The sequence below is a fragment of the Gigantopelta aegis genome, chromosome 6 (genome assembly GCF_016097555.1).
Source record: "Gigantopelta aegis isolate Gae_Host chromosome 6, Gae_host_genome, whole genome shotgun sequence".
Lineage (NCBI taxonomy): Eukaryota > Metazoa > Mollusca > Gastropoda > Neomphalida > Peltospiridae > Gigantopelta > Gigantopelta aegis.
The window spans coordinates 94,543,626-94,687,804 of NC_054704.1; the positions used below are offsets into that span (position 1 = coordinate 94,543,626).

At 37.2% G+C, this 144,179-nt stretch overlaps 6 protein-coding genes across 8 annotated transcripts in view; 1 reads left to right on the top strand and 5 right to left on the bottom strand.

Annotated features, from left to right (window-relative positions):
• Positions 1-12,946: 12,946 nt before the first annotated feature.
• LOC121375140 (transient receptor potential cation channel subfamily A member 1-like) lies at positions 12,947-78,018 on the top strand. Of its 3 annotated transcripts, none has more exons than XM_041502399.1 (25): positions 12,947-13,489; positions 31,210-31,366; positions 33,896-34,071; positions 34,977-35,084; positions 37,116-37,224; positions 38,351-38,496; positions 38,899-39,087; positions 39,579-39,776; positions 42,079-42,242; positions 44,440-44,604; positions 45,024-45,138; positions 45,856-46,022; positions 62,634-62,718; positions 63,379-63,438; positions 64,724-64,843; positions 65,994-66,064; positions 66,656-66,827; positions 68,329-68,418; positions 68,958-69,127; positions 70,205-70,334; positions 71,073-71,267; positions 73,395-73,463; positions 74,044-74,154; positions 75,434-75,537; positions 77,681-78,018. In XM_041502399.1, exons 1-25 carry the CDS (start codon positions 13,220-13,222, stop codon positions 77,880-77,882), a joined length of 3,543 nt encoding a protein of 1,180 aa, XP_041358333.1. In that variant the 5' UTR covers positions 12,947-13,219; the 3' UTR covers positions 77,883-78,018. The 3 variants fall into 3 exon arrangements, with proteins under 3 accessions (XP_041358333.1, XP_041358334.1, XP_041358335.1); XM_041502400.1 differs by having other exon boundaries at positions 12,948-13,489; positions 64,748-64,843; XM_041502401.1 differs by lacking the exon at positions 12,947-13,489 and adding an exon at positions 28,743-30,364.
• A 7,684-nt stretch (positions 78,019-85,702) lies between these two features.
• LOC121373904 lies at positions 85,703-87,598 on the bottom strand. The gene has a single exon (XM_041500716.1). The coding sequence runs from the start codon at positions 86,882-86,884 to the stop codon at positions 86,183-86,185; it is 702 nt and encodes a 233-aa protein (XP_041356650.1). The 5' UTR covers positions 86,885-87,598; the 3' UTR covers positions 85,703-86,182.
• A 13,166-nt stretch (positions 87,599-100,764) lies between these two features.
• Positions 100,765-104,521, bottom strand: LOC121375881 (P2X purinoceptor 7-like). The gene is made up of 3 exons (XM_041503565.1): positions 104,153-104,521; positions 101,317-101,538; positions 100,765-100,929 (listed from the first exon to the last, which is right to left on the bottom strand). The coding sequence occupies exons 1-3, from the start codon at positions 104,326-104,328 to the stop codon at positions 100,794-100,796; spliced, it is 534 nt and encodes a 177-aa protein (XP_041359499.1). The 5' UTR covers positions 104,329-104,521; the 3' UTR covers positions 100,765-100,793.
• Positions 104,522-107,980: 3,459 nt separating this feature from the next.
• On the bottom strand, positions 107,981-117,996 carry LOC121374800. Its single transcript, XM_041501912.1, has 2 exons — positions 117,608-117,996; positions 107,981-109,384 (listed from the first exon to the last, which is right to left on the bottom strand). Exons 1-2 carry the CDS (start codon positions 117,994-117,996, stop codon positions 108,487-108,489), a joined length of 1,287 nt encoding a protein of 428 aa, XP_041357846.1. The 3' UTR covers positions 107,981-108,486.
• Positions 117,997-123,862: 5,866 nt separating this feature from the next.
• On the bottom strand, positions 123,863-136,705 carry LOC121375825 (NADH dehydrogenase [ubiquinone] 1 alpha subcomplex subunit 7-like). The gene is made up of 4 exons (XM_041503485.1): positions 136,598-136,705; positions 132,238-132,284; positions 129,389-129,535; positions 123,863-124,107 (listed from the first exon to the last, which is right to left on the bottom strand). Exons 1-4 carry the CDS (start codon positions 136,655-136,657, stop codon positions 124,029-124,031), a joined length of 333 nt encoding a protein of 110 aa, XP_041359419.1. The 5' UTR covers positions 136,658-136,705; the 3' UTR covers positions 123,863-124,028.
• Positions 136,706-144,124: 7,419 nt separating this feature from the next.
• LOC121374801 (tigger transposable element-derived protein 6-like) overlaps positions 144,125-144,179 on the bottom strand; it is a 1,345-nt gene continuing 1,290 nt past the window's right edge. Inside the window, exon 2 of the mRNA XM_041501913.1 lies at positions 144,125-144,179. This exon is cut by the window's right edge and continues 237 nt beyond it. Coding sequence (XP_041357847.1) covers positions 144,125-144,179 — 55 coding nt within the window.

Sequence of the window (144,179 nt, forward strand, 5' to 3'; positions counted from 1 at the left end):
GGTCGAATATTTATATAATTTGGAGCATTTTAGAAGGACAGTCCATAAATAAATAAGAGAAAGAAGAGAGGATCGGACTATTTAATAATATTTAAAAAAAGAAAGTAATTTCGACATAAACTTTTGAACGAAGGTCTAAAAGTTTTGAAGTCCGATCTATATGTCCACGTGAATGGCCTCGTTAAGGCCGTTAGGGTGCATAGCTTGTAGGGACGAGATGGGTTGCATCCCGTCAAGAAAACCCCTAGATTGACAGTCAATAGACGTTGAAGGTTTAGTGCTGTGCTGCAATACAGATCTTGAGAAGCCGGATCCGTCTGAATGAGAGAGAGAATCAGACTAGGGTATAGTCCAGTTGTCATGGGTTGGTATAGTGGTGCGGACGGGCCCGACTTCGGAGGATACGAGATGGTATCACAATAAAACAAAGTAAAGTATAGAAAAAGAGTAGTAGGGGCCGACCCCGCTTCCTATTTCTTCTTAGAGTGGGGCGGACAATCTTCCAGTGCTGCTAGGACAGGCTCGGACATGTAGAGACTAAACGCGAACAACCGTGGCGTTCTGCAGAATGGCCGTCATACGAGTCACGAAAAATACAAGTCAACATAGCCAGACGGAGAAATGACGTGGAGGCAAGGAATCTCGCTAAAAAATAATCCAACCTGGTGGTGCAGACTGTCGAAACGAGAAGCGTTCCAGCGTTCAAACAGTTCCAATGGCCGCATACATCCCAGTAGAAAACTTCACTTCGTTGACAAAAACAACAAAAGTGAAGGATTCCCAAGTCGAACCGCGAAAACACGTGCAGTGTGCACAAACACGTCTTACCGCGACGAGCTGCAGACTGGGAATGACAATACAATACAACAATATTTTAAAGCTGTAATTAGTGTTGGGAATCGGTTCGAATTTTCATCATCGATCATCGGTTATAATCGGTTTGTATCGTCCGTTCAACTTTCGATTGCACAATCGGTTAGTATTACACGAACATAAGAAGGATTTTAATGATCATGATCATGTATCTATTTTCATATTCACCGAGATAGATCCTACAAATCGCTAAGTTTACTTTTAAAGGGACATTCCTGAGTTTTCTGTATTTTTTAAGATGTTATCGACTAACAGAGACTTTTTAACGATTGTAATTACATATCAAATATATTTTTCTGCAAAAATATGAGTGGCTGTACATTAAACGTGTTTCTGATCGTTCTAATATTTGTACTAGGTTAAATTTCATCTTATTTTCTAAAATATAGTTTTTTTCGTACGTACGAAATGTTTTGAATACAAAATCCAGTTTTGGCTTCTTACAAATATTAAGACGACCAGAAACACACTAATATACAGACACTGATATTCTAAACATAATGATAATGATAATGAATGAATGTTTAACGACACCCCAGCACAAAAATACACATCGGCTATTGGGTGTCACAAATGGTAAGTATATGAACATATTAGATATTCTAAAAAAGAAAATATATTTAATATGTAAGTTTAATCATAGAAATATTTTATTAGTCGGAAACATCTTACAATGCAGCAAACCCAGGACTGTGCCTTTAATAACGATTTAATAAATTTTATCTTTATGGACACAGAAACAAACACCACCTAAATATATTCATATCATTTTCATCATCTAAACTGGAGGAAGAATTACAGCTGACATTTTTCCACACAATCGATTATGGAATATTAACATATGGAAAGAGATTAGACTATGGATATAAATCAGTGGGATTCTCGATTTTTTTTTTTTTTTTTAAATAAAGGTCATGTGGCTTAAATTAAAATTAGAGTGTTCATTTTTGTGTGTATATATGTAATATTGAGTTTATTTGTGGTATTTAACCCAATTTAATTTACGGGTATCATTCCCAGTCATTTCTTCCTTTCCTTCGTGCACCACACCACCATTCCCAGTGTTGTTACCTTTTGTAGCAATTTAATGTAGTCCGGTTTAGGTAAATAAAAATTCACTGAACAAAAAAAATTAAAAAATAGAGTTTTAAACTTTCAGGGCGGGATGTAACGCTCGCCTAATGTACAATCGGTCTAGGATCTAACTCCATCGGTGGGCCCATTGGACTATTTCCCGTTCCAGCCAGTACATCATGACTGGTATGTCAAAGGCCGTGGTATGTGCTATCCTGTCTGTGGGATGCCGCATATAAAATATCACTTACTACTAATGGGAAAATGTAGCAGGTTTCCTCGCTAAGACTATACATCAAAATTATAAAATATTTAACATCCAACAGCCGGTGATTAATAAATCAATGTTCTCTAGTGGTGTCGTTAAACAAAACAAAGCGAATAATTTATACAAGAAACTAGCACTTAATACATTATTGCGATTCAAATACGTAAACATAATTATTATTTTGAATAATAAAGTGCAAACTACTCACCATTCAGAATGGTCGGAATAAATTCCCAAGCCATTAAGGAATGCTCGCATTGAACTCTTATTGGTTTATTGCAGCCATCTAAAGCTTCTTTAGCCATTGTCTGTCTCCTCGGTACCGTGCCGTTGACGAGTAGTGACAGTGTGGCACTTCCCAGTGAAGAACTAAACCCGTAACAGATGGATTCCCAGACCTTTATCAGACAGGCAAAGACAAAGATTAAACAACTGAGAAACCAACAGCAAGGCTTCTTTTTGGGAACGGTTGTGTACAACTGGGAATAACGTTAATACTGTGTCCACGTTCACGAACTATCGGTCTATTAGACACACCATAGAGAGCATCAACTGTTCGTGACGTCTTTTCTTTTCACAATAATTATATTTTCTGACACCATTGTTCAGTACTCAGTAGCAGATATTTTGTTCATTAAAAATATATAAATACATTAATGTATTTTCATTATTAGTCTGTCATTTAATTGTGTGTACTTGACAGGTAGTTCCGGCTCATAGGTTTCCTGCTAGTATCCTTTAAGGTAGATATATAAATTAAAACGTGTTTGCTTGCCATTCCCTCTCTCCTTTATCTGTCTGTCATTATGCGTATATCGAATCCTTTCGATTCCATTCAGAACTTTTAATATAATTTTTACGTGATATTGACTTTTATTCTAAATTTTAATTTTATCTATTTGTGATAGTTGTATCTCTTACACAGTTCTTTACACTGTGTTTTTATTTAACTGGTGAATTTTTATATTGATCTTGCTCGTCACTTAAATTTGCATTTATCATAGTTTGACACCCAATAACCGATGTATTTTTCGTGCTGGGGTGTGGTTAAGCATATAATCTATTCTATTCCATTATCCCTATATCGCTTTTCCTTACCCCCACCCCCTCTCTCTCTCTTTTTATCTCTATATGACTCTATTCTGTTCTCTCTCCTCTCCCTATCACTCTTTGCCCCTCCCTCCCTCTCTCCCCATTTGTCCCTCCCTCTCTCTCTCTCTGCGCCCCTCCCTCCTTCTCTGCCTCTGTCCCTCCCTCCCTCTCCCTCGCCTCTCCTCCTCTCCCTCTGTCCCTCCCTCCTCTCTCTCTCTCTCTCTCTCTCTCTCTCTCTCTCTCTCTCTCTCTCTCTCTCTCTCTCTCTCTCTCTCTCTCTCTATATATATATATATATATATATATCTTCTCTCTCTCTCTCTCTCTCTCTCTCTCTCTCTCTCTCTCTCTCTCTCTCTCTCTCTCTCTCTCTCTCTCTCTCTCTCTCTCTCTCTCTCTCTCTCTGTTCAAAGCTAGAATGTCAGACGTATTTTGAAGCACGTTTAGTAGTACAAGTAAGTGATCATCACCAACAAGCCGCTCCTTCCTGACAGAATCTTAATTGGAAATCAATCTGGTGTTTGTGTTTGCGATACTGATATATTACCTGCGTGTGTGTGCTTCCAGAAAAACCTTCCTTGGTTGGTTATTGTTACCCAGCACACTTACGCATACTTAGCGTCACCCTGCCTCATCAGTTGTACTGCTGAGGGTCTGTAGTGTAAGGGGAAGTAACAAGTGACGGTGCTGACAATAGCAATACATTATAGTTTTCACAAACGATGATTGATGTTTTGTTGTTGTTGAGACTATGCCAAAGTGATACAATGGAATAATTTTAACAATCTAAAACTCAGCTGACTCTATTATGTTTTTTCTATTAGTTCACTAACTGTAGGCTACATATAAATCTTCTCTTAGTCCACTAACTGTAGGCTACATATAAATCTTCTATTAGTCCACTAACTGTAGGCTACACATAAATCTTCTCTTAGTCCACTAACTGTAGGCTACACGTAAATCTTCTATTAGTCCGCTAACTGTAGGCTACACGTAAATCTTCTATTAGTCCGCTAACTGTAGGCTACACGTAAATCTTCTATTAGTCCGCTAACTGTAGGCTACACATAAATCTGCTATTAGTCCGCTAACTGTAGGCTACACATAAATCTTCTATTAGTCCGCTAACTGTAGGCTACACGTAAATCTGCTATTAGTCCGCTAACTGTAGGCTACACATAAATCTTCTATTAGTCCGCTAACTGTAGGCTACAGATAAATCTGCTATTAGTCCGCTAACTGTAGGCTATACGTAAATCTTCTATTAGTCCGCTAACTGTAGGCTACACATAAATCTTCTATTAGTCCGCTAACTGTAGGCTACACATAAATCTTCTATTAGTCCGCTAACTGTAGGCTACACGTAAATCTGCTATTAGTCCGCTAACTGTAGGCTACACATAAATCTTCTATTAGTCCGCTAACTGTAGGCTACACGTAAATCTGCTATTAGTCCGCTAACTGTAGGCTACACATAAATCTTCTATTAGTCCGCTAACTGTAGGCTACAGATAAATCTGCTATTAGTCCGCTAACTGTAGGCTACACATAAATCTTCTATTAGTCCGCTAACTGTAGGCTACACGTAAATCTTCTATTAGTCCACTAACTGTAGGCTACACGTAAATCTTCTATTAGTCCGCTAACTGTAGGCTACACATAAATCTGCTATTAGTCCGCTAACTGTAGGCTACACATAAATCTTCTATTAGTCCGCTAACTGTAGGCTACACGTAAATCTGCTATTAGTCCGCTAACTGTAGGCTACACATAAATCTTCTATTAGTCCGCTAACTGTAGGCTACAGATAAATCTGCTATTAGTCCGCTAACTGTAGGCTACACGTAAATCTTCTATTAGTCCGCTAACTGTAGGCTACACGTAAATCTTCTATTAGTCCGCTAACTGTAGGCTACACATAAATCTTCTATTAGTCCACTAACTGTAGGCTACACGTAAATCTTCTATTAGTCCGCTAACTGTAGGCTACACATAAATCTTCTATTAGTCCACTAACTGTAGGCTACACGTAAATCTTCTATTAGTCCGCTAACTGTAGGCTACACATAAATCTTCTATTAGACCGCTAACTGTAGGCTACACATAAAGTCCACTAACTGTAGGCTACACATAAATCTTCTATTAGTCCACTAACTGTAGGCTACACGTAAATCTTCTATTAGTCCGCTAACTGTAGGCTACACATAAATCTTCTATTAGTCCACTAACTGTAGGCTACACGTAAATCTTCTATTAGTCCGCTAACTGTAGGCTACACATAAATCTTCTATTAGACCGCTAACTGTAGGCTACACATAAATCTTCTATTAGTCCGCTAACTGTAGGCTACACATAAATCTTCTATTAGTCCGCTAACTGTAGGCTACACATAAATCTTCTATTAGTCCGCTAACTGTAGGCTACACATAAATCTTCCATTAGTCCACTAACTGTAGGCTACACATAAATCTTCCATTAGTCCACTAACTGTAGGCTACAGATAAATCTGCTATTAGTCCGCTAACTGTAGGCTACACGTAAATCTTCTATTAGTCCGCTAACTGTAGGCTACACGTAAATCTTCTCTTAGTCCGCTAACTGTAGGCTACACATACATCTTCTCTTAGTCCGCTAACTGTAGGCTACACATAAATCTCCTATTAGTCCACTAACTGTAGGCTACACATAAATCTCCTATTAGTCCACTAACTGTAGGCTACATATACATCTCCTATTAGTCCACTAACTGTAGGCTACATATAAATCTCCTATTAGTCCACTAACTGTAGGCTACATATAAATCTTCTCTTAGTCCACTAACTGTAGGCTACATATAAATCTTCTATTAGTTCACTAACTGTAGGCTACATATAATTGAGGATATTAAACATATTTATGGTATTGTTGTTTCTAGAGGTATATCTTTACATATTTAGTTTTTACAGCAGTTTCGTTTGCATTTTATGCCGTATTATTATTAGTTCACTAACTGTATTACATTATTATTATTATTATTATTAGAGGTATATCTTTACATATAGTTTTTACAGCATTATTATTATTATTTATTATTATTATTATATTATAAAAAAATACCTCATTGGTTTAATTAGTAAATCGTAATTCGTTAATTAAAAAGTCATCTCCCGTGAATATTTTTTTTAACATTTGATTTTGTTGTCATTCAAGAAAAAACGTTACTCGTGCACAAAATAACTTCATCTCTAATTGTTTATGTTTGATTTACTTTTATTGCATGGAATGCACCAGCATTTGCAAACCTGTTGAGAGAAATGTGTTTTTCACAAATTAGACAAACCGACACCACTGTGTGGGGCAGACTGCGGGATTACATAAATACGGTTGTTGGCAAATTGGCTGATATCCTGGGTGTAGCTCAGTGGTGGGGCGTCTGTTTGGTGCCACCGACATCAGGTTAGATCTCCCAAAGCGGCATTCGCTTCCTGTCAGAACGTGCATGGAAGACTCCTTGCTGTGGACAGCGGGTTTGAGAGAGAGAGAGAGAGAGACACACACACACACACACACACACACACACACACACACACAGAGAGAGAGAGAGAGAGAGAGAGAGAGAGAGAGAGAGAGAGAGAGAGAGAGAGAGAGAGAGAGAGAGAGAGAGAGAGAGATTATAAACAGGAAAATAAGATAAATGTATTTTATTGATAATTATCAATGAACTAAAACATAGTATATATATTTCTCTTAACTAAAGCAGGATATAGAGGGGTTTTAATCACAGTCTTTTACAAATTGGTGTATAATGGCTTCAATTCAATCGAGACACGAGCTCAAATGTATGAAAATACAGTTTTGGCTGCTTTACATCGTCTCTGTGTTGAAAAGAAGCTGTGGAGCGGAGGCGTTTTATATTTAGTTTTTGGAAAGAGCCCATCTTGAAACACTGGTACTTTAGGTAATGCCTGGTACTAAAGGAGTCGCTACACGATACGAGTGCCTGTCCTGGACGGAGGAGCCGGCCGAGGCTGGCACCTGCGCCAAGGACAGGCGTACGCTACAACAGCCTGTTCTGAATATGCACGTAAACCCTTATGACATGACATGATACGAGTGCCCCGATTGACTAAAGAAACATTAAGATTTGATGAGTTCTCGTGACTATTCTCGTACGAGGCACTCGTATCGTGTGGCTTCGCCTTAAAGGAATTATGTATTTAGCCTATATGATCAGACAGTACATAGCTTCTTCATGTGTAATTATTTAATAGAACTTCTCCCATCAAATTACTGATACGTGTATTATGGACTGCGCAATACGTATTCAATAGCTCAAAGTAGTCTGCAATCTTCATTAACAGTGACTCGCTTTAATGCATTATTTAATGACCGAAGTATCGAGTTTTACAAATTTAGCGCCATCTACACATTTAGAAAGGAGGGTTTCGTTTATTGACGTAATGTCGCAATTATTCACTTAAATTATCGTTGTTCTGGATCAAGAACACTGGTCTAATATTCCTTTCCTCTGAATAGTTTAAATACCCAATGTATCATCATTATAAAACACTTTTAGAAATTTGTGCTGCATGTTAATATTTGCCTGGTCATACCAGCGACAGCTTTCAGTAGATTTTACACCGATCTAACTAGTATTCCACGACTGGTATATCAGGCGGAAGTGCAGAGGGGGTGGAGACGGACCTCGAAGCCCCAACCCGCCCTGCTCCAAATGTCTGAGAGTTTTAATGTATTTTTCGTAGGAGCATGACTCGACGGCCGCTAAAACCTTAGCTCACCAGTCTAGACTCCCAGTACCATTTTCTGCACACGGGCACATACATATAACAAAAGACGTGGTATGTGCTGCCCTGTTTATGGGTAGTCAATTGCTGCTGTTTGGTAAGAGTAGCTTATGATCGTAGCATAAGCGGGTTTCTTCTCTCATAATCTAGACGAGATGTCACAATAAACCAATGCTATAAACAAATTTAATAGTTGTAGTTTAAAATGTGCTGAGGTATAGATATACAAACATTTTTATCTTTTCATTGCTAAAACAATTCGTTATATTATGTGCGTGTATAGGTGCCTGGTTTGTAATTAATGTATTATATACTTTTTTTCGCAGAGATTTCATTCATTAGATAAATACTTACTACTATTCTTTGGAAGCCATGTAGATCGGTTTGTAAAGCTCACATGTGACAAACCTAATTATTATGACCGTAGGTCACTACAATCAACCGTAGTTACGATTCTTTAGTGGAACGGTGCCTCTGGTCGTTAGTGATTAAATACAACAACAAAGTCCGAATATAATAGTAGTGCGATAATAGCAGTAACTGCAATATAGTTATTGAAACAGTTAATATATTAATACATGTTATGACATTTAAGAAGAAAGGAAGAAACGTTTTATTTAACGACGCACTCCACTTTTGAACACGTTGTATTTTCGGTTATATGGCGTCAGACATATGATTAACGACCACGCGTTATGACATTTAAGTCACTTCGTTCTGTTATTGCATTTTCATATTTGTTCAGCTCCCCACGGAAGTGTTAAAATAACGAATAGATGTTTTACATGCGTACGTGTGTGTTCTTATCTTGTCCCCCATGCATTGTAAACCCATACACACATTAGTAAACACACATGGACGCACACGCGTCATGTTGCTGTTAAAACGTTAATACTAATACTATAATTATATGAACGAAAATCAACAGATGCATACAGGATGCCGTTCACCGCCGAAATAGGTGGTATCCATATCCAAACCTGATTTATTTTTAACATTATCCTTTTACTATTCAAGATTTGAACAGAGGATGGGATTACAAGTTCGGAATGAATAATCAAAGCGGGAAGATCCTTCAAAGATGTTACTTTAACTCCGAAACAGAAAACGTTTTATGCTCCAGTACTGAAGACGCAGATTGTATCTGAGTTGTCGAAGGGAACGGCTGAATCGATACGCTGTATAGGCAGAGAAATATAATAAAAGTGGGGATTTTGAAGATCAGGACCACCAAGCAGTCTCATATCATCGCAATGATCTTCCAGTTTCCATCACGAGTTCAGTCGATGGTATTTTCCAACGGGAAAACACTTTACTAAATGAGCCAGCAATTAGTGTTCCTAAGACACGATAACATATCAATTCTTCCTTGGTTGTATAGCTAAATCCTTGGAGAGAACAGGGTCACTAAATACGCTCCGCGGTGTAACAACGTTATCCAAAGAGACGTGGCAATGTCTTGCTTTAAAGCCTTAACGTCGAGAATATTTGTAATATTTAAGCATTATAATACACAACCAATTGGAATTTCAATCCCGTCAAATTTCTTCTTCTGTTTTTTTTCTTCTTCTTTTTTTTTGTTACAATCTCAAACCTACATCTCTTACCAGCAAACATTTTAAGTTCTACAACCTATTTTAAGTGCGTTTTGTCAATATTTCCAACATTAAAAAAACAAACATTAGAGCACATTGATTGAGTAATCATTGGCTATTGGATGTCAAACATTAGTTAAGTTTGGCATATAGTCTTAGTGAGGAAACCAGCTATATTTTTCCATTAATAACAAGGGATCTTTTATATGCACCATCCCTCAGACAAGACAGTACATACCACGGCCTTTGATATATTAGTCGTGGTATACTGGCTGGAACGAGAAATAGTCCAATGGGTCCACCAATGGGGATTGATCTGAGATCGACTGCGCATCAAGCGAGTTAAATAGAAGACCCATGGTTGGGTTTAGAAATTGAACAGAAACATAACAGTCGTGTTATTTTCAAAGAGTTTCCTGTTTTTTTTCTTTTGTTTTTATAAGTCAGACTGAAGTAATTGACAACAAACACTTAAATATTTTGCTTGTACGGGGTATGGCTGCCACAAGTGAAACGATGTTATTTCTAAAACTTTTCAAATATTGGCCACATGTTTGAACAATTGCTCCCGAAATATATCAGTGCATTTGTACTTTTATATGGGCTTATGGCCTTGCATATAATCAGTTTGTTTTGTTTAACGACACCATTAGAACACGTCGATTTATTAATCATCGGCTATTGGATGTCAAACATTTGATAATCTTAATATATAGTCTTAGATAGAAAACCCGCAACATTTTTACATTAGTAGCAAAGGATCTTTTATATGCGACTATGTGACACATAAGACGGCCTATGATATACCAGTCGTGGTGCATTGTCTTGGATCGAGAAATAGCCCAATGGGCCCACTGACGGGGATCGATCACAAACCGACAGGGCATCGAGCGAGCGCTTTAGGTAAAATAACTGTTAAAGAATCATGGATATATAATGATGACCTAATTGAAATTGTTGATTGTTTTAATTACCTTGGACTGGCATTGAATTTTAATGGAAAGTTTACTATATCACAAAGGGTAATTGCTGCACAGGGCAGAAAATGTATGAATCACATTTCAAGAATATGTAATAATCTATGCCTTAATAAGGACCCGAAGTTACACGTTTTCGATACCTATGTTTCTAGTGTTTTAAATTATGGATGCGAAATATGGGGTTTTCATCCTGCTCATGATATTGAACATGTACATATGGATTTTTGTAAACGAATTTTGAATGTTAAGAAATGCACCACAAATGTAGTTGTTTTGACAGAACTTGGAAGAGTTCCTTCAAGTATTATGCGAAAAATTAGAATAGTTAAATATTGGTTGAAATTACTACAAACCAGAAATTGTATCTTAAAATCGTTATATGAAGATATGTTAGAACACATGAATCCCTCTAATTGGCTATACCAGGTAAGATATTTACTACTATCAATAGGTTTCGGAGATGTTTGGTGTAGTCAGCATGTAGATAGTGCTAACTCATTTTTAAAATGTTTAGAAATACGTCTAACGGACCAGTTTATTCAAGAGAAAGATGCTACAATAGACAAATCTCCAAAATGTACATTATATAAACTGCTGATAGATACTTTTTGTTTGCAATATTATCTTAGAATATCAATTCCTGAATGTTATGCCACGCTTATTACAAAATTTCGTATATCTTCCCATCAATTGCTCATTGAACAAGGAAGATATTATGGTATAGAAAGATCTGAAAGAAAATGTAAATTGTGCAATAAGGACGATGTAGAAGACGAATATCATTTTATTCTGATATGTCCATTGTATACAGGTTTACGAATTACTTACATAAAAAAATATTATTGGTTCAAACCATCTAAGTTTAAAATTGTACAATTATTATCAGTTCAAAACAGAAAAGAACTATGTAATCTCGGTAAATTTTTCAAACATGCAACCTTTTTACGTTCTAAGCATATATAACTGTCCATCCTCCAATTACACAATCACCCATTGTATATATTATCTGTTTGTATTATTGTTTATTGAATGTATATGTATATGCCTATGAGCCGTAAGGCTTAAAGCTAATAAACTATACTATCACTGGAATAAAAAAAATAAAAAAAATGTTTTATTTAACGACTCAACACATTTTATTTACGGTTATATGGCGTCAGACATATGGTTAATGATCACACAGATTTTTAGAGGAAACCCGCTGTCGCCACTACATGGACTACTCTTTCCGATTAGCAGCAAGGGATCTTTTATTTGCGCTTCCCACAGGCAGGATAGCACAAACCATGGCCTTTGTTGAACCAGTTATGGATCCCTGGTCGTGGTTTGCACCTACCCAATGAGCCTTGCGGAGCACTCACTCAGGGTTTGGAGTCGGTATCTGGATTAAAAAACCCATGCCTCGACTGGGATTCGAACCCAGTACCTACCAGCCTGTAGACCGCTGGCCTAACCACGACCACTGGACTACGTTCCGCCCCGCTTTGCACATACATAAAGAAATTGAAGAATTTAAATAAAGTGTTTTGATATACTATACAATTAGGGGATAACTATGTTATATTTGACCATTTGCGGAGATTAATGTTGGTTTTACTGTCGCAAATTGTGTTTTACCGCCAGAGATTGCAGTATCACTTCTCTCGTGTAAGGGGATTTGTGTAGTTTGGTCGCTATTAATTGGAGCGAAATTTACTTTTGGTGACGTTTAATTCTTTTCATGTTATATGTATATGATGACATGGTGGTCGTGGTGGTGATAGTTCAAGTCGGGTTTTAGTGGTCGTTGTTACTGCTGCCGCTTCAAACATTAGTATATGGTGATTTCCTTTCTTTTTTGTCGAGTATATAATTACAATATAGATTATCATACGGGAAACGTGTCGCGAGGAGTATGTTGGTGATTGGTTTAATCCTTTGTTGCGTACTAGATTCGTCAAAATAGCAGTCATCAAACAGTAATCCATAGACTGTTCGTTTGTTCGATATGTGAGTGTTTTTTAATGTAAAAATAATTCGCCAAAAATCTTAACCATCTGCTACCAGGGTGTTCTAACGTTTGAGCACTTTTAATTACGAATACACTTGGTATGAAACATGCGCGTATGTAGGAATTTATGCAGAGCAGAGACTGTGACGAGTGAACGTTTTAAGGGGATCGAATTAGGCTCTTCTGGAATATATATATATATATATATATATATATATATATATATATATATATATATATATATATATATATTTTAAAGAGAGAAAATGTGTTTAGGTATGAAGGGGTCTTGACCCCCAAAACCCTTCCCCTGCTCACGCGCCTGTAAAGGCATGACTTGTCTGATCTTTAATGAGCAACTGAAAAACAAACTGTACACATTTATCATTCGCTGACCTCCACAGGTTGCGCACTTTGACCCTCCGCTCCATATAGCCTGAGTAAAAACATTTTCACCTGGCACAATTAACTGCAGCGTTGAATAACAATGCATTCAGGTTATATAAGCATCGCCTGCAAAGACACAGATAGACGATGTAGCGAAACACTTGTTTTACCAGTGCATGTACAGCATGGATAAAATTGAACGGACTTTCAAACGGACTGACGGATCTGAAACCAGGGACGGATCTTTGCTCTGTTCGACTGTTGATCACGCAGAAAGAAACAGAACAAAGGGCCGCGGGTCCAGGGGCGACAGGGGACGGGTGTCTATGGGCGACAGGGGACGGTTTAAGCGGAAGGAGGGTAAAAGCTCGTCAAGGACGGAAGAAAGTAACATCAGCCTGAGCGTGTTTTGTTTACTGCAGGACAGTGCGCACCACATCATACAGGTATGTGAATTATGTATTAGGTAGGTTCTAGAAAAAGTTAACAGTGAAAGTTTGTTTTGTTTAACCACAGGAGCGCATTAATTTATTAATCATCTGTTATTGGATGTCAAACATTTGGTAATCTGACACGTATTCATCAGAGGAAACCCGCTACATTTTTCTAATGCAGCTAGGGATGTTTTTTATGCACTTTCCCACATATAGGAAAGCACCTACCTCGGCCTTTGACCAGTTGTGTTGTCCTGGTTGGAATGAGAAAAATAGATTCTAGAAAGTACTACATTGAAGGGATCGATCGAAGGCATTTTAAAATGATTTTTAATAGCTGAAGTGCCCAGATGACATTTGTGACATTTGTGGATGTTGGAAGGAATTTATGCTAAAATGTTTAGTTACAATCCAGTATTGTTATGGAAAATTAATCGCCCTCCCGTACGAGACGAAGGTTCGGTGGGGGTAGTGGGATGGCACATATTTACGTTCGGGCAACAGCGATGGAGACGTTCATCACACTGATCTGCATTTCACCATGTTGACCTATTTCCATCATCCTACTCACAATGCTAGTTGTACTCCATGACGAAATTAGTAGTAATAAGTTTGAATCGTTATATAGCGCTTTGGTAGCTAAACATTGTTATCCACATTGGGGCATTTTTGTTAAATTCCTGCAAAACAGCCTCCCCCCCCCCCTTTCTACACCCCCCCCCCCAAAAAAAACACAAAAAAAAAAAAAAAAAAAAAAAAAAAAAACCCAAAAAACAACAACAAACAAACAAAACCCAAACAAACAGGTGGAAGTTACAGTTTACAATAACGGTACCTACTGTATTCCAAAATACACTAGCTTGCATTATACAATCTTCAACAAAATCACCCAGCTGACCAAGATATTACATTAGTCACAAAAAAGGGGGTGGGACGTAACCCAGTGGTAAAGCATTCGCTTCATACGCGGTCGGTTTGGGATCGATCCCCGTTGGTGAGTCCATTGGGCTGTTTCTCATTCCAGCCAGTACACTACAACTGGTATATCAAAGGCCGTGGTATGTGTTATCCTGCCTGTGGGATGGTGCATATATAAAACATCCCTTGCTACTAATGGAAAAATGTAGCGGGTTTCCTGTCTAAAACTATATGTCAAAATTACCAAATGTTTGCCTTCCAATAGCCAATGATTAGTAAATCAGTGTGCTCCAGTGGTGTCGTTAAACATAACAAACTTTAATGTTAGTCACAAAAAAACTAATAATAAGTCCTTTATGTTCAACTCTTAAATATGAAATATCCAGGAAACTGGGGAAGGGGTGAGAGTTAATTTGAAAATTACATTACCAGGGTTTGTTTTGGGGTGGGGGGTTTTATTGATCATCCAGAATATACAATACTAAATTGCCCAAAAAACCCTTTAACGCGTCTCTGAGCATCTTTATTGGACATTTTCCGGGGAGTATTCCCACTTTGCTATAGATCTCGCTCCCTTTGAGAACTTGGTTCAGTTGCCTTTGGCAAACCTAAACTTGTTTTTTTTTAGAATTTTGTGCCTCGCTTATCTTTCAGGGGCGAAACGTAGCCCAGTGGTAAAGCGCTCGCTTGATGTGCGGTCGGTTTGGGATCGATCCCCGCCAGTGGGTCCATTTGGGCTATTTCTCGCTCCAGCCAGTACACCATGACTGGTACATCAAAGGCTGTGGTATGTGCTATCCTGTCTATGGGATGGTGCATATAAAAGATCCCTTGCTGCTAATCGAAAAGCGTAGCCCATGAAGTGGCGACAGCGGGGTTTTGCTTTCAATATCTGTGTGGTCCTTCACCATATGTCCGACGCCATATAACCATCAATAAAATGTGCTGAGTGCGTCGTTAAATAAAACATTTGCTTCCTTCACTCACTCACCTTTCCAAATCCTTGTTCCGCCTCTGATACAAAACGTCACATGTCGTTGGTTCACCACTAACACCCAACATGAACCTGGTGCACTTGAGATTGCAAGTCGTCTCTTATCGCCAGACAGTGTTTACATAATCAAAACAATAATTGATTCCCACAACTAAACCATACAGCTTGATTCTATCAAAAAAATGACATTTTCGCAACTACAAGAAAACTAAAGTGGTTTTCGACAGCAATCTTTATCGTGTATCCTGACGTTTGTTTCTTTAAGAGAGCATTAAAATGTGTCTTGTGGTGTTTGGTGTTGCTGCGTTGTTAAACATGCAACTGAAGATGCTATAAACGGAGTTTAATTTATCAGCTGCCTGGCCATCAAACCTGACCAAACGGCCACGTGTCTTAGTGTGGTCTAGGGGCGAATCCAAGGTTGGGGATTACAGGGGTCTAATGTAGTTTAAGCTGTGAGTCTGTATATACGTCTGTATGTATGTATGTAGGTAGGTAGGTAGGTAGGTAGGTAGGTAGGCAAGCAAGCAGGTAGGCAAGCAAGCAGGTATGCTCGTCCCTCTGTCTGTCTATCTGTAATGTAAATATACATGTGTATATCCTTTTTTGCATGTTAAAGCATTTTGTTTTCTAGGCGGAGAAGTCATCTAATAATATCTGTATATAACGTTGGCTATACATTGCATTGAACTCCTCTCACTGACTTAATATTTGAAAACCACGAACCCATGCTCGTATTCGTCAGCATGTTTTGTAATGTGCTACTTGACCGTCCCTTTCTGATTACACCGTTATTATAGAAACGTGTGTGCAAATCGAGCGAGAGGGAATGGGCTAATAAATCTCTTCAACGAGTTTCATACATTCCGAATACACGTGCAGCACACACTAACGAGAATGATGATAAACCTCTCAACATTTGCTGACGACCACGTGTTCAGTATATAATTAGACCAATTTAGAAGAAGACATCTTAAAACTGCAGATCACGTGTGTAAACCATCACACACAAGACAGGTCTCTGATAATTACACATTTGATCAAATCATTTCTGGGTTACACACAAATAATCTGATGTAACCCATTTGCATTTTGGCACAACCCATTACAGGGCCGTACCCTGATCAAAATCCGGGGTGGGGGGGTGGGGGGCACTACTTTTTATAAAGAAATGAAACACTATAAAAATTAAACCCTGAGATGTGTATGCTATTTTCTGGAGTAAAAAAAAAAGAAGTGAGATTCTTAGGGGCAACTGCCGCCCCCCCCCCACCCCTCTGAGTGTACGGCCCTGCATTATGACCATGTAAATTATGTTCTAAAGTTAATGCACGAATGAAAATTGAGTTACGCAAAACTATATTTAGAGGTTGTTAAAAGTAGGTTTGTGCTATAGCATGTCGCCATGAGATGTACGTCCATCATACAAGAGATGATTTATTTGCATGATATCAGTTTGATTACTGGGTCCTTACAAACTGTTTAGTACTAGTGGTTTATAGCTATCAGAACGATGGGGCAGGACGTAGCACAGTGGTAAAGCGCCCGCCAGATGCGCGGTCGATGTGGGATCGATCCTCGTCGGTTGGGCCCATTGGGCTCATTCTCGTTCCAGTCAGTGCACCACAACTGGTATATCAAAGGCCGTGATATGTGCTATCCTGTCCGTGGGATGGTGCATATAAAAGAACCCTTGCTACTAATGAAAGCATTTAGCGGGTTTTCTGTCTAAGACTATATATAAAAATTAACCAATGTTTGACATCCAATAGCCGATAATTAATAAATCAATTTGCTCTAATGGTGTCGTTAAACAAAACAAACTTTTGTATCTATGAGAAGGCGGATGTACGTAAAAGCTGGCTGCTTGTAGTTCATTTTACTATTATATAAGAGTTGTCAGTCACCGTGTAAAACGAGTTTTCTCCATCGACATGTGATACTATAACACTGGTATAATACTGAGATAAAAATAGCTTTGTTAACCGGTTTCGAGGTGAGGGGAGATGTTAACACCGGGGACCTCCATGATGAGTTTCACTATCTTTTCATTTGCCACTTTTTTAGTAATTCTAGGACTCAATTTTCACATCCCTATTACTATACTCGACAAAGTACTTATAAATTCAAAGAACTAATACAAAACAAACGAATCAGTACACTAAAGAATTTAGCAAAGTTTATAAAAGTAATTATGAATGCATTTAAACATCCTTGATATTTCACATCCCCAACCCCCAGAAGTACATTTTATATATATATATATATATTGAGCATTAATTTACCAATAACAATTTTAACTAGTTCTAAAGGCTAAACAGTTTATATATTTGTATTTTTATGAATATTCACAGCTCTATGTTGTATGCAAATGTTCATAGGAATTAATTCACAATCATTGTAATTTAACTTTTGTATTTCTCTTTCATCTTGTCACGTGTTTATAGAAGAAATAGTATGTATATATTCCTCCTACGCCGTTGTGCAACGGCCAGAGAGTAAATAAAGTCTTGTCTTGTCTTGTCTTGTCTTGTATGTGTTTAACTTGCTCTGATTTACCGCTGAAAACCAATGTTACATATAGATACCAAACCATGGTTTTAGATACATGATCATCTTTGACTGAATCATTATGAAATATCCATGGGTTATTTCATATATAGATCTCCGTTTTGTCTCGACCGGAAAACCTCTCTTTATTGCGAATAATTTGACAACTAAAACAACGATTGAAGTTTGTGTAATTTTGTAATTATTGCTAGTACTGCACTTATACGGTTTTTGTCCCTACAAATCAGTTCAGTCTTCAGACATTTGCCCTTAAAGGTTGTGTTTCAGATAGGTCGAAAGGCGATGCTTATATAAAATAGCCCTTCTGGGTCTCATAGGGTTAACATGACGTTCACAATCAACGAGTGTAATGCTATAACATTTACGAGAATGCGGGTGTACGTAACACAATATTCCCATAAACCAAAAGATTAGTGTTGGGACGTAGTCCAGAGGTACAGCGCTCACTTGATGCGCAGTCGGTCTAGCATCGACCCCTGTCGGTGAGCTCATTGGGACCTGTTTCGTTCCAGCCAGTACTGCACAAGTGGTGTAACAGAGGCCGTGGTATGTGCTATCCTGTCTGTGGGATACTACATATAAAACATCCCTTGCTTCTAAGCGAAAAGAGTAGCCCATTGCGTAGCAGCAGCGGGTTTCCTCTCTCATTATCTTTGTGGTCCTTAACCCTATGTCCGACGTCATATAACCGTAATTAAAATGTGTTGAGTGCGTTGTTAAATAAAACAGTTCTTCTTTCCTTCCAAAACATAACAATATGCTATTTTTATAGTGGCCGCGAAAGCTCCATACATTTTAAGTAAACTGAGTTTGTGCTTTTTTTTCACCCATAACATTCTATGAAACATGTCCACAAGCATGTCGCCGCTGCTTGGACGATGGTAATAGCACATGACATTGTGTTAAACGATATTCACATCACCGATTTCCTCCTCTTTTTAGCCACTTGGGTAATAAAACGTGGCTATTGCATGCTTTAATGTTCATTACCCTATAGGATGTTGCAGGTTTTGATGACTGTTCTGTAACGATCCCCGGCAATCTGTCGATGGAATTTAGTTCCTCGCGTTCCCCGCTGTTATTCGTCATAGTGCACTTTCAGAATGACTTCCGACAAGCCTGACTCCTTTTTTTACTACAGGGCATCCCAAACACTCCGGTTCCATACTCCATTTTGAGATCACAAGATTTACTTTGCTTTCTTAATATATAAAAGAAAAAAGAATCTTTAAAATAGCTCAATATTTTCAAATAAAACATTCCGATTTAGTTTTTGTCTCAAATGCTATTAATCGCTTTTCAGGGAATCCAAAGATATACTCCAAGAGGCAAACGGCTTTAATCAAAGGTTTGACAAGCCTACTAATATAGCAAACGTTGTTTTATCCAAACACCAAAACCCTCTCCACCCCACCCCCACTCCCCACCACGACCACCACCACCATCACCACTACCCGGACCCCACTCTCACCCCACCACCACCACCAGCTAAAGATATCGCACTAACGCGCAAGTTACACCATCAACAGCTATATGTCGTATATATGGAGTCAGGTTTCTTCTTTTCTGTATCGGTTCACTAATTTCGTATATTTAGACATATTTGTTTTTCATTGAATGTTAATCTGATATCCAGCCTAGCCGTATAGATTTTGTTTTCGTCTTCCCAAAATAACGGTTATTGCAAGCAAGATTAATTTAATCTTTTTTTCGTTTTTCCCTGTTGGTTCGCAAATGGATTTGTGAAATCCTTTAAAGTACTGATGAGTTAATGGACAGTGTTCCGGGTCTTCTCATTACATATTGTTAGAGAGAGAGTGGGTATGTGATGATATTTATGTTAGTTTACAGCCAAATCAGGTTGTATTAAATGCGGCAAACGTTGGCTGTTTTGAAAAGGTCGTTTATTAATCGAAAGGACGGAAATGATTCGGCCGATGACAAACAGAATAAGACCGTATTTGATGCACCATTGAATGATGATCGTATTAATTTCCAGGTAGGATTGCAATGATTACCAAAATGACATGGTAACAATAATCGCACAGCCTTACACAAATACATGTTCCTTTATTTACCTGAACAAATAATCGTCAGTTGTCTGGCGAGTTGTAATGAGTGTTACATGCACCACACCCGTATGGTTCTTATAGAAAATGTTTGTTATGACATGTTGCCCGTCTCGATCAGTGTATATCAAAGGCCGTGGTACGTGCTGTCATGTCTGGCGGACAGTGCTGTTGAGAGAAAAATGTAGAGGATTTCCTCCGAGGATTATGTGTCAGAATTATCAAATGTTTCACATTCAATAGTCGATGATTAATTATTCCATGTGCTCTAGTGGTGTCGTTAGACAAAACAAATTGTAACTGTGTTATGACATATGAGTATTTTGATGTTTAGTGATGTAGAAAAAAACTCCTGTAAGTCCAAATGTGTGCAGAACAAAATACAATATTAAAGAGACTGTTCCGAGTTGGTTGTTATTTGAGATGTATCCGAGTAACCAATTACGGAACGACTAAAATTAAACACTAAATACAGATTATTGTGTAGAATATCAGTGTCTGTATAGTCCATGTGTTTCTGGTCATCATACTATTTGTAAGTAGCCCAAACTGGAATTGGTCTCCAAATACTTTCGTACGTACGAAAACCAAATCTATATTAGGAAATAAATGAAATTTGACCTAGTACAAACATTAGGACGATCAGAAACACATTTAGTATACAGCCACTGATATTTATCCATAAAAATAGATTTAATATGTATTTATAGTCGTTAAAACGTCTCTGTTGGTCGACATCATCATAAAACTGACAACAAACTCAGGACTTTTCAATTATATGAGTCCTGTACCACACTATAGGGCAGGGCGGGGTTTGAAAAAGATGTGCATGATAGCAATTACCCAAAGAATGTAGTTAAATAATTTGCAGTCAGACGCATTAATATATTTTTGTATAACATCTATCCTCCCCATGACGTCTGCTTTGAGACAATGTTATATACCCAAATACTGTATTCGTATTAAATTCAGACATGTATTATTGTAAACTAATAATTGTATGTGTAAACTTCCAGAATGGTCAAATAGAGAATATTAAGATCATAATAAAATAGCTGCATTTTTGTTGGTGTTGTTGTTGTTGTTGTTGTTGTTGTAAAAACGAATGATGAAAAATATTCATACCAAAGGTTTTATTTGGAGTCGTAGGGGTGAATGTAGAGAGTCAACTTACGCTACCTATTTGTGTTTCGGCGCTTTGCCTGGAAACACATTTTAGGCGAAATCTATTAACTATATTCAATATATTACTTAGTGGTCCGAGATATTTTTTTCTAAAAAAAAAACCCAAAAAACAAAAAAAAACATTCCTTGGCATTTATTATTCATCAGTATGCCTGGTATTGTAGTGTTGTGCGTGCACTAGTGTTAATGTATCTGATCATGTACGCATACGTGAATACCATAGTCATTGAACCTAGAGCAAATAAAGTATTTATCAGTATTTTGTGTTTGATCTTGTGCATCTGAACCAAGATCAAATAGATGTACTTGTGTCTAAAAAATAGTCTATTATTTGCAATTTTAAAATACGCATCATGACTGTATGCCTTTTTACGCGGATAGATCACAAGATAGAAAATCAGCTACAGTCTTCCGGTGAGATTAAACAATTCGGGCATCAATATTCACCGTTAACATTGGTGTAATATATTATTAATATCCTCGATACAATTAAACCCTTGCATGTCAAAGTTCATCATTTCGTCTGACTCATCGCCATGCGTCTAAGCTGTATAAATTACGAAGGTAGATAAGTTTGACTGTGGGGTTGTATCACAAACAAAATGTCTCTTTTCTCTCTCTCTCTCTCTCTCTCTCTCTCTCTCTCTCTCTCTCTCTCTCTCTCTCTCTCTCTCTCTCTCTCTCTCTCTCTCTCTCTTTGACAAAAACAAATCTTGTTCCTGGATTCCTAGTCAGTTTGTTATTAAATTTCAGAAACAAACGTATGTAGGTGTCGGGTGTAATTTTTCGTGTTGGTCTAAACTGGACAGATTTAACTTTGGTCAATTTAACCAGTGGTTAAGGTTACACACCACCATTTGTTTTTGGGTTTTTTAACATTTATGATATAAATGTATAATATACTTATTATTTTTAAAATATTACTAATATAGCAAGATTGTGGAGTGCATTTTCGCCGTGCACACTGTTTGCAGAAGTAATAGGCAGAATATCAATATAAGCTGACGACTTAAATTTTGATCTAGGTCCAACTGGGGGGTTTTGGGGTTTTTTTTGTTTTTTGTTTTTTTTTGGGGGGTGTGTGTAAAATATTTGCTGTCATTTGCGGATGGGTATTCGACGAGATCAAGCAGGCACTCAACTCCGTACATCCCTATCCTCGACAGTACTGATCTGGACCTGGTTGTTCAAAACATAGGTTAAATTAAATCTGGGTTAGGCTTATATTTTCCTTTTATTTATTTTTGCACACAGACAAAATACACTTTAGATTGATTATGTGTGTATGTCTTTGGTTATTCTAAATGAAGTCTCAACATGATGTCTTCAATTGTTATTTGTAATGATTCAGTCTGTCGTTTTTAAACATTCTGTTCACCATTGGTTAAGCTGACTTAACGTTTGAACAACCGGCCCCAGGAGGACTAAAACTAAATTCCCAAGCAATATCCCTTGACCTTTGTCATCTAGAAAGATATGATTTTAGGAATATTAATGTTTTTTCGTTTTGATTATTCATTTGAAAACGACAATGTCTGGCGTCCTGTCCCTAGCGCCGTGCATTCTCGTACTTAATCGAAATCCTTTGTCACAGTGACATTCAGCATGACAATGGGCGGTCTGGCAGTGCTGATTTATTACACTGGATATCCCGCAGAGTAGTCAAGGTCATTATGTTCACAATTCCATATGGAGAAAAATATTCTATTTTCTACATTTTATTTCTAGGGCAATAAAGTCAGTTGACTGTTGTATGCATTAGTGAAACGATATTTATCATGGCAATATCACTGAAATGGTTCATTTTCAATGCATGCTAACAATTGGTACAAAACAAAACACCAATATAGTGAATGGGATTGGGGAAAAGGGCCGCAGGTAATGGAATATTGAACACTGATTAATATGGGAAAAGCCCACCGTGGGTTTGTGTACGACTTGTCTATACCAGTTGCAAATTGTGCTGAGAATTGAACTTGACGTTTAGATTTACTTGAAGAAAGATAAGTGTAGATAATTGTAAAGTACACGGTCACCATCACCCAGTTGTGTTTGGAAAGAACTAAAGGAACACACAAACAATAACACCAACTCGTGACTACAACCAAATTCCGCAATCCATAGGGTCAGACGTTGACGGTGTTACTGGCAGTTGATTCCACACTACTATTATATTATCAATCCCACATTAAAACTTTACATTAAATATACATTACTACGATAGTACTAAGTTAAATGTGGTTCTCTTATTGCTTTCCATCTGTATAGATCAAATTTGCATGTTATTTGTGTGCAAAACTAACTTTGCATTCTGATAGTTGGCTTTTTGGTGAAAATGTGCCTGTCTCGAGGTATCCACTGTGTTGTTATATTCCAAACGTGGTCGTACAACAGATCGATATCGATTTCTATTACGTCCACAGTTTGTTGCATCTCTTTAGCGGTGCAATTCACCACGAGATTTGTGAGGCTTACTCCTGTAGTTTCAAAATAAAAGAATATGAAAAGTATGTCTTTTTACTAGGTTTGGCGACACTAGACCCGAAAACAATAGAATGGAAGCTACGGACTCTCACACGCTTTGTAGCGGCGCCATGATGGAAATATTGTGCAGTTCAGAAATTCAGTTTGTTACTTTGTGTAATTCTGTTTTTTGCAAAATAAAGTACAATTAATATATTAGATTTCAATTCTAATGTGTATCTACTTTCTGCAGTAGATTGGTTGGAAATCACAGTGGTAGGCACAGACCATTGCGGGGATAATTGCTCCAGGGTGTATACTACCAAATCAAATCCCATAGACGACAATAGTAACATATGTGGCTAAAACTCCTACCTGCAACGTATCAACCGACATAAACGCCACGAATATAAATACTACCACCCCTCACACTTAAAGTGAATCAGAAAAAAATGGGGGTCAAGCTGCTCGTTTCTGAGATAACGGGTAGCGTCTATGACTACCCTAGTTCCGCACAAAATTCGAGTACTTTTTTTTACAGGTACCCCATACATGTTTCAAGCACAAGTCTACTTGGCACATTGGTACTAGATGAAATAAAATTGCATATTTGTTTTACCCAGATGAAACTATTATTTTTTACAACCAACACACTCACAATTATAACCAATCACAGGACTTGTGGTGTTCACTTCTCTGTCAAAAGTTGGGTGCACCTCGAACTTTGACCCAGCCGGAAGTTATTTGGTTTAGTACTACCTCCAATACTGAGAGATAGCAAACTCTGGACGTAATATACTTTGATCTAGTGTGCCAGTTTTGGACTTTAGTCTTAAACCGCATGTAGCTTGTACATCCAGTTTTGGACTATCTTTTAAAATAGCTATTATGGCCAGTTTTGGACTATAGTTTTAAAAACATATGTAGCTATTAAGTCCAGTTTTCGACTATCTTTTAAAATAGTATCGTTTTAAATAACTATTACGTCCAGCTTTGGACTATAATTTTAAAAACACGTGTAGCTATTAAGTCCAGTTTTTAACTATCTTTTAAAATAGCGATTATGTCTAGTCTTGACGAGCCCGCCTTAAAACTCCATCCAAACACTGAACACTGTGAATATTGACCTGTATAAAACTGATTTAAGAGTCCACGTTTTAATATTCCATTACGTGTCTGTTTAACACGTAACTAGCTGCAATGCCATGGTTATAGCTTTACGCGGCTTTATGCGGCTTTACAGACCGTTTTGCTAATACAATTTCTTTTCCCATGCGCTAGACCAGTGTACACGTGGCGTGGTTAATGGTGTAATTCCATCATAAAACTTATCGTTCAGTTTCTTTCATGTCAAGTGCATGGTCCTGTGCGCCAATAGATTATGAAGAACACTGCAAGCCATGGCCAGCGCATGAATATGCTGATATATTTATGCCTTGATCATTCGAGCATATTTCAAGACGTGTAGAGATAAGACATGCTGTGCATGTTCCAGTTGATTAGTAGTCTGTTACGGCACTCTGTAAATGTCCCTACGGTCCTATCCTGTACAGATATATTATTCTGGATATGCCAATATTATATTGATATTTAGTGATAAAAATAAAGTTTGTTTTAATTAACGACGCCACTAGAGCACATTGATTTTTAATCTTATCATCGGCTATTGGACGTCAAACATATGGTCATTCTGACACTGGTTTTTTTTTTTTTAGAGAAACCCGCTGTCGCCACATAGGCTATTCTTTTACGACAGGCAGCAAGGGGTCTTTTATTTGTGCTTCCCACAGGCAGGATAGCACAAACCATGGCCTTTGTTGAACCAGTTATGGATCACTGGTCGGTGCAAGTGGTTTACACCTACCCATTGAGCCTTGCGGAGCACTCACTCAGGGTTTGGGGTCGGTATCTGGATTAAAAATCCCATGCCTCGACTGGGATCCAAACCCAGTACCTACCAGCCTGTAGACCGATGGCCTAACCACGACGCCGCCGAGGCCGGTAGCCAGTGATTGGTACACATATATGTTGTGTTGTCGTAAGTGACTTGATTTCGTTGACGACGTCTGTGTCTCAGACATTTCTACAAAGTACAAAAATGTTGTTACAATAGTAATATTTCAAGAGAGGCCACTCGCATTAAATTTCATGTCGCATTCTAGTCTGACGACTGTTGCTCGCATTAAACTGGTGGTACGTTAATTCGTGATCTACAGTATATAATCTATAGTAAAAATTGACTATATGCTGAAAGAAGGTTTGTCGCGGTCTATAGACATTAACGTCATGGAAGCGTGCTTTAACCTTAAGTAGATATCTTTCAATATGAAAATATATTAAATATTTAAAGCAAAAAAAAAAATGCATTCGACAAACATTGTTTATATAATTATGTTCGACATAATAGTTATGATTTATTGTATGTAACTTGAAAGGCGGGTGCTTATCATTATGGATCACAACGCTGAACGCTATAAATTACGATGTAGCGTATCGTTGAAAATCGCGTCGCGTTGCATTGCACATCAACCGGTAGACATATTTTATTGCTGAGTGCGTACCGTAAACATATTAAGGTGTAAACATGGCCTTTTGCCTGTTACTGGAAGTGGTTCAAGTGTCTTGGCGTAAGCAAGTTAATTATTCCAAAGTTACAATTAAATAATATGCGGAGGAAGGTTACTATGACTGATATATGATACAAGATCACTGTGACCGCACCGATTGACTGAAATATCACATACTCTTACTTTCAGTTTCTTTGTCTCTATCTTTCTGTCAGTATCTCATCTTCTGTCAATATCTCATATTTATCTCTGTCGCTGTCTGTCTCTCTGTCTCTCTCTCTCTCTCTCTCTCTCTCTCTCTCTCTCTCTCTCTCTCTCTCTCTCTCTCTCTCTCTCTCTCTCTCTCTCTCTCTCTCTCTCTCTCTCTCTCTCTCTGTCCTAAAATGTGTGATGATATAACATCCAACTACAGTTTAAACATGCAGCTAGGTGGCCTGGAACTTTCCTCACAAGCAAGATAACACACACCCTTGATACCGGCTTTTTCTGAAAATAACCGTGTACAAGTCGGACTATGATTTATAACGACAAATGGTAAATGAAACATACGTATCAGTGTCATTGTCGTTATTCTCTCTCTCTCTCTCTCTCTCTCTCTCTCTCTCTCTCTCTCTCTCTCTCTCTCTCTCTCTCTCTCTCTCTCTCTCTCTCTCTCTCTCTCTCGCTCTCTGTGCGAGTAAAGTTAGAAGATCACACTCGTAGTTTATTTTAATGTTTTCTTCTAGACTTAAAGACCAGACACCGGCGTCTGTACCCATATAGCTGTCTCGTACTTCATTGTGTCATGTTATGTATGTGTATATTTTGTAGAATTATTGCCCATGGGTTTTTCTCATGTGGTGCATGTAATTCCACGCATTCGGAATAGTTCCAAGTGGGGTTTTTTGTGGGGTAGAGGGTTGTGCGGTAGGTCGAAGCTTCCATCCGTGTCGGTGGACCAGTTAGTCTATTTCCAGTTACTCCAGCCAGTGCACCACGACTGGTACATCAAAGGCCGTGGTATGTGCTATCCTGTCTATGGGATGGTGCATATAAAATACCCTTGCCGCTAATAGAAAAGACTAACTCATGAAGTGGCGACAGCGGGTTTCCTCTCTCAATATCTGTGTGGTCCTTAACCGTATGTCCGACGCCATATAACCGTAAATAAAATGTGTTGAGTGCGTCGTTAAATAGACCATTTCCTTCCTACCATTTCCAGTTATAAACGGAGGCATGTTCAGAAGGATAGATAGATAGACAACTAGTTTAACGTGCCCACATAGTATTTTAGAAGGACAGTCCAAAAATAAATAAGAAAGAAGAGGATCGGAGTATTTAATAATATTAAAAAAAGAAAGTAATTTCGACATAAAATTTTGAACGGTCTAAAAGTTTAAAGTCCGATCTATATGGTCCGGGCCGGGAGGGGGGGGGGGGTGAGTTTAAGGTGGACGGAATTTGGAATATGAATTTAGTAGTTAGGTCAAAGACCTAAAGCCAAAATGAGCTCATTTCATACTATTCATGTGCTCGACCAAAAGGGTTTTAAGGTGTTTTGAGCAATTTAGACGGGCTGCCAAAATAAAGTGCGTCGGACTGTTTACAAAAAAAAAAAAAATAATATAATAAAAATAAAATAAAATAAAATAAAATTTTGAATGCCGGCCAAAAATTATAGACTCCTACTAAAAAAAAGTAAAGTTTGTTTTATTTAACGACACCACTAGAGCACATTGATTTTTTTATGTTATCATCGGCTATTGGACGTCAAACATATGGCCATTCTGACACTGTTCTTTTTTTGTTTTTTTATAGAGGAAACCCGCTGTCGCCACATAGGCTACTCTTTTACGACAGGCAGCAAAGGATCTTTTATTTGCACTTCCCACAGGCAGGATAGCACAAACCATGGCCTCTGCTGAACCAGTTATGGATCACTGGTCGGTGCAAGTGGTTTACACGTACCCATTTTGCCTTGCAGAGCACTCACTCAGGGTTAAAAATTCCATGCCTCGACTGGGATCCGAACCCAGTACCTACCAGCCTGTAGACCGATGGCCTAACCACGACGCCACCCAGGCCGGTAAAAAAAAGTCCGACTAAGCCGCTAGGCTAGCTCGACGTAATGGGCGCCGGCGATGATCTTCAGGACTCTATGGACGGTGTTGTTGTCCATTTCTCTGAAGAGAACTTCTTGTCTTTAGAGTCCATCCCAGCGCGACGTCACCACAAGTCCAAGCGTCCCGTCTCGTAGCTTCACGTCGTGTATCAAGACCTCAGTGCCGTTTGGGAAGCGCTTGAAGGATCCAGAAGGCCGAGCGATCGCGGTTGATCACTATGTAGTCCAGGCGCTGATCCAGGATTTTTTAATATAGGGGGCCCAAAGCCCGTTGTAGTTTTTGAAAATAGAATTTAAAGGTCCTTGAGAGATGGACGGGATAACTTTGCATTTTTTGTGTATTCTGTAATATATATTGTTTCACAAAAAATAGGGGGGGGGGGGGGGCTTGGGCCTCCGACTGATTCCGCGCCTGATATAGTCAGTTTGCGTAAAAGGGGGACCGATGAATTCCATTGTGAATAACGTTAAAATAAATGTAAAAACATATTACTAGTATTAAGTTTCAAACCCATACTAACTCGCCTAAACATTTTTACAAAAAAACTTTCAGTATAAAAAATACAATAAAATAAATAGTTTTTTTGACAAATTGCCATCGCATTCCATAGGTTAAATCTCTCACTTTGATGCAGGGATGAAGGCAACTGTTAGCACAGCGAAATCCTACCTTAGTCTGTGTACTGCGTTATTGGTTATTATTCTGCCTACCATAGCTGTTCCAGTATTTCGTTTCTACGCCTGTATTAGAAATGATTTGATTTATACAATTTGATTGGTATTTTATTAAGAAACCTTTTAATAACATATACATATTTTTAATAAGATGATATTATGGTAATTGGTATGGGTTTAAAAGTTAATAAATGTACTATATTTTTGTAAAGAATATTATGGAAGTTAGTATGGGTTTAAAAGTGAATAATATATTTTTATATTAGTTTTAACGTCAGTCATTACAGAGTTGCATAAAAATTCATCGGTTTCCGTTTCACGCAAACGGACTATGATATAAACACAAAAATAAGTTGAAATAAAATGTATGATTTAGTACCACCCATTCAGAATGTCTGGATTCCATGCAAATTTGTGTTTTCGTTCTCATTACTTTTTTATTGCTTAGTCTTATCTTTCTTTTTTCGTCATTGTTTACTTTTATTGATGCGAAAAATTCGCCAAATAAAGCGTTCATCCCGACAAATGAAATAACAGTTTTCTTTAGCAAGTGGCGTTTTCAGGAGGGCGAGCACCCGCGAATAATTTCTTTGGTACCATCCTGTTCTATCACATCACGTCCATATAACGTTAGGTGCAAAAACCAGTCTAGCCAGCGACTGCTAACGCTCGCCGTCCTGAACATGACTGGAGTTACTTATAAATCTACACAGCTATGCTCCTTTTAAACGTGTCCCGTAATAAATAAATTTCGGCCATGTATGGTAGAAACCGTCTGAATACTATACGTGTACTTTTATATATCGGTGGAAATTTAAACTCACTGGATGTAATTTACGTTATTAGTTTGTAATTGTAAAATGTTCCACGCGGACTAGATGAACTGTGGTTCCAGTTGATATGGTTACTAATGGAGAAGGATTTATTTACCCATCCTTGTTGGGAGATTAACACAAAGGGGGATAACAATGACAAATCATTGATTTCCGACGTACAATAAAATGTTAGGTAAACAGCAAATAGCAGCACTCGAGTAGTGTTATTATTACTTCATTAAGCCCAATACAGACACTTACTGGACTAAAGGACGATACTGTTATTATCTATCATGTTATTGGTAACTTTGACCATCGATGCCATTTGTGCTGAGGAACAGTACGCGGAACGTCGAGTTCTACCGGCGTGGAGAATTTTCGTGTTAAGAGTAAAACTATGTCTACGTTCATAAAGAGAAGTCCGGGAAAAAGAGGCGTTTCGAAATTTCGTAAAAGACTTCTGTTTCGCTGTTATTTACATCGGAGCAAAGTTCAGCTAACAGCTGATGACATGGAACTGTTTGTACAGGTAAAATAGGTGTGAATCTTGGTTCGACGGAAGGTGCTTATAGACCGGATTACGGTTATGCAGTGAATACTGATTAAATGTAGTATTTCTATGTTTAAATTAATCAAATAAAGCACACGTCTTCTTCTTCTTTTATTATTATTATTATGTATTTATTTTATTTTACTTTATTTAGTTTAATAAAGGTAACGTTGTCTGGTTGGCTGTAATGAGTGTAAATTGTATAAATGCGTCTGGTTATTATGAAAACTATTGTTGTAATATACTGTTGTTTTTGTTAAGATTATTTGTTTATTTTTATTTTTTATTTTATTTTTAGTATTAATTTTATTTATTTATTTGTTTGTTTGTTTCGTAGTTTGTTTGTTTATATCGTTTTTAATTAATTAATTATTTGTTTATTTTTGTTGATTTATTCGTGTTGTTTGTTTATCACACATACAAAAATACTAACGGTACGTCGATATTTTACTTTCATTATAATTATCTTTGTATTATGTATGCCTTTAATAATTAATTGATCAATTAACAGAATGGTGTGTAGTTGTGCGTTTGGTTTGTGTTGTTGAGCTTCATTATTTCAAAGTACATTGATAATAACTTGAATTCTAGGGCTTTTTGTCCAAGTAATCACCGTCCCCACCCAAGTAAATGTTTGTATACGGAACAGTTATTGTTAACGAATGAGTGAATGTTCACCGACATCCCCACCACAAATAAAAACACATCGGCATTTGGGCACCTGGCAACGAACTCGGTTATTCGTGTACCGTTATATTTCATATGTTTTGAGTGAAGAATTAAGTTGTATGGTATATTTTTTTACATTTGTTCTCTTTCATAAGATTGCCGGGTCAGGAGACCTAAAGGAGTTTGAAAGACTATACAGTGCGGACCCATCGTTGCTATATGTTCAGAACGGTAAAGGCCATGCGGCAGTTCACGTGGCGGCTATTAAAGGGCAGATTAACATTTTGGAATTCATTGCCCTGCGTGGAGGTGGTAAGAAACCATTTGTGTAAAGACTTTTTATTTGTGATACTGGTCTTATAATACAGCTTGCTTTATGCTGTAACCTAAAGAACATTATTAAAATAATCTTTAGAATTTTCTTCCATTTATAATGGCTTTAATCTCCAATCTAGGTAACATATTTAAAATTCATTGTTATTCAACTGACGAAAATGGCAGCTGCACGTTATAAATACAACAAATGTTGCTTCAAGAAAGTAGATGATATCCGTTTAAAGTGAAAACTCACGTGTTTATTAAAACTGTTGTGTTGTTTGTGATTTTGTGTCAATACGAGGGACAGTCGGAATGTTCGTAGAAAGACATTAAAAACGACGACAGACCAGATGTTTCTACATTACTTGTTCAATACAATCACCATTGACCACATTGCATTTGGCCCATGTTTAATTCGAGCTGCTGATGGCAGTAAAATATAACGCTAATCACTCGTCTGTTGCAGCCTTCAGACTTTTATCATCTTCAAACTGGGGACTATGAAGGAAGGCTTTTAAATTCAAAACCAGATAATAATTTCTCGGGACCAGGTCTGGTTTGTAGCCATATTTAGGATAGCAGCTTGAGTAATCATAGACTGGTGCACTGGAGCATTGTCATGGAGCAGCAGGATTGCTTGTCTCAGTTTTGTCATTTAATTAGCACATTAGGCACCAGTGACTGTAGCTTTTCGAGGCATGTTTGTAAACGTTTAGACTCTTTTGGCATCCCAGAAACAGTTGACCGGCCTCGGTGGCGTCGTGGCAGGCCATCGGTCTACAGGCTGGTAGGTACTGGGTTCGGATCCCAGTCGAGGCATGGGATTTTTAATCCAGATACCGACTCCAAACCCTGAGTGAGTGCTCCGCAAGGCACAATGGCTAGGTGTAAACCACTTGCACCGACCAGTGATCCATAACTGGTTCAACAAAGGCCATGGTTTGCGCTATCCTGCCTGTGGGAAGCGCAAATAAAAGATCCCTTGCTGCTAATCGGAAGAGTAGCCCATGTAGTGGCGACAGCGGGTTTCCTGTAAAAATCTGTGTGGTCCTTAACCATATGTCTGACGCCATATAACCGTAAATAAAATATGTTGAGTGCGTCGTTAAATAAAACATTTCTTTCTTTTTCCCAGAAACAGTTGCTAAAACCTTGTCTTGGTTTTCCAGACGATATATACTTTTCAGGTTGATTGTTTGTTTGTGGTTTTTGTTGGGTTTTTTTTTTTTTTTTTGCTCTCTTCAATTCAAGGACTATTTCACAAATATTGAATAATTTGGAGATCCATGACTATATACATCAATAAAATGGTGTACCTTCCTTGGCGAGACACTTGATACTTGATACTGTCAAATGCATTGTGTCAGTGTGGAAGGTTACTGTTAAGAAATAGTTTGTAAATATACAAACAAACAAAAAGATACAACAAACTCAACATATGATGGTGTACCAAGATATGGTATCTAGTTTTGAAACCTTTCGACTGTTCCTCGTAAAATGTGTAATAGGATGGGAGACAAAATTGTAATTTTCAAAATATTACAAGTTCATTGTTTTTATATTTGCTTTATATACATGTATGTACTGTTTTTGTTATAATAACTTGTTATGGTAAAAGGAATGGGTTATACGTAATTACATTAAGTTTGTGTTATAATAACTTGTTATGGTAAAAGGAATGGGTTATACGTAATTACATTAAGTTTGTGTTATAATAACTTGTTATGGTAAAAGGAATGGGTTATACGTAATTACATTAAGTTTGTGCAATTTGTGTAGTAGCGCTTTTGTAACGCTTAAAGGGGCATTCCTGAATTTGTTGCATTGTAAGATGTTTCCATCTAATAAAATAGTTGTTTAGAATATCAGTGTTTGTATATTCAATTTGTTTCTGGTCGTCTTAATATTTTGTAAGAAGCCCAAGCTGAATTTTGTCTTCAAATAATTTCGTACGTACAAATAAATATATTTTAGGAAATAAAATTAAATTTAACCCAGTACAAATATTACACACTATTAGAAACACGTTTAATATACGGCCACTAATATTTTATGCAGAAAAATATATTTGATATATAATTACAATCGTTAAAAAGTCTCTGTTAGTCGACAACATCTTACAAATTGCAGCAAACTCAGGAATGTCCCTTTAAGTATATACATTTATTGACAACCGCTTTTTTCAGAATCCATAACAGAAACCTCAGTCTTTCAAAGTAGAAAATAAATTATAACTGTCCGGTTATTACATTTTAAAATGTGTTTGATACTGTATTGGTGATGCCCTGTCTGTTAGTGTAAATACTACTAGTACGTCACAAAATACGATCTTTATTCCAAATCATCACTGTCTTGTCAGTGATTCATGAGTACATGTCATCACAGATATATGTATTCGGATGAGCTCTATCCTGTGCTAGGTTTGGTTTATTAAATTAGTCTGGGAGTGGCAGTCTTCTTTGAGCTCTACAGGAAGGATGTATTCTTAAAATATTGGCATGTAAATATGCTACTTTTCTTCAGATTTTGACCTTCAGAATTGTCAAGGGAACACAGCTCTGCACCTGGCTGTACACTGTGACCAGATCAATGTCATCAACTTCCTCATCGAGCACGGCGCCTCCACCGACATCCACAACAACGACAGGACGGCGCCAATTCACGTCGCCGTCACAGTGGGTAGCATCAGCGCTTTAAAGGTATTCTCAGTTATGCCTTTACCATAGTTTGACACCCAATAGCCGATGTATTTTTCGTGCTGGGGTGTCGTTAAATATTCATTCATTCATTCATTCATTCTCAGTTATGTTATAGTTTCACTTTAAGTAGTAAAATACACAACATTATGATGAAATGTGTGTCATTAACTCAATTAAAATATTGAACATTGTCATCATTACTTGTGTTTTTGTTAGTCAATATCGTTTTTTTTGTTTCAAACTGGATGTGAGTAAGAACATTTTGTTAGTCAATATCGTTTTTTTTTTGTTTCAAACTGGATGTGAGTAAGAACATTTTGTTAGTCAATATCGTTTTTTGTTTCAAACTGGATGTGAGTAAGAACATTTCGTTAGTCATAGTGGGAAAAACGGCGGTAGCTTAATTACGTTCTGTGTGTATACCTTAGAATAAATGAATGAATCAATCAATCAATCAGTCAATCAATCAATGTTTAACGACACCCCAGCGCGAAAAATACGGCTATTGGGTTTCAAACTAAGGTAAAATTAAAGTTTGTTTTGTTTAACGACACCCCTAGAGCACATTGATTAATTATTCATCGGCTACTGGATGTCAAACATTTGATAATCCTGACTCATTAACAGCAAGGGATCTTTTATATGCACTTTCCCACAGACAGAAAAGCATATACCTTTGGCCAATTGTGGTGCACTGGGTGGAACGAGAAAACACAATCAGCTGAATGGATCCATCGATGTGATTCGATCCTACGATGCAAACACCTAAGGCGAGCGCTCAACATACTGAGCTAAATCCCGCCCTTCAAATTAAGGTTAATGTAGACAAGAAAAGATGAATGTAGATCGTATATGCAGCTACTTTGAAGACAGCCATAAAGACAAATGATGTGGGGTTTTTGCAGGCTCTACTCCAGCATGACCAGGTGGACGTGAACCAGGCCGGTGAGAGTGGCTTCACACCTCTCCACTACTGCGCACTCTCAGATAACGACAAAGGGGCGGAACTTCTGGTGAGTTCATCCGTTTTTCTCAGCCTTCATTTACCTGTTTTGTAATCGGTGATCATTTGGTCGTTTTGATGACGAATTAATATAACAAAAATGGATGAAAAAAGAATTAAGTTAGTGTTTAACTTCCATAGTATAAACCCTTTCATAGTTGTCTGGACAATTTGAAGCAATGGTTCCGTGAACTGATGCATTAAAGTAAGGTCTTTAATCGCAATGTCTCGATATTCAACGCAATTATGTAAAATATTGCAACATCTGTTTTCTTCTGCTGCATTTTATTTTACCATCCACTCATCTAAATAAGTTGTGCTATGATAATTATGACATCGCTACCATTTGAGCGTACGGGCATAATTCCCTATGACCTCTGAAGACTCTTGAAGATACGTTTCTTAATGGTGGATCTAGAATGATTGTAACATATGCTGAGATACACAGGACCATGCCTAGCCTACAGTAACCAGGGGCAGTACTCAGGAATCAGGGTGTGATCATTTAGGGATACTTCAGCTACACGAACGAACGAACGAAGGAAATGTTTTATTTAACGACACTCTCAACACATTTTATTTACGGTTATATGGTGTCGGACATATGGTTACGGACCACACAGATATTGAGAGAGAAAACCCGCTGTCGCCACTTCATGGGCTACTATTTTTGATTAGCAGTAAGGGATCTTTTATATGCACTATCCAACAGACAGAATAACACATACTACGGCCTTTGATATACCAGTCGTGATGCACTGGCTGGATCGAAAAATAGCCCAATGGGCCCACCGACGGGGATCGATCCCAAACCGACCGCGCGTCAAGCGAACACTTTATCACTGGGCTATGTCCCGCCCCCTAGACGAACGGGGCTCTTTTAAAACAAAGCAAGCATATTTGTTGTTGAGGGGTTGGGCTTTTCTCGAGTACATTTTACTGCCTCTTGGCCACTAATGACGTCCCTGTGGTATATTGTTTTTAAGTACGAGAGACATAGACAATGTTGGTTGGATGCAGTTTATTGTCTAAAGACTCATTTGCTTCTTTATAGGAAGCTGTGCTGATAATCGGTTCGTAAAGTGCTACTTATCTAAAACATTTAATCATCCGGTACAGCTTGTATAACATACGCTTAATGGTGCGTAAACGTACACACAAATAAACCGTGTTTGATTTTTTGTTTTTACTATAACAACAGTTAATGACCTTTACATTCTTTAGTAAATGGTGCTTTAATATTATGGTGAGCAATGACTATACACGCTTTAAAATTAGGTGTTTGTATTTGATATGTTATAATATTAACACAGCGTAAATTTTTCTTAGTTTTGTTTTACCAGAATGTAAATGAAGGAAGAGAAGTCTCAAGTTGGTAATGTAGGTTCTTGTATTTTCCTTTCCAACATGAAACATAATTAATAAGTTAACAACATGGTGATACAGATAATATACAAGTCGGAGCTCTTGGATGAATGACACACAGATCTCCCGATAGAGTTGACATTGCTTATGTTACAAAACTGTCTCTCGGATCTTCCAGTAGAGTTTGTGCTTTGTGAGAGAACTTCAAGGCATGTGAACAGTATCTGTTCTCCCCAAGTCTCTCTTTCATGAGTAAATTATCCTTATTTATAAGACGCATACTAAACACGTATCTATGTAATATATAGTTGTCATGGTGTACTCGTTCAGACGTCTGCAATACATGTGGCAACAATTAAATTGCAATGTATCAGATTGCTCGTTACATATTTAATTAGGTCTTGACACTAATCGGTTTGATTGGCAAGTCACTAAGTGGAATACCACGACAGACGTCAGATTACCAATTAACTAATTTTAAGTAATGCACTCGTAAAAATAAAGATATAATACGTATTGTTATAAAGTTGAAGAGTAGCACTGTGACAGTATGTGGAGGATTGACTAGCTTTGAGACTGTAGGTGGGTTTTTACTTTTGCATTAGTCAATGGTGTTATATTAAGATGAGTCGATATTGTACCATTAAAACTGAAGACGTTTTCGGTAATTCTGCAGCTGGAATATGGTGCCAAGCCCTGCGTCAAGTGTGATTTCGGGTTCTACGCCATCCACGCCGCGGCCAAATCAGCATCGTCCACAACACTGGAAGTGTTGATAAAGCATTGTACGTGCCAATTACATTCACATTCATGTGTTTATTAACCCATACGCAAACATTGTCACCTGTATTATACATGTGCCTTTATTCAATGATCGTGAAGAGTAGACTAATTGCTTCGTTACCAGCTTCAATTTATAAACTGTGAAAAGCGGATTACGAATAGAGTAGAAGCATTTATGAAGATAGTCAATTAAAAGTATTCATGGACATCGCAATCTCTCTCTCTCTCTCTCTCTCTCTCTCTCTCTCTCTCTCTCTCTCTCTCTCTCTCTCTCTCTCTCTCCAACACTCCATGCATCAACAATAAAGTTAATCTTATCTAGTTAGAAATGGTATTGTTATTTTTAGCATCCGCATACAGAATATCAAAACTGACTCAAAGCAGTTTCAAATTCAACTTGACAGCTAAATCTGCTTTTTTATTACCTTGCAAAATTCCTATCTGTGATTCTTAAGTAGTTAACAGATATTTATGTTTTGTCTGCATGAAATACTACAAAACCATGTGTTCCTGAATTAGCCATAAATGAGTGATGATACCAAGTGTTATGAAACCGCGTGCGAACTCTACGTCTGTGGTGGCACTCCTCTTGAGCTCAGCAACTATTGTTAACTAGATACATTAACTAGAGTGATACATATCGAAATGTTAATGTCTGGACAGGATTGTGGCATACCTTCAGTGAATTCTTATGGAGATATATTGGATATAGCATCTGTATGAAAATCTGTGTTACTGTTAGACATATTTGTTACATACGGAATCGGGGGTCCGCGCGTTTTCTGATTAAATTTAAGGCTCAAACGGAGTGACCGGAATGTGACGTCAAGACAAATATATAACACCCTGGAAAGTCGACATATGAGGCGTATGCCTATGAGTATTAAATGGATTTAAATTTGAAAGTAAAGTAATAATACAGTTTACAAATACTGAGCTATTGAAGTAATTGGTGTTGGGTGTTTGTTACATTGAGTACTCAAAGATTACAATAATGATATTTAACAGGCAGAGGCGATATGTGTGAAAGGGGAATGAAAGAAAGTGCTACACTTTAAAATACCGAGACATTTAAATATAACTAAGTCAGTATCTTCAGGTATTTGATATTTCTGCTCTCGATTCTAGCTGAATCTCTCGGCTACACTCGAGAGGCTGTGTTATCCTGGAAGGACATGGAGAACAACATGCCTCTCCACTCAGCGGTCAACGGAGGAAACATCAAAGCCGTGGAAGTTTGTCTCAAGGCAGGTGCACCTGTGAATGTCTTACAGGTAAATATAATATTAAATCTGTTTGTATACGACAGTGGCCCATGCCTAGTCCAGACTCAGCCAATGGCTATGCCAGAGACGGGATCTGGAATGAACATGCCTAGACCTTAATGGATATAGGCATGATCAAACTATTTGATTTAACTGGACATTACGCCACATGGATAGCCACAGGTCAGCTACACAGGGGAACGGTAACAATCAACGATGAACAGAAAACAATAAGAGCGCGGTTATTGTAATTACATAAAGCGCGGAAAACCATGCGACAGTTTCTTTTTAAATGTCAACAATAATCACATGGATATTTTATTAATATATATATATATATATATATTTATTTATTTATTTATTTATTTGTGGGCAAAGTGCCTTAAAATTGTTTTATGTTTTTGCTTGTAGGATGACAGGGCGACTCCAGTTCATTTCGCCTGTCTTCAAGGAAATCTCGACATGCTTCATCTCATGTACAACGCTCAGCCAGGCAACTTTGAGAATGCTCTGCATGTCTCCGACAGCTGTGACATGACGCCGTTACACCGCGCCGCTCTCTTCAACCACGTGGCTGTCGTCAGATTCCTGGTGGAGAAAGTAAGTGGCGTTTCAGCATTGCTGGTCATTAAAATTCCTGACCTTTGTTTTATAGGTACAACAGGGATGTAACTTTTGGGTTTCGCATCAAATTATTTGCGAACTTCTACAACAAACAAGTTGGCTGAGCCAAAATTGATAATTTAAGTAAAAAAGTGAATGGTAATATGTAAATTAATGGTCGAAAAAGTTTAAATAATCTGTAAATTAACGATTAGAAAAGTTATACGTAATGTGTAAATTAATAGTCAATGGTGAAAAAAGTTGTAACTGCGGAAACCATAATAACAATAATAACTGAGAATCTGGTAGTGTGTTTCCGATGGACTTCAGAATATCTATGTTTGTGGTGTCCTTGCAAAACATATTTTTGTCACCATTCAACTCGTTATCATAATATGTTTGTCAGTGGTGTCCCAACAAAATATTTTCTTTTCTCTGTATGGTACTGTATTGTAAAAAAAATTTATAATTTAAAAACAAAAATTCAGGGAGCTGACGTGAACGCTAAAGACTGTCACGGTAGAACGCCGTTGTTGCTGTCAGCGTCAAAGTGCGGTTGGCTTACGGTAAAATGCTTGCTGGAAAACAAAGCAGATTTATGTGTGAAGGACGAGCACAACAGGAACTTCCTTCATATAGCCATCAAGTTTGGTGGAAACCCCAACGACTTCGTTGACTTTGAAGAGGTGGGTAGTTATCTTCAGTTTATCTGAAGCCCACCTCACAATTGTGACATTCTTCTTCGTCATATATATTTTTATATTTCTGCAATCTATACCCCCTTCACAATACAATTCACCACCCTTTTGCAAGTCTGAAATTATCTGTTTTTATTAGTCCACATCATTGCTAATGTTTGTGAAGGGAAGCTCTGAATCACTGCCTTACAATATGATTTTAATTACATCAAATATCAAATACATCAAATGTATAACACAATGCCATAGCATTGATATGGAATATTTAATTATATAACAATTTTATAAATTATAATTGCAATTTTGCAATATTTTTTATTTGATATTTCTTGTATAATGTGTGTAATTATCTTTATATAATATGTTGTACCAGTGGCACCAGTAGTGACGTAGATATGGAGCATTGCTGTCATACCGAGTAACGTTTTCGTTCGTGTAAAATGAGTTCTTTATACCCAGCACTTGGATAGCAGTGTATTAAACAGAACGATAAAACCCCAGAAATGTTCTCCATGGGGCGTAACAAAATAATGATAAATTTACGGGGAATGAGGTATCAAAGAACATGAAATAAAATACATGTAGTAACAGATCTATAACTTTGACATTAAAATATTGTTGAAATGACGGTAATTACTGGATCGATCATACTCATACTGAAGAAGACGATTTACGTCGACGGCTAACTGAAAATAACAATAACTGATGGTGACCCTCGAGTATGAAAGACATACAGGGTATGAAAATGATATCATGAGGAGATTTATTTCACGTCAGGGTATCATTTCACACACACACACCCCACCACTACTACTACCACCACCACCACCTTCCAGAAACAAATAATTTAGGAGGCGGGGGTTACTAAACATGGTTATCAGTAGATTAGATTTTACAACGACAAAAATAGTCAGCGCATTGATTTCAACTGGGAAGTCCTTACGTTGGGTGGAGTTATCTAGTTGCTACATTTAATTATTGCTAAATCGGCTATATAAAATTATAGCCATACTTAATCGCTCTTTTCTTAGATGCCAATAGTGCATAGTGTACAACCCACACAGTAGATATAGTTATTTATCCTATAACTTACCCAGGATATCCATGTGATAATTTAGTGTATTAACCCATGTAATAATGGTATGTAAATTTAAAGGTATAAACAAATTTGGCAAGGTCTTTAGGTAATAATGTGTTGCTGTCAATGGGTCATTTGATTACTAGCCAACAATATTTGTATACCTGAGCGTAACGTTTTCATAAGATTTAGTTAAAATGCGCGACGTCACCGCAATGTTTGTTAATCGTGATGACGTCATATTACCGATGGAGGCAACTTTAGTACTATGATTCACTAAAAATCTAATAAAAAGGTTATTTTAGAAGTGTTATAGGATAAACAGAATTCGCTACTCGTGTTTTATAATATGTAAAATATCAACCTCGTCTAGTTAATCGGTGTTTGTCGAGGCTCAATATCGATTAATAGACTCAGTTGATATGCTCCATATTAAACAACACTCGTGACGAATCCTCTATATCTAACTTACATGTATGTAGGCATAACGTGATATCTTGTATTTGATCGGAAAGCATTAACAATGTGAACGACTATAATTTCGCTATGTCTACAAAGTGACGAAGGTGATAAAAGCCTTTTCATGGTAAATGTCATTTTGGTTTCCTCCTTGTATTAAACTTTGAAGTATTTGTGTTAATATTTTCAAGTATTTGTGTTAATATATATGTCCTGTTCTGACGTGTGCAGCTTGTTCTGAATGCGCACGTTAAAATCTAAGACTTGACCTTACCTGACCTGTGTCAGTTTAAAGTTTAATAAAGTCTACTGCTTGAAAAAAAAAAAGGTAGCTTATTTGTAACTTTGTTCAGATCTGACGATTACTAGTATATTCAAGATTCATCAGGAATTCACAGAGATCAACACCACACCCAGCGTTTGGGATCCCTGTTAATAATTTTAAACTGTGTGACAGCACTCTCGAGAATATCATTTATTGAACAATACATCTTTCATGCACCGCCAAAAAGAGGACTGCTACTCCCAGATTAGTTTACTTAAACAAAACTAACACAGGACAGAGTTCATTGAAGTAAATATATTTATGATGATATGCACTGTCAATATAGTGATGATATCAGGTGTCAGCGAAAGATGAACGTATCATGCCCCACCTGTGGCGCGAGACTGGAACCAAATCGTTATTCTGTCTCGTCATTCTTTCGGAATGGTGCTTGTCTTATACAGTGCGACTGTGTCTGTTTTCTACAGCTTGTGAAGAGTCACCTAAACGAGAAGGACGACTACGGCTGCACGCCGCTCCACTACGCGTGTAAGGAGGGACACTTGAAGGCTGTCGACGAGCTGCTGAAGATGGGAGCGAGTGTAAATGTGAAGAACAACGAGAAACAGAGTCCATTCCATTTCGCTGCCAGGTATGTTGGACGTTACGAGAAACAGTCCATTCCATTTCGCAGCCAGGTATGTTGGACGTTACGAGAAACAGAGTCCATTCCATTTCGCTGCCCATTCCATTTCGCAGCCAGGTATGTTGGACGTTACGAGAAACAGTCCATTCCATTTCGCAGCCAGGTATGTTGGACGTTACGAGAAACAGAGTCCATTCCATTTCGCTGCCAGGTATATTGGACGTTACGAGAAACAGAGTCCATTCCATTTCGCAGCCAGGTATGTTGGACGTTACGAGAAACAGAGTCCATTCCATTTCGCTGCCCATTCCATTTCGCAGCCAGGTATGTTGGACGTTACGAGAAACAGTCCATTCCATTTCGCAGCCAGGTATGTTGGACGTTACGAGAAACAGAGTTTATTCTATTTCGCTGCCAGGTATGTTGGACGTTACGAGAAACAGAGTCCATTCCATTTCGCAGCCAGGTATGTTGGACGTTACGAGAAACAGAGTCCATTCCATTTCGCTGCCAGGTATGTTGGACGTTACGAGAAACAGTCCATTCCATTTCGCTGCCAGGTATGTTGGACGTTACGAGAAACAGTCCATTCCATTTCGCTGCCAGGTATGTTGGACGTTACGAGAAACAGAGTCCATTCCATTTCGCTGCCAGGTATGTTGGACGTTACGAGAAATAGAGTCCATTCCATTTCGCAGCCAGGTATGTTGGACGTAATGTGATAATTAGAAATCGGGGTAATGATCCCATGTGCAGTTGTTAATCAGAGGCTTAAACAACAGAGTTGAGGTATAGTTGCTTGCCACAGAAAATATTTTTAAAATTAATTCGAATTTGCAGGTACCCCTTTTTATCTAGTTGGGGAAGATCGCTTATTACTGCCCTCAAATTCCTTATTACTTAAACCATCCGAGAATCCCTCCCCCACCACCCACCCATCTGGTCCCCGTTCCACGAAGCAATCTTTGCACTAAGATCACCTTAAGTGTATACCTACTGTATGCACTTAAGGTGATCGTAGGGGCGGGACGTAGCCCAGTGCGCAGTTGGTCTGGAATCGACCCCCGTCGGTGGGCCTATTGAGCTATTTCTCGTTCCAGCCATTGCACCACAACTGGTTTATCAAAGGTCGTGGAATAGCCGATGATTAATAAATAAATGTGCTCTAGTAGTGTCGTTTAAAAATTAAGGTCATCGTAGCACTACGGTCTCCTCGGGGGCCAGGTCAGTTTTGAAACTGATGTTCACTCTGTTGCCTTTGGTTATGAATGAATGAATGAATGAATGAATGTTTAACGACACCCCAGCACGAACAAATACATCGGCTATTGGGTGTCAAACTATGGTAATGCAAACAAATAAAGTGATGATCAACATCAATATAAAAATTCAACAGTTAAATAAAAACACAGTGTAAAGAACTGCAAAAATACAAATATCACAGATAGATACTGACTTTTATTCAAAATGTTAATTGTATCTAAAAAAAAAAAAGGGGGATTTATTCTGTATTGTCCATTCTCAAAGAGAATGTTACACCCCTGCACCACGGTTATGAGACGTAATTGTGATTGTGCTATTTTAATGTGACATTCCAGAGTTTGCTGCAATTTTTAAGATGTTATGGACTAACATAGACTTTTTAGCGATTGTAATTACATATCAAATATATTTTTCTGCATACAATATTAGTGGCTGTATATTAAACGTACGAAATTATTTGAAGACAAAATCCAGTTTGGGCTTCTTACAAATATTAAGACGACCAGAAACAAATTGAATATACAGGCACTGATATTCTAAATACGAAAATATATTTAATATGTAAGTTTAATCGTAGAAATATAGAAAGTCAGAAACATCTTACAATGCATCAAACTCAGGAATGTTCCTTTAATGTCTTACGTTTTGTAAGTATAATAGACTATTAACTTTTCCATATATCACAGCGATGTTTATATTTCATAACAACATATGAAAGGTTTCATTATGTAGCAATACCATATGCAAAATGTTCCCTGTACTGCCAAATTGCTCTTTGCTGAAAGAGTAATAGATCAGGGGAGGCGTAAAACGTTTAAAAGCTCGTTCGCTAAGACTGTTCATAACTGCACTTTGTCCAAAACGTCGAGAGATCTGCTATGTTTTAACAAAAAATACTTCAATGGTTTGTGTTCATAATTAAGTTGCATTACTGTTCCAGATATGGTCGATTTATGACATGCAAACGTCTGTTGGAGACTGACCAGGGTCCAAACATTATCAACGAGACTGATGCCAAGGGTAGAACTGCTCTACACATCGCCTCGATGAATGGTTACACCAAAATCATCAGTCTACTTATGCAGAAAGGTGCAGTTTTTGCTAAGTACGTACAAAATAAAAGGTTCCTTTATTCCACTGAATTGTCAAAACGTAATGCTTATCAACACCTCTCTACTTGCTCCTTTGACTGAGGCTGTTTGTCACTAAGACGTAATGTCACCAACATTACTGTATTTTGAAATGTTTCTTTGACATTTGTACTACACAAAACAAATCATGTTAGATGTCAAAATGCATTGTCTTGAAGACGCACGTCTTAAATATCCCTTTCTCTCCCTCGTAACGTTTTGTAACGCATCACGTGATATTCCCTGCCACCCAGGAGAGTTGAACAGCGTGGTTTGTATTATTGGTTTATTTTGCGGGTGGTTTTATTGAGGATTTGAAGTTATTTTGTGGTGTCATTTAAAAGTAACGTTTGGGTTTTTTTTCTCCAAAACGGTTCCAAAATATTACTTTCAGAGACTACGAGAGTAACAACGCCCTGCATTATGCTGCGATGAACGGTTACACGCAAAGCATTCGTCTGTTGGTGAGCGTGCATTCCAATCTCCTGAACGCAGCCAACGTAAAGGGGGTGAGCTGTCCACGTTGTGTTTTGTTGGGTGTTTTTTGTTTTGTTTTGTTTTTGTGCGTGTGTTAAATGTATGATGTCGATGCTATAAAGTTATCAAAATAAATATATCTTTTGTTTTCGGTGTTCGTGTATAAAACATGTTTTCCTGAATATATATTTGTGTGTATGGTGCACCATATGTCTGTTTATTTGTGTTGCACTGTGGATGTACCATGTATTGACAGAATGTACACACCTAGGTCCTGGAGAACGTTGAGGATATAATCGAGAGAAACACTTTAATAATGATGCGATTGCTTTGTACCAAATGAGAGATATTTCCTTTTTCAAAATTCAATATGTAGCGTTAAATATTTACGGAGTAAATGCAACTGCAGCTCTTACTGACAAATTTCTAAAAGCCATTCTCTTTCATAAGTTGTTTGTTTATTTGTAGTTATTTTATCTTTTTCGTGGGGGGGGGGGGGGGGGGAGCGGTTGGGTTTTTTTGTTATCTTTTGTGTTTTGTGGCTTATTTATTGTTTGAAGGTAGCTTATTATATATGTGGCATGAACATCTCTTTTCAAAATACCGATAAATTGTTTATCTCATTTCATCAGCTAGGTAACATAAATGGCACGTGGTATGTATGACGTATGAGAGAATAAAGCTGAGATTCCATTTATCTGTATTCGTGAACGACAGTTCGCGTGAAGCATTTTTGTCATACCTTACAGGAGACCGCCCTTCATGCTGCAGCCAAAAATGGAAAGGCGCATGCAGTGACTCTTCTCCTGACCCTGGGGGCACGGATTACTAAGAACAACGACAACAGGTCGTTCTTCGACTACATTTTAGAAAACCAACAGACAGAGGTGGCTTTGGCCGTTGTTGACCACGAAAGGTAGAGTAGAATAGCAAAATGTTTAATCATTGCTTTGTTTACATTTAGGGGCCGGACGTAGCCCAGTGGTGAAACGCTTGTTTGATGTGTGGTCGGTTTAGGATCGATTCCCATCAGTAGGCCCATTGGGCTATTTCTCGTTCCAGCCAGTGCATCACGACTGGTATATCAAAGGTCATGGTATGTGCTATTCTGTATTTGGGATGGTGTATATAAAAGATCCTTTGCTACTAATAGAAGCATATAGCAGGTTTCCTCTCTAAGACTATATGTCAAAATTACCAAATGTTTGACGTCCAATAGCCGATGATTACACCTCAATATATATCTTTGATTTCATAGAATAGCCTCTACATATTTATTACAAAAGCTGCAAACGTTCTCTTGAAACTCGACCTATTTTAGAGGAAAACAAATGAAAATCCAAAACTATGTCCAGCTGATAAAAGCAACGACAAGTATTACATTAGTTGTTTACATACATTCAAGATATGGAATTAATGTTTGTACCTCTACCATTATTTGTTTGTTTTTCTTCCTTTTTTCCGTTTTTGTTTTCCTCTTTTAAATTTCGGCTGGCTTACAGTGGCGATATCCATATGGGACATGGTGATAACATTTTAGTCGCTGCTACCATCATTAGTGAGTGGTATCAACAGTATTTGTTTGTTATTGAATATCAGATAATATGTTGTCTTCCTGGTTGTGTATGTACATGTATAATAGGTCATAGTTGCAATATAAGTATCGTCGTTTCGTTATATTAATGGACACCCAATAGCCAATGTATTTTTCGTGCTGGGGTGTCGTTAAACATTCATTCATTCAATCTGTATTATACAATTGCTGTGTCACCCTAAATGGGTGAAGTATTCTGGGATTAAGGTCAAGGTCGATGATAGAAGAGAGAAGACAATTTCAAGGCTCTGCTAACAAGTGTAAATTTAGTAAACTATATACTAAGATTTGTCTTAAAACGTGTAGGACATATTGGTAACATACTGAAGGTCGCTTGGAGCTATATTTGATCCCTCATCAGACTTTATTACAAGTTCACTTCATAAAAAGGCTAGCAGTCAACAAGTATGAAGGAGTAGCCATGTTATCACCGGACCCCAAGCCCAGACCCCAGATGTAACAAGCCATAATCACAACAATGTGGTGAGTGTAAACAACCGTCTATAAACTCTCCTAGCCTGTAAAGCAATATTAAATACTACTCACAGTTTGCCATGTCAGTATGCATTACTAAATATAAAGTCTATATTTATTAACTTGGCTAGCCGAGGAAACAGAGATTTCAGTAAACGTAACATCTCAAGTGACTCCAGTTTTGAGACACAAGGAAAAGATAAGTGTGGTCAGAAAAAGGAAAACATAAAACAGGATTCTAAAAGAATACGTCATTTAGAAATGCAAGCTAAAGATAAAGAAGTCGAGATGAAAGGTTCAGAGTCAACAAATCAAAATGACGGCTTTCGCAGATTATGATTGAACTGAAGACCATAAGTGAAAAACTCATAACAAAAGACGACCTAAAGGTTGAGTTAGAAAAAATAAAAACAGACATTTTGAGTCGAATGAAGGAAAGAATAGATAAACTTGAACTTAGTATAACAGTTGAAATTGAAAAGGACAAATTAGAAAACAAAATCAGACATTAAGAAAACAAAGTAGAAAAATTCGAATCCGACACACACTCAGCAGTGTTTTCCGGTACGGTGGCTTTGAAAAAAAATTAGTGACTTGGAACAATATACTCGGAAAAATACAGTGCGAATCTTCGGCGTTGCAGATACAAATAAGGAAGAAACCGCAGAACGGTCTAGAGGTCTAATTAACGAGCTACTCTCGACTTACTAATTCAAAACCTATGTTAGCTTCGAAACTTTCTCTTTCGACCAACCGTTCAAAAGTGCGCCCAAATCTTATCATCAAAACTGCGCACCATTTTCTCTTTGGCATTTAACTGCTCCAACAAAATTCCATAGCACCATTACCATATACCTCCCCACCCCCCCCCCCCCCACCCCCCACCCCCACCCCTCCGCCTGTTACCGACCACGGTCAGGCTGCTGGAGTTCCCTTGCACCTGCCAGTGCAGGCGGTCCCTCCTCCTACCCACCCCACCTTTCCTGAGAAGCCGGCCGAGGCCGGCTCTTATGCCCAGGACAGGCGTGCGCTACAACAGCTTGTTCTGAATGTGCACGTAAAGCCCTATGACCTGACCTGACAAGAACAGTCCATCGACCAAGCCGTGGGAGTCTTCTCCAAAATAGATGTGAATATCTCCAAATCTGACATAAACATTGCTCATCGCACGGGTAAATTTCAGCCAGATAAGTCACGGCCAATCATTGTCAAATTTGTCTCGCGAATTCACAAACACCGAGTACTGCAATAAAGACGTAAGCTAAAAGGAACTGGGATGGGAATACGTGAAGACTTCACAGTAAAAAACCTCTCCTATTTACGAACACTGCAAGAACACGAGACCGACGAAGACGACCCCTGCGCGTGCTGTAACTTCACCGTGGTGCAGGGGTGTAACATTCTCTTTGAGAATGACCAATACAGCACAAATTGAGTAAAAGTCAGTATCTATCTGTGATATTTGTGTTTTTGCACAATTCTTTACACTGTGTTTTTGTTTAACTGTTGAATTTTTATTATTGATGTTGATCATCACCTTAGATTTGCATTTACCATAGTTTGACACCCAATAGCCGATGTATTTTTCGTGCTGGGGTGTCGTTAAACATCCATTCATTCATACGAAGACGAGTGGAATAAATAGCAACACGGCGACATATTCATGTGGCTAATTAATAAATATTCAAGGAACTCCATGTGTGTATACACATGTATGTGTGTATATGTATGTATATGTGTGTGTATGTGTATGTATTTATATATATATATAGCGTGCACAGGGAGAAAAACAACATTGTATATGATGAGTTACACATCGCAATGGATCAATATGCACGTCTGAGTTTCCTATCACGTGTACGCGCGCATGTTAGTGTATACATGTATATGTATTTTAAGTATACATTCATGTATGTTGTGTATGTGTGTACGTATGAAAGTATTCATGTGTGAAGGGGTTATATGTTTGTTTTCAAATGAAGGTATGCATGCATAACCAGTTTTTGTTTTTCCAGTTCCGCATATAGGTATGTTATGTATGTATGAATATAAGTGTGTGTGAGTGTATGTATGAATAAAAGTGTGTTTATATATATATATATATATATATATATATATATATATATATATATATATATATACAGTCAAACCTGTCCTAGCGGTCATCTGTATTCAGAGGTCACCTGCCTTAAGCGGCCACTTTTCCCCTCCCAAACGATTTTATGACATTAATGCACCTACATAATAAGCGGTCACCTTTCTAACGCGGTCAGTGGCCACCCAAATCGGATCCCAAATCGCTAAAATACCTGTATTAAGCGGCCACGGTGAATGTTTACTATTATATAAAATACCTGTATTAAGCGGCCACGGTGAATGTTTACTATTATATAAAATACCTGTATTAAGCGGCCACGGTGAATGTTTACTATTATATAAAATACCTGTATTAAGCGGCCACGGTGAATGTTTACTATTATATAAAATACCTGTATTAAGCGGCCACGGTGAATGTTTACTATTATATAAAAGGGATATTTAAAGGGACAGACCCTAGTTTGAACCCGTGAAAATAAACACTAAGTTTATTTAATCTACAAACCTGTAAAACATTTGGATAACGTTACAATTTAGTGAAACATAAGTCTGTGACTTTGAAATGGTGAAATACCCTCTAAAAATAGACTAAAACTCGACTCCATAGCTGTTACTTCTCAGACGCACGTGCGTTTTTAAAAATATGAGAAATACATTTTGTGATATTAAAAACACCAGGATGACCAAAAATACTTCGAATGTATGGAAATTGATAATCTAAACAATAAAATCTAAGTAAAGTATGATTTAAGTTATCAAAAACGGTTATAATAGTCAAAAATATGCGTTAGTGTTTAAAAACTAGGGTATGTCCCTTTAACGACAGCGATAAGGTGTAGCAAAGAACCGATCTTCACACCTTCAGGTTTACTAGTACCTATTCAGTCCCGACATCTCTACTGTGTATCAATTAAGAAAGTATGGCTATGGAGTTCATCTGGGCAGGCTACGCTTGGCATTATTTGTAAGTTAACTTACTATGTCAATACACTGCATGAAGTAGAAAATAAATAATTAAATGGAAAGAAAACAAACTTGTTGAGAACGGTTAATTTAATACATTGCAGTTGCAGTTTTTCCAGGAGGAGGCGACATGTGAAACGTTTATTTATAGTAAACTGTGAAGCACGCATCCGTTAATTAGCAGTACACACGCTAAAACAAGAAACAACAACAAATGTTTTAAAGACGATATGCCGCAAACTGTAATCAGACATTTTTATCTACTCCCTTGTGTGACCGCGTAAGACAGGTTTGACTGTATGTATATATATATATATATATGTGTGTGTGTGTATGTATGTATGTATGTATGTATGTATGTATGTGTGTGTATATGCATATGTATATACATGTATGTATATGTGTATGTGTGTGTGTATATATATGTATATGTATATGTATATGCACGTATGTATGTGTATGTATGTGTATGTATGTATGTATGTATGTATGTATGTATATATATATATATGTGTGTGTGTGTGTGTGTGTGTGTGTGTGTTTATTTATATCATATGTACGGGTATATGTAAGTGTAAATATGTGTGTATATGTATATGTGTGTATGCTGAACAAGAAAAGAAACGTGAATATTTTATTATAAACGTATATATTTATTAAGATAAAATTAATTTACTAAATATTCTGTCAAACTAAAAAGTTCTCAAAACACTATTAATTTAATAAAACCAATCGGATCTGAACTAAATAATTTTAAATGAAAATTAAAAACAACTAATCTAATATACACGGTTCTTTTGTTGTTCTATGTGAATTACACAACACTTAAAACCGCAGAACGTGGATGGTCAGAAACAAGTGATATTTGCCAAAATGTATAAACTATTAAAAGGTTTTATGTTATAGGCTAACAAAAAGCGGTAATAGCCGAAACCACTTTATATTCTGTCTGATAACATGGGTCAGCGGCTTTAATTACTTGCCTATATTCTTATTTAAATAGTAAAGACATTGACCGTGTCTATAACAAAATATGTTTCGGTAATAAGTGGTAAGTTGCCGTATCATTTTAATTGATTTCTTGCAAATATCGCCTGTTATTTTAGTTTCTGCTCTCACTCTTTTGATTTGTCACTCTCTATCTATAACAATGTATCTAGTGTATCTGGTTATATTTAATTACTCTGTCGGGTCTGACCCTTAGATTACCCTCGGTTTTATTATCTTTTTTTTTTTTTTTTTACTTTTTTCTGCTTTCGACTGATGGGTAGATCTCTAGAGCTAAAACATTCACCTGTGCCAATAAACGTCTCCTATTTATTACTTAATAACCTAAGGGCGTTGTATACAGTACCAGTAAGTTCCGTTATCACTTTTAACTGCCAGTATAAATGGCCGACAAAACAATCCTATCTGTAAATGTGAGAGGTCTTCAGTCTGATATTAACAAAAGACGTGATATTTTCAACTTTTTACGCAATAAAAAATCTTCAATAATTTTGTTGCAAGAGACACATAGCTTACCTAAGGATGAGAAACAGTGGTCAGCTGAATGGGGTTACAAGTGTTATTTCTCTCACGGAACAAGCAATAGTGCTGGTGTTGCAATATTTTTAAGAAATAACTTTTAATAGACAGTCAGTCAAATTGTAATTGACGATAATGGCCGATACATTATTTTAGATATGACTATAGACAAATTTCGCTTATTTCTACTAAATTTATATGGTCCAAATTCAGATTCACCTGGGGTTTTTAATAACCTCAAAGAACTTTTAGAAAATCTTCCAGGTTCTATCATTATGGCAGATTGGAATGTTGTTCAGAATTATACACAAGATAACTATAATTACAAACAGAAAAACACTATTTTATCTCATAACAAAATCATAGAAATAAAACACTACTTAGACTTAGATGACCCGTGGAGACTAATAAACCCTGATAAACATCAGTATACATGGCGACAAAAACAAATTAGCCAAACACAGCAGACTGGACTATTTTTTAGTATCAACAGATATATTAGCATTTGATGAAAAGGAAAAGCCGATTCTGCATCAATAATGTGCTGGGGTGTGGGGTGCCGCGCTCTGATTGGTTAATTAATCACGTGACGTCCCGGCGTATTGCTGCGTGTTGTGCAATCGCGGGAATGTCCCATCGCGCTATAAATAGATCACGCGTCACCCCTCAGTCGGATAGGTCTAATAAGGTCACCGTTATAAATCGTAGCGTGTGCTACTACTAGTATTTTACATAATCCACAAGTCGGAAATTAGTTTAAGCACTAGTATAATGAATAGTGGTCAGCATCTTTTTCGGGACTAAATAAACTGTATTATATTGTGAAACAGGAAAGTAAATTTGACATTAGCCTCCACCATATCAAGCAGTGGCTAGCTTCCCAAGACGCTTACTCGCTTCAGCGATCGTTGCGCTACAAATTCAAAAGAAACAGGCTCGTGGCGAGTGGATTGAATTCCCGATGGAATGTTGACTTAGTTGAGTGTCTAATATGTCCTCCTTGTTATTGTTCAGTGTAATATATTTTATGAGTATACTCCAGCATGTCACCCCTCTGATTAAACGTATTTGTTTCAATCATGATAAACATAATATTCATGATTATATAGAAAAAGAGCTTGTCCAACTCGTTATCAGTTAGTTTAAGTGTCTTTAGGCCATTTTATCATAAGCGTACGTTTTTACACTTCCTTTTATGCACGTGTACAGATGATAGTATCTTGTTGAACTGCTACTGTTAAACATTCCTGACTGTGTAAACAAAATTTAAGGGACTGACTAAGAATGCTAAACCTGATATATACTGAATTTACCTAGTGATAACTTTTTATTGTAATATATTGATATTATATATACAGACACAATAATAACCAAAGACAAAAATGTTTATAGAATATATTTTATTATCCCTGTTAATCACGAATGTACAACAGGTTGGGGAAACACATTCTGTATCCACCTTACTATCCAGAAGGAGCTTTGACGGGTTCACATGTTTATTAAAAATGTACAATTTTTGACGTGGTAATATACTGAATTCCTGCATTTTCATTCATTTTCTGTATTCTTCTCTGTTCAGCGATAGCACGTTCAACCACAGCTTGGGCAGGTGACGTCACTTTTAGTTTTGGAAATGTCACACTCGGAACGCTTCTAGTGCCTCTCATGGATGATTTCAATTTCCTCTTTAACTTCGAGTCATACTTGCTTCTTTCCCTCTTCCTTTTCAACGTACTTTTATTCAGTTGTTCATGCATTATTTTACCATTGGCTCCGTTCAACTGAATAAGAATGTCTGGGTCAAATATATCTTGTGGTGTTTTATTCTGTATTTTAACCATGGTAATGTTGTCCCTACCAACGTCTGGTACAAAGTGACAATAAATTAACAATACCACCCTCCTTTATTTAAAAAATATATATATGTTTATGATATTAACTTCTAAATAATCCTGGTAAAAATAAATACATACTGCTTCTGTAGTTTATCAGTACTCTATTATGTACTACCAAAACCGCCACCGATTGGTGGTGGTGGTGTTGGTGGTGATGGTGTTGGTGGAGGTGTTGGTGGTGGTGGTGGTGGTATTGGTGGTGGTGGTGGTGGTGGTGGAGGTGGTGGTGGTGGTATTGCTGCTGCTGCCGCTGCCGATGGTGGTATCGCTGACGCTGTCAGTGGTGGTATTGCTGCTGCTGCTGCTGCCACTGGTGAAAAAGATTGTCTTATTTTGTCATGTTTAGTCCGTATATGACGAGACAGGTCATGGTGTCAACACCTATTTAAAAGATGTATCAGTGTCATATTTGCATTAAAAATATGTCTGGTCCCATGACCTGTCTCGTCATATACGGACTAAACATGACAAAATAAGACAATCTTTTTCACCAGTGGCAGCAGCAGCAGCAGCAATACCACCACTGACAGCGTCAGCGATACCACCATCGGCAGCGGCAGCAGCAGCAATACCACCACCACCACCTCCACCACCACCACCACCACCACCAATACCACCACCACCACCACCAACACCTCCACCAACACCATCACCACCAACACCACCACCACCAATCGGTGGCGGTTTTGGTAGTACATAATAGAGTACTGATAAACTACAGAAGCAGTATGTATTTATTTTTACCAGGATTATTTAGAAGTTAATATCATAAACATATATATATTTTTTAAATAAAGGAGGTGGTATTGTTAATTTATTGTCACTTTGTACCAGACGTTGGTAGGGACAACATTACCATGGTTAAAATACAGAATAAAACACCACAAGATATATTTGACCCAGACATTCTTATTCAGTTGAACGGAGCCAATGGTAAAATAATGCATGAACAACTGAATAAAAGTACGTTGAAAAGGAAGAGGGAAAGAAGCAAGTATGACTCGAAGTTAAAGAGGAAATTGAAATCATCCATGAGAGGCACTAGAAGCGTTCCGATTGTGACATTTCCAAAACTAAAAGTGACGTCACCTGCCCAAGCTGTGGTTGAACGTGCTATCGCTGAACAGAGAAGAATACAGAAAATGAATGAAAATGCAGGAATTCAGTATATTACCACGTCAAAAATTGTACATTTTTTAATAAACATGTGAACCCGTTAAAGCTCCTTCTGGATAGTAAGGTGGATACAGAATGTGTTTCCCCAACCTGTTGTACATTCGTGATTAACAGGGATAATAAAATATATTCTATAAACATTTTTGTCTTTGGTTATTATTGTGTCTGTATATATAATATCAATATATTACAATAAAAAGTTATCACTAGGTAAATTCAGTATATATCAGGTTTAGCATTCTTAGTCAGTCCCTTAAATTTTGTTTACACAGTCAGGAATGTTTAACAGTAGCAGTTCAACAAGATACTATCATCTGTACACGTGCATAAAAGGAAGTGTAAAAACGTACGCTTATGATAAAATGGCCTAAAGACACTTAAACTAACTGATAACGAGTTGGACAAGCTCTTTTTCTATATAATCATGAATATTATGTTTATCATGATTGAAACAAATACGTTTAATCAGAGGGGTGACATGCTGGAGTATACTCATAAAATATATTACACTGAACAATAACAAGGAGGACATATTAGACACTCAACTAAGTCAACATTCCATCGGGAATTCAATCCACTCGCCACGAGCCTGTTTCTTTTGAATTTGTAGCGCAACGATCGCTGAAGCGAGTAAGCGTCTTGGGAAGCTAGCCACTGCTTGATATGGTGGAGGCTAATGTCAAATTTACTTTCCTGTTTCACAATATAATACAGTTTATTTAGTCCCGAAAAAGATGCTGACCACTATTCATTATACTAGTGCTTAAACTAATTTCCGACTTGTGGATTATGTAAAATACTAGTAGTAGCACACGCTACGATTTATAACGGTGACCTTATTAGACCTATCCGACTGAGGGGTGACGCGTGATCTATTTATAGCGCGATGGGACATTCCCGCGATTGCACAACACGCAGCAATACGCTGGGACGTCACGTGATTAATTAACCAATCAGAGCGCGGCACCCCACACCCCAGCACATTATTGATGCAGAATCGGCTTTTCCTTTTCATCAAGCATTAGTTAAAAATTGTAATATCGTTATAAGGTATAAATCTGACCACTCAGTAATTTCACTCGAATTATCAGTTCATCAAAAACAAACAGGGCCAGGTTATTGGAAATTTAATGCAAGTCTGCTTCAGGACAATAACTATGTTCAGCTTATTAAACAAATTATAAAACAAACTATTGAGGAATACCAAATTTCAGGAGAAGATCTTAAAGACGTGAAATTTTCTATAAATGACCAACTACTTTTCGAAATTATAAAAATGAGAATAAGAAGCGAAACTATTTCATATTCAACAAAACGAAAACAAGACAAACCAAAGCAAGAAAAAATCTCGAAAAAGATGTACTTAAATTAGAATCAATATCACAGACATTAACTAATAAAGATGCTAAAATATTATATGAAACAAAAATAGAATTGGAAACATTAAGGAGTGAAAAAATAAAAGCCATTATATTTAGGTGCAAAGCAAAATGGTATGAAGAGGGAGAAAAAAGTACGAAATATTTTCTAAATTTAGAAAAGAAAAACTATATTAACAAAAACATATCAGAAATATTTGATGAATTTAATGCTTTACATACGGAAAATTCTGAAATATTAAAAGCAACATCAGACTTCTATAAAAAGTTATACACTAGTAATTATAATAAACGATCACAAGAAAACATAAATAACTTCACGAATATTAATGTGAAATTGTCAGAAAATGAAAGGGACTCATGTGAAGGAACTACTATATCTTTTAATGAATGTACAGACGTAATTAAACAAATGAACAATGGTAAAAGTCCAGGATCAGATGGATTTAGTGTAGAATTTTATAAATATTTTTGGGAAGAAATTAATATTTTCCTCTGGCGTTCCATCAATTTTGCATATAATTCTGGTAGTTTTTCCGATTTTCAGAGGCAACGTATTATAACCTGCATTCCAAAAGAGTCTAGAGACGAGGTTAATTAAACAAATTGGAGACCCATTGCTTTATTAAATGTAGGTTATAAATTTGCATCTGGAGTTATTGCTCAAAGAATTAAAAAGGTCTTACCAAATGTAATCGATGAATCACAAACAGGTTTTTAAAAGATCGATTTATTGGGGAAAATACTCGAATTCTTTATGATATTATGAGCTACTGTAAAAAAAAATGATATTCCGGGTCTATTACTGACAATTGATTTTGAAAAAGCCTTTGATACAGTAGAGTGGTAGTTCATTCATAAATCACTTCAAGCTTTTAATTTTGGACAGTCTTTCCGTAAATGGATAAACCTATTTTTTCAGGATATCTGTAGTGCAAATATTAAGTTTTGTTATTTTTCTGAATTCTTTAAATATGAACGGGGATGTAGACAGGGTGGCCCAATTTCTCGTTATTTGTTCCTTGTATGTGTCGAAATATTGTCTCTTGCGGTAAAAAGAAATGAACCCATTAAAGGCATACGCATAAATAATCAAATGTACACAATATTTCAATACGCAGATGATACAAACTTTACTTTAGATGGATCAGAAAGAACGTTAACAGAACTATTAAAAACGCTTGAAAATTTTGCCCAATGTTCTGGACTTAAGCTTAATACAGACAAGAGTGTGGCCATTTGGTTTGGCTCAAAGATAGGTTCAAATCAATAACTTTGTCCTCACATACCGCTGCATTGGTCAAAAGAACCATTTAAAATTCTCGGAATAATGTTTTCGACTGATCTATGTCAAATGTTGTCTCTCAATTTTGAAAAACAGCTATCAAAAACAAGAAGGATATTATTTTCTTGGTCTAACAGGTCTTTAACAATCAATGGAAAAATAACTATAATTAAATCTCAAATTCTTCCTCTCTTTACACACTTATTCGTCGCTCTTCCCGATCCAGATAAAACGTTTTTCAAGAAATTAAATACACTTCTTTATAAATTTATCTGGAACGGTAAGAGGGACAGAATTAAGCGGAAAATGTTAATGAATGATTATACAAATGGCGGGCTCAAAATGATAGACCCGTTATCTTTTTGTAAATATATGAAAGTAACGTGGATACCACGACTATTAGTTTCAGATGGATTGTGGCAAAATCTAACAGAAACGTTATTGTTAGAATTTGGGGGTAAAAATGTATTTACTTTCCAAAAAGATCAGTTAGTTCATTTATTTTGCAAAGACGTCTTATCTGATTTCGCAATGGCAAAAACAATTGGTTTTCAGAGCGAAGCACAAATTATTCAAACATCACTTCTAAATTTTATCCCTCCCAAATCAATCAAACTCTTTCTTAATGGGTACAACAAAGGCCTAAAAATATAAAAGATATTCTTTCTCTAAACGGGGAAATTCAAAATATTATATTGCTACAAAGCAAATTTAATTTAAATGGTAATTATTTGCTTTATTTCAGATTAATTAACTACATTCCGAAACACCTGTTGCATAGAATAAGTGGACAGAAAATAAATTTTGATACCCTTGATGATGATTCGTTAGTAACAAGACTGCAACAAAATAAAAATTGTAAAGTCATATATAATTTATATGTGAATAAAATTCAGTCATCCATGTCTAACATGAGCTGCAAATGGTCACAAAAACTTAATAATGACATTAATAAAACATTTCTGTCTCAATGTTTTGAAATGGCACGAAAAACCACAATAGATATTAAAACTCGGAATTTCCAGTTCAAACTTATGCATCGCATTCTGACAACAAATACTTACCTACAGAAATGTGGTATACAAAGTAACAATTTATGTACTTTTTGCAGTGAAGAAGCTGAGTCATTAGAACATTTATTTTTTCATTGATCTCTTTCTCAAACGTTTATTAATATCATAACATATTATTTGTATTATTATATAATGTGTATTCTATAACATTAACGTAAGGTAGTGGTACCAGGGCCCCCAACCCTGGCATTACCGTTTTTTTTTTTTAAAGTATTCTGTTCATCTTTCTATACATATATGTACATCATTCTCTATCTCTGTCTCTGTCTCTGTCTGTCTGTGTGTGTGTGTGTGTGTGTGTCTCTCTCTCTCTCTCTCTCTCTCTCTCTCTCTCTCTCTCTCTCTCTCTCTCTCTCTCTCTCTCTCTCTCTCTCTCTCTCTCTCTCTCTCTCTCTCTCTCTCTCTCTGTGTGTATGTCTCTCTCTCGCGCTCTCTGTGTGTCTGTCTTCTGTCTGTCTCTAGAGGCGGGACGTAGCCCAGTGGTAATTAATAAAGCGCTGAGAGGTTTTAAGACAAAGACTTATTTCAATTAAAAACATTTCGATTATGCCATAAGCGAAAGATTTCGATCTATTTCGACGACTGTGAGACATTTCGTGGTACAGCTATATCGTGCGCTCATCTATGGTGATAGCAGTTGTTTTCACCTTTTCTTACTGAAGTGGCAGCTTTTATCATGTCCAGTGAGTTCGTTGTGTTGATTTGGTAAATAACACGGTGGATCGTCGCCATCTGCTGGTCATATAGATGGGGTTATAGATTTTGTCTCCGTATATCTGTCTGTCCGTCCATCTGTCCGACATATAGCTTTCCTAACTGATTTTTTGCCAGCAATGTCTCAAGATGTTGAACTAAACTTTTGTAAAATAGTTACTTTTGTTTTCTTTTCTCTTTTTTTCTTCTTTTTGTTTATTACCGGTTTCTTTTCTTTTTCTTTTTCTTTTTTTTTCAAATTTTATTGTCCCCAGAGCATCTTGACAGAGCCCCGAGCTCACTGACTTACAATTATTTATATATACGAATACTTAAAGTAACATGTACATCAATAGTATAATGTTTTACATACATACAATTATATATAATCGCATGTGTACACACCCACATGATGTACATCAATAGTAAAATAGTTTCATATCATGAGTATACACACTCACACGTATGCACACACACACACACACACAGAGAGAGAGAGAGAGAGAGAGAGAGAGAGAGAGAGAGAGAGAGAGAGAGAGAGAGAGAGAGAGAGAGAGAGAGAGAGAGAGGGGGGCACACACACACACACACAGAGGCACACACACACACACAGAGGCACACACACAGGCATACACACACAGGCATACATACACAAACATACACACAAACACACACACACACACAAACACACACGCACATGCACACAAACACATGCACACACACACACACACACACACACATGCACACACACACACACACGGGCATACACACAGGCAATACACACACACACACACACACACACACAGACACGCATACACACACACACGCACACGCACACACATACACACACACAAACACACACATACACACACACACACATACACACTGTGACGGAACATGCTCTTAATTTTGTTACGTGATACCTCCGCGCGACCGTGGTCGAGCTGTGCCTAATACACACCCAGCCCAGCTGCGGAGGCCATGTGGCCAGTAGTTACGTAATACCTCCGCTAGTTCGGTACGTTCGGGGTATTGCTGGCGAACTAGGCGTCAGCAAGTCTGGCCATCTAAGGAAAATTTCTGTCTTGGTCGCTGTGGAAATATCACTTGTAGGTATTCGGTGCCGCGATGTACTCCCAGGCGATACTGGGATTTTATGATAAATAGCTAGGGTTTTAGAGATATCAGGGAGAAACATATTGGAAGGCTTCCAGGGAACGCGTCCGTTTGGACTTGGTAAATATTATTTCTGCTCTGTTGTATAACCTTGATGTGATTGATGTGACTTTAAATATTTTAATACTGTATTATACCAATATTATTTAGACGGTGCTGCCGGTAATCTGACGCAGTAAACTGTAGGTTCACTGTCTAATATATATAAAGCTTAACCAGTCATCCTAGAGGACCTAGGTAAACTGTAGGTTATTGTCTTTATTGTGATAGGTACCAGTATTAATTCTGTATTACAAGGTTACTGAATGAGTAGTTAAGGGTTAATTAAAAATTAACCAGTTAGGAATAGAGTTGTAATTCCTTTATTAATTAAGTTCCCCTGGAAGCGTTTCTCAATTATCACACGTGTGGGTGTTGTGTCACGGTGAAGTGATTACAATATTGTGTAAACTAGACACCTAGAGATTAACTAATTAAGTGATCAGTTCTGGGTTGTTATTATTTGTTGTTGTTAATTAACTACTGCGGCAGTACATTTGTCAGCGTAGGTTAATACAGATTCCAAAGTGTATTGTGTTTTTGTTGTGTTTTCTAGTGAACTAAACGTGCTATATTATACATTCTTTATATAAGATCGTATCTCTGATCATACCTAGAGACGAGCCACTAGGGTATAACCGCCCGTTACAGAGAGATCTAATAGATATACAGTTAGGAGAGATATTTTGATAATCGTGTTTCATTCAGTTACGGGTATTATAGGATCCCCGTCACACACACACACACACACACACACACACACACACACACACACACACACACACACACATACACAGACACACACACACACACACAAGAAGTGGAAAGAGATAAAAAGAAGTGAACAAGACGCAGTAAAGCAAAGAAAAAAAAAGAAAAAAAAATTAAATAAAAATAAAAAATACAACTGCAGAAATGTGATGTATGTAAAATGATATCAATTTCTAAGCCATGTATAGAAAAAACACCATAGTTTACTTATATATAAAAGTAGAGTTAGTGAAATAAATTATACCACTTTATCCAATACTTTTAAAACGATTCATATTCACAATTTTATTTTCTAATTCGTTTTAAAGTACCTTTTGTAATGCTTTTAAGTTTAGCTTCTGTTTTTGCATTTTTGTAGAATATATATAATATTTTATATTAGTAACAGCCAGTTTACCACATTACTATTGGTTTGATTAAGTAATACCAAAATAACTATATCTTTATTGAAAATAAGTTGTTCGCCATTAGAGTCTGCACATCTTGTCATAGCTTTCTGGTAACAGGTTACAAAAAGAGCACTTTTCGGAGACTAAGTAATGGATTTTATATAGAAAACTATTTGTTGCAAGAATTCAATGTAATATTCTGTATTGAAACCACCGTACACTTGTGTCTCATACACATTTAAAAGGTACACTGTAATATATTTTCCATTGTCTTGGTGAACATTTAAAATCTTTTTCCTCAAATTTTAATTGCGATTTTGGAATTATGGATGTATAACTTAATATTTTGTACTGTTCTTTGCACACCTGTATGTCTTTTAAAAATGTTTTTTCTTTTTAACTTTTGAGGAAAGACTTGTGAAAGATTAGGTTAAACGTTTGAGTCTGGCAATTTTGCTTTCCATATTTTGCAAATAGACTTAAACTTTGTTTTGTTTAACTACACCACTAGAGCACATTGATTTATAAACCATCGGCTATTGGATATCAAACATTTGGTAATTGTGATGTATAAGTCTTAGAGAGGAAACACGCTACATTTTCCCTTATCTTGTATATGCACAATCCCACAGACAGGATAATACATACCCCGACCTTTGATATACGAGTCGTGGTGCACTGGCTGGAACGAGAAATAGGGCCCAATGGGTCCATCGACGGGAATCGATCCTAGACCGACCGCGCACCAAGCTTTACCGATGGGCTACGTAGAGTTACAGATGCTGTTTGATTTTCATGAGGATAGTCCATGTTTTACAGTTATGATTCTTTAACTTAGGAGATACGAAAATGTGCTGGGCCTGTAGTGGACATTATTGCTTTAGCAGTAGTCTTAGGATCCTCGTTTTATTTTGATGTTGTAAACCTGTAGAGACTAAGTATCCGTGGATTGATGAAAACAAGTTAATTCATAGGTGTGATGGTTTTGTTTCACAGATGGGAAGATGTTATGAATACATGCTCTGGACCTTACGGGTGTCCTATGCTGGGACTTATTAAGCAGTTACCAGAAGTCTGCATGGTAAGGTAATAGACCAAAGGAAATGACAGTAATTCGATAAATGAAATAAGTGTCAGACACCCAAACCCAGTCCGGATCCAGGAGAAGGGGGTATGTAAGATGCATCTCATCACTATCATTGTGTATGCCCTAGTTCAGTCCAAGGACTTTTAAAAAAAGACACCACGGCAAGTCCTCTCTTTGTATTGTATAATTTCCCGAGACAAATTCTAAATCTGCCTCTGTAGCCCTTCAGTCATTTGTATAAAGTCCGTTTTGTATGTGGCACAGATATCCATTAATGGGAATTCAATATGGCTGTTATCAGTGTCTGTTGCGTAAACGATTTTACAAACAGTGTATACAGATTATGCTTGTGCTATTTTGATCCTGTTCGCAATCGTATGCAATTTAGTAGTACTTTGTTAGGAAAGTTGTTTGTTTTTTTGTTGTTGGGTTGTTGTTGTTTTTTGTGGGTTTTTTGTTTGGGTTTTTTTTTTTTGGGGGGGGGGGGGGGGGGGGGGTTCGGGGGAGGGGGGGTGTTGTTTTTTTGCAATAAAACTATAGATTGAGTTGGTATGGGTTTAAAACAAGTGTTTTAGCATTATTCATTATAAAGTTATAATTCCAATTCATCTGTTCCCTTTTGATGCAAAGAGATTATAACATTTGTTTTTACAGGCTGTACTTGATCGATGTCAACAACAATCTCTTCATGACACCAAGAGCAAGGACTACTTTGTAAGCTGTACATATATTAGCTAGATTCTCCAATTGATGATGTAAAAAAAAAATAGTTTAAAGTACCATCTAACTGAATACCGTTGAAGCCAAGCAATTAAATATCCAAATATAAACTGGAGGTATATAAGGTCCATCGGGGTCGGGTACTGGTTATTGTTGTTCCAATGATAGATTATAATCGAACATTGATCGCTTTGGCTTTATCGATATGATTATGGATTGTACAAATTCATATCGATTGTGTGGGGAAATGTTAACATTAATTACTCCTAAATATTAATTGATGGAACTGATGTAAATATGTTCGGTTTGGTGTTCGTTTTTATGTGTACATAAAGAAAGGAAGACTATTCAAGGTAAAATGTGCAAGTTAAAGACGACAATAGGTGCATGGTGCTTATAATTCATAATTCTTCTTATTTTCATATAATTTTAAATGATTGTGTAATCGAAGGTTGATCGGTTGGTGTGAACCGATTATAACCGATGATCGATGATGAAATTCCAATCGAATCCCAACACCAGAACTATTTTGCAATGCTCAAATTTCATTACTTTACAGACACCCAGCACGACAGCAGAATGTATGCATACCCATTCTGTTTTGTTCAGAATGTCTGTCTCATAGTTATTTATTTTCTCTTTTGTTTTTATCATATGCATCTACACTCGGTGCCGGGTGTATAAGGGGCAATTGCCCCCGGCACCCCTGCCAGAGGGGCCCCCAGACTAAGGACTTCCTTTATATAAAAAACAAATGTAATAATTATAAAATTAGTTCATTGTTTTATTTGTCATGTAATTTAATTTATGTTGAGGGGGTCACCCGAACCTGAAGTGTCCCTACCCCGGGACGCCGAGGTCTAAATCCGGCCCTGTGTACAATATGCATTTTGCATTCTTCATAATACAGTATTTGGTGTTTTATTTGCTGAGCGAAACAAACGTTTTTATCTAATAACAATCTACTAGATAGTAAATTAGTCAATGTAGTAAATTAGTCAGTGTTGTAAATTAGTCAATGTGATTTATTAAGAGAATGATGTATGTATGAATGAACGAATGAATGCTTAACGACACTCTAGGACGAAAACTGCATCAACGATTGTGTCAAACAAAGATAAGTATATGAATCAACTGATAATGAACATCTACATAAATTCCGAACGTTATATTAAAATACTATGTGAAGAATGCTAGCAAGTCAAAGTTGTTGCTGCTTTAGATTCTAAACTAAAATGCCTTTTTTGTAAAAAAAAACATTTCAACTCTTTTGCTTCAGTCTTTGAGAGTACGTGTTTTGCAGGTGGAATACAACTATAAATACTTGCAATGTCCCATGGAATATGTGCTTGAGTTGAAACGACAGGGAGAACCTTACACTCCGATGCTACTGCTCAATGTAAGTTTTGTAAATATTTATACAAGCAGCAAAATGAACGTCGATCTCTACCTCTGACTGTTCTTGTTGTGTTCTGTCTTTAGAACCCCGACTGTTGCCTTTCTATCCAGGCGTAAACACGTTTGTTTCTAAAATGATTCATGAGTAGTACATACTTCACAATTTTAGTTTGCACACCACCAATCACTTTTGTATGCATTTTAATTAATTTCAGTCATCTGGTAACCGACATGCAAACCTGTAAATGCAAATGTGGAACGAGTCACCCTTATAGTGACAGATCCTGGATTCTAAACACAACGACGTATGAGAGACGTATTAGAGACGTGTTTATTATTTCGTACATCCAAAGTACTTCTGGTCATCCGGGATAGTAGGCTCACACTGTTGAATACAATATCTATACCAGAAACAAAATAGCTCTTGAATAATAACAATTTATTTCTTATTTTTAAAACAAAAATTATATTTAAAAAAAAAAAAAAAACCCATCAACTGAAAATAAAATAATAAGTAACATTTAAAACCATACCATTCCTTTGCTGATTATAACTAGTGTAAAGGCAGTAACGTCTCAAAAAGCTATAGTTTTGCCCAAAATATAGAAATGTATCTAGTCATCATATCTTGTCAATAGTGATGATAGAGTACTTCTTACGACGAATCGTAATATGACTGTGTTAGCCTGCAAACTAATGCCTATTATGTGTGACTTTTAATATCAAATATATTAAAGGGACATTCCTGAGTTTTCGACTAATAAAATATTTCTACGATTAAACTTACATATTACATATTACAATGTGTTTCTGGTCGTCTTAATATTTGTAAGAAGCCCAAACTGGATTTTGTCTTCAAATAATTTCGTACGTACGAAAAAATATATATTTTAGGAAATAAAATGAAATTTAACCTAGTAAAAATACTAGAACGATGCGAAACACGTTTAGTATACAGCCAATAATATTTTATGGAGAAAAATATATTTGATATATAATTACAATCTTTAAAAAGTCTCTGTTAGTCGATAACATCTTAAACATTGTAGCAAACTCAGGAATGTCCCTTTAATGGAATATAGGCACTAAGTACAGTCTTGTTGGAGGTTTGGGGCTTTTTTATGTGGTACATGTGTATTTGTATTTTGCAGGTAATGGTGAAGAATGGACGAGTAGAATGTCTGTCGCATCCTCTCTGTGTCAGTTTCCTTAACGCTAAGTGGTAAGTACATACAGCGTGAAACCTGCTGTAGACATACTGAAAGATGTCTAGGAACATCAGTCCAAAACGTAACTGATGTACAATACAGAGTGTTGCTTTCTTGGCATAGTAGTAGCCATGTTAACGTCGTAAAGCGCTCGCGTGATGCGCGGTCAGTCTAGGCTCGATCCTTTGCTACTAATGGAAATATTTAGCAGGTTTGTTCTCTAAGACCATATGTCCCATATGTGAAAATTACTAAATGTTTGACATCCGTTAACCGATGATTAATACATCAATATATACTAGTGGTGTCGTTAAACAAAACAAACTATTTTCATGTTAGCGTCTCCCCCCCCCCTTTCTCTTTCTCTCTCTCTCTCTCTCTCTCTCTCTCTCTCTCTCTCTCTCTCTCTCTCTCTCTCTCTCTCTCTCTCTCTCTCTCTCTCTCTCTCTCTCTCTGTTTGGTAGGGAATTATATTGTTTACACATACCCACATTCTTATCATAAAGACATAAATTATCACAGCCGTATGCATCCTATACTAAATTTAAGAAAATTGTATCACAATTGTGTTGCCCAGTTAACAAATATCTTCTTTGATCCTACAGGAACGACTATGGGAAGTATTTCTGCACGATGTACCTGTTTATATACATGGCGTACCTTGGTCTGCTTACTGCGTTTGTTGTGAGCCACGAATCTCTACATCACTATGACACGTGGTCAGTTGACAACGAAACACTGGCGATGCTGGGAGGGAACTTCTATACAGGATATCAGGTAAGTTGAGACACTGGCGATGCTGGGGGTGAACTTCTATACAGGATATCAGGTAAGTTGAGACACTGGCGATGCTGGTAGGGAACCTCTATACAGGATATCAGGTAAGTTGAGACACTGGCGATGCTAACGTCTGAGACAGGTTTGAGACATTGGCGATGCTGGGAGGGAACGTCTATACAGGATATCAGGTAAGTTGAGACACTGGCGATGCTGGGAGGGAACTTCTATACAGGATATCAGGTAAGTTGAGAGTCGGGTGTCTTGTACATTGGAATAGAATCTGCACAAAGTTCTCCGAATATGAACGACAAAACTGTAATGCATGGTCAGGGCCGAATCTCTGCACAATGCAAAGTCGAATAGGCATTTGACAGCACTGCGCCGCCCATAAAAATGACTGTGTTGTCACAATCAAAACTATGAGTTTCAAAATCGTATATCTGCATAAGGCAGAATTCAAATTGTGTTTTGCCAAGTTGCTGACTGATCCCATGAAACGCATTCAGGCGCTTCGTCTATAGGAGTACTGATACCCCTGGCTGATATATCCTACTTCATCTCTAGGAGGACTGCCACTCGTCAGGGAAACTATATCCTTCATTCTGTATACAGGATTGTCAATGCCCATGGAAATATACCCTATCTATTCATTCTATAGGACGACTGCCACCTCCCAAGATTGCTTTGACAGATCTTAATCTGAACAATACAGAGCGCAAATGACATGTAGTGAAAGGTGAACATATACTGCCCCATCGGTAACTGGTAACTTAACTGGATGACATTTATGGCAGTTAAATTAAGACATTTGTCATCGAAATGACATTTGTTGATTTTGCGACTTTTGTTGGCACGACACACGCTGCTGTAAAGGTCATTTTAATATTTTGGGGTACAAACTATTTCCAGTGAGCGGTCAAACTATGACAGATAATGGACGGCATAACATAGAAAATATAGTTATGAATTAAATATTTGCTTCGCAATTGTTTTCTGTATATATTATTTCCTTAGATTTTGTAGCATTACGGAGGGGTTTTTTCACATTTATTAACTTGTTTGTTTACAAAATGTCTTCCATTTTATCAGTTACTATTTCTAACTCCAATCACAATATTTTGTCACATTATATATCCTTCAGTTATGATCTTAGGACATGGTTATACAGCTTATTACCCGCGCTATCATTTACGTGTAATGCTAGTCACAGACTACCAGCTGTCATCACGGAGTTGGGCAAGTCAACAGTTGCGTTCTAATTTTTCTCACTCCCAACTTACGACGGGTGCTCTCAGATTAACAACTAATTGGTCGTAGGTGTTGTATACGATGAGAATCGACTTGTAAGAGACTAGCAACTGGACAGTCGCAGAAGTTATGAGATTGTCACGTTGGCTTGCTCTCTCGTGACAGTTGGTAGTCTGAGCCTAGCATAATGTACTTTATAATGTTTTAATTCAATTTAATTGTGTGTGTTTTTTGTTTTGTTTCCTCCCAGTTTCGACCAGTGTATGCGACCTCGTTGTGGATTATTACAATATACAGCGTTCTGAACATCATGAAGGAAATAGTGCACGTGTTTAGGCAGGTGTGTCTTTTACTAGCCTATTTAGTTCCACTGTTTCGCTGTGTTGTCTCAACGTTTTGTTACAGTTAAACACGTTCTTTATAATATAATATATTTAAGAATTTTAGAATGCATATTATGTTCTTACTGGGCTATATCGGTATGTGAAATCCTGTTTTGGCTTTTATATGTTATATTTGTTTTATTTTAATCAGTATTGAAGTAACAACTTACCGGGTAGTGATTTCTCATTAAAGGATTGCTAAGTGTGATCATTTCTGTGTATAATAACGGATATAAATATAAGTACATGTATTAATAGACCCGTATGAACGATATCTGGACTAGCGTGGGGGCACAGTCTCTAGTAAGGGACATAAGCCAGAATTTTATCTTTATTTATATAGAGTAGGGCAAAAACAAACGTACATTTTAGTTCTCGAGTGGTGGCCAGCCACTGGGCTACGTTTCGCCCCTTAATATGATCTATTCTAAATGTTTAAGTATGTTTTAATATCCTCGACACTGCAACTTTAAGACATCTTGCTGAATTATTTCAGAGAGCGCGATACTTCCTGGAAATTCAGAACTTGCTGCAGATATCTCTGTACACGTTGTCGATGCTGTTCGCAGGACCCTTCCTGTTCGGGTTGTCCTTTCATTGGCAGTGGGAGGCAGGCGCGGTGGTCATTTTCCTCGCCTGGTTCAACGCGATGGTCTTTTTACAGCGGTATGGACATCGGTTTATTATACACCCAGTTTAGAGAACACCAAGTGATATTTTATATATCACACGGCAATATTCAACATATGGCGGTTGTCAGTTTACAGAAATATAACATATAATTCGCTGCTCCATAGTTATAACTCACATGTCAACCCAAATCATCCACTGAAATGAAGATTGCATATAAAGGTTGAAGCAATATTAACTGTTAACAGGCATATATTCCAAAAAACCGGCCTCGGTGGCGTCGTGGCAGGCCATCGGTCTACAGGCTGGTAGGTACTGGGTTCGGATCCCAGTCGAGGCATGGGATTTTTAATCGAGATACCGACTCCAAACCCTGAGTGAGTGCTCCGCAAGGCTCAATGGGTAGGTGTAAACCACTTGCACCGACCAGTGATCCATAACTGGTTCAACAAAGGCCATGGTTTGTGCTATCTTGCCTGTGGGAAGTGCAAATAAAAGATCCCTTGCTGCCTGTCGTAAAAAGAGTAGCCTATGTGGCGACAGCGGGTTTCCTCTAAAAACAGTGTCAGAATGACCATATGTTTGACGTCCAATAGCCGATGATAAGATAAAAAATCAATGTGCTCTAGCGGCGTCGTTAAATAAAACAAACTTTACTTTTACTTTATATTCCAAAATTAACTTAGATGGTGAATACGCTTTTATTTAATTTGTATCAAACATTGTGTTTGAAAATATGGAACAAGTAAAGTACAACAACTTATTTTAAGTTAAATGACATCTATCGGAGAGTTGTATTGTATTTTCTATTTCTTACGTAACAATTTAAGAGAAAACTGTGTGAAGTTTATGATTTTACACGGCTATATCCAGCATTTTTTAAAGTCGATTTAAAGACAACTAATCGGCTGTTCTATGATGATGATCTAAAGGACAATGCAATATTGTTTACTGAAATTAACACTAATGACCAATTTCTAACAATGCTATATTTTTTTTTATTTTTTTTTAGTATCAATTAAATTATTAATAAATGTGAACTATAGATTCAGTTGATGTTTAGTTAAGTACTTCAAATATCATTAATTCTCGAGTTATGATTTGCTTTTTCAGATTTGACTTCTTTGGGATCTATGTGGTGATGTTTCTTGAAATTCTGCGGACATTGTTTCAAGTTCTGTGTGTGTTTTCCATTCTGATCATTGCGTTTGGACTCGCCTTCTTTATGCTACTGAATCAAGAGGTAATGCTAGCATTAGTCAGTATTTAATAATATTGACATTATAGACGGAGATTATTATTAACAGTCGCTGATAACTAAGAGAAAGTTCAGGCACACTGGTTACGAGTGGAGTGTTGGCCCTCATATTATCTAATGTATGAATAACTGAATTAATAACCTGTGTCAAGAAATAAGAAATCACATAGTGAAATAGTGTCTTGAGTTTTAAATGGAATAGATTTGAACTTGATGCATTCTATCCATTTAGCGGCGGGTCATAGACCTGAGACAAAAGCGGTCACCTGGTGCGCGATCAATCTAGGATGGAAACCTGTCTGTGGGTCCATCGGGCTTTTTCTCGTTCCAGCCAGTACTCCACAAGTGGTGTAATTATGGCCGTGGTGCTATCCTGTTTTTGTGATTAAGTGCATGTAACAGATTTTATGCTGTTAATCGAAAGGAGTAGCACATAGACTGACAGCAGGGAGTTTCTTCTTCATTATTTGTGTATCCGACGCCATACAACCGTAAATGTGTTGAGTGTGTCGATACATAAACCATTTCCTTCATTATTTGTGTAGTCTTCAACCATATGTCCAACGCCATATAACCGTAAATAAAAATGCGTTGAGTGTGTCGTTAAATAAAAATGTCTTCCTTCCTTCCATCCTTCCATTCACTGTTCTCAGTTCATCTTTGTGTATATTTTTTTTTAATATGTTTCTTACATAACAGATATTATGACATTTCCTTTTCAAGGAGAGTAAAGCATTCAATAACCCAGCACTGGCCTTATTGAAGACGGCAACCATGATGCTAGAATTGGACTACATGAATTCCTTCAACAAGCCCTACAATGATGACTCTGACCAGACTCTCCACTTCAGTAACCTCACTCTGGCTTTCCTCGCTGTCTTCATATTGCTCATGCCAATTCTACTCGTCAATCTATTGGTTGGTACTTAGAAATTGCATTATTTGTTTTAGATATATCAGACCATAAACTCAGATACAGGTCTGGTGCTTATAAAACGTTTAGAGTCTAGACTCTCGAGTCTCTAATAGAGTCTGAGACACTAATGTCATGACCACGCCACACAAAGTGTATGCGTGAGACGTCATTGGAGAGAGAGTCTGGACGGGTCCTGGTCTCTCTTGAATAGAAATCTACCTTGATTAGAGGCAGGGTAAGAGGCTTGCCTTGTATAGACCACTGCCTTACATAAAGATATATTAATGAAGGTAGTACTAAACCAAATAACTTCCGGCTGGGTCAAAGTTCGAGGTGCACCCAACTTTTGATAGAGAAGTGAACACCACAAGTCCTGTGATTGGTCATAAATGTGAGTGTGTTGGTTGTAAAAAATAATAGTTTCATCTGGGTAAAAAAAATGTGCAATTTTATTTCATCTAGTACCAATGTGTCAATTAGCCTTGTGCTTGAAACATGTATGGGGTACCTGTAAAAAAAAGTACTCGAATTTTGTGCGAAACTAGGGTAGTCATAGACGCTACCCGTTATCTCAGAAACGAGCAGCTTGACCCCCATTTTTTTCTGATTCACTTTAAGTGTAAGGGGTGGTAGTATTTATATCCGTGGCGTTTATGTCGGCTGATACGTTGCAGGTAGGAGTTTTAGCCAAATATGTTACTATTGTCGTCTATGGGATTTGATTTGGTAGTATACACCCTGAAAGTGTTGCTTTGTGATATTCATCAACACTTTGAAAACAACAGGAAAGGAGAAGGATGTTTTTACTTTTTACCGAGGTAAGAGGTTTCCACGTGGAAAACAATTAGAGGCCTACATTAGAAGATGACATTACGGAAAGACTGGATTTATGGTATGTTTGATATTAATTTAAAGGTATCTGATTAGCTGTCAGTGGTGATGATCTAGATATCAAAACGAAAACATCTACTGAAATGAACACTATGAAAACCGATATGTATTTACGTCTTAAGTTAATTGTGCAAGAGCAAGCGACGAAAATGAGTTTTACTTGAAAAACATGTTTAAATTTCGTTCCAACCTGGTTTTTGAAGACATTTTAAATGCTATTTATCTTACAATTCACTTTTTTTTTTAAATTCAAATCGGATTTGCTCATTAGAAACAATACAGAGTATTGCCTATTACAGATCACAATATATAGAAATAAAAAAAGTTACATTCCATGCAAAGTCACTGAAAACCCGTCAAATCTAGAATGTATTTTTGAAAAACACATCATGTGTGAATCGAATCTGATGTACTGTGGCAGTATTTTGAATTTTAAAGCATTTTTTATCAGCATGACATGGTGTCTTTCTAAGCGGGGGTGAGAGGGGGCAGTTTTGTAAGATGTTTGAAACTGTCGAGATGTAAACATTTCTCGAATAGAAGTGTGCAGACATATGCTCTCTTGTTGTGTTTTCTTTTACACTGAGTTGCAGGCCCGTAGGAACCGGGGAGGGGGGAGGGGCACATGCCTTTTGAGAGCCCTTTTTATCACATGAATATTTGCCATTGTAACCAAAATCTGATATAGAGTTTGTACCCGATCCGTCAGTGCCCACCACTCCCAAAGTCTTTCCTACGGGCCTGAATTGTCTTACTTTCTGACAAAGGAAAGTGCAGTAGGCTTCATAGCAGCTTCCTTGGTATTCTCTGTATATGTCAATCATAATTCATTGTGTTAATACACTTGCAAGTATTATAGCATGAGGGGATTCTAAACTGTGGCGAGCGAAGTTTATAGAGTAAGCGAGTTATGCGTCTCCGGAAAATATATTGAGAAAACCAAACAGTTTGCTTAAGGAGGTGTGTGTGTGTGGGGGGGGGGGGGGGGGGGGTCGATCGCTGAAACCCAACCTTGAACACACACACACACACACACACACACAGAGAGAGAGAGAGAGAGAGAGAGAGAGAGAGAGAGAGAGAGAGAGAGAGAGAGAGAGAGAGAGACAGACAGACAGACAGACAGACAGACAGACAGACATATACGCACATGTTATATTACTATGTTCTTGCTTGCATAACACGTACGGGTAACACACTACAGTTTACAATATATTACATGAGTATTTCTTACACAGACTGGGTTGGCTGTTGGAGATATTGTAGCTGTTCAGAGAGATGCTCAACTAAAGCGGCTAGCGATGCAGGTATGAACAACAATTTTAAAATCTCTAAAGCTAAGTGTAACTAGTCTAAGACTAAATGCTAAATATGAAACCATAACTACCGTAATTACATAAAAACCGTAATTAACATTTTCTTTAAACAAAGTAAGTGCAGATACAAAAGAAGGAAAGAAAACTTAATTTAATATAGTAACTAAACAGCTAAATGAACTAGAACATTTAATAAATTGCTGGTTGTTCAGAAATATCTTAGAAATAAGCGGGAAAACACGATCATTTATTTAGTCATACAAATGCTTTAGTTAATTTTAAATTATTTAACTCTATATTTGCATCATTTGTTCATTTCAGCAATATGTAAATCAATTTTAAAATACTTAAATTAAATACATATATATTGAAAAAGAATACTTTTACGGATCTCCTAGGGAGTGGCGGTCCTCCTAAGGACGAGCACCTGACAGTGGATTATGAAAGCAATCACGACTTCGCCTAACATCCTTTTAACAGCCTTGTGCAGAGATACGATTTCCATTTTAGAATACTGTTTTGTTGTTCAAATTTAAAGACTATTTGACTGTTTTAATATTTATGCCTATAGGTTGAACTGTACACAGACTTGGAGCGAAAGATGCCTGCTGCCTTGTTGTCCAAGCTGGATAGGATGACTCAGAAAATCTACCCAAACCAGACCGACAACACTTTGCATAATGTGCGTATCACAGGTGTCTGAGGTAGCCTTCCCACCACACCTCCACTAGGGATTACCCCACCTCTTCTAGGGACCACCCCACCTACACTAGGGATCACCCCACCTACACTAGGGATCACCCCCACCTCCACTAGGGATCGCTCCACTTCCACTGGGGTTCGCCTCACCTCTACTAGGGATCGCCCAACATCACTAGAGATCACCCCCACCTCCACTAGGGATCACTCCCACCTCCACTGGGGATCGTCCCACCTCCACTAGAGTCGCCCCACCTCCACTAGGGTCGCCCCACCTCCACTAGGGATCACCGCACCTACACTAGAGATCACTGCACCTCCACTATGGATGAGCGGTTTCAGGTCAGAAACTGATTTTTATAGCACATCTTTCTGATACGTTGTAAAATCAAAGATCACCATTGTGTCTGTTCCGGGACACAATCTTTATTTTAAAACTAAATCAATTATTCAAACGTTTTTAATTTAGTAATTATCCAAAGGCTCAGTGTAGTATATGTACTGGTATACACTTTTGTTTATTTATTTACATTTTTTAAAATTTATTTATTTAAATAAATTTTCATTTATTATTTTTGTATTTATTTATTTATTAGATCACCACGACTGGTATATAAAAGGTCTTGGTATGTACTATCCTGTCTGTGGGATGGTTCATATAAAATATCCCTTGCTACTGACTATACGTGAAAATCACCAAATGTTTGACATCCAATAGTCGATGATTAATAAATGAATGTACTCTTGTGGTGTCGTTAAATAGAACACTTTTTTTTTGTTCTGTACCAGTTCAACGGGAGTGCACTACAGGTTTCGTCTCCATCCTTCTGTCTGTTTGTACGTCTGTCCATCTGTCTGTGTCACATATAATTTCTCCAGACGTTTTTTTCACAATGCCTCAAGATACTGAGCTGAAATTTTGCTTATAGCTTTATAATGTACATATCATATTTGACTTTCATTGCGATTTACCCATTGTAACAGAGTTATTGCCCTTGAACTTAGCAGAATACTTGTTTATTTATTCAATTTTATTTATTTTACTTTTTTAATTTACGTTGTTGCTTTTTTTAATTTACAGTTAGTTCCATTTATTTATATACATATTTATTTATTTATTTAAATTTATATTTATTTATTTATTTATTTATTAAAATTTACATTTATTTATTTTATTATTCATTTATTTATTTATTTATTTATTTATATTTATTTATTTACTAACTTAATTACTTATTATTACCATTTATTTATTGTTTCAGTTGTGGACCAAAGTTACTAACAACGATGAGGAGTCGTCATCTGCTGATGGAGATTCAGTTCACAATTCCCAGGTGTTCAGTGAGCTGGAAAAGCAGAAGAAAAGGTAACGTTGGCGTAACGCTGCGGGTTGTTTTTTATTTCATCGGCCATTACAGCTTAACGAGTCTAACAATTCGAACCTTGTAACTCTAGGATATACGCCGTCGCAATTAGCGTTCCTTCATATTTATAGTAGCAGTTTGAATTTCAATATCTCAGGCGCGGGACGTAGCCCAGTGGTAAAGCACTCGCTCAATGCGCGGTCGGTCTGGGATCGATCCCCGTCGGTAGGCACATTGGGTTATTTCTCGCTCCAGCCAGTGCACTATGACTGGTATATCAAAGGCCACAGTATGTACTATCCTGTTTGTAGGATGGTGCATATAAAAAAAATCCTTTGCTACTAATGGTCTAAAGTGGATCCATCTCCCATAATTATGGTGTTCAAATAGGGTTGATTTTTGCATATAGATTATGGGGAGCCATTTACGATATCATATTGATACTATATAAATTCACATTGTAAGAGGAGCAAAAATTACTCTTCTTGAATTAAGGGGAGTAATGGTGAGCGAGAGTGATAGCTCGCCTTAAACGGCGAGGTCTGGTATTTTGTTGCCTGTCCGCCGAGGTTTAACGAGAATTGCGTCCCTTTTTGGACTCTTTGCAGTAAAGAGTGGTAATGTTTCAAACTTGTGGCGAACTGGTTAGTATTTTTAGAAGCATAACGTCACATGGACTACTTCTTCCTAACATTTAAAGCTAATATTTGAATGCTCAGCTATGTAAAAACAATAGTAGTAATAAACCTTGACACTGTAGGCGCCGACCACTGCAAATGCAAAGGGTGGACCTTGGAACATGGCACTGGCTACAAAATTGTGGCATTCTCTTTTACTTTTAACTTAATAAAAAGGTTTTCGGCTAACACAGCTTTTTCAAATTTATTAAATTTAGAATTTACATGTACTTATATTTCTTGCTTAAATATGAACATCTCTATATGGCCACAGACCACAATTAATTACGCTATATGTTTCTATATAGCGTTAGTGGCTATAACATTTTTATTAATATCCGCAGGCCCATGAATTTTGGTATTTACTTTGCCTGCCTGGGGGAAACATACCCTGAAAAGGACAACTGTTGTCCAGCTCTTTCTCCCAGGATATTGGTTTAAACAAACACACCCACTAAACCTGGCCGGAGTACACACTACTTTTGCATGGGCCATACCACAAACAAATCTTCACTGTCAGCAAATTACACATGTTTACAACTACATGCTCTCCCCTGTCAAATTGCACATGTTTACAACTACATGCTCTCCCCTGTCAAATTACACATGTTTACAACTACATGCTCTCCCCTGTTAAATTACACATGTTTACAACTACATGCTCTCCCCTGTCAAATTACACATGTTTACAACTACATGCTCTCCCCTGTCAACTTGAGTCAAATAGTTGCCACTTCAAAGCTGCCATGAAATAATCACAGTCAAACAGCAGATTACATGCGCGGACAAATGGGAAGATAACTGTGATCCAATCTAATTAAAATTGGCTCCACTGGTTAATATTACTTGTGGAGCTAACAGCACCCCGTTGGAGCTCGTGTCCAGTTGACCTTTCATTCGACCAATCAAAACCTTACTTGCAAAATCATGCCAGTGATTTGAAAAGAATTTGAAAACATTCGGGATTATGCCGAGGGTATACGAAATGATTCGGGTGAATTACGAAGTATGCCGGAAACTAATTTCAATATAAAATTTTATATAAAATTCGTTTCAAGACGAAAAAAACCACGAGATGGTATAGCCATAAAAACCGTTTATACTAGTATACAATCCAGAGTTTTTTACTGCACTTTTCCCCCTGTTTTTTAATGTTGAAATAGACCAACAAGTTCGCCTATTGTGTAAATAGTCTCGCCCGATGTTTTTAGAATGTGTATGCTCCCGAATAACGCTATAAAAGGTGAAGTGTAACTGGTAGACCAGTAGAGCTAATTTTAATCAGATTGACTGCGATCTGTGGCCACCTTCAGTTATTTTCTGGCTATCCTAGTGTTTGTAGTATCTCATTGTGGTGCGAACACTATGGGTTCATATCGGGGACTTTTTCCCAAACAAATAGTTACCGTCTGTTGTGTATTAATACCAATAAGATGTGCGAGTTTACTCTGAGGTTATTTGTCTACAGGATTAAGGAGATAAGCAGCACGACAGACAGGTGTCACGAACTGCTTCGCCTGGTTATACAGAAGTTGGAGATCCCGACTGAAGACGACGTGTGGGACGAGGGGATTCGATCCGCGGATAGCGTGGACTCCATCATTCACACGTGCCACTCGTTGCCAGAGGCGTCTGGTGTCTCCAAATGGAGGAATAGTTTTAATCTCTAGAAGTAGCACCACGTGGTATGTGCTGTCCTGTCTGTGGGATGGTGCATGTAAACGAACCCTTGCTACTGATGGAAAACTGTAGCGGGTTTCCTTTCCAAGACTATAATATTATGTTATAATTTACAAATGTTTGACATCCAAAAGCCGATGATTAATAAATCAACGTGCTCTTGTGGTGTCGTTAAACAAAACATAAATATAAATAAATTTTAAAACAGGATTTGTGTTTTATTTTTAATGTAATTGTTATGATATTCACTAAAGAAAACAATTAATTTTGTTTCATTTAACTTGATTTTCGTCTCTCTTTTGGTAAAACCCCCACAAATAAACCAAACAACTGAGATCGCATTCGCCCAGAACGCATTTTAACGGTTTAAAAGGATGATGTGTGTAGCTACCACGAGCATGTGATTATATTGTGAGAGTGGTAGCTTCACACATCATCCTTTTAAACCGTTAAAACGCGTCGGTATTCTAAACAAACAAAATCTACGTTTTAACCAGCAATATGTACAGTACATTGACACTAAAGGTAGAACCGTGCTTTCTCTACGTTTGCTATTCCACCAGTTGTCCACATTCCTGCATTACAAAATAAGAATTAGCATATGCAATTGTATGATCATTTGTAAAGAAACTTTTTTTTATTTACACTGAATTTTTTTGAATTCTTTTTTATTTGAGTTTGTATGGGTTTAAAACTTTAACTTTATTCATTATAGAGTTTATGCTAATTCATCGGTTCCCTTGTTACGCAAACGGACTATAACTATGTACAATATAATGCTATAGTAACATATTACTAAGTTTTAAACCCATACTAAACTTACATTAGTTTCACAGAAACATAAATGGAAATAAAACTATTTTATTAGCAAATCATCAAATTGTATAGATTAAAGTTCATTGGTAATAAAGGGGTGATGACAAACTGCTGGAACAGCCAATATGTGTAGTTTCACCTGAAGTAATCGATATAATGCAGTACACAGAGACTAAAGGCAGAATTGCGGGTGTTTTACGTTGGCTGTTCTGTCAGTTGCCTTTATTCCTGTATTGAAAAAAGGAGATTAAACCTAATTTTATTTCGTATGCAGTTTGATGGCACTGCAGATTATTTGTGAACTCACAACTGACCGACATGGAACATTGCATGTCGGGATTTAGCTTCGTCGGTGGGGCGGAATTTAGCTCAGTCGATGGGGCGGAATTTAGCTCAGTCGATGGGGCGGAATTTAGCTCAGTCGGTGGGGCGGATTTTATCTAAGTCGGTGGGCGGAATTTAGCTCAGTCGATGGGGCGGAATTTAGATCAGTCGATGGGGCGGAATTTAGCTCAGTCGATGGGGCGGGTTTTAGATCAGTCGATGGGGCGGGTTTTAGCTCAGTCGATGGGGCGGGTTTTAGATCAGTCGATGGGGCGGAATTTAGCTCAGTCGATGGGGCGGAATTTAGCTCAGTCGATGGGGCGGGTTTTAGATCAGTCGATGGGGCGGGTTTTAGCTCAGTCGATGGGGCGGGTTTTAGATCAGTCGATGGGGCGGGTTTTAGCTCAGTCGATGGGGCGGGTTTTAGATCAGTCGATGGGGCGGAATTTAGCTCAGTCGATGGGGCGGAATTTAGCTCAGTCGATGGGGCGGGTTTTAGATCAGTCGATGGGGCGGGTTTTAGCTCAGTCGATGGGGCGGGTTTTAGATCAGTCGATGGGGCGGAATTTAACTCAGTCGTTGGGCGGATTTTAGCTCAGTCGATGGGGCGGAATTTAGCTCAGTCGGTGGGGCGGAATTTAGCTAAGTCGATGGGGCGGAATTTAGCTCAGTCGGTGGGGCGGAATTTAGCTCAGTCAATGGGGCGGAATTTAGCTCAGTAGGTGGAGCGGAATTTAGCTCAGTCGGTGGGGCGGAATTTAACTCAGTCGTTGGGCGGATTTTAGCTCAGTCGATGGGGCGGATTTTAGCTCAGTCGATGGGGCGGAATTTAGCTCAGTCGGTGGGGCGGAATTTAGCTAAGTCGATGGGGCGGAATTTAGCTCAGTCGGTGGGGCGGAATTTAGCTCAGTCAATGGGGCGGAATTTAGCTCAGTAGGTGGAGCGGAATTTAGATCAGTCGATGGGGCGGAATTTAACTCAGTCGTTGGGCGGATTTTAGCTCAGTCGATGGGGCGGAATTTAGCTCAGTCGGTGGGGCGGAATTTAGCTAAGTCGATGGGGCGGAATTTAGCTCAGTCGGTGGGGCGGAATTTAGCTCAGTCAATGGGGCGGAATTTAGCTCAGTAGGTGGAGCGGAATTTAGCTCAGTCGGTGGGGCGGAATTTAGCTCAGTCGGTGGGGCGCTCGCATGACGTGATTTGATCGTAGAATTGAATCCTCTCCACGGACCCATTGGGGTTTCCCGTCCCAACCAGTGCCCTTTGACTAGTGTTTCAAATACCGTGGTATGTGCTGTCATATATGTGGAGGGCGTGCGTATAAAAATCATCTTCTACTAATGAAAAACACAGGTAACGGGTTTCCTGTGAAGACTACGTGTCAGAATTATTAAAATGTTTAATGTTTGACATTCAGTAGTTGATGTACACAGTGTGATCTAGTGGGGTCTTAATAAAACACATTTTAACTTGCACTTTGAACATGAGCACACTTTTACATCTACATAGAATGAACATGTAATTTAAGATTTACAAACCTGACACTAGTGACAGTAATGTATTCAGACCGAATACAGCGAAGATTGTCGAAATCATAGACCATACGTTCATCCTGTGTATCACATTTAAAGTTGTTTTATTTATTATTTACCGACACCACTAGAGCACATTGATTACTTAATCATCGGCTATTGGATGTCAAATATTTGGTAATTCTGACACGTAGCAATCAAGAGGAAAACCGCTACATGTTTTCATTAGTAACATGGGATCTGTTATATGCATCATCCCACAAACAGGACAGCATATACCACGGCCTTTGACTAGTGTTGCACTAGTTGAATAAAAAAATTAAAAACCGCCTGAGTTAAATTCCGCCCCCCCCCCCCCCCCCCCCCCCCCCGTACCCCGTATCACGTTTAATGCCACCGTCCACTACCTTGTATTTATTGGTCGAATTGTTCCAAGGGATCCTGCCATTTTGGGTTTTAATCATTTTTGTTTTGGTTTTTTTGTTTGTTGTTTAATTTTGGTTGTTGTTGTATTTGTTTCTTTTTGTTTTATCTTCTTTTCTTTTCTGGGGTTTTTTTTTGGGGGGGAGGCGGGTGGGGGATTTGTAGCTTTATATAAAGAATGTGCTCAAAGGCGTGAATTAATAATTAACTCGCCCCAACTTCGCCGGTGAATTATATATTTTTCACGATTTAGACTTTCTCGTGCAGTCTCCATTACATAACTGTCTGCCATTTACCTGGGTTGGTTTATCTTTTCGCTGTCTAATATATAATACGCTATCGATAAAGGCTTTGCAATTCTAGTTTTATCTATAACCCACGTAGACATTCCAAACTGGTGAAGCTCGGTTTAAAACCCAGCAAGGAATAGCGGGTGTTTATACAAGGCGTGGTATAACGAAGATAACATTCAACACCGTTAGCGAACCCGCTCCAAAGTAAAGTGTATTGAACGACATATTAGCTCACTGTCTTATTTATTTAAAGGTGAATTGTCACAGTTGCAAGTTCCATAGTTTTTTTTCCTAGGCTATTTATCTAAATAGCAGACTGTTCTTCGCCCTAAATTCTTACTTGGGTTGGTTTATCTTTTCGCTGTCTAATATATAATACTTAATTGTGAGGGGCAGGATGTAAAACACTTGCCTGCTACGTGGTCGGTCTAGGATCGATCCCGTTTAAGCTATTTGTGGTGAAAAACAGGTTGTGGTATGTGCTGTCCTGTCTGTGAGATGGTGCATATGAACGATTCCTTGCTGCTAATCGAAAATAGTAGCCCATACAACCGTAATTAAAAATGTGTTGAGTGAGTCGTTAAATAAAATATTTCTTTCTTTCTTTAAAAGAATTGAATGCAAATCACATATGTGATATCTGTGTAGTTCAACCTGCCCATCACTCTCCAAAGATTTCTCAATTTAATATTTCTGATAGTGAATGAAATAATTTTGGGAGCATCTTCTTCAAAATATAATGTTTACATTTTAAAATAAAAATCGCCATTATGCAACTTTCAGGTAGCCTCTTTAACTCAAAAATAAAGAGCAATAAAATTACTTATGCAGCCTATCTTTTTCAAACTGGTATATCAAAAGTCTTGATATGTACTGCCCTGTATTTGAGGGAAGTGCATATAAAATATCCCTTTTCCTCTGAAAACTACGTGTCAGAATGACCAAATGTTTGACATCCAATAGCTGATGCTAATTAATCAATCTGCTGTAATGGCTTCGTTAAACAAAACTAATGTTTCAAGTGAAAATAGATAACTGCTAATGCCTTTAACTCTAACTCTAACTGTATAAACCGATTTACTCCCATTTGGTCGAAGTTTTAAATAAACGTTACAAACGAATGAGTGATTCGCTAATTACCTGCCTGTTATCGGTAATATGAAAAACTGGGACTTGTCCGCATTTCGACGAAAGAATATTTAACCAAACTCTGACAACCTGTGCTCATGTTGAGGCAGCGTTAAAAATATATATTCTTTACATCCGACCCTAGCAAGGCTTAATCGTTTAATCTTGCACTCTGACGGAATTTGTATTCAGAATAATATCGTACACATACTGGCCTGAGTGCGCCGCTATTGTTAAGGTGTTAGAGACTGACTGTTTTAGCGATTGAAATTACAAATTCAATACATGTTCTAGCTTATAATAGACATGTATAAGTAGTTCCAGTGTCCTTCTGAATGTCATAATGTTTCTAATAGCTAAACTTTCAATTTATTTCTTAAGATTGTTTTTCGTTCGTACAAACGACATTATTGAGACGGAAAATCTAGTTTGGGCTACTATAAATTTTGTTTTGTTTAACGACACCACTAGAGCACATTGATTTATTAGTCATCGGTTATTGGATGTGCAACATTTGGTAATTCTGACATACAGTCATATAGAGAGGAAACCCGCTACATTTTTCAATTAGTAGCAAGGGGTCTTTGATATGCACCATCCCACAGACAGGATAACACATACCACGGTCTTTGATGTACTAGTCATGGTGCACTGGCTTGAACTAGAATTACCCAATAGGCTCACCGACAGGGATCGATCTCAGACCGACCGTGCCGTGCCGTGCATCAAGGGAGCGCTTGAACTATAAACTTTAGGACGAACAGAAACATATCGAATATACAGACACTGATATTCTACCAGAAATTGTATTTTGTATGTTATTTTAGAAGTTAAAATAAAAAGGTTCTGTTAAACAGAAGCATGTCACAATGGCAGCAAACTCTGTAAAATGTTAGTTTGGTTTGTTTATCGACACTACTAGAGCACATTAATTTATTAATCATCGGTTTTTTAATGTTAACCATTTTGGCAATTCTGGCTCGTAGTCTTCAGAGGAGACCCGCTACATTTTTCCAATAGCAGCAAGGGATCTTTTATATGCACTTCCCCACAGCAAATTCAGAAACCTATCTTTAATAATTTTGTAACACTATTAGAATTTTTTTTTATTTATTTATTTCATGAAACCTCAACATAACATCGGGTTATTTCGACATACTTCGTCCAGAAAGAAACATGTTGCCGCCACACAGGCTATTCCTGCTGACAAACCAACAAGGTGTCTTTGTAGTGCACTTTCCTACAGACAGGCAGCATATACCTCATGTGGCACTGGTTAGGACGGGGTAAAACCCAGTCCATTGCGGGTGATCGATCCTATGATCCACTGTGCCTCAAACAAATTAGTTTTAGAAACCTCTTTGAGGAGAAGAACTCTGTTAAAGTGCCCATATACGACGAAGGTTTCAGGCACGTTTGCCGTGGGCCCAACCTCTGGGTATGTCAATGACTGGTCAGTAATAACGATCCACTTTAACCTGGGTCGTTAAAAGGAATACACATAAACTGCGCATACCTGTGAGACATAATCTCAAACCCTTGACGACCCAACGCCTTTCATTAAAAAAAACAGAGTCGGAGATAACGACCTCCTTCTTTGTTTGTCATGCAATGCCATTTCCATAGAGAACACCAGTCTGGCCAAATCTTCAAGTGCTTAAAAGTTTCTTTTCTATTTGTTTGTTATGTATGAGCGACCGTAGGAAAGACCTCATAAAAAAACCCACAGATTTTTCCAACTGATAATACCACAACACAATGCAGATTTGACAAAGCACTGGTTTATCAGGTAGCAAGGTAAAGAACGATATTTATGCTTTATTATATATGTGCATAATCTTAAACTTGGAAATAACTGCAATACATTGGTTTGTAGTTTGTGAGAATTGTAATATATTTCTTGAAGTCAGTGGAAAAAGCATACACATTTAATAATTAAAGATCACAGATAACAGTTTAATGGCAATAAAGCGGTTTTTCGCAGTTAAGATACGTATTATGTTATGTGAAATTTTATCTTCTTTCTTATTCAATATTTTTAGTAAAAACGAGAGATTTTTTAAAAACTACTAAAATAAAATAATAGATTTTTGGACCAGGTTCTCTTGCACTATTGCGTATTGGTACAAATCAATAATTTCCATTGCTGATAATATTAAAACCTTCTAACAACATTGATATAATCTTGTTCAATTGATTTATTTAATGTTCAGTTATCCAAACACAAATTTTAAATGATATATGTAATAAAAATTGTATAACTAAATTATAAATGATCAAAAATGATTAGCGTTGCGGTTTCTTGCATGTCATAAATTTAAAGGCCCATTCACGGTTGATACAAACATTTTAAATTGCCAGTGAACAGTACCCACTGAATTTGCAAGTTCGCACCTATATGATGTTTGCTATGATAAATCATTAATACGTTGTTTGTCTACAAGTGGTTTTTAAAAAACCCAATTAGTCACGGGATGGAAGGAAGGAAATCTTTTATTTAACGACGCGCTCAACACATTTTATTTACGGTTCTTATGGTGTCAGACATATGGTTAAGGACCGCACAGATATTGAGGGAGGAACCCCGCTGTCGCCACTTCATGGGCTACTCTTTTCGGTTAGCAGCAAGGGATCTTTTATATGCACCATCCCACAGACAGGATAGTACATACCACGGCCTTTGTTGTTACACCAGTTGTGGAGCACTGGCTGGAACGAGGTATAGCCCAATGTGTCCACCAACGGGGATCGATCCTAGACCGACCGCGCTTCAAGTGAACGCTTTACCACTGGGCTACATCCCGCCCCTTAATCACGGGACGGAGAAAATTACATGCATTTTGTATAAGGAGCGTACACAGTACTAAGCTCTTCGTCTGTTGTTCCAATTAAGGACGTTACCGAGATCAGAATACGTTTATTGGGAAGATATATGACCCTCGAGCAAACCCATGACTATATGTCCAGTAATCTTAACAGTAAAGGACTTTCGGTTCCAGCGATGACTTTTTAACTGCTTTTGAAGACTTTTTATTATGACGTCATAGCGAGATTAGAGCAGTGTCGAACAAAATATTTTGAGGAACAATTTGAATAATGCTGTTAAAACATCTGAGAAAAAAAGAAATGTTTTATTTAACGACGCACTCAACACATTTTATTTACGGTTATATGGCGTCAGACATATGGTTAAGGACCACACAGATTTTGAGAGGAAACCCGCTGTCGCCACTACATGGGCTACTCTTTCCGATTAGCAGCAAGGGATCTTTTATTTGCGCTTCCCACAGGCAGGATAGCACAAACCATGGCCTTTGTTGAACAAGTTATGGATCACTGGTCGGTGAAACATCTGAGAAGGCTCCTGTAAAAGTATATCTGGCAGAGAACAGTTCGTCGTGTAGATATTCGAGTTACTAGTGGTTATGTTGTTAACGAGAGAGAGAGAGAGAGAGAGAGAGAGAGAGAGAGAGAGAGAGAGAGAGAGATAGAGAGATAGAGAGAGGGAGCAACACAATTGTGATACAATTTTCTTAAATTTAGTATAGGATGCATACGGCTGTGATAATTTATGTCTTTATGATAAGAATGTGGGTATGTGTAAACAATATAATTCCCTACCAAACAGAGCGAGAGAGAGAGAGAGAGAGAGAGAGAGAGAGAGAGAGAGAGAGAGAGAGAGAGAGAGAGAGAGAGAGAGAGAGAGAGAGAGTTAAAAGAGATCATATTTTTAGTACAAGTTTAAATGAAACTGAATAATCAGAGTAAAATATAGTTAGACTTTCTTGCCGGTTACAAACTGGAAATGTCTCCTTTTAACACTACTTAACAACATATCGCTGTACGTTCTAAGTCTGTCATCTTTGATTTTCTCTTTCACCCCAGACACCCAGCGATAGTGGTACAATAATCCGTCCTTGGGAGACACCACGTACGCCTCAAACTGTTTTCTGTACATATGTTTGTCAACTAAATGAATCCTCACAGACCGAACCCTTTCTGGAATCACAATTTGCTTGGTTCTTGAAAATGCAGGCAATATTTTTTTGTCTCTCCAAACACGAAGAAGAGGAGTTACACGATACAGCCGCGCCTCTTTCGACTGGTTATATCCTTTAGTGTCCATCCGCCAATTTCCATTTGTGCCAAAGAAGGTGTTCCTAAACGCAATAGACCCAACATTTGGAGTACGTTTACGAACACTCTGTATCAAAGCCATCCAGGTTTTATGTTTTTGGGGCATAATTAGTTCATCCACGTCCGAGTACGCCAGATACCGCGACACGTGAAGATGCTTGTATAAGCAGTCATTGATTATAACATTCTGGCCGAAATAATGAATATCTTTTACAGGTATATCCCACTGCACGAGTTCAAGAAGACCCTCTTTTACATATCCACTGAGAACGAGGCTCACTTCCGGTGTCACACTGTAGTTGTATAAAACGAATCTCTGAGCGCCTAGAAGTATGTTCATTTCTATAAAAGAAATAATGGCATGTACGTGTTTGTAGTGGGAATGTAGCACGGGTCCGCATACCGTTATGTTATTCTTATTCTTCTGTGATGGGTAGGTAATTTTTATGATGTTTGTTATCGAAGTTGAATTATTCGTGGTGACCGAAATCGCAAATGGCCTACTTCGTTCTTTGACTGGGCATGATATAATGACAGCAGAATAGCTGAAATTAAAAAAGGTACAACAGCGTTTAATACACTTGGAACTTATGGCTCTTCATTACCAATAAATAAAACAGAATTTTTTTTAATATCTAAATAATTACTTGTTAAAGAGTTGTCATACGTTTGCTGCCATTGTTAACATGTCTCCACTAATAGGTTCTGTAACGACCACACCAGACATCGCCATCAACGCAAATTGAGGAGAGTCATGAACTGCTCCTCTAACTTAAATTATGTGGAGTCTTTAAAGATATATTACCACATCGATACCACATAAATTAAGGGGAGCTAAAATTGCCTTCCTTGAATTAGTTCCAAGGGAGTAATCTGGAGCCAGAATGATAGTTCTCCTGAAATGGCGAGGTCTGCTAAACTTGCATATGGAATACAGAGGCGTCATTTTAACTAACACTACATTTGAATATGACCTATATTGTATATAAGAACCAAAGAAAGTGGATGATGTGTATTTACTAAGGCATTTAGAATAGATGGGGCGGGACGTAGCTCTGTGGCACAGCGCTCGCTTGATGCACGATCGATCTAGGATCGATCCCCGTCGGTGTGCATATTGGGCTATTTTTCGTTTAGCCAGTGCTCCACAACTGGTGTAACAAAGGCGCTGGTATGTACTATTTTGTCTTTGGAATGGTTCATATAAAATATCCCTTGCTGCAAATCGAAAAGCCCATGAACTGGCGACAGCGGGTTTCCGTATGGTTCTTAACCATATGTCCAACGCCATATAACCGTAAATAAAATGAGTTGTGTGCGTCGTTAAATCAAAAATTTCCTTCCATTAGAATAGATCGCCAAGTTACATTTTCTTTCTGTGACATGTAATTCTTTAATTAGGTAAGATAGGATACCACCAAAACAAATTGCATAGGCAGTGTTTAGTCAACTTAATAAACACTATGGATATAAATACACCCACCACTCACCTTAAAGAAAATTATTAATATCGGTCTTCTAGAATTAATCAGAATTAATAGCATACCAGTAGTATTCAAACATTACCTTCTTTTCATTATATCGGGTAAATACCCAATATGCCCTTCAACTGGTTTTGGATTGTTGTCGTCTGAAGCATTCCATATGTGACACCGCACAGAAATCGTTGAATTCAGCACTTTGGCCATTCCTAATATTCGTATTTCCCATTCCAAATCATCCAAGTACGACGAATAAACGTAAACGTTGCAATTGTCGTCTGCCATTTGCCAGTGCAATGAAACTAACGTTCTTTTCTTCAGAGCAGTCGCCGCTGTTTCTCTCTTGGAATAAATCCGTTTTCCAACATGATTACACAAACTAGTATTTTTGTCTTCAACCTGTCCGTTGTGGGGAAGGTGGCCATATCTCTTTGATGACTTTGATCCTACAATCGTGGAAAATCGTTCTTTATTAATAATATTTATTTCCAAGTCGCATTTTGCGATTTCCAGATACCACAACGTTATGCTTGGAAGCATGCACGAAATGACTGCTATTACTATAAGAAATTGAAAATATCTTCTCCGCATTATTTACAGAAATATAAAATAAATAAATAATTAAATAAATAAATAAGTACAAAGAGGAAAATGTAATACTTAGTAAAGCCTTTCGATAGTCTTGTTGAAAATTGTTGGATGAAAGAACTTGCGAGATCACCTATAAAGATTTCACTTCGTCCGCTAAGGGTGTTAAACTAAACGCCACAGGTATGGATTAATAAACGTGCCTGGTCTATACGTCACTTCACAACCGTCCAGACGGCAAACTGAACGTTATCCGTCCATTTCAGCCAATCATAGACTTGCATTTGGAGAGTCCTAATCGTAAAGAACCGGTAGAAAAGCTGTTTTAATGACGAAACACGCGACAATATAATATACGTTACGACGTGTTTGACCTGTCAAGACCCGCAGTTTGTATCTGTGTTATACAAATTTGTATACAAATGTGATATGTATACATTACTACTATATTATAATTAAGTAATTGTCGCCATTATATTGTATGTATACAGGAGAGGGCCTAGTAAGTTGGAAAACTTGTGCCCGATTATTTTGTTGTTTATGCAATAAAATATGTTTTCAATGAATCTATGTTACATGTGTGACGGTCTTTCGAGTAATCACCGGCCTCAGTGGGGTAGTGGTTAAGCCATCGGACTTAACGATGGTAAATACTGGGATCGCATCTTGTTACCGGTTCGTACTTACTCAGAGCACGTTTAACGGCTCAGTTGGTTGGTGTAATCACTAACTCATTGTTCTGGACGGACAACCCAGATAGTAAAGCTTAAGCACGAAAGTAGGTATAATAGTTTAGTGTGTAGAGAGGGTAGCGGTAACAAGTGAATGACGAACGTATATATTGAACATGAACTAAAACAATTAATCATCGGCTACTGGATGTCAAACATTTGGTAATTCTGACATGTAGTCATCATCAGAAAAAAACGCTACATTTTTTCCTAATGCAGCAGGGGATCTTTTATATGAACTTTCCCACAGACAGGAAAGCACATACCACGGCTTTTGACCAGTTGTGGTGCACTGGTTGGAACGAGAAAACACCAATCAGTTGAGTGGATCCACTGAGGTGGTTCGATCCTGTGACGCAAGCACCTCAATTGAGCACTCAACTGATTGAGCTAAAATGCTTATGGACCAAGCGACTCTTAGAAACAGTACACCAAAAAGTACACATAACCTCAACAATGTCGGATTATTTCAAAAGGCATACGATAATTCGGATATTTTGCAACAGCGCGACTCTAACTCCAACTAAATCACAATAATTAGAAGTAAACACTAACCTGCATACGTAGATAGTTCCAATATGCAATATAAAGTGTTTGCTAATCAAGAGCAAATGTTAATCTACTTTTAGCACTCCATTGAATAATTGTCCATGTTTCAATGTTTGTTTGTTTATCTTACACACTCGTTGGTGAGAACACCATGCGTTATTTAAGATAACACATACTCTGTTTACACATGTACGTGTGTTAACAATTTCAAGACTGGCTGCTCCTAGATGATGACCGGGTCACCAATGTCATATATCCAATGACAAACAACACGATGGAAATCGATTACCGTGTAACGTATAGATAACCTGACAAGCATGTATCTGTGACGCGTAAGTCAGCAACAATGAATGAATGAATGAATGTTTAACGACACCCCATCACGAAAAATACATCGGCTATTGGGTGTCAAACTATGGTAATGCAAACAAATAAGGTGATGATCAACATCAATATAAGAATTCAAGATTTAAATAAAAACAGTGTAAAAAAAACTGTGCAAAAATACATATATCACAGATAGATACTGACTTTTACTCAAAATTTCAATTTGTGCTGTATTGGCCATTCTCAAAGAGAATGTTACACCCCTGCACCACGGTGAGGTTACAGCACGCGCAGGGAAAAGTCAGCTACAAGTGCAGAGGGTTGTAAATATCTTTTAGTCGAAAAATATGTTAAAATTTGCTTAAAACCTGGTTTTTGAGGATATGTAAGATATACATATCTTGTTGGCTTGTAAGCAAATGACCCATCTACAACAACACATTTCCTAGAAATCTTGCAAATTTGTATACCATTATTAACCGGGTTAATACACTAAAAGTATTACATGGTTTATGACATGGATATCATGGGTAAGTTATAGGATAACGATAGATAGATAGATAGATAGATAGATAGATATAGATATATATAGGAAGAAACCCAACTGCACCCACTTTCAATAATGTTCTGGTTGAATACGTATTTGCTGACGGGTTTTTTCCTGTATTGTGTGTATTAGTCATTAATATGTTAAATTATTTTTATCCGGTATTTAGCGTCAAATATAGGGTTATTGTATTAGAACGGGAATCTTTGATTACCGTTTGGTAGGCAGCGTCTGCGCAGAATTTGTACAGATTGGTCTCTGGCGGTAAGAGAGTGTTGATAACTGTCCAAATGTCCGTCTAGCTCTATTATTGTCAGAGTACTAGAGGGCTAGTTCACCTCATATGACCATCCGGGTCCGGCCCACAAGGTCTAACAATATTTTAAACATAGATTTTCTACAACCCGCGGGAATGAGCCCCAAACTGAAGATGACAAAAGTCGTAATGTTGCTTGAATCGCCCATTTGAAGGGATTAACAAATGAAATACATTGAGGATATTTCATGGTTTTTGTCAAATATGATTTATATCTCATTTCGTGAAGTTTGCAATCATATATCACGAATCACGCTTGCGCGACGAGTGTGATATGATGGCAAACTTCACGAGATGAGATATAAATCATATTTGACAAAAACAAATTAAAATTTTCTATTTATTATATAACTTTTGGCAATTTACCTTTATTTTTCAAATGCCAGCAGCAAAATAGTTCCGGCTTTCTTACAGTGAAGATAATACTTTCTATAGTGACGATAACATATTTTAGAGTGAAATAGTGAAATTTGTGTCATCGTCACTGAGTGACTGGTAACACTTTTATTTCACTGATATTTTAAGATATTTCACTAAATGTTATATAATAAACATTATTATTTCTGAACAAAACTGTTAATGTCTTCTAATCTATACCTAATCTCCAAAACCACATGCATTGACCTACTTGTAAACAAATGGATGCATGCATATCTGTGTAGCGAAGACATTATATAATTGCCACAGCCGAGTGTCTTACATCAAATAATATCCCATAGTCGACAATGTTAACATACGTAGCTAAAGCTATGTAACGTTTTAATTAACATACGTATGCACAAGAAATATAAATACTACAACACCTTGACCTTAAAATTAAAAAAAGAATATGGAACATTTTATTTATTTCGGATATTTAATAGAAATGAACAACAAAACAGTTATGTTGTTTTATATCGGTGAGGTGAAAAGATGTTTTGACATGGCTGTGACAAATAATCTTCAGTTAGCCTAGACATATGGGGTAACATTTTATTAAGGAGCAGGGCTGTAAGAATGGTGTGTGAAGCGGGGGATCACACGCTGTAAAATGGCCTAAATAGATGGTAGAGTAAAAACATAAATGTTTTAGACCTCATCGGGGGGGGGGGGGGGGGGGGGGGGGGCATGAAAGTTAGAGCAGTCAATCACATAATTATTTTAGCACAGTGATGTAATAATCATCGGCTGTTGGATGTTAAACATTTGGTAATTTTGACGTATAGTCTTAGGAAGAACACCCGCTATATGAGCAGCAAATGATCTTTTATATGCACCATGCCACAAAAAGGATAGTACATACTACATACCATGGCCTTTGATATACCAGTCGTAGTGCACTGGCTGAAATAACCAAAAGGCCCTAACGATGTAATAGCCGCGGATCAGTGGAACGCGTTACCACTAGGCTACATCCCGCCCCTTAATTACTTTTATTACACACATAGTAATTATAGTAGCAAGTACTTATGCAATTTATAAAATCATAAAGAATCAGATGGATCAGTCCTTAAAGGGACGTTCCTGAGTTTGTTTCAATTGTTAACATATTACTGACTAACAGATATTTTTGACGACTGTAATTACATATCAAATATATTTTTCTGCATAAAATATTAGTGGCTGTATATTAAACGTGTATTTGATCGTTCTAGTATTTTTGCTAGGTTAAATTTCATTTTATTTCATAAAAAAATATTTTGTTCGTACGTACGAAATTATTTGAAGACAAAATCCAGTTTGGGCTTCTTACAAATATTGCGACAACCAGAAACACACTGAATACACAGACACTGATATTCTAAACAAGAAAATATATTTAATATCTAAGTTTAATCGTAGAAATATTTTATTAGTCGGAAACATCTTACAATGCAGCAAACTCGGGAATGTCCCATTAAGCAGTCGGCATTTGCCATGAACAAGTTTGAATTCTTGCCACCCTTCACGCTCCCACCTTCACACTCATGAGGACAAACAAATGTCTGCACGAAAAATACAAAAGTGTAACTTTTCTATTTTAAAAGATTCCTTTCTGTCTAGCTAGAACAGACGTTTTTCTTAACCATGCATGTTCTATGGCTGGATATAGTGTTCGGTTTAACCACCGTTATTTACTCTAGGTAATTCTATAACAACAACTTGTATATCAGAATATAGTCTGTGAACAATACAACAATATTGAGAGGGTCACGTAACTATTGGTTTTAGGGGGCACTCTCCTTTCACAATTGCAAAAATCAAAATAGGTCGACTTGAAAACATTTCAGTTAGCCACCCTAGTGCCAGGATACCGCCTCATGTTGTAGTTATACAAGTGGCAGTATACCACTTACATAGTTGTTATCAGTTAGTACTGAAAATAACAAGTAACTTCAAACCAATGGATTATTTAACTACGACAGCGCTCAATCTACTGGTAGTCATCCAAGGAAGATTTCTAAAAGCATTTTAGAATTTAGTATAATAATATTTTTAATGAGAAACTATTTTGCTGAACGCAAGGCGGGTAGCATATCCACTATAGAACTGTCACGGGGATCCTATAATACCCGTAACTGAATGAAACACGATTATCCAAATATCTCTCCTAACTGTATATCTATTAGATCTCTATAACGGGCAGTTATACCCGCGTGGCTCGTCTAGGAATGATCAGAGATAAGATCTTATAAAAAGTATGTTTTATTATAGCACGTTTAGTTCACTAGAAAACACAACAAAAACACAATACACTTTGGAATCTGTATTAACCTACGCTGACAAATGTACTGCCGCAGTAGTTAATTAACAACAACAAATAATAACAACCCAGAACTGATCACTTAATTAGTTAATCTCTAGGTGTCTAGTTTACACAATATTCTAATCACTTCACCGTGACACAACACCCACACGTGTGATAATTGAGAAACGCTTCCAGGGGAACTTAATTAATAAAGGAATTACAACTCTATTCCTAACTGGTTAATTTTTAATTAACCCTTATCTACTCATTCAGTAACCTTGTAATACAGAATTAATACTGGTACCTATCACAATAAAGACAATAACCTACAGTTTACCTAGGTCTCTAGGATGACTGGTTAAGGTTTATATATATTAGAACAGTGAGCCTACAGTTTACTGCGTCAGATGACCGGCAGCACTGTCTAAATAATATTGGTATAATACAGTATTAAAATATTTAAATTCACATCAATCACATCAAGGTTATACAACAGAGCAGAACTAATATTTACCAAGTCCAAACGAACGCGTTCCCTGGAAGCCTTCCAATATGTTTCTTCCCGATATCTCTAAAACCCTGGCTATTTATTATAAAATCCCAGACTGGTCCGGAGACAGTACGCGGAACCGAATCTTATGATGTGTATATCTCCACAGCGACCAAGCGGTATTTTGTTTGTTACAAGCCTAGACTGGTCGTCCCCTAGTTCGCCAGCAATACCCCGAACGTACCGAACTAGCGGAGGTATTACGTAACTACTGGCCACATGGCCTCCGCACCTGGTCTGGGTGTGTATTAGAAGGAGCTCGACGACCGTCGCGCAGAGGTATTACGTAACAAAGTGCCCACCTGGGCTTAAGTGCATATTGGAACTGCACACGGCCCTCTAAAACAATTAATATTGCCACAGGCTAAAACAAAATTAAGAGCATGTTCCGTCACAAGAACACACAAGAATGTTAGGTTGGTAGTGTACGCCATGCGTCAGCTGAATGCCCGTTATTCGCGTATTCGTTGGCCATTGATTTATAGCGCCTAGCGCGATAAAAGAATGTTTATTTTCAATAAAGAAAACGAAAAAAAACGTTCGTGCTAAAACGCGATTAATTTTTAAGTACTGGGTAATTATTTTTACTGTCTAACAAATCGTAGGAAAGTGCAATCACCCAAACGTACCTGGCTGTAAAAATTAGATTGGTTTGTTTGGATTGGATTTCCATTTTGCATTTCAAAGCAAACACTGCCTCAGCTATAATCACTTGTTAAGTGGCATGAAGAAACTTGATACAGGTAGACCACATTTATTTTTATTTTTTATGTCCACTCAAACGTGAGAGAACCGTTTTATTTTGCTCCTCAGTACCAGTGTTCGTGTGACCGCGTACCACACTTAGAAATGCTGTTACTAACATGAAACCACGTATTATCATGCAGCCTTGCTTCCTCTGACCCAATAACCGATAATTCGATGTGTTATTATATCACTGCATGATAACACATCCGTTGCTAGCATAATAACCTAGGCGTTGGTATGTATTATCAGGTCACTAAAAAATTAATTCTGCGCATGGCAGTGGGTTAGTAGAAAATGAATTCTGCGCATGGCGGATGTTTGCTCAATTTTCAGGTAGTTCGTTTACTAATTTTTCAAACATTCATTTACAGCAATAATTGTAGAACTGCATAAATAAATATAATATTTACACTAACTGTAACATCAAATTGCCTCTTATTTTTCAATTCTACATTCCTCGCTCCCATTCGGAACTAGCCAGCGTTTTGAATTAAACATTTTAAAACTAAAAGGCAAGTAGCTTCCTACAAAGATTGTTTACACTGGAACAGCGTCTGACGTCACAGTCACTAGCAGCCAGTAAAGTAGCCTAGAACTTCTGCAGCATTCAGGTCACACGTAAACTTTCGTTTATTTTCATAGAAAACGTTACACAAATCGTAATGTGACACAACATACTTTGAAATATAATCAAAGTATCTTATTTAAGACTTGGAAACACATAACTTGTCTGGCTGGCTATGTCACTCCCAAGATGCTTTCTGGCACCTGCTATTATCCGACTTCCGGTAGTAGTTTAACATGACAATATTAATATATTCTATATCGCTTTTTACTGAAACATATTACACAAATACAACTTCAAATGGGTTGCATGATTTAAAAAAAAATATCAAGTTATGACGTTTTGATATCGTGGTTAGTTAGTTCAGTTCGATAACGGTCTAACACGCTCGCTGAAGCTCGCCTGTTACTCCGTTATCTAAATCTCGCCAAATAACCACGATATCAACATATAAACCTGATATTTTAATATTACAAAGGTCAACCTATTTGTAATCATCAATAAAGAAAAAAAACTTTGAAAAAAGCATTTATCTTTTTTATTATTTTTTTTAAAATGAAAACTCTATTTTCTAAACTGGACTGTATTAAAGGAAACATGACACGTAACCACATTATAGCTCATTTTAAAAACAAAATGATATAAAAATAATATACAAATAAGTTTATAACAATAAAATGCGTGTAGTTATCTTAAAACGAAGAAATTACACCGATCAGTATCAAAGTATGATTTATGCATATTTTTCCGTAAGCTTTCGGAAAAAAACGAAAGTGACGTCAGAGCCGCTATACTCTTTCATTGTTTATATATGGAGTAAGGGGCTTATGATCTTTTCAGAGCCCAACAATGCCGTACTGTGCGGCCTTTGGGTGTCAAAATAAACAGTTTAAAGGATCGGGATTATCTTTTTTCGGTTTTCCAAAGGATTGTATTCGAAGAAAGGCGTGGATATTTTATTGCAAAAGAAAAGATTGGACACCAACGCCGTATAGTACTTTGTGTTCCGTACATTTTTCACCTTCAAATTACGAGACTTTTCCAGCAACGAAAGCAAGTTACGGATATCGTAATGCTAGAGCAAAATTATTTGTAACAGCTATCCCTGATGTTCACCTATTACTAGCACCAGAAGAGCCAAAGACGCCAAAAACATCACGAGGGGCATATGCTAAACGAAGACAAGCTGAGGTAAGTTTATCTGTTCATTTCATTTTCTTGTGCATGTCGAAATACTTCCATCCCAACTTCCAATAGAAGTGTTTGGGTTTTTTCATTATCAATAATTACACAGTAATTTGATAATTTTAGGACTTTCCTTTGACACATTATAAATACTTATAAATATTAGGGTTACCTTCCCTCTTAACGGACTAGATAATGCACGTGTACCTAAAAGAAATTACTTTATTTTCAATATTTTTGCTCTCACCAGCACGAATCGGAAAGAGAGAAACTGTATGTTCCGGGGGAATATTTTAACATGGATTTATGTAGATACAAAAATACTATTATCAATTAATTCTATGTTTTGACCAGAAAGTTAATTATTGATAATCCACCAATTTACAGAATATTGTATTCATACCAAATACATCCATTTTATGAATCCAAACTGGTGTACACATACAATTAGTATTGTGTCAAAGAATTGTTCAAATACAATATGTGCTGCTAAAATATTTTATTCATTAACAGATACAGGTATCAAACATGTATTGGAATATATAAACCAACATTTGTCCAGTGAAGGATATATGGTAGCCCCACTTCCATGGCTAGTAATATTCAACGTTGGGCTAGTAAATAACTACTATTGCCATGCCCAATGGCATTTTTTGGGTTAAATGTTGCAGTTAAGTCTATTTTGTAAATATGAATATCCTGCCCCAACCCCTCAATGTTAGTGTTTTTAGAGTTTAGGTGACATATTTGATTATTACTGTTATTTAGTAAAATTGTATTAACTTTCAAGTAAAGTAGAGCTAGTAAATTTATAAAATCACTGATCCCATGGCTAGTGGATTTTATAAAAATTCTAGAAGCCCTGAGGATATAATCGATAAAGATACATGATACAAGATAAAAACTTGGGTTGGGGGAATTCAAATCAATTGTGTCGTTGAGATTGTTGCTATTGTCAATCATCAACAGTTTAATTATTTATATTAATATACATTGTTGACGGTTTGGCATATCAGATAATGATGAACAGAAAGAAGAAACTGTCCAAAAACTATAATTTCTTTACTGACTGGGGTTTATATTTTGAATTCGAATTAAATCAGATTATCATACAAATACCAACAAAAGGCAAAATATAATATATTATCTAAAAATATATAATAAATTGCAAACAATAATTCTACAGAATTAAATGTCTTGCCTACCATAAACTTATTCAGTGTCATTAATAGTGCATCTGTAGATATATATCCATCTCAATGAATGTTATTTTTGTTTTTTAAACATTAAAAAAAATTAAACTTCAAAATTTTTTATTAACATTTTTAAATAATAAATTTTGACATGCACTGGGATGAACATTCATAGATAGAACTATAAATGCAGCTTTACTGATGCAGGACATATAATTTATGAGAAATGTAGCTACATTTGTACAATCAGTGTTGAGCTAAATGCAAAAGTTGATGCTGCAGCCAACGAAAAAGTAATACCTATACTTCGTCTATACTTCGTCTGTTTAGTTTGTACATGTATTGTAAAGATAAGACAAAAATCACCAGACTTAGCAACTTCAGGATAACGATGTTGTTGACAACTGGTATGGTTACTGGTTATAAACTATATTATATGAATATTGTATGAGAAGTTTATTTTTGCTCGACAGTTCAATTAATTAGGATTTTATGAACTTATTTTGATAATGAAAACACTTAAAACCAGTAAATATAATTGGTTTCATAAATTAACATTGTTTCATCAGTAGTATTTGATATACATATCATTTATTAGTTGTTTAAGTGAACTGGACAAAATGTCACGTCCTGGCTCGTACTGAAATTTTAAAAAGTAAATATTACATCATACAGGATATTTTTTTAGTAATTTGCTATATGGCATTTAGAAATAGACTGGATATTGTATTAAACAGTGTATTTCAATAAGCAAACATTCTACCAGGAGAGTAGAGTTTTGGAAATAACTGCAGTGTTAAAAAAGTGATGTCCATTTTTGTCACGTCCTGGCACATTTTACTTTTCACTTTATAAGTCTTTTTTTTTTTTTTATACGAAAAATGAAATTAGGCCTGACATGCTTATACTACTATATGTAATGAATCCGGGTCGTTTCGCCCTTATTCTTATTCGCCCCCGAGTCGTTTCGCCCTTATTCCCGTTCGCCCCGAGTCATTTCGCCCTTAGAATGAGTCGTTTCGTCCTCCATTATGAGTCGTTTCGCCCCTATGTATTGGGGTGGTCCGAAACAAAATGTGGACAACTACAATAAATTGCTCCTACCTTAATTACTCATTATACTACAAAGATATATTTGTTTAATACCGATTCTATTCGAGATCAAGAAAAGGCCCAAAGAGGCCCAAATTCAAGTAATCACATAGGCTACTCATGCTAAGGATGACCTGCTAATTAAGCAGACAATCCCCTGCAAGGCTATATTGTACCAGGAGTAAATATCCCTTCAGATTCTTTTAACTGCTAATTAAGCAGATAATACCCTGCAAGATTCTCTTGTACTTTCAGTTTCTCCGAGCTGCTAATTAAACAAACAATAGACTCGCTCAATGATTACATCTACTACAATGAATTGCATTAAAATTACATTTTGTTATAAGTTTAAAACCAAATACAAAGACATAAACGCACTCTTTAAACTACATGACATCATTTTGTGTTTGCCAAATCGTGATGTCATATTTAGTACCAACAAGGTAATTGGTTTGGAAGCGTCAAATTATCCAATAATACTGTTCGATAAACCAATGCAGAATATTTCTCACTGAGAAAATATGAAAAATATTTCCCGCTACGAGTGACCTCTGGGGTAATAATAGCAAATATCTCTCACTTCTCTGTAAACCGTAAAGCAGCATTCTCGTTAAGAGATGGGTCACACCCAAGTGTCAGCCCTACAATAATCAGAACATACAAGACTGTAGTCGTTCTGATTTAGGTATTCGCACAGTACGGTTTGATTGCATACGACAAGTTGTGCAACTAATCGCATAATGAGAACGCCCAATACCATTCTCCAATAGGTAACAAATAGCCATACATGATACAAATATCAGATGTTCTCCAATATGGTTGTTGATATACAATATACATTTAATTTTCAGACTGCATCTTGCTGCTTTCCATTATAACGAAAATGGAAATAAAGCTCAAGTCGTAACAAAGGATGGCAATCTATGTTGGCGATTGGTTTATCCCAAAGCAAAGAAAGGAAAGGATGCGGTCATAAAAGCTGTGAAGGAATCCTCTAGCTACAGTAAGTAAACACTGCACAGTAATAATATTTGGTACATTAAACTACATATATATTATAGATTCAGGGTGAGATAGTAGAGTATTGACCTCAACCAGTGTTATTCCCCATTCAGACAAATGCTGTATGTCTATTTGCCACATACTGTACTGTTTACTATCTCATATATGTGAAATTGCATATAAAGTACCTGCTGCAGATGATAAATAATAAATGTAGCCTTTGTGATAGTTACAGGTTCCTCCCAAGATTATTAGATCTTCGACACAGAATACTAGTAGCTATAGTATAAAATGTTGGAGGTGTGCTCAAATATACCATTATTATATTACAAGGAAGAACTAATCAACAGTATAATGCCTGTTGCTTCATTTTATATGTTTTCATATTTTTAAACTTCATTTTCAGAGTATGTGGATACACTGATGGAATCTTTAATGCAAAGACGATACCAGCTGGATAATTACGGAGTTGCAAGAACAGATGTCAAGCAGACAATGTCAAGCATGCCTGGATTCTAAACAAATGACTATCACAGAGTGGAGAAAACAGAAGCTGTGCAAAGACACAGATCACGATTCAATGCTATTTGATAAGCTGTTTATGTGATGAATATCAAGTGATGACCAAAACAAGATATTATAGTGTTATGAACATTTTTATTAATTTATTTATGGTCTAGCATATTGAAAGCCGGTGTAGATTTCTGATGGGAAACTGTCTCTAATCTTCACAACAACACATGCAGGAAGCACACGGCGATTTCTTTGACCAATCCATCTCGCAAATCGTCTATAAGCAACATATCTGTAAAGGAAGAAACAGCAAAGAAATTGTAAATATTCAATACATCGTGCATATTTTATGGAAACATTACTGTTTCAATGTGTTTGCATCAGATGATTGTTGTTCTAATAATTATCTTTAGAAACTAAAACGTGACCATGTTTTAATTGTTTATTAAATAAAGGTCATTTTGTGAGGGCACATGTACCTTGAAAATATTGGCATTTAAATAATATCACATGACTTTATATTTTTATGTGTACAATAGAGCTATTCTAGGAAATGCATTAAAAAAGATGAAATTGTATGCTAAACTATGCCAGGGTCTACTATGCTGCATTTGACCATTAATTTTTACTGTGTCAAATGGATACAATTATGTAAATTGAATCAGATTGTTCTTCTTACTCGTGAATGGGATCATTGTCATCGAGTGGTCCGTCCATACGAACATAGTCCAACATGGCCAACTCCAAGACATGCATGTTGAGGCAGTTTACAATAAATCCCTCGTGCTGTGACACACACTCAACATCTGCCATGTCGGCCTTGTATCTAGCTGCTGGCACCTCCATACAACATAGGCATTCTTCTACAGTGGCCATCAAGGCACAATTACCACAGTCACACCTGAAACAAACATGTATTTATTAACCAAAAGTGAAGGAAATGGATTGTATTCTTAAAGATGTCATGAATATTTATTAAAAGTAACTGACCTACTTTTCTTTCCAACTTTTTTCTCCACAAAGACAGCAGACCCTAGTTTTATTAAGTACATAATAGGTACTACATACACTGAGAAGATCAGAAACACATTGGATGTTGAAAAATAAATAATATGAGCAAGTTGTAAGCAGCATTTTGTAACAATGACTTGATAATATTAATATACCATAATCCCTTTTACGATTAAAAAAACACCCCGTTATTGATAAATAGTAGATGTATATATTTTTTAATGTTTTTATTTGTAATGTGTGTTGGTTTTTTATTATTATTTATTGTAAAATACTTATGGAAGGCCTTGAAAAGAAATTGTATGTTTCTGGAAAATCAAACCTACCAAGAAAAAAGGCTGGCTTTTATTTTTGATTTGTTAAAAAATGTTTGTGAAATGAGTACATGTACATATGAAACACTTTATCTGGACGAACAAGGATGAATGTAGTTATTAATAGCTTGTATTTGTACAAATCTGGTCACTTCCCCTACCCCATGAAGAAAATAGTTGACAGGGCTTTAGATATCTCTAATTTGGACACAACAGGGATTTTTTTTTAAAGTACATCAAGGTCTTATAATACTGTAATGTTATTTCAATTACTGAAGGGCCGGCATGTTGTACTTAATTTGAGCATGTTTATGTTGGGTATACTTATTTGGAGTAAAGCATTTATCACCTTAGCTTCGTTGCAATCTAAAGCCCAGACTTCATAGGAATATGATATTAATTCTTTAGGGATGTTCCACAATTGATCCAACAGGTGGGAGAGCACAATAACTATTTTACACTTGGTGATGTATAATTTTCTATGCATACATGATTTAAGCATATTTATTTTGTGGGTGGTGGGTATCTAAAACCGGACACCCTCCATCTTTCATGGAACAGCCCTTAGTTAATTACGCGTGTTTGTGTGTGTGTGTGTGGGGGGGGGGGGGGAATTAATATTTATATACATGTCCAAATAATAAATTATTATTTTATCATCATTTGTTATTATTATTGTTATTATTATTTTATCATGACCTACTGAAAACCAGAAATGCCTGCAAACATCTTGAGGTACTAGTATTCTTTGAATTTGCTTCTTCGGCAATTGAAGTAAATTAAACAATGTCACCATTTTTGGTGGGTACACTGAGGTGGTTTGATTCTCGGGTAAGCACTCAAAACTAACTTAATACTCCATACCCACAAGCTGTTTGAGCACTCAAAAGTAAAATGAGCACCGATATTACAGCACAGAGGTGGATCCAGTCATTACAACATTTAAAAAAGGATTCGTGAGTTTTCAGATGGCAAATGATCCGAGTTTCCAAAGGGACTGAAATCTCTAAAGGGGTTTGGGGGCATTGTGCCAGAAAATTATGAAATGTGTTAGCAGGGCAAATTAGTGTTATATTGTGAATGTTTAATTTGAAGAAAAAAAGAAAAGAAAAAAAAGGACATTCAAATTGATGCAAACTGGCCAGGATTTTATATTGGAGTGGGGAGGGGACCTACAATATGTATGTGTGTAATTATTTGTAAAAATGGGTGGGACATAACCCACTGGTCTCATGCACTGTCGGTTTAGGATTGCCCATTGGACTACTTCTCTTTCCATCCATCCTTAACCAATGTCTGACGTCATATAACCGTAAATAAAATATGTTGAATAAAACACTTCTTTCTTTCCATCCAGTACACCATGACTCGTATATCAAGGACTGTAGTATGTGCTATCCTGTCTGTGGGTTGGTACACAAAGTTCACTTGCTACTAATGGATTTTTTAAAATTTATTTGTCATGTAATTTAGTTTGCATGGTGAGGGGCCCCCGAACCTGAAGTGCCCAGACCCAACCCAAGGTCTATATTCCGGCTCTGCCTTAATAACTGTAAAAAAAATGACCATATGTTTGATATCCAATAGGCTAGCTGATGATTAATAAATCAATGTGCTCTAGTGGTGTCGTTAAAAAACAACTAACTTACTTTAAAAAAAAAAAGGTTTGATAAGAATGGGGTGGGGCATGGCCTCCCTCTCCCCACCCCCGTCTCTCTGGCGTAGCCAGAATTTTATATATTGGGGGGGGGGGGGGGAGAGAGAGACACTGAATACATGTATATATGATTTAAAAATAAAAAAAACCTAACAAAAGCAACAAACGATGGGGTGGGGAAAAGGCTTTCTTTCAGAAAAATTTAAATTGGAAATAATTTCAATTTGGGTTCACGTAAGAACAAAAGTAAATGTTTTGGGACTAACAAAAATACTATTGTTGTGTGCAATTTAGAAAACAATTGTCCTATAACAGTATAACTTATATAACTTAGGCCCTATACCGTATACGTGGTCGGACACCGTTTGAAGGTTCTGACAACCGACGCTGATGTCGCGTATTCATTTAATTTTCAACTTCAACAGAAATAAAAGAAGTATAATAAATGACAAACGTAATACAAAAATCGCGTACAAGCGGTACAAACAAAAGGTAGGTAATCCTACTAATAGTCATTACCGTCCACAACTTACCAGCCAAGATCGCCAAATCTGCCGTCTGGTATGGGCCTGGCACCATCGGTGTCTCCACCCTCCGACTCGCTATCCGTTTCTTCTTCCGTATCACTGTTGTTAATAAATATGTGTCTTTCTTCATTTACCAACGGCTCAAACTGATATGGCAAAATGTTTTGCGAACGAACATTCATTTTTTTTGGTAAGCTCTGCTAGTCTTGGATTCTTTGTGAGCGGTACCGACTAATGCTAAGTGTAAGGCTTTTCAGATCAAGCGTCTCGTCTCTGACGTCACGGACCACGTGATCGCCTTGCTCATTAAAGATCGGCAATTTCCGCTAAGAGCTCGTATCTGGGGTTCTTTTATGGAGATATTTTAAGTAATTAATTTTTTATAATTTTTTTTTTTAGGTGATTCAATTTATAATTAATTGTACATGGTTGGTGCCAAATATGGTTTACGTGTCATGTTTCCTTTAAGCTGCTACAGTTGGTAACGACACGGCAAATTGTAGTGTGGTCTTTTTATTACATAACTTTAACAGTATAGTGCCTACCAATACATATCATCCCCCCAAAAACATTTACAAGCTATTATATTAATTTATATTAATGCAAATGACCGACAGGTTAACAGGTGACGTCACAGTTTGAAGTTGAATTGCATCATTCTCCACATTAACAAGCTAATGGCTGCTATTTCACTGAATACGCGATGAATATTTTCTATGTACTTTATATTTTTCAGGGGGGCGAGACGTAGCCCAGTGGTAAAGCCCCCGCTTGATGCGCGGTCGGTTGGGGATCGATCCCCTTCAGTGGGCCCGTTGCGCTATTTCTCGCTCCAGCCAGTGCACCACGACTGGTACAACAAAGGCCGTGGTATGTGCTATCCTGTCTATTGGATGGTGTATATAAAACATCCCTTGCTGCTAATCGAAAAGAGTAGCCCATGAAGTGGCGACAGCGGGTTTCTTCTCAATATATGTGTGGTCCTTAACCATATGTCCGACGCCATATAACCGTAAAATAAAATGTGTTGAGTGCGTCGTTAAATAAAACATTTCCTTTCCTTCCTTTCCTTATAGTTTTCAGTTGGAGTCACAAGGAAAGAATTGTTTACACCGAGTGGCAGCACATTACAAGTTTGAGATGCTTGAGTTAATCATGCAAACAGGATACGTGGCATCCATTCATTTGTAGCTACTTTGAGAAACCAAATCCCATAGGCGACAATAGTAACACATGTGGGTAAAACTCCTACCTGCAGCGTATAACTCGACATATACACCACGCATTTAAATACTACCACCCCTCACCCTTACAGTAAATCAGACAAAAATGGGGGTCAAGCTGCTCATTTGAGCGATAACGGGTAGCGTCTATGATCACCCTAGTTCCGCACATAGTTTGAGTACTGTTGTTTTACAGGTACCTCATACATGTTTCAAGCACAAGGCTACTCAACACAGTAGTACAAGATGAAATAAAATTGCATTCATGTTTTGCCCAGATGAATGGCCTTGTGCTGTTAACTGCTCTATTAAAATCGGTTGATTTAGGATCGATCCCCGTTGGTGGGCCCATTGTGCTATTTCTCTTTCCGCAACAGGTATATCAAAGGCCGTGCTATGTAGAAACATATCGGGTTTCCTCTCTGAGACTATATATACAAATTGTCAAATGTTTCACACCCAGTAGCTGTGATTAATATATCAGTGTCAGGGCCGTAGCTAGCAACTGCCCCCTTGCCCCCCCCCCCCCCCGAAAAAAATCCGGAAAGCATTAAAGAAACTTAAACAAAAATTCTCTTCTTAACTGTTTAAGGAGTTTTAGACTATTAACTACTCAGTTGCCCCCCCCCCCCCCCCATACAAAAAATCCTAGCTACGGCCCTGAGTGTGCTCCAGTGGTAACACCTCACCCACTAAAAATAAATATTCATTATTATTATTGTTTTGTGGTTTTATTTGGGAAGTTTAGGGGGAGGGGGTGTTGTTGGTGTTGCTTTTGGTGGTGTTGTTGTTGTTTTGTTTGTTTGTTTGTTGTTGGGTTTGTTTTGTTTGTTTTTTAGTTATTATTTTGGGGTGTTGGGGGGGTGTTGTTGGGTTGGGGGGGTTTGGGAGGGGGGTTTTGGGGGGGATGTTTATTTGTTTTTGTACCTGGTGTCCTGATCTTAGTTCAAATCAAATTGCGGTCATTTACTGGCTAGATAAAAACACTAAGACAAGTCCTGCCACGTGTATAACCATTGTCAGCCATAGCGGTATTGAATTCTCGGGGAGATGCTGTTTGCTATATACTCTATAGCTATACCTTTATGTTATACTGTTATACATTGTACATCACATAGTGCATGTACACTGTAAATCAAATACATTTAATATCCAGGGTAGATAATTCTTAACGGCTTGATTGTTTTGTGTTTTATCTCCCTTCTCGATGGACTTGCAATACAGTTGAAGTGAATAATATATGTCCTGGACAGACAGCTTAAATAGATTAGGTGTATGCCCAGGACAGCGTGCTTGAACCTGGATTGGATATAAGCACGAAAATAAGTTGAAATGAAAAATGAATTATATCAACCAAACATATTTAGTTGAAAATCAATCTAATATTAGTAATGTCAATCAGTAGCAAACGTTTATAGATGAATAGTGTATAGTATGCTGTGACTAAAATGATATATTGCTTGTAAATGGATGAACGTGAAAATAATGTTTATTTAGTTTCTTGGATAATAAGACAGAATATGGAGAAAATATGTTCTTTTACATTCGATGGAGATATGTGGCGATTTAAAGAAATTGATTTGGCTGCTCCTTGGTGATCACCTAGATGTCAAAGCTAAACTGTCCATTGAAATTAACTCTACCGAAACAGGGTTTTTTGTTTGTTGGAAAACCTGGTTTTTGAGTATATATAAGAAATATAATATTGTATTCGTTATAAACCTATCAAACTATCTTTCGCTCATCATTTGGCATTTTGACACAACTCAAAACTTATGATATTTAATGACCACATATTATGTTTTTTTGTTTCTATAACAACAAAACATTTTCTTTTAATGTACATATACATAAACAAAATCAAATAAAAAAAAGTTCTTTCGCTCACAAGTATCCACGCACACAGAGATACGCACAGACGCACGCGCACACTCGCAACGTACTTAAAAATACGTACACGTCATATACATCAGACCACAAGGAAAGTAAACAATGAATGAAACCTCAAATACAAATCTTAAAATAAACCGCTACAATTCACAGCTGTATTAGTGTTATGTCCATCAGTATAAATATAAATCTACTCGGGGCAGTTAGTACGTGTCAGTAGTACGTGCGTTTCTACATTTGTCATGGAAAGGGAATATTACATAATAATTGTTGAATACAATTACGGTGACAATAGACGGTCGTCATTACCAGCAGGTATTCGGATTATGTGTCAAGTATAGTTATAAATACAAGATGCACGCAAACAAATCTAAACATCGCTAATGCGAGCACAGATTCTGTTATTTAGAACAGCTTTTTCAGTCATTGTTACAAATCGTCAAATAGCTGTGCCGATCCATCTTGGTGTTTGAACCCTAATTGGTTGTTGTATGAGTAGTAGTAGTTGTTGTTGTTCTTCTTCTTCTTCTTGTTCTGATTGTATTATTATTATTATTATTGTTATTATTGTTATTATTATTTATTGTTATTGCTGCTGCTGTTCTTGTTATTACTATCATCATTGTTATTGATATTGTTATTATTATCATCATTATCATCATCATCATCATTATTATTATTATTATTATTATTATTATTATTATTATTATTATTATTATTATTATAGAAATCATCAATAGCAGCAGCAGCTGTATTGGTTCACCAAAGAAGGAGGTCAAGGTGGCAGTTCCATCCTACGTGCCCTTTTAGTTTCAAAAAGCCCCATTTGTCTACCAGGAGAAGACCCTATACCACTGATCCCAAATTACCTTTGTCTACAATCATATTTATTTCAAGCTATGTCATGTTACACGTTTAATATTCAAATGTCGATTTATTTTAAACTGTTACGTTCCACGTTTAATAGCCAATTGTCGATGTATTTTAATACATGTTACGTTCCACGTTTAACTGTCAAATGTTGATTAATTTTAAACTATGTTAGGTTCCACGTTTAATTGTCAAATGTCGATTTCTTTTTAACTATGTTACGTTCCACGTTTGTCAAATGTCAGTGTAGTTTAATCCATGTTACGTTCCACGTTTAATAGTCAAAATGTCGATGTATTTTAAAGTATATTACGTTCAACGTTTGAACAGTCAAATGTTGATGTATTTTAAACCGTGTTACGTTTCATGTTTAATAGTCAAATGTCGATGTTTGACATTGGCCAATAACTGATCAGAATGTATTCTAACTCTGTCGTCTCTGGCGGTTTCCGTCACTCCACGACAAAACCTATAGTGGTGTAGCAGTCCGTCGTCAGGGGAGACCAGATGGACCTTAAACCCAGCTCTGTACATGTCTTTGTCAATCAGGTGAATCCTGACCGCGGAGACTCGCTCGGATATCACGATCTGTTTGCTTCTTCTTTTCCATGGAAACTCTGTTTTGTCTCGACGTATTCGCAACAGCGGCGTCACGTCATACTTCTGAACGTCGGCAGAGTTCGAGAGACCGTCTGTATCCGGCTTCCATTCACTGTTAGTGCAGAAAAATGCATTCTGGAACAAAAGCGATCCAACATTTGGGAATTTTCTTTCAACACTCTTAATATAACTTCGCAAGTCGGCGTGTTTTTTAGGCATTATTACTTCATCCAAGTCAGCGAACATGATGTATCTGGAGACGAACATGTTTCTGTACAGACAGTCGTTGTTTACAACATCTTGCCCGTAGTAATGAGCGTTTCGTACTGGCAGAGCCCAGTTTACAATCTCAAGCAGGCCATCGTTCACGTATGTGTCCAAAATGGTATTCACGTCCGGCGAAGCACTTGAGTAGTAAATAACAAATCGCTGCGCACCGAGAAGTCTGTTCGTTTCAATGATAGAGATGGTCTTATTCGTTTCTCTGAAGTTCGAATGTACCACGGGTATACACACGGTTATGTCCGTCCTTTTCCTGTCTGGGTATCTGACCTCTATGATGTTGGTGACATTTTTAAAATCATTTACAGTAACTGACACGGCAAAAGGTCTTTGTCCTTTCTTGACTGGACATGAGGTAATCGTACCAGTGTACCTACAAACAATGAATAATACAACGCATTAATTCCTTTAATTTTCAACATATGCATTATTCTTCAATTTTCAACAATCAACTATATTTTTCCTGGGCCAGTTTATAATTTTATTAAGGGCATTTTGTTGCATCTAAGTCATGCTTAAGATCTACAAACGTTCTTAAACTAATGATCAGTTACTGTACGTTATAAACAAAATTGTGCAACTAATAGAAAGAAAGAAGGAAATGTTTTATTTGACGACGCACTCAACACATTTTATTTACGGTTATATGGCGTCAGACATATGGTTAAGGACCAGACAGATATTGAGAGTGGAAACCCACTGTCGCCACTTCATGGGCTACTCTTTTCGATTAACAGCAAGGGAGTTTTTATATGCACCATCCCATAGACAGGATAGCACATACCACGGCCTTTGATGTACCAGTCGTGGTGCACTGGCTGGAGCGAGATGTAGCCCAATGGGCCCACTGACTGAGATTAAAGATGACACTATTTGAACATTTAAGCTGTGTGCACAGTGTAGACATCTAAACTGTTTACAATCAGGGGTGAGAGGTCGGGCTAGGCCTATTTCTCGTTCCTGCCAGTGTTCTACAGCTGGAGTAACAAGAACCGTGTAATGTATTATTATATATATGGGATCATTGTGCATACACTTTAGATCCCTTGCTGCTAATCCAAATGAGTAGCCAATGGCGTGGCGGCAGCGTGTTTCCTCTCTCATTTTGTGAGTGGCCCTTAACCATATGTTTGATACCATGTAACAGTAATTGACATGTGTTGAGTACATTGTTAAAATTGTTATTCCTTATTGTATACAATGACTAAAATGTTTATAAACAACAATTACATGACGCGGTGTAGCTCGACTTTCGAACTCTGTATTCGATGCTTTCCGTGAAATTTTTGAAATTTAATTAGATGTGCTGAGAAGCAATTTCCTGCATACTATAAACATTGTTACAGTTTATCACAAATAATCAATTGCATTGTCTGCCCCTCCTACCCCCCACCTCATCTATCTCTCTTAAGAACGTTTTCAACCAAATCATAATCTCGTGAGTGCTGCAAAACACAATGTTACCTTAACTTCATTGCCCATTTACTCTGCTCAAATTCAACACATTGACATTTGCAGATGGTATTTTTGTAAATGTCAGTGATTATCTGATAATTTGACGCGCTCTGGCATCATGCATTATATTAATAATAAAAAATATATATATACAGTATATTAGTATGTATATGTAAACGTTGAAGAAGGTGTTGTAGTTCTGTTTAATAGTTTTTTGCAAATGTTACGTTTAATTCCTATTCAATCCTTGTTTTCTTTACATTTGCATGAAAACAAACCCAAACCCCGACAAGTTTTATATACAATATATCATCTAAAATGTACGAAGTTGACTTATTTCCATTTTACAAAATTCTCTGTATGTTTCGAATACAGGTTCGTTCTCCTATAAATAACTACGGCTAATCGCATAACAAAAGCATCACTCTATAGTGTGTTTCAAACTAATGTTGTTTTCCACCTTCCTAGCGGAATATATTGTAGTATGATCTATATTTAAGAAACAATTTGAAAACATAAGACAATAAACGGCGCGGATTCAGGCGGGGAGTCCAGGTGACACGCCTCCCTCTATTTTTGTCAAACAATATACAGTGTATATATATAGAATACACAACAAATGAAAACATTCTATCCACCTGTTGGAAAGCAACAACGGGTTTTGGGCCCCTGCTATTAAACAAAACTTCTGGATCTGTGCTTGCTATGTCATTAATGTAATGTACTCATACAAAAATAAATATGCACGTGCAATCATAGATTATACTTCGAAAATAATATGTTATTGACCATCGACTTGATATCTACAAGCAATGTTATAGTATTTTGGACATTCAGGGCCGTGTTTAGGGGATGGGCAAGTGGTGGAACCCCCCAAAAAATCTGAACAATAGCTTTTTGGTTTACAAAATTGCTTTGCGCATTACAAAAAGTACAACTTCGTGCATTTTAAATGATGATTTGTATATAAAATATGTCGGGGTTGGCGTTTGTTTTCATGCAAATGTAAAGAAAACAAGTAATGAATAGGAATTAAACGTAACATTTGCAAAAAACTTAGGGTCTAAACAAATGAACAGGACTATACAATCTAATTAAAATTAGCTCCACTATTACATGTGGACCTAAAGACAGCCAGTTGGAGCTCATGTCCACCAATCAAAACCTTACTTGCAGAATCCTGCCAGTGATTTAAAATAATTTGAAAACATTCCGAATTATCCTGAGGGTATACGATATGTTTCGTGTGAATTACGAACGCCTTAAAACATGTTTTATTTTATAAAATAAATAATTTGTAATGTAAAACTGAAGACTGATTTAGTTGGGGTTTTTTTTTATAAATAAATAAAGAATTTTTAATGTAAAATTGAAGACTGATAACGTATTGGTATGGTTCGCTGTACTGCGGCCACTAAAATAGACTCGCCCGATATTTTTATGCTCCCAAATAATGTTATAAAAGGCGAAGTGTGATTGGTCAATATTTAAATTATTATTTACAGACGAAATGTTACCTGGACATTGGGGACTACGCAGTGTTGTTAGTTTTAAATCACTGGCAGGATTCTGCAAGTAAGGTTTTGATTGGTGGACATGAGCTCCAACTGGCTGTCTTTAGATCCACATGTAATAGTGGAGCTAATTTTAATTAGATTGAGGACTATAGTAGATAATTCAGCGAGATTTTTACTCAATCCTTATATTATATATTCTTAATATATTTCTAAATCAGATCAAATAACGGAATTAAAAAGATGAATGAATGAATGAATGAATGAACTAAAGTGTAAGAAAGAAAGAATCTTTAACGACATCAAAGTGCTAAACAATACATCGGCTGTTGGGTTTCAAACAAAATTAATGTAAGTGTACGAATGAAATGATGATCAAAATAAATTATCACTAAAAATTCAAAAGTTAAATTAATATAGTGTTAAGAGCTGCACAAAACTACAAACATCACAGGTATCTATATTTACATTTTAAAATAAAATTATGAATCTTGTAAAAAAAATAAAAAGATTCCACCATATTTTGTCTATATAAATTATCTTTCCTCGTCGGCTTCAGATCCTATTACACTACATTATCAGTAGCCCCCCGAGAAATGGAAGTAAACACTAGAGATTACACTCTCAGGCGAGATTAAATTGGGTTTATCTCACTGCTCTTACTGTTTTGTCTGCTTATTTAAACACATTCTTTTTTCTCAAGAAGTCTATTTTTGATAACACATGCGTTGTTTACATATGTACGTGTGTTGGCAATTTCAAGACCTACGACTGGCTGCTCCTAGGTGATGACCAGGTCACTGGTGTCATGCAGCCAATAAAAAACAACACCGTTGAAATAGATTACACTGTGACGTATAGTTAACCTGACAATCATATGTCTGTGACGCGTAAGTTAGCTACAAGTGCAACGGTTGTAAATAACTTTGGGTTGAAAAAGATGTTAAAATTTGCATAAAACCTGTTTTGTTTTTAGGATATGTAAGAAATAGAACAATACATTCGTGTCCTTTATATACGGTACCATGTATCTCACAACTCGTTATTTAAAAACGTATCATACTCGCTTTCGCTCGTTAGATACGTTTTAAAGGCATACTGTCACGGATTTCTCTTATTTCTCTAAAAATGGATGCTAAATAAAAATTACATTAATTGTTGGAAACCAAATCTAGCTATCGCATCACCTTAACTGAACCATGATGGAGTGAAATCCATGTCAACCCTCTCGGCAATTTTAGTTTTTGAATTATGGACCATTGCCATAATTCAATTATTTTTACAAAATGTCATTAATAAATGGAGTATGGTGGTTATGAAGATGGTTGAATAAAGTACATTTATGGACAAATCAAATAATTTTTGTTAAAGTAATACTTTGTTAGACCATTAAATAGGTCAGTAGTCTGTGACAATATGCCTTTAAAACAATTTATTGTGAGATAAATGGTATCTAACGGCCGCTCATTTATTATTCTCTATATAATGTTCATTGTAATCATTTACAACAGAACAGAACAGAACAGAACTTTATTTACACTTATGGCCCCCATTCGGTGGCATCAGAGGAACATATATAATAATAAACATACAAATTGTCAAGATGATTTCAGGAATATATATACCACAATACAAACAGATGAGCAGCTAAATATTACAAACAGTTAAAATTACACGTAAGTCAAGAAGCACAAAATTGTGTGCTAATAATTGATATAAACTTACACAATTTTTTAAGAACACTAATACGTTTTGAGCTGAAGAGTTGTTGGAATTTGTATATATTTGATCTATTTACATAGTATTTGTTAAGATATTTTAATCTTTCTTGTCTAAATTTTTTGCATATAAATAGATAATGAAATTCATCTCCAACAATATTGCTATTACAAAGCGTACAGTTTCTATTTTCATATAAACTATTTGTCCACTTCCCCTTTTCAACTGGTAAAACGTGATTTGAAATTCTAAATCGAAAAAATGTTGTGTACATTGTTTTATCCAGAATGTTAAAATATGATTCTAGTTCCAATTGTTCTTTAAATATTCTATAAGTAGTTCCTTTGCTGGTCGTAAAGATGTCATTTCTCCATGTTTGTAGATACTGATCAGACAGTCTTCTCTTCACAACTCTTTTTAACCACTCCACTGATTTAAATGACTGCTGGTCTCAAACGTTATTCAATCCAAGCTGGTAAAATATATATCTGATGTTAATTATCCATTTATAATGCGTACCGAATTGAATAAAATCGTAATACATTATTTGGTAAGCCTTTACAGATGGTTTTAGGCTTTTAGCCGTTAACAGGCGTGACCAAAAGCAAATTATTCTTAGATGTATTTTCAGAGATAGAGGTGTTCTTCCATATTCACCATATAACATATATATTGGAGTACTTTTCCTGACAGGCGCTAAATATCGTAAGAATTGAATATGAAACTTTTCTATAATATTTATATTTTCAAATCCCAAAATTTCACAGCCATATAGTAATATAGGAACAACTATCACAGTGTAATCTATTTCAACAAACCTTTCAAAACTGACACATCTTAAAATTAATCGGTCTTTATTTGTATTATTATTATTTAAAATGCAGAGAGACAATATAAGACTAAGACGATAATATGCTGGGAATACAAATTTAAATCGTCTGCTATTTGGTTTTTTCGGTGTTTATGAAATTAAATTACTTTCTCGATAAACTACACTCACTTGATCTCTAAACGTAACTGTATATTGATGGAACGAATTGAGGAATTAAGTCAACCGTGTTACCGCTATTCAGTCCCACATTATATCTTTGAATGTTATACAGACATTAAGACACTAATTATTTCTTTCTCTCGGTAAACGTTTGTGTACTTTTGAAGCCATGTTTCTAATGACAGCCAACCGCTGTTCTGGATTTGCGAATACATGTTCTTATCTTTCAGTGAACTAGTTTACTTTGTGTTGTTGGCGGATATAAACACTCGAACCAGACACACGATTAGACATCTGGCGACTCAGAAATCAGACGTGGACGTGGTGTAGCTCAGTGCTAGAAGGAAGGAAGTGTTTTATTTAAATACGCACTCAACACATTTTATTTACGGTATATGGTGTCGGACATAATATATTATGGTTAAGGATCACACAGATATTGAGAGAGGAACCCGCTATCGCCACTTCATGGACTACTCGTTTCGATTAGCTGCAAGGGATCGTTTATATGCACCATCCCACAGACAGTATAACACATACCACGGCCTTTGATATATAACACTGGCTGGAGTGAGAAATAACCCAATGGGCCCACCGATGGGAATCGATCCCAGACCGACCGCGCATCAAGCGAACGCTTTACCACTGTGCTACGTCCCGCCCCCTCGGTGGTAGAATGCTGGCCGTTGAGGTGTAATGGGTTGAATGCTGGCCGTCGAGGTGCAATGGGTTGAATGCTGGCCGTCCAGGTGCAATGGTTTGAATGCTGGCCGTCGAGGTACAATGGGTAGAATGCTGGCCGTCGAGGTGCAATGGGTTGAATGCTGCCCGTCGAGGTGCAATGGGTTGAATGCTGCCCGTCGAGGTGCAATGGGTTGAGGTGCAATGGGTTGAATGCTGGCCGTCGAGGTGCAATGGGTTGAATGCTGGCCGTCGAGGTGCAGTGGGTTCAATGCTGGCCGTCGAGGTGCAATGGGTTGAATGCTGCCCGTCGAGGTGCAATGGGTTGAATGCTGGCCGTCGAGGTGCAATGGGTTGAAATGCTGGCCGTTGAGGTGCAATGGGTTGCAGTATCTACCGCTCTCAACAGACTCCGTTTTTTTCCCGATCCAGCCAGCCGATTTCCATAAACGTTTTTAAACAAATTTTCATTCATTTGAAGTTATTTTCGTGCTTGTATCCAATTAATGTTCAAGCACGCTGTCCTGGGCACATTTCTCTGCTATCTGGGCTGTGTGTCCAGGACAGTAAGTTAGTTGTTGGTGAGAGAGAGAAAAGAAGGTGTACTGGTCTTACACCTACCCACTGAGTCGTTAAAACTCACTCTGGGTGGGAGGCGGTACCAAGCTGCGAACCCAGTACCTACCAGCTGTATGTCCTACAGCTTAACCACGACACCACTGAGGCCGGTTATAAACTAATTTAACTGGTTCCAATAGTGGCCAATTGGTTTAATGCGTAGCATAAAAACCAGTCTAGCTAGCGTTAGCACTTAACGGCTAGCTGAATTGATCTCAGTGCAGCATGGCTGGTACATCAAAGATTGTGGCATGTCCTGTCCTTTCTATGGGAAAATGAATATAAAAGATCCCTGCCTGCCTTATCGGTAGGAGTAGCCTGTATGATGGCAGCGGGTTTCATGTTTTTCTCTCTATCGATCAAATGTAAAAAAATAGTATGTTATGATACACACCAAATGGTCGTAGTTTAAAATGTGCTCATGTGTCGTCAAACAAATAATATCCTTTCATTTCCCGAAATTTGATCTTATTCTGTACTCGGCCGTTTGCGCTTGCCAGGCCTAGATCTGAACAAAAACAACGCTGGCCCTTATCTACTGGGTCTTTCGTTCAACCAATTTGAGTACCACTGACATAAATCTGTTAGCAGCTGTATTCAATTAGAATAGGTTTCACTACTACGAATCACCTCCCCCCCCCCCCCCCCCCCCTGGAATTTATTATTTGATGCATATGGCTTACAGATACAAAAACATGTTGAAAAACAAAGGTTAGGCAAATTACTGGATCGTTACGAACTTTTTCACAAGCCATAATTATATGTATCTATAGTCTGTCCCATCCTCCTACACAAATGTTTGTTTTGGTTGGGTTTTTTTTTTATAATTTCAGTTTAGTTTGATGTATGAAGAAAAGAAAAAGTGTTTTGAAACTAACAAAAACAATTACTTTTATTGTTAGTAATTTAGAAAACAATGGGCTCAGAAATGAATAACTTATAGTAAATTCCATGACATGAAAAAGACGTTTCCTATGGGAAGGACTGTAACTGACGGGAATAAATTAAGAGGTTGTGTCACTGTATAATGTTCATTTGATTATTTCTTGTTCCAGCCACTGCTCCACAACTGGTGTAACAAAAGCCGTGGTATGTGCCGTGGTATGCCTGGTGCCTATAAAATATCCCTTGCTGCTAATCAAAAAGAGTAGCCCATAGAGTGACAGCAGCGGGTTTCTATTAACCTTTGTGGTCCGACGCCATATAACCGTAGGTCCTAATTAAAGCGTGTTGAGTGCCATAGACGTGCGGGCTTCCATTTTTGTAGGGGGTGAAGGCTGGGTTTTGCACGAATTAAACGAAAATGCCCGAATCTGGATGACAACATTTGTTCACATTAGCTTTATTACCAAACAGCTATATAGAGTTGCAAACGAATCACTACACATTTTTACGTGGATTACAACTAATTTTGAGGGTAGAATAATGGAAATACATGGTAAAAAAGGTCTCAGGTTAACACATTTTGCCCAAATATCTGTATCAATATTGCCCGAATTTGAGGTTTTGCTCCAGCCCCTCCCTGCTACCATGCCTCGTACATTTTTGTTGAGTGCGTCGGCAAATATATATATTTTTTAATTCTTTCTTTCTAAATTAATGAATACTTATAAATTACCTGTTTTTTCCACCAGAAATATATTTAATATCCCCAACTGATATTTCCGGTTTTCTGGTCGCACGAGTCTTCCATATGTAACAGCGTATTGAGACGGATCCGTTTAATCGTCGACTTAATCCCATAATGCGTATCTTCCAGGCGATCTGATCTCTGTACGCGGAATAAAGGTAGAAATCGCAGTTCTTGTCCGCAGTCTGCCAGTCCATGGCAACCAGTGTTCTCTGCGTCCATGCGGAGTAGGCTGGTATTTTACCCAGGTCAATCTGTTTACCATGTCCACACCGGAGATCACTTACTGTTTTAACTCTCTTCGGACTGTTCGGCGTGTGATGAAAGCTAATTTGAGTCTTCGTTCGTCTGTGATTTGTCAGCTGGATCAACAGCATTACGAAAAACGACGAAAAACTCGCAAGAATCAAAAGTTTTAAAAACAAGCAGTACGTACGGGACATTGTTAATGGCAGGTTTCAAATAAACCAAATACAGTTATTTTTAGTTGTGGCGCTCTTATTCAGCTATCATGCGCCTCGGAAATCCAAAACGTATCCAGCCTGTATAGTGGAACTGAATACAGTCCATCATTTTCTAATTTCTCATTTTAAAGGTACAGTCGCACGGAGTACAGGGTTCGTTATCTCTCATACTGAATTATAACTTGGCTAACTCGCTTACATGCAGGAATTCATGCAGGGTGGGTCTAGATGGTGGTGAAGGAGTCGAGCCATGCTCCCTCGAAAAATATATGTTAATAACTAAGCTGGTTTACCGTTTAACACGTGTTCTTCCATCTTACGACCGAGGTAATTCTATATCAATGTATACCATGATCTTAGAAGATTCCAGTATGCAAGGTGCCGCAGAACAGGGGTCAACTGAGAAATGTTCTTAATTTCAGGTTGGGTGGGGTTGGGGCAATTTATCGATATTAAAACCAGTGGCCCTACATTTTAGGTAGTATAAAATGTATTCGGCTTTAATAAATTTGTTACCGTATGGTCAGCGTGGCTTTAATAATTTGTTACCGTATGGTCAGCGCGGCTTTAATAATTTGTTACCGTATGGTCAGCGCGGCTTTAATGTGTTTTTATTACCCTACCACCACCTCAGTTCAAAATGCCCTGGCTACTTATACTCGAACTTAAGAATTTGTCTCCTACGGCAATATTGTTTTTTCAATGCCGTGGATGAAACGGCCCACCGACAGCAATTTTGACCCTGCCGATGGCAACTGGTTTTTAAAAGTGACTTTTGTAGCAAATAAACATGACTGAAAGGCTAATTTGCTGTATATAGACATATTTCAAATGTACAAATGATATATACTGGCAGATAATGTTGAGGAGCTATACCGACGGCACAGAAGAGCCGTCGGTGATGCTCCCGACTTGCGGCAATTTTGTATATCTCAACAACGGCAATTGTGTACATCTCAACAACGGCAATTGTGTACATCTCAACAACGGCAATTGTCGTCGATGCCGTCGTTAAGTTCGAGCTCTGTAGATTTACATTCGAAATTCTGCATACTTAATTTAAGATATATATTTGCAAGAACTTGTTACAGTTAATACAGTCACACGCAGACAGACACACACACACACACACTGGGAGAGAGGGGAGAGGGAGGGAGAGACCGAGGGGGGGGGGGGGGCACATTTTTGTAGCTTAATATTGAAAAGCATTCAAAATTATTTGCCCTTAATTTGTATAAACATTTGTTTTATTTCAGCTTGAAAAAATCTGGTGTTTTGTTACAACTTAAAAAGGCATTCAAGCGATAATTGTTCGAGTGTTTTACTGTAAATCCTACAGTTTATTGGGTGTGGCTAACTGAACGGGACTGAGTTCGTGCCGTGGTGTAAAAAGATATTCGTTCTAGACAGTCTATTTCGAGTTAAATGTGATAGTTTTCGGTTTACTGTTAAAATAGAACGGGGCTTTTTTTCTTTTTTTTCTTGTGCCAATGTTTGCGCAAGTATAAAAAGGTAAACCGAGGGACAATAGAATTTCCGAAACTATGAAAGAAAGGCAAACAGTGATCACCACTACAACTGAGGGATACGGACTAGTACAGCCCAATTATACGACGCCCAGTGTTGTGTTTGTACGTGACTGTTCGGCGGGTTGCAGTATGAAATGAGCACGAGCTCAGTGTAGTTGGCTCATATGACGCAAACACCCACGTGTGTTCAGCACTAACTACTTACTTAGATCCACTTTAGATCTCCGTGAGCAAGTGTAAGAATATTTAAAGGGGGGGGGGGGGGGGGGGGACGAACTATTCAGGGAAATGTTCGTTCAAGTTTATTTTGTATAAATCACCACAAGAGCACCTTGATTGATTGATTGATTGATTGATTGATTCATTCATTCATTCATTAGTTAATCATCGGCTATTGATGTCAAAGATTTGGTCATTCTGACTCGTAGTCATCAGAGAAAACCGGCCTACAGCAAGGGATCTTTTATATGCACATACCACGGCATTTAACCAGTTGTGGTGTACTGGCTGGAACAGAGAGAGAAAAAAAAAGTTGAAAAGATCCACAGAGGTGAATCGATCCTGCGTCGCAAACACCTTTGGGGAACGATCAACTGCGCTAAATCCCTCAGGAAATGTTAGTTTTTTATAGCCTGAAACGCGATTTGTTGGTATCTGGTGAAGGTGTTTTAGATGACGATATTCCCATGATTCTGTTATTTTATGTTATGTTTATATGAGGACAAAAACATAACACGTTAAGTGGGGATGCACGCCCCTCTCCTCCCGGTTTCTACTTGCCAGTCAGCACATCTGACTAAACAGAATGTTACCATTTGTCCAGCAGATGATTCTTCAGTTGACTATATAATGCCGACTGACATAAATTTATGTGACAGTGCTAAACACAGGATATTGTTCAGCCAGCAGTTTTTCACCAGAAACGTTTGGCCACGGATGTATATACGCTATATGTTTCTATATAACATTAGATGCTATATAGCACTTTAAAAATAATTAATATCGGTAGGCCCGTGGATTTTTATACACATTTGCCTGCCTAGGGGCGACATATTCTAAAATGGACAACCCCAGCTTTCTCCTAGGGTGTTGGTTTAAACAATACATCCATTAAACCTGGCCTGAACACCCCCTTTTTACTCTTAACAGTACTACATTTGCATGGATTAGAAGTACAGCGAAGTCTCCAAATAAAACAAGTTAAACTTTTGCAAACTACATGCTGTCATCTATCAACTGATGTCCACTAATTGCCACTACAAAGCGGTCTTCCATTAAATTTTCATAGTGAAACAGCACACTACTTGTGCGGTTAGATTTCCAAATGGGAAGATAACTGTGATGTAAAGATAACTGTGATTTGTGGCCGTTTACAAAATATATGCATTTTCATTGGTTCCCGTAGAGGTAATTCGGTTTAATGGCTAGTGTAAACCCCAGTTTAGCAAGCGTTAGCGATGAAAAGCAGCCGCTGACCGAACTTAAGCGACGAACACTCACGTTCGTTTAAACGTGAATGCGTTATCCGTATGCGTAAAAAAAATGTTTGTGTTCTGGGCCGCGTTCCACAAAGCGATCTTAGCACTAAGGTCATCTTAAGGGCATACGGTAGTTATGCACTTATGGTGATCTTAGTGCTACGATCGCTTTGTGGAACGGGGCCCAGGACCTTGCACACGAACGCTTGCGCAATGGGATTGCGATGTTGTCATATTATCATCAGCAGTAATTTTCCCCAACTATGTGTTGCACAAACAACAAAATAGGTGAAATATTGATCGCTTTTCTAGAAATGGTTACACATACTGAAGAACTTGATCGCATGCTTTCGGCTCATTCTAATGCCAACCTCAGACTACCAACTGTCACGACAGAGTTGGCCAAATCTCCGATATCACGACTTCTATGACTATCCAGTTGCTAATCGGAGCGCTTTTGCAACGCGATTCTCGTCGTATACAACTCCTACGCCGACCATTTTACCAGATTAAAATAATCGAGCCCAACATTTGTTGCTAATCGGAGTGGCACTACAACTCAACAAGACCTTCGGCAGTCAACAGGCCAATCACAGCGCAGCATTTGGCCACGTGATATTATCCAGTGGAGTACCAAAACGTGGCCTCTTAACATATATCAATTTCTAATATATTAGATGCTAAGGGGCAACCATGAAAGACCAACAAAGACGGTCCCCAATAGGCAAGGTACCAGAAAAGAGCTATATTTCTACCAATTAAGTTAAAACTACTCAAATAGCTCCTTAATTTTAATTTCGATGAACCGTTCCTAAATATGCGCCCAATTACTTCACCAAAACGGAGCAATTTAAAAAAAAAAAAAATGACAATCCTACAGGACACTTAAAGGGACACACCCTAGTTACGGCTAGTTGTTAACCATTACGGCGTTGTTTTTCGCTATTAAACCCATTTTTTCACAAATACAATTGCACTTTACTTACCGTTTATTACTTAGAATATACATTTCCATTCACCTGAAGTGTTTTTTGGTAATCCTGGTTTTTGTAATACCACAAAATGCATTTTTCGTATTTCATAAATCGCACGCACGTCTGAGAAAAAAACGTTGAGCAGACAAGGTCTAATCTATTTTTAGAGGGGATATTTCCATTTCAATGTCACAGACGTTGGTATATCACGTGACCGTTATCCTTTTGGTTCGGTTTGTTTTCTCGTGCACGTTTCGCGCAATCAAAATCAGATTTGTTGTTGTTCATTTGTGAGATTTTTCTTCACAGTTCGTGAACATTTTCAGTAACAATAAAGTTCAGACAAGTAAGTGTCTCAATACAAAACGTTACAAACCCTTAAAACCAATAATTTTGCTAAGTCTTACGATATCTGGAGAGGGGATACAACCAGGACAGAACAGTTGGAACATGTCCAGGAGAGGTGAAAGAAACACACCCCCAAGTCTGTGAAATTTGTCGTGACGTAGGCATTGTTGTGCTTCGAGCGACATCTACCGGTGACATCAGAATACTAACTTTCAAAATTATTTCAAGCAATTGGGACATGGGGATTCCCATGGTATTTATCGATATAAAACCTGCTTTTTCACTCCATTTGATAAAAACGTGATCTAAGTGTGTTACAGGTTTGTAGATTAACCAAATTATAATTTATTTTCGCTGGATGGAACTAGGGTGTGCGGCTTTAAAATTCAATAGCACCACAAATGCCCCCACCTGTTACCAATCCTGGTCAGGCTGCCAGTACTCTCTTGTACTGGACTAGCGCTTGCGGGCTCTTCTCCCACCCACCCCAACCCTTTCCTGGACGAAGGAAATGTTTTATTTAACGATTCACTCAACACATTTTATTAACAGTTATATGGCGTCAGTCTTATGGTTAAGGACCACACAGATATTGAGAGAGGAAACCCGCTGCCACCACTCCATGGGCTACTCTTTTCGATTAGCAGCAAGGGATCTTTTATATGCACCATCCCAGACAGGATAGTACATACCACGGCCTTTGTTACACCAGTTGTGGAGCACTGGGTGGAACGAGAAATAGCCCAATGGATCCACCGACGGGGATCAATCCTAGACCGACCATGCATCAAGCGAACGCTTTAACATTGGGCTACATCTCCGCTACTTAAACAAAAAGAACAAAACCTCGCCATGTATTATTTTCAACATTGCTTTCCATATCCCTGTTCAAAATCAAATGGTGCCCAAGACTATTTTTAGACGTCCATCTATGCGTTTCAAAAAAATGCGACGTATAATACATGCACATCGATTACATAAGCGTACGAGATGGAAAGGGGGGTCGAGAGGGACATAAACTATGGATATATTTGGGCAAAATGAGCTGGTCTAAAACGTTTTCTAAAATGAGGCCTTGTTTTTATAAGTGCTGACATTGGCATTCTGGGATACAAATACATTCCGTTTGCATTTTCATTCGAAACCTTTCCCAGACTGCATATTTTACGGACACCACCTAAAATGCTAACATTATAGACTGAATACTAATACTGGGAATAAATAAAATTCAATTAATAATAGGTTATATTATATATTATTTTGCAGTGGCTGCGGCATAGGCATGCCTGTAATAAAGATATGTGAAGTGGGAGGGGTGCGCACAGACACTTTTTTAGTTTTTTGTTGTACAATGAAATGCGTTATCAGTTCTGTTTGCAGTGATTAGGTTATTTAGATCGATGAATGAAGAATGTTTATTGCTTACTAGTATAAATTAAAAACAAAGACATTTTGCTGAAAATTGTTATTTACAAATATCTCTATAAACAAATGAACACGACATGTATTGTTCTAGTGTTCAAAGCTGGGGGAAAAAACAAAAATAAACATGTCCTCGAAATCAGTTTCACCTACACACGACATTAACAAAAGTTAATATTAACGCCACAAAAGGTTTATTTGAATATCTGTCCAGTGCTCCAGTCATAACCAGGACCAGCTTTAGGGAGAGGCTTGTTACTCGATGGCATCTCTCTGAAAAGAGACAAATGTACACATTACTAACAAATTTACAATGTCTGGTTACCGGCACAACGTTCTAAATTTCCATGAACATACAAACCATACTCTTGTTATTGATGGGGGGGGGGGGGGGGGGTTGTTTTTTGGATGGGTTGGGTTTGAGTTGGGGGTTTTTAAAAAGTTTTCTTCTTCTTTTTGTGTGTGCTTGTGTGTTTCTGTGTGTGTGTATGTGTGCGTGTATGTCTGTGTGTGTGTGTGTGTGTGTCTCTGTACATGTATGTGTGTGTGTGTCTGTACACATGTGTCTGTGTCCCATTCTCCCTCTTAAATACATAAAAATGTTTCATACATGTAAATGTTGTTGATTTTTAAGGTGTATTTTATCAGAAATTGTTTTGGTTTTTTTGTAAAGAGAATGCCAACATTAGACCCTTCCTTTGTGAATGGCTACTAGTAAACACGAAAAGTTACCAAATGAATAGTGTACAAAGGAATCGTACCCCATTACACAAAAACAACCTTACCCAGCACTGCTTTCAAACAGCAGCTTTCTGCTGCTCAGATAAACAGATTGAGGGAGTATCCCTCCCCCCCACACACATACACAAAAACAACCTTACCCAGCACTGCTTTCAAACAGCAGCTTTCTGCTGCTCAGATAAACAGATTGAGGGAGTATCCCTCCCCCCACACACATACACAAAAACAACCTTACCCAGCACTGCTTTCAAACAGCAGCTTTCTGCTGCTCAGATAAACAGATTGAGGGAGTATCCCTCCCCCCACACACATACACAAAAACAACCTTACCCAGCACTGCTTTCAAACAGCAGCTTTCTGCTGCTCAGATAAACCGATTGAGGAAGTATTCCTCCCCCCACACACATACACAAAAACAACCTTACCCAGCACTACTTTCAAACAGCAGCTTTCTGCTGCTCAGATAAACAGATTGAGGAAGTATTCCTCCCCCCACACACATACACAAAAACAACCTTACCCAGCACTGCTTTCAAACAGCAGCTTTCTGCTGCTCAGATAAACAGATTGAGGGAGTATCCCTCCCCCCACACACATACACAAAAACAACCTTACCCAGCACTGCTTTCAAACAGCAGCTTTCTGCTGCTCAGATAAACAGATTGAGGAAGTATTCCTCCCCCCACACACATACACAAAAACAACCTTACCCAGCACTGCTTTCAAACAGCAGCTTTTTGCAACTCAGATAAACAGATTGAGGGAGTATCCCTCCCCCCACACACATACACAAAAACAACCTTACCCAGCACTGCTTTCAAACAGCAGCTTTTTGCAACTCAGATAAACAGATTGAAGGGGAGCAATTCCATGAAAAAGTCAACCTCCTACTCAATATATGAATATTGGTTTAAACTTCAATACTTGGTACATTTTAAAAGCTTTAATATTGAGGTTTAATAATGTATATAGCTTTCTAAAATATATATATTTCATTGTTAAATTTTTGAAAGGAAACATGAGGTAACCCATAAGGATGATGAAAGTTATAAAACAGACCAAATATTTTCAAGTAAAAGCAATATTATTATTGTTATGTTTAAAATTGTTTTTAACTAAGCAGGAATGCATGAAATATTATAAATACCATTTCCCACACTTTGATTATTTTTGGGGGTGTACAGGCCTTCCTTACACGATTTCATTAGCATCGTATGTTCATCAATTTTTTTTATTAGAATTTGGGGGGTTTTTAAGAACAAAGGAGAAACCACACCTGTTCATAGTTTGATATTATAAATAAAATCTCTCATAAAAGCAATATGTATATATACTAGTATATAAAGTGTGTGACAGACGTATACACCATTTTGGTATATACGTCCATCACACTAAACATTGTCGTGAACATGTCCAAACAAAATTTAGTAAACATGCTTAAATACACTAAAAGGACATTTACCTGAAACTATCCCAGTATTGAAAAATTTCTGTAAGAGTTAATGTTTGTTTTGTTTAACAACAACACTAGAGCATATTGATTAATTAATCATCGGCTACTGGATGTCAAACATTTGGTAATTCTGACACATCAGAGGAAACCCGCTACATTTTTCCTAAGGCAGAAAGGGATCTTGTATATATGCACTTTCCCACAGACAGGAAAGCACGTATCACAGCTTTTGACCAGTTGTAATGCACTGGTTGGAATGGAAAAAAAAAACAATCAGCTGAATGGATCCATCGAGATGCTTCAATCCTGCGACACAAGCACCTCAAGCGAGCACTCAACCGACTGAGCTAAATCTCATTCCAATTTAAGAGATACAGATATGTTTTGTGTTGATGGGGACTCATATTTGTTCATGCTCTGTAATTAAGTTATAATAAGTATAGCATACTAAATAAAATCTTGAGGTAAGCCTGGAGAGCAGGGAATTATAATGTGAGATTTCTGTTATAATACATTACAGTTAAAAACATTCTAAATAATCCCAATGAAAGAATTCGTAATAAACTCAGAGAAGTTATTGTCTCATCGAAACGTTAGTAAGATACATCGGATGACAATGTCAAAAATTTATTTCAAATTTCAGATTGTCCCCAAAATAGTCTACAGTATATGTCTACAGTATATTAAACTGAGGGTGGGGCTGAGGATGTTATGAATATAGCTAATGATTACAGGTAGGCAGTTAAATACTTTGGGAACCAGGTGCATATTTCTATTAGGTTTTCTAGTCTAGTTTTTTTGGTCCCACCCTGGTCCCACTCAGGTCCTATGGCTCTAGCATTGGCAGTTCTGATAGCCATAGAAAGCCTGTTTTTCTTAAATGCAGATGTTAAATGATTGTAAATGTGTGTAGTTACATGCAAGTAAGACAAAAGCTGGCTTTTGCTAATTTGTCTCAAGATTTAAGAAAACATGTAGATTAAAAAAAATACAGATATGAACAGGTGTGCAAATAATAGCATGAAAACAGGGATCTAGTTGAGAGCACGGCTGATGTTCTGAAGTCATAGCACTGGAACACCCGTGTGGATCCTTATTTTCCCATTCCAACCAATCCCTCACGATCACATGTATATTAAAGGTCACGAAATATAACAAATATTCTCTGAAGATTGTGTTAGAATTGTCAGATGTTTGACATCCAATTGCTAATAACTAATTATTAATCAATGCTCTAAAGGTGTTTTTTGAAAAAAATAAAAAAAAATTTTTCTTTTTTCCTGAATTATTATTCTACATGTATTTCACCATTAAAGTATAATTATGGGGTTTTGGGTAGACCAGTATTGATCTTATGTTAAAATTAATTCATTCAAATCGGACAAGTATGTCTGTCAAATATTTTATGTATGTCTCACAATATTTATCATGTATCAGTTAGGTCCAGTTACTTTCTTAAATTTTTAATATGCAGTGATGCTTGTCCCTGATGTTTAGACTGTAGTAAAAATAGGAATAATTATGTGAGTACTAACAATTCACAGAATTTTTACAATATGATGATGACACTGGTGTTTCACTAATTCTGCAGTATGTCCGTCACATGCATTTGGACTACCATTCCACAATTTCTGTCAAGACAAATATATGTCTAAGGGGCCAAATATAAAACTTTAACTAATTGTTAAATGAAGCCATTATTACTCTTTCTGATTTTTATTTTATTTTTGACTATTTAGTATTTGAGTTGTCTGGTGTGTACATGTGTCACGATGGAATTGCCCAGGAGTATCCCTCCCCCCTACACACACGTTACACAAAAACAAACTTACACCAGCACTGCTTTCAAACAGCAGCTTTCTGCCATTCAGATAAACAGATTGAGGGGGTATCCCTCCCTCCCACCTACACACACGTTACACAAAAACAATCTTACACCAGCACTGCTTTCAAACAGCAGCTTTCTGCCATTCAGATAAACAGATTGAGGGGGTATCCCTCCCTCCCCCCTACACACACGTTACACAAAAACAATCTTACACCAGCACTGCTTTCAAACAGCAGCTTTCTGCCATTCAGATAAACAGATTGAGGGGGTATCCCTCCCTCCCCCCTACACACACGTTACACAAAAACAATCTTACACCAGCACTGCTTTCAAACAGCAGCTTTCTGCCATTCAGATAAACAGATTGAGGGGGTATCCCTCCCTCCCCCCTACACACACGTTACACAAAAACAATCTTACACCAGCACTGCTTTCAAACAGCAGCTTTCTGCCATTCAGATAAACAGATTGAGGGGGTATCCCTCCCTCCCCCCTACACACACGTTACACAAAAACAATCTTACACCAGCACTGCTTTCAAACAGCAGCTTTCTGCCATTCAGATAAACAGATTGAGGGGGTATCCCTCCCTCCCCCCTACACACACGTTACACAAAAACAATCTTACACCAGCACTGCTTTCAAACAGCAGCTTTTTGCCATTCAGATAAACAGATTGAGGGGGTATCCCTCCCTCCCCCCTACACACACGTTACACAAAAACAATCTTACACCAGCACTGCTTTCAAACAGCAGCTTTCTGCCATTCAGATAAACAGATTGAGGGGTTATCCCTCCCCCCTACACACACGTTACACAAAAACAATCTTACACCAGCACTGCTTTCAAACAGCAGCTTTCTGCCATTCAGATAAACAGATTGAGGGGGTATCCCTCCCTCCCCCCTACACACACGTTACACAAAAACAATCTTACACCAGCACTGCTTTCAAACAGCAGCTTTCTGCCATTCAGATAAACAGATTGAGGGGGTATCCCTCCCCCCTACACACACGTTACACAAAAAAAATCTTACACCAGCACTGCTTTCAAACAGCAGCTTTCTGCCATTCAGATAAACAAATTGTGGGGGTATCCCTCCCTCCCCCCTACACAAAAACAATCTTACATCAGCACTGCTTTCAAACAGCAGCTTTCTGCCATTCAGATAAACAGATTCAGGGGGTATCCCTCCCTAACCCCTACACACACACGTTATACAAAAACAAACTTACACCAGCACTGCTTTCAAACAGCAGCTTTCTGCCATTCAGATAAACAGATTGAGGGGGTATCCCTCCCCCCTACACACACGTTACACAAAAACAATCTTACACCAGCACTGCTTTCAAACAGCAGCTTTCTGCCATTCAGATAAACAGATTGAGGGGGTATCCCTCTCTCCCCCAAAAAAACATTACACAAAAACCTTACCCAGCACTGCTTTCAAACAGCAGATTTCTGCCGCTCAAATAAACAGATTGAGGGGGTATCCCCCCCCCCCCCTCACATGAAACACAAAACAACCTTACCCAGCACTGCTTTCTGACAGCAGCTTTCTGCCGCTCAGATACACCGGCTGAGGGGGAAGCACTTCTCTCCGCCCATCACGAGACAGGTAGTAGTTATTGTGGAGTTTATGTGACGGACCACCTGGCAGGGTGACAGGAGGCTGTGTTCTGTTCAATAAAATATACACATAGCAAATGATGAATAAAATAAAGGTGAGAAAGATTCAAGAAATAATCATTGGAAACATTCCCATATGCATTCGCTACAGAAATTATCCAGTGGTGTAGCTGGAGGGGGTGGAATTGCTTAAGTGAGCATCTTGACTCTGGCAAAAAAAAAACATTTCAGAATTGCTGTAGGTAAAAAATTCTAAGTTCGAGTTTTTGATATAGCTTTCAATTTTTATATAAAATTTTTTACACACATTACTTTCAATATTAGATATCTTTATATATAGCCATTTGCTGTTCTCTAACAGCCTCCCACTTTCATACTGATCACAACACAACTCACAGCATTTCTTATATTATAATATAAGACTATATAATATAGTCTTACTAATAATACATACATATAAACTACAGGTATACATTGCAGGGATACATGTACAGTATGTACACACAACCCATGCAATTACCCACGACAATCGCCAATGCCATGGAGTTTTAAATTTTACACCATACTTTTTTGTCTTGGAATATATTCCACGGTTGAAAATTAGCAGTCACCCGGTCGCCCATGGCGACCTTTATTGGCTAAGGGCAACGAAGAATTTTACAAAGGTAGTCCATTGGGCGACCATCGATTTTAGTGTCTGGCGAGTATGGTACTAGTTTTAAAAAAAAGAAACACAGTAATAATGAATCGAATTCGACAAAACACACAGCGTCTATGTTGGTGCGAACTACAGATTTGGCAGCAGAAGACCTAGAACAGGCTCTATATTTTGACAGCACCAACATAATGAATAAAGATAAAATTCATATAAAAAATATTAATTTATTAAGTTTTAAACCCATACCGTCTCAAATAACATTTTATTGGGGGAAAAAGTGCAGTGTAAATTAAAACAAAAATTCTTTACAAATTACCATCAAATTGCATAAGTTAACTTTGTTTTGTAATACAAGTTTTAAGGCAATTGATGGAACATCCAAGGTAATCTGAATGGGTACAGACTAAAACGGAACTATGCCAAAACGGAACCATTTTCTTTGGCGAAAATGGAACCATTTTTGTTGGCGAAAACAGAACTTATCATGGCTAAAACGGCACCATATATAAATATATATAACTTATCTTATTTTTAATTTCAGGATTAGGGTTAGGTTCAGAGCAATGAATAGGGGTTGAGGGGGGGGGGGTGTGTGAATTCGCAAGTCTTTCCATTTTGATGACGTAGACTGGCCACACTGTTTATGTAATGTTACGACTAATATTACGTATTAATAGATTATAACGTGATGTAAATACGTAAATTAAGAGCGCCAAGTGCATTACTACCCTATTCCCCCTCCCCTGCCCCCTCTATGTCTGAATTTATATATAATTTTATATATAATATGCCGTTTTCACATATATATATATATATTTCAGTATATATATATAAAAAATGTCAAAAATAACTTGTAAGTTAGTTACTTGAAGACCAAGTTCTTGGCACTTTCTCCAGATTGCTTGGGTTAGGTGGAATATCATACAATTAAACTCAAATTGCAACACAGAAATATCATTTGTTTTCTTGAATTTACAAACGGATTACTCAACAGGCATAGCCCATACATGAGCTCTCCTAAGCTCTCATCTCATATAACAGTGTTCGAGATTAACAGTATCCTGATATCCCGGGGATACCAGAATTTAATTTTGGATACCAGACTTCAAGAACCCAGTATCCCACTGGGATACCATATAATACTAAATTCTCAGGTGGGATACCAGATTTTGAAATGTTATTATCCAACTGGGATACTGCACCAAAATTTTAATCTCGAACACTGTATAATGATTGCAAAAGTTGAGATAGATAATGATTCGGTTGTTCCATATCTGTAATAGGAAGCTATGATTCTGTGTGTCTAATACTTCCATGTCCAATCATCCGCATCCCCAACTAACACTGTTGGTCAAACAGATTAGTTTTTGTAGTAGTAAGCATTAAGACGGATCTGTATGATGGGGTTAATTATAACAACAACAACAACAATACAGGAAGAATACAACAAGGAAAAGTGTTGTCTTTATTGAATGTGTAAAAATTAAGAAATGCATACACAGCTCACGTTTTCTTCCAACTTCCGGTGGTCTCTTTGTTTTGACTTATTTTATTGAAAAAAATAAAAGTTCACAAGAGCTCTCCTCAGCAAGATTGGCGTCTGGCTCTTGTCAGAGGCGGCTCCCAATGGGAGCGTGCTTGAACAGTTATCTGATGGAAGCACGTAAATAAATTTACCTGACCTGAAGATTGTTTGTGCAACTATCAGAAGTGACACAAAAACATTTATTTTTTCTTTTAATAAATAACTTTTAATTTGAGTTAAGTTGTTTTGTGTGGGTTTTTTGTCTTATTTACTATTCTTCAAATAAAATTTAATTATGTTGCCGTTTTAGCCATCGTAGGTTCCGTTTTACCATAAATTTTGGTGCCGTTTTAGCCAACGCAGGTTCCGTTTTGTCCAATTTGGTTCCGTTTTCACTTGGTGTCGTTTTTGCACGGTTCCGTTTTAGCTATAACCCATCTGAATGATACAACCGTAATACATGATCAGGGCCAAACTTTTAAAATTCATAACTGGTAAATTTGGTGTGTGCCAGAGCTAGCCCTGCATTGATATAAATTTGCTATTGGTAATAAAGAACATGTACAAACCTTTTTGAAATGATGCCTTCAAACCTCAATGCATTTTTATATGTTCTCTACAAAAAAACCCACATTATTAAACATATTAACCATAATTACAGGTACATGAAGAAAGATAACCAATGTACAACATTGAATTAAACATATAATTTGTAAACATACATTGTAGTTTACTTTAATATTATATATTATTAAAGAGGTTGAGACTTTGACCTCAGATAAACAGATTGAGGGAGCATCCCTCCCCCAACACATTACACAAATATGTGTTGTACTTGTACATGGCACAATACTCTGGTACAAACTGGTCATCATTTTGCTTCAGTTACATGGTAAATCATTATGTTCTAAAATAAAAGTTGCAAACAAAAATACATTTGTAAATTAATAAAATAATAAAATTCAGCGATATCCATTACAGTGACACAGAATGATGTCAATATCATAGTTGAGACCCTCGCAAGCTTGCAGGTACTATAACAACTGTAGTGATGTCAGAAGTGTGCTATAACAGTTTTCAATGTATTATTATAGCCCAGGCTATAAAGATAAAGTGGGAAAATATGACATTTATGTGACCGTTTATTGTAGACCATATGGGTAATAAATGAATGAATAAATGAATGAATGAATGAATGAATGAATATATTTATTTATATATACAAATATATATATATATATATTTTTATATATACACAGTTGAATCTCATTGGTTCAAACCACGTCGGCGCTTGAGATAGTGTTTGGAGAACTCAAAAATTATCAATGTAAAGGTATTTAGTGTCAAATTTAGAATTGTTGTTGTATTAAAGCGGGAATCTTTGTCTACCATGTGGTTGTCAGCCATTACGCATTTTCGCTATAGAGAGATCTCTGACGGCAGAGTGATCATACCATCCAAATGTCTATCTAGCTCTCGAACAGCAGAGAACTCAGGCTAGTTGGCGGACTAGTAGAAATTCTTGCTGACTAGTAACTTGTAGTTGGTTCTGGTCCGAAAGGCCAGTGAAATATTTTCCATTTCTGCACCCCTGAACATAGGATTATTGTTTTATTCGAGCGGGAATCTTTGCCTACTGAGCCACTTTATCAGGATTTCTGCCAGAGTGTAAATAAATTTGCAGATTTATGTTTTAAAGTTAATCTTTTGACAAAATTAATTACTCTTATCATTACTGTATGATTTTCTTAACTCTAAACCTAAATGTAACCTATTTTCTTTCTAGGGGAGCCAGCCGGGATTTAGCTCAGTCGGTTGAGCACTCGCCTGAGATGCTTACATCGCAGGATCAAGTCACCTCAATGGATCCATTCAAATGATTGGGGTTTTTCTCGTTCAAACCAGTGCAACACAACTGGTCAAAGGCCGTGGTATGTGCTTTCCTGTCTGTTGCATTAGGAAAAATGTAGCAGGTTTCCTCTGATGACTACAAGTCAGAAATACCAAATGTTTGACATCCAGTAGCCGAGGATTAATTAATCAATGTGGTCCAATGGTGTCGTTAAACAAAACAAACTTCTTTTTCTAGGGGAGCCCCGAATGCCAGACAACTCGGCCCGGAGGACAACTCGGCCCACGTCAAGACAGCTCGGCCCAGAGTTCTGAGACAACCCGGCCCACCGCGAGACAACTCAGCCCGGAGTCCAGAGACAACTCGGCACAGGTACAATCTTGTCTATTGTTGGACAAGTGTTGTTTCGTCTCGGAGAGGAAGATGTGATGGCGACAGAGGAAACGCCTTCATGAATCTACAGGGAAAAAATTTCGAACTGTGTGGACGCTACACAGATGGTGACGTGTCCACTTCTAGATTCCTGTCGGCCTGTGGAAAGCTCTACGCCCCTGTTGCGCACTGACTTTTATCTTTTGCTGGACGTTTATTTTTATGTTCTTTTGGTGATTGGTGTTTTATTTTGTTATTATAACTATTTATGTATACACAAAGAAAAATTTTAAGCACCCCTAGATGTAATTAGTACTGAAATAGCCCCATTAGTAAAAACTGCAAATTACGTGACGAGTATGTCAAGAATGGTGTTCCATCGAAATAATAGGAGAGTACAATGACAACTGTGACGTCCCACAACAGAACGACATGCACATCCATCATGCCACCCATGCTTTGCTCAAAATGCAGTATCAATACACTGCAATTGTTGCCATTTAACATCACTGTCTTGCATTGTTGAAGTTTAATTGTTGAATATCGCACGTCAACGGTTATCAGAGGCCCAAAGATGGTGTATTATTGGTATGCATGCGACCGGCATGACCTTCAAAAGTATAGGACGTCAACTGGGGTATCATTACACCATAATCAGCAGACTGATACAAAAACACGGCATACCAATGCTGTAAAGGATCTCCCACGGTCTGGGAGACCGCAGCTGACGTCACAACACGAGGACAGGGCCCTGCTTGGCTCATACGTCGTCAACCCTTTGCTACATCTCCTGTTCTGAAGAGCCAATGGTTACCCAATAGACGGATGTCAGCCAGAACAGTAAGGTATCGTCTGAAATTTGTGGGATTGAAGGCCAGAAGGGTCATCAAGCGTCCCTTTCTTGCTGATCATCATGAGAGACGCAATTTAGCATGGTGTTTGGCCCAGAGAGGTTGGAATCTGAGGTCCTGGCGAAGAGTCCATTGGTCCGACGAAAGCCAGTTCCTGCTCCATGTCACAGATGGCCGATTGAGAGTTTGGAGGCATAAAAATGCTGCCTACACACCCAGGAACATACAACCTATGACCTTGTATGGTGGAGGTTCAGTAATGGTTTGGGGTTGCCTATCACATGATTGTAAGCTGGATCTTGTCACCATCCAAGGCAGCCTCAATGGTGATTGGTACATTCGTAATGTCCTGCAATCAATTGTTGTGTCGCATTTTGACAACCATCCACTCCCCATCAGACCTCTGTACATGGATGACAAAGCTAGGCCACATCGTTCCCGAGTAGTAACAGTTTTACTCCAAACTGAAGCTGTGACGACCGTGCCCTGGCCGGCCATGAGTCCTGACCTAAACCCACTAGAGCATGTTTGGAACAATATGGGGCATTGAGTACAGGCACTGACCCCACCTGTACAGACTCTGGCACAATTAGAGGCAGCTCTTCATTGAGAATGGCAGCAGTTGCCCATGCAGCAGATCAGACGACTTACTGGAGGGATGAGACAAAGGGTGGAAGCTGTCATCCGGGCACGTGGTGCGTTTACCCGCTATTGATGATTTGTGTCATGAATGTCATCTGTGAACTTCAAATGACATTTTTCATCATCAATCATGATGTTGACTGGTGTTTCTGACTCTGCACCTCCATACTTATTGCGCCTCAGTTTTTGGCTCAAATACAGCATATTGGAATTTCAAAATTGGATACACTTCTTATGTTTTCTTACTGTCAAAGATGTATTCTTGCAAAACACATTTGTTTTTCCGAGGTTATGTTATCAGGCTTTCAACGCCAAACCTCGTAAGACAAGTCATTGTGAAAAATACAGGGGGTGCTTAACTTGTGTATATTTGTGTATTTATATATATATGTGTTCTGTTGGCTTTTTGCGTACATATGTGCGTATGTATTTAATGTAATAAATGTGGGAATTTGGCAAATGATGTCTTTTGCGTTATTTCTATAGCACAATACTTCTAGAAACCCATCTGACATTACGATATGTGTGTACGACATGCACAATTTTCATTCTTAACATGCATATAATGTGTTTCAGCATGCCCCGTCTATCAGTCTAATAACTCGGCCCAGAGTTGTCTGAGCTGAGTTATCCCCCGGGCCGAGTTGTCTGGTCCCCGGGAGCCCCCCCCCCCCCCCCCCCCCAAATACCCTTTCGGCCCTTGTTGACTGTTTGCATTCAATTCCATAGAGCCATACCCAAACATTTCTTTCTGGTAGAAACACTGTTGATGGTAGTAATAAATCCTATTTTCATTATAGAATTACCTTCGACTACAAACAGTGATTAAAACTTTGCAAATGTCCATCTACTGACCTAAGACTTGAGTGGCAGAGTACTGTGGCTAGACATGACTGAAAACAGTTTAAACACCATCTTCAATATCGTTATTAAAATTATATTTAACCCTAAAGCATATTTAAAACAAAAAAACAAGTGTTTTAAGTGGAAGATGGAGGGTTAATAATAAAGTCTTGCCCTGAATACATGGTTTGGGGTCCTGCTTTCCGAAATAAAGTATGGTACGAAAATTAAACAAGCAAGCTTGAAGGTCAAACTAAACTTAATGTTAAAAATAATTTTCAGAAATAATTGAAACAACAAGTAACATATCTAGACTTCTCGATATGATATCTGGTAATAAGCACTATTATCGGGTAATAATACATGTACCTGAAGGAAAAAATCGCGAATTAATGCTATCAAAGGGGTGACATTTCTGGGCGCCACCATTTTGCCTCTTCCTTCCTATTTTCCTCATAAAATATGCATCAGACTAGTACGTAAAATAAATAAATAAATAAATAGCTTATCGACCTTTTGGATTTTACTTCGTTTTGCTTTCACCCCAGGTAAATCCGTTTAAGTTAGGCCTATCAGTGTAGGTTAGCAATCTGTGGTTGCAACTGTTCATAAAATGTGTCTTATTCCAGTAATAGTACGGCTAGGAAGAATTGTAGACATTTTATTTTGCATTGTGTCTAACAAAATAATTGCACCTAGTTTTGCACACACACACACACACACACACACACACACACACACACACACGTGCTTTTAAACATGTCTAATGCAAAACTGGTGCTCCCGTCCTAATGTAGGAAATGATATGAAAACGTGTTTTCAAATGTGAAAACCCCTTCCACCTCCTTTTCCGGTTTTGACTTCAGCATGGACAAGATAGCTCCAATTAAACTTGCAAGAGTATGCTTTATTATGAACTTTTGTACTATTTAAACAAATAAGGAATTTTGTTAAATAAGTCCTTTTGTCATTGAAACATCTTGATAAACTTAAATCTGTCGGCTTTTTGTCCAACTCAGTGCAGTAATTGAACATTTAAAGCTGAAACATTCATTTTATAATTTTTGACAACAAAAAAAAGAATATTACGGTTAGGTTTAATTAAAAAATGCCAACATAATGTGTGTTACATCATAAGGTATAATATCCGCCCGGTCCCCTCCATTATTATTTTTAGTTACGGTTGAGGGTTGGGGTTGGAGTTAGGGGAAGGGGGTACCGGGCGGATATTTTTCTGAATTTACTCACATTTTGTCCAGAAAGGAATCATGAAAAAACCATTACAATGACAGATTCCACATACTAGATAATAATCATGTCAGCTATATAGACATCACTATGATCGCATAGGGCAAAAAGCTAGTTCATAAAAATAAACTCGAATGTAAATGCACATTGAGTATATAGGCCCGGCGCCATTTTCCATTAGCAGATACAGAGCCGCTCCGAGCAATTTTGCTCGGAACGGAATTGTGGTCGAAATAGCGACTGACACCACGCTGACACCACCTTTTCCCACCCTAATCGTGTAGTGTGATCTTTTTCGGGCATATGCAGACTAAGAAATACTTACTTTGAAACGATCTTCACTTTGAATTAAAGGAAAAACGACCGACTGTATGACTTGGGTTTAAAACGCGCGGTGCATTATGGGAGGAAAATGAAACTCGGAACAATCTTGTGGAAAAGGATCGGTGAAGTCATTTCTCGTTCCATAATGAATAAAACAAAAACCATAAAACTAAAAATTAATTAAAGTTAATAAAATAACTTAAAAAGTCAAAATAAATTAAAGTTAATAAAATAAAATAAAAGAACATTTATTAATTAATAGAAATGAAATAAAAATTAAAGTAAATAAAATAAAATAAATGAGATTAAAGTAAAATAAAATAACATTTATTAATTAATAGTAATAGAACACAAACACACACACACACACACACACACACATATATATATATATACATACATATATACATATAGATATATATAATGTTTGGGTTTTTTTGTTTTTTTTAAAATTATTATTATTTTTTTTTTTTTTAATTTAACTTTGTGTCAGAAAAACACAGACAAGGACATGGCTGAAATTGTCTGAAATGCAAACAATGTCTGTGTTCGTTCCCTGATTTTGGACAAATTTGAAGTTGTTGGTGAGAGTATTCCCGAAACCAATTGTGGTAAATGTACAAAAGAAGATGTTTGCAAATGTTCCAAATGCAGTTGCTGCTGCTGCTGCATTACAAGTTGTGGCTGCCAAGAAAAGGTTCAGTTTGGAATAGAAAAATTTCTTAAGTCGTAGAAATTATTGTTGTGGTTAAAGGCGCAGACCCTGCATTCAATCCGTAAAAATGGACACTAAGTTTGGTTAAGTTACAAACCTGTAAAACATTTGGATAAGTTTATAAGAGTGTGAAACAAGAGTGTGTGAAGTTGAAACGGTGAAATACAGCTAAGATAGACTAAAACTCGACCCCATAACTGTTAATTTTCAGACACACATGCGTGTTTATAATTGTGAAAAATACATTTTGTGGTATTTCTGCGACTTTTAGTTATAGCATGTGCGAACTCCACGAAAGTTGACGTATCTACAAGGCAATTAGTTGTTGAGGATTGCCTCGCAACTCTGTGCCAGTCACTGGAATCGGCATGTTATTAACAAATGTGCATACCATATTGAGTGCAGAACCAGAGTGAACTGTGACGTTTGAATACCTCGAAGTGGGCACCAAATGTCCAAACATGTGACCGATACTACACGCGATTTTATTATGTGCACCAACAATAAGCTGAAGGAATGTTGCCATCATGGTAAGACAGCACAGCTCGAACCTTTTAATGAGGAATCATTTCTGTTTAAGTTATGTAAAATCCTGAACAAGGCACACATCAAATTTGGTATATCTTGTTCAACTCTCTGGCCTCCTCGTGGCGAGCAAGGGGCAACAGTAACGTTTTTACGTACTGGCAAACAAGAGAGAAATATGTTTCATTGCCACCCCCACCCCCCCTCCCACCCCACCCCCCTCCCACCCCACCCCCACACCCACCCCGACGTTTTCAGAAGAGAAATTTATGAACTTTGTTTTTCGTTAAGAAAAAAAAAAAATTAATAATAATAATAATTTAAAAAAAAACAAAACAAAAAAACATTATATATATCTATATCTATATGTATATATATATATGTGTGTGTGTGTGTGTGTGTGTTCTATTAATAAATGTTATTTTATTTTACTTTAATCTCATTTATTTTATTTTATTAACTTTAATTAATTTTTATTTCATTTCTATTAATTAATAAATGTTCTTTTATTTTACTTTATTAACTTTAATTTATTTTATTTTATTTTATTTTATTTTATTAACTTTAATTAATTTTTATTTCATTTCTATTAATTAATAAATGTTCTTTTATTTTATTTTATTAACTTTAATTTATTTTGACTTTTTAAGTTATTTTATTAACTTTAATTAATTTTTAGTTTTATGGTTTTTGTTTTATTCATTATGGAACAAGAAATGACTTCACCGATCCTTTTCCACATACAAGATTGTTCCGAGTTTCATTTTCCTCCCATAATGCACCGCGCGTTTTAAACCCAAGTCATACAGTCGGTCGTTTTTCCTTTAATTCAAAGTGAAGATCGTTTCAAAGTAAGTATTTCTTAGTGTCCATATGCTCCAAATAGATCACAGTACACGATTTGGGTGGAAAAACGTGATGACAGTCGTTTTTCTTTTAGTTTGACCGCAATTCGGATTGAATTCCGTTCCGAGCAAAATTGCTCGGAAGGGCGCTAATGGCGTTGTTCGTCCCCAGGATTAACCTTTGGTAGTGCTTGCACTTGTAGCCAAAGTTAATCTTGATGAACTAGGCAAAAAGCATGTAATTTTGTGCCGGCTGCCATTTTTACTTTTTGTGGAATATTCTGCAAGAGGGGTGAAAAGAAATGACGTGATCTTAACAATTGATGTCATAACATGTTTATGATGTTATGATATAAAAGCAAATGTGATGACGTCATATTAATTTTTTTTATTAGTAGTATTTGTTTGTTTAAAGATACCACTAGTGATCATTGATTTTATATTAATTATGTCACATACTTTGGAGGCTTTCACCCCTCTTGAAGAATATTCCATAAAAAAGCAAAATGGCAGACAGTAGAAAACTGCATGTATTTTTCCCTATGCTATCACGGCGAATTTGATACTGGCAACATCGTTACAGTCTCATATGTGGAATCTGTGTCAGTGTAATGGGTTTTTCACAAGTTGTGTCTGGACAAAATTTGGGGGAAATGTTACAGTAATTAAAGGTAGGATCTTGAGTAATTTATTGTAGTTGTTAAAAATTTGGTTTGGACTTTAGATGCTATGAATTGCTAATTTTACAATTAATACAGGTCTCACATGTGTTTAATATTGTTAAAAATTGGGTTCGGACTTTAGATGCTATGAATTGCTAATTTTACAATTAATACAGGTCTCACGTGTTTAATATTTGCAGGGATAGCTCTGGCACTCGCCAAATTCACCAATAGCGAATATTAAAAGCAGTTGGCAAATTTTATTTTGGCGAAATAATTTCACGTAATAATAGACATTTTTTAGAAAATAACTGTTTGATTTCTGCAATGTTTAACGTTTAATAGACAATTTGGCAAATTGTTTTGCTCACCCAGAGTTAGCCCTGGGTTTGGGATAGTTAGGCCTATATATACAATAATTTAAAAACATTTTGTTCTTTGTTTAACCAACATAATGTTTGTTTTGTAAATCGAATATTAGCTTATTGCTACGTTTTGCCTGAAAAATTATACATTTTGAATATTCTGTGTAAAAGGGTGCTTTTGGAGGAAATTTAGCACAGAATGTGGCATTATGGTACTAAACAATAGTTTTATTCCGTAGACATTCAATTCATTCTTTCACAGTACACTCTTTGAACTTTATAAGTATTAAAATGCTGTATTACTTAATGATCCACTGCAGGCCTCTGAAAATTGCACGAATGATCGTTTCAGTCTTGTTTTACACTATTTTTACACTAGTTAACTGTTATCGTTTGTCACTATTCACATAATGATATATTTGTAACTGGTTATACAAAATGAAACGAGTTACCTGAAAAATAATTGTGTGACCCATATTTGGGTGACACAAACTTCCAATTTACAGAGGCCTGCTCTGAATGGTTGGAGAGGTTGGCTCCAATACAGTTTATTTTTTTTAATAAGTTAGCTGGATTTTAAAAAGACCGTAAGTTTTTTTTAATTTATTTATTTTTATAAATGGAATATCCTGTGAAGTCGGCATTCTTAGCCTAGGTATTTTACAAGCAGAAGTCGCAATCATCTAACACGACACTGAAATCAACAGCAACAACATGGCGCAAATTGTGAAATTGTTGGGTGTGGGGAATTACTTTTTTTTTAAAAAGAAAAAAAAAGCAATTCTAACTAACATATAATGATTGCTATTTAAAGAAATAATGATCTCTACACTAAAAAAAAAAAAAAAGCTCTTAAATTTTTATCTTGGGGGAAAAAAGGAAGAAAAACAACAACACCCTCCATAAACATCCACCCACCCCCATATTTCTGTATGTTTGTTAGTTTAATGTCATAGGCCTTAGAAGTTGGGGTGGGTGTACGGGGTACTGGTTTCCAACTTTGAAGATAATGCATCACACACACACATACACACACATACACCCCACTGAAAAATCAAAGTAATATATTAATTGTCCCTAGCTACCCCCATTGCTGTCTTTGATTTTGATCAGGTAATACGGTATTGTTATTCAGATTTATTCCATTTTGTACACAATTATTTGAAAAAGATGCATTTTCATATTCATATATAAATACTCTATACAGTACTGCGTAAAACAATTTTGGCTAAAGCATTTTCAAGATGGCTAATAAAAAATCCATTTGGCTAATATTTTGGCTACAGGTATTTTTTTTATCCAGGGTGAGCCCTGAATACTGATGGTCTGGAGTTCAAATCCAGACCTTAGCACTTCATCATTTGTAATGCTTAATGTAGACCCAGTGATTTTCTGTGATCGCGGTAAACGGACAGAATTTGTGGAATTCCCGTTGTAAAACAGAGGGTACATTTGGAAACAGAATTATTATTTTCAACAAAGTTGAAAAACCTATTGCCGTCACACACTGTAATAACTGATGCTTAGTTCCTCTACAGTAAGTACTTTTTTTAAATGGAAAATCATTGGGTCTATTAATTAATAATGCCATATTCAGATGCCATATTCAACGCTAATTCAATACTGAATGGAATTTTTGGGTATGACGCTATGGAATTGAATGCAACCACAGTCAACAGGGGTTATAGGGGGGACCTACCCCAGAAACAAAATGGGGATAGGGTTAAGAAAATCATACAGTAATGACAAAAGTAATTAATTTTGTCAAAAAGTTAACTTCAAAAAATAAAATCTGCCTAAAAATTTGGGTATGGCGTCATACCCATTTTACCCTCTGGCAGAACTTTCCATTATAAATGTCTTGAAATAATTTGTGCAGCGTCTTTATCATTTAAAAAGACATGTTTTGAGATTGCTTTTGAGTACCCACAAAACATGCCATGAACCTGTATATATATTTCAGTGCAAATAATTTTGCAGCGTTAGCATTTATGCTTAGTTCCCTTGATTGCCATGCTGGTGTTCATTATTCATTCATCACATGTTCAGCACTATCCATTCTGATTGGTAACCCATTTTGTCTTTTAGTTCAAATTTCGAAATTGTCGTCATATTATCATATACTGAGAAACATCATTTAACCTAGTGATCGGTTACCTGTACCACAGCTTATTTCTAGTCTTGGTTTATTTATTCTTAATTTCTACCTGTTTCTGTTATAGGTGACAAAAGTACTGGGTAGGACTGGCTCCCAGGGACAGTGTACTCAGGTCAGTATTAATTAACAAACCTGTCAGTATTAATAAACAAACTTGTAATGTCCATGTTCTCACTGCTCCATTTTAGCATTTTTCTGTTGTCCTTTCACATTCTGCCACCCTCCTTTATTTTTCTGCGCCCCTCTTTATTTTCCCCATGTACACAATTTTTTTTATCAGTGCACACACGACATTAAAGGAAACAAGTTGTACGAAAAAGCAACTGATGAAAAACTTAAGTAGCTTACAACAGTTACAGTAATGTAATTTAACATTTTTAACAGCCTCTATTTTTGTCCCATACCTTTATCCATTTGTATGTTTGCGACACACAATTAAAGTTATAATTTATTTGAGCAATGAAAATGTTATGTTTTATCTATTTGGCAATCTCCAACTAAAAAAATACTAATTGGGTGCCAAATTTGTCATGTGATCAGAACAGTCTTTTGTGTCCACTATTCTCCCTCTGGTATTTTGTCCTCAATTGTAGATTTCATTGGTTGGAACTGGTGATTTTTATTTTCCATTATTGGGGCCATTCAAATATTATGTAACGCTCAAGGGTGGGTGTAGGTGAAAATGATATGTGGCATTACAGGGGTGGGGTGGGTGTGTGGATATATTTAACAGCGTTACAGTGAAACCCGCTTAACTGCATACCCTAATAGCCCAATAAAAAAAGTCGGGCCTTAATAAATTCAAGGGAAGTAACTCTTGTAAACCTGACAATTTTATTACGAAGTTACAAGTACATATGCATGTATAAAGAAAAACAAAACATCAATAAAACATTTGTACATGTAATAAACAATGTATTTTACAACTACATGGGGTTAATATATTGCTTGCACGTTTACTACTTGCTAAAAAAGTCATTTATTTTCCTTCTGGCTGACTGAATTTCTAACGCTAATAGTTTCCTGAATATGTGTTTCGAATGCATAAAAAATGTCACAGTTCAGCACACCATGACACTCCAAATATCCGTCTCAGTGCCTTTACTCCC

What these genes read in the sequence shown, in the direction of transcription:
- LOC121375140 (XM_041502399.1), top strand. Translation starts at nt 13,220, where the DNA reads ATGTACAGCATGGATAAAATTGAACGGACTTTCAAACGGACTGACGGA. An exon ending in CCAAGAGCAAGGACTACTTT is followed by an intron (nt 63,439 to 64,723) that starts GTAAGCTGTACA and finishes CTTTTGCTTCAG; the next exon opens with TCTTTGAGAGTACGTGTTTT. An exon ending in CCGACAACACTTTGCATAAT is followed by an intron (nt 74,155 to 75,433) that starts GTGCGTATCACA and finishes TTATTGTTTCAG; the next exon opens with TTGTGGACCAAAGTTACTAA.
- LOC121373904 (XM_041500716.1), bottom strand. Translation starts at nt 86,884, where the DNA reads ATGAACATACTTCTAGGCGCTCAGAGATTCGTTTTATACAACTACAGT.
- LOC121375881 (XM_041503565.1), bottom strand. Translation starts at nt 104,328, where the DNA reads ATGAATGTTCGTTCGCAAAACATTTTGCCATATCAGTTTGAGCCGTTG. An exon ending in AGATTTGGCGATCTTGGCTG is followed by an intron (nt 101,539 to 104,152) that starts GTAAGTTGTGGA and finishes TGTTTGTTTCAG; the next exon opens with GTGTGACTGTGGTAATTGTG. An exon ending in GACAATGATCCCATTCACGA is followed by an intron (nt 100,930 to 101,316) that starts GTAAGAAGAACA and finishes CTTCCTTTACAG; the next exon opens with ATATGTTGCTTATAGACGAT.
- LOC121374800 (XM_041501912.1), bottom strand. Translation starts at nt 117,996, where the DNA reads ATGCTGTTGATCCAGCTGACAAATCACAGACGAACGAAGACTCAAATT. An exon ending in ATTTCTGGTGGAAAAAACAG is followed by an intron (nt 109,385 to 117,607) that starts GTAATTTATAAG and finishes CATTGTTTGTAG; the next exon opens with GTACACTGGTACGATTACCT.
- LOC121375825 (XM_041503485.1), bottom strand. Translation starts at nt 136,657, where the DNA reads ATGGTGGCGCCCAGAAATGTCACCCCTTTGATAGCATTAATTCGCGAT. An exon ending in GAAGGCATCATTTCAAAAAG is followed by an intron (nt 129,536 to 132,237) that starts GTTTGTACATGT and finishes TTTATTGAACAG; the next exon opens with AACACAGCCTCCTGTCACCC. An exon ending in CTGTCAGAAAGCAGTGCTGG is followed by an intron (nt 124,108 to 129,388) that starts GTAAGGTTGTTT and finishes GTCTCTTTTCAG; the next exon opens with AGAGATGCCATCGAGTAACA.